Genomic DNA, 144,179 nt, shown 5'->3' with positions numbered 1-144,179 from the left:
TGAATTCTTTTCAAAGATGTTTTTTTCTTTTATTTTATGAGGAGGGGCGGCAGTTGAGTGGAGCAAAGAATAGATGTAGCAACAGTAGGCTACAATCAGCACTGGGGCAAAATGTTAAACATACGATGGGCGCTGAAAGATTGACAGCAGTTTATTTTGTGTCATCTTCCAAAATAATAATTTCAGAATACACATTATGTGATATTATATGTATTTATATATAGCTATGCCTATGTATGTATGAGAATATGTATGTGCATGTGTACATATCCACAAAGCTGGTGTCAAGCAATTTATGTTCCCTAAATCTGCAGCAAATTCTGGTGTAGGAAAATGTGTTAAGAGCTGGCATGATACCATGAGCAGCTAACATGTGAGTTAATGACAACCTTCATTATCCTGTGCCTATTAGTCTGTGCCTAATGAAGGTTGTCCTCATTAGCCTGTACCTCCTAAAAGTGCCAGATAAATTCATGAACATGTTTACTTTGTATCCTCTGGTTACAGGCAATTGAATACATTATGAACACAGAAATAGGGCTTCAACTAACATAGTTACTTTCACTGTTGATTACTCCATATTTTCTAACTGAATCGATTAATCGTGCAACCCCAATTTTTGCATAACAGTTATATTTAATGATGTGAAATTATAACCTTGTTTCTTTTCTATAAAATATATATATATTTATATAAAAAGGTCATAGGAACTCTACTGTTTATCACGTTGTTGTGGTTGCCAAGAATGTGCAAGTAGTTTGGCTTTTACAAGTTGTCAATATCATTAAAAACAGGTAACCACCCTTTAAAAAAAGAATGTTGTTTGAGAATAATGAGGTGTGGTGTATGTTTTATTTCAGAGTACTGTTTGCCATGTGCCTCATGTCCATCCTGCAAATGTATGTGGAATTATAACTGAGGAAAGTGAAGGAGAGTGAAGCCAGCTGGGTTTATTGGCTAGATGGTTGCAAGGTGCTTGTTGGATTGTAAGGACTGAAGACACACTTATATTACTTTGTACATTCATCGTTGTCCTGCCATTATTGTTACCATATGTGACAGTGGTTTAGATCAAAGTGAAGTTTGAACATGTTGACTAATGACTAAATAGAATGATGGAGAACATGACAGGTCCTTGAAAGTGAAACCAAGACATCTTGTTTCCCTGATAGATGACTCCAGTATCGGTCATAAGTCCCGCCCCCCTTCTATTTTAGCAAATGTTTCATTTGGCAGACTTGACTATCAAGGAATATGTCAATTAAAGTTTTCCTGTAGAAGGTTCACATCATTTTCAGTAGCTCTCATTAGGCTGATGTATGTTCAAGTATTTGTAGGTATTTGATGCTATAATGGGAGGTGACATCATGATTGACAGCTGAGACTGGCTCGCGAGAGGTGTACAGTATGGGCATGACCTTAATAACCTACTGACATCCACCGATGACAACTGTGCAGACTCTGCACAGAATCTGGCCAAACGTTAAATATGTTACCTACAGTATTACCTGCTCTGTCATGATTGGCAGTTGTAAACTCAGACACAATGTTCCTTCTGACCACCATCAACACGCTGACATCCAACATCGATTACAGGTATTAGATGTTATGAAGAGTGTCAGGGACTGATAATGACAATTGGCAGCACATATGAATAGAATAAAAGAAAACAATTAGCCCTAACAAAGATTACAGCACTTAATAACAATTTGAAATGCTGTATAGTTATAAAAGCTTCTCTCATTACCGTGCATTATGTGGCATTAAGTGTCATATTCATTTATCCTATCATCTTAATACATGATGATTGTCAAGCTCAGTAATTAATCTGAAAACCTTTTCCTACATTTAAAGGAATAAAACCACTTGTATCTTGAAACTCCAGCAGGTGTTTTCCACTAATATAAAGAAAGAAAAAAAAGCTAACCAGTGCATTAGTGAGGGACTGGGGGTGTTTGATTGAATTCACATCTGTCTGTTGATGTGTGCTTTAGACTCTGACTCAAGCTGAGTACTAATGGCCAATTCAAGCCAATTACAGCCGTAATTGCAGAGCTCTTGGCATTTGGCCTCATGAGGAGAGAAACCTGCCCTGATTGGTCTGGCCAGGTAGTGAACAGAGAGGGACAGAAATAAACCCATTTGGAAGATATCCATTTGACATAGTAAAAAAAGAAAAGAAAATCTCAGCAGTTTCTCGTGAAAAAACACCAAAGTTTGGCTTGATACTTGATAGTATAAATTCTCTACTTTTAAATGGAACAATTACCAACTTAATGAATCATATTAACTGTTGCATGCCTTTGTTGTACTTTTACAGTAGAGATATGCATGTATCCTTTCACGGTGCCATGTTTTCCACAGTGACTTCTCTCACTGTCAGCTCCAGGAAACAGCTTGTCTGTTTTCTGCCCACATACCAGAGGACCTGGCCAGACACACACTGCCCAAGAGAGAAGCTGCCATTTCTACAAACGTGTATAGAGAAATGTTTACTTGCAATGGCTACAGCAGACATCCCCAAGTTAGATATGCAGCTCTTATTTGGCCTCAGTATTATTCAGTAAGCTGTGTGCATTCATTCTTCTTACAGTCTGCCCTCATAAAAAGGGCAGATCATTTTAAATCATTACTTTAGATGTCCAGTGTGTTATAATTGGCAAGGTTTATTGGCAAAATCTGATTATACTGCCCATTAATATATTTGTATAAGTGTATAATTATGTATAATTGCTATAAAATAAAATTTTCGTAACCTTATCCTTTTATACATATAGCAACGGTCTTGCTTTAGAGAGTGTCGCACTCATGTGCGGCCATGTTTGTATGGCAGCCGAACGAAAAATCCAGCCAGCCAGAGAGTGCGTTTTGCGAGTTTCGCATTCATAAATAAACCAACAAAGAAGGCGGTGGAAGGATAGAAGTAGAAGTAAAACAGCAGCCATATGGTAAAATGGTGTCGATCTTCACCTCATGGCTCCATGCTCCTGAAATTCTCCCAGTCGTCCCAGTTGTGGTAAACAAGTTTTTTTGTCCTTGGAGGCCACCGTCACTTTGCCGACAGGAGGGGTAAATGTGAGCGACTGAGTGAGCGCTGCAATCCAGAATCTGAACACTAGATATCACGGTTTTCCCCCCATTACACACTGGACCTTTAAAATTTAGCATGTGTCCCTGTTATGGTTAATATCACATACTGTACACACACTTGGAGGTTAAAAGAGCTCTGGCACTTTTTCTGGATGTTTTGGACAGCAATGGCTGATGACTGAATGAAAACTAGGCTAAACTTAACATGAAAGATGTTTCTTTTCTGTTTTCTAAGGATGATTATTCTACTTTTCCTCTGTGGCTGTATTTTGTAAACTAAAAATGCAATAGGCCATCTGTCAATACTTTCTGACTTCTACACCCCCCTTGAGGTCACAGTCAAATAAAACACGCATGTATGTGTGCTAAATAAGCTCTAAAAGTGGCACATAATTGTATGTTTTAGCAATAGAGTAAGTAGAGTTCCTTTTGTTTGGGACAATTTTCAACTACAGATTTGATGCACTAATGAGTATTAACTGCAGCAGAATGAAATATGTGGAACTGACTCAAAACAACCTCCAGAACCCATCTTCATCATAATGAAGAAACATTTCAGCCAGTGCAACGATGTGCTGAATTTTTTTTAATGGATTTTTGGACAACATTGGAGCTGTACGGCACAACAGGCCATCACAAGCCCGGGCTAAACAGATATTGGTTTTCCGTTGTTTCACAAAATATGTGGACAGTAAAACAAATATATTTTTCTTTTTTTAAATGTAGTGCTGATATTTGTCTCTAAAACAACCTTGGATTCATTGAAGCACTGACTCAACTAGATGCTGGAAACTTTCCACAGGGGTCCCGGCCCATGCTGACTTGATAGCATCGCACAGTTCCCGCAGATATTTAGGGGCAACATTAATGCATCTGATGGCACATTATGCTGCTGGAAGCATCCATTTGGAAAAGGGTTGACTGTGGTAATAACTGGGTGAACTTGGTCAGCAAGAAATCCGCGAGTACACTTTGGAGTTTAAATGATGCTCAGTCGGTGCACTGTGAGGTGACATTTTTCTGTTTTTTTCTGCTGTGTTAGATCCTGTGAGGGGATCTTGTTGTAGGAACGTAGAGTGCTTGTACTTGAGACATCCGTCTGCACATCACTGCTTTCACAAAATGAGTTTAGTGAGTTTGCAGCCTGTCAACAAGCATGAAGACATCCTGCCACTCTCTTCTGACCTGCTTCATCCATGATGCATTTTGCCTCCTCTGTGTTACTGCTTCTGTTGGGATGATTGATTTTTCTTGTTGATTTTTGTTTGTTTAGTTTTTCCGCTGCTTTCCTCCTCAGTCCCCTCCCACAGCACACGAATACCCCTGTGTGATGGCTGTTTTGTCAGATGCTGCAACCGTCACATCTGTAATGATCATGCCATATTCAAAGTGACTTAAATCCCACGTCTTGCCCATTCCAACATTTAACATTTAGCTGAACAGCAACAGAGCCTCTCAACTCTGCGTGGCTGCCTTATGTCTTATTTAGACATCACTCAGTCCGGGAAGGCAAACGGTTTGCATAAAAGGGGGGATGGGTGAAGTGTTTTTTTTTTTTCATTTTTTGGTTGTTTTTGTTTTTTGAGGAAGATAGAGATGAAGAGAGAAAAAAAACAGAGGCGCATATAGCCTGCAAGCTGATATGACAACAGAAATACAAACACTGAAGTCAGTGTGTTTGCTGATAATTGGATTCTACCCTCAATAAGAGTTACTGTGTTTATTTTAAAGCAAGTAAAACGCAGCAGCCAAAGTTAGTCATCTGTATACCTCATTATATTGCAGTCAGCTGTGATTTTGATGCCGACGACTGCACTAACGTTTCTTGACAGCAAAGGTTTGTTTCCCTTCCTTTTTTTAGAGCAGCAGAGTTAACAAAAGCCTCTATTGAACGTCTATTTTCAGCCTTTTCAAAGTCAGCAGTCGATTTAAAGACCTCTTCCCTATGAGGGGATACTAATGTGATTTTCCCGAAGTTGCCCCCAAATTCCTCTGTAGCCTTCAGTTAACCATCTGCTGGGATGGGAGGGAGCACATGGCAGAAGATGTGTTAATGAATGCATAGTTATATAATCTAAACCTGTGGTGGAGGAGAAGACCACATCTCTTGTCTGGAGAGAAAGGTAGAAGAAATTCTTTGTTCCACCAGTGCCCCCAAGTGGTCAACAGTGGCATTTTTCTTCCCCTCCTGTCTTCACCTTTTCAAACATGACATGACAACTGCTGCTTTGCCTTTTCTCTTTCTATAAAGAATAACTCAAGAGACGTAGAAGCTGATGTATTGCACGTGACAGGCTGATATACGGACGGTATTGCTTTTTCGATGACCACTGTTAAATGGGCAGCATGCTGACACAGTACACCACACAGCAAGGACGGCTATTACAAATCAGTCCCCACCCAGCCCTCCCTCTTTTCCTCCTCCTGCCAAAACGCCATACCTGGTCCTTGCCCTGGCCAGTCATCATGCCCCTTATGAATCAAAGACACTGGAGCAGAAGTACAGAGAGACAAGGACTTATGAGCACTTGGCTCTGCCTTCCCCATTTTGCTTTCTTTCTCTCTCTCTCTCATGCGGTCTGTACATTTTTTCTCGCTCCTCTTCTGCATCTATCTGTCCAGCTAGGTTGGATGATAAATCCTCTAGGAAGGTTTAAAGCACCAGCGGAGCAGAAACAGCCCAGGTTACACTCTGTTCACATCAGCTAATATACATAACGGGTCAATGTAGAGTATGAGGATTTGTGCAAACTCAAACTCTTCTCTGCCTTTACACCCACCAACAAACATTTTCTTTCTCTTCAGTTCTTAAGTTTAGTTTAATTGAGTTGCTTTATTGGCATAACTATTTATTATAATCAGTGTTGCTGATGCAGTAAAACTACAGCTCATCCTGAACAGCTGCACTTTATTATTTTTTTTATTTATATTTTTTCAGTTCTGACATTCTGAAAGCTAATACTTCATTCTCAGATTTCAATACTGATGCAAATTGTTTATTTAGAAAAATCGCTTTCTCCAAAGGTAACTAGATGAGCCCTCCAGCACCTCGAAAGTTTAGTGTTTTTATTGTATTCATTTAATTGTTATATCCCTTTAAAATTGCAGAGCACTCAGTAAAGAAATAGTCAAAAAATTGCAACTTTTCATTTTTGCAAAGCAAATGGAAAGACGTGACATGAACTGACATGAGGACAGGTCTCTTTGAGTTCAAAATACTCGAGTGAAAAATTGAATAATTGAAAGAGCAAGTAGGTCTGGTGAGCTGCAGCTAGCTCATAGTTAACATCTGGTTAACAGTTGCAGTTGGTAGTTGTGTGTTCAGGATGAATGAACAGGCTGCTCACAGTTATGGTATGTTCTGTGTGTGTATTTTACACTGCATCTAGTCTCATATGTCACTGCTGTAAAAGATGAGACAGGCTATGCTTGTTCAGATAGAAATTCTCTGTCGAATAATTCTCAATAATGTCTAGATTATAGGTCCAGGTCCTGATCTGGACCTCAGCCTCCACCTAGTGACCTCTGGCATACAGACATCTATGTTGCCCCAAATCCCCTGATGTTGAAGCCCAGCAGGCTGCTGGGGGGGAATACACTGGATAAAGCTGCACTGATCATCTTTTTTAGCTCTTATGGCTAGAAGCATATTTTCCTAAATGTCAAACTGCTCTTTTAAGTAGCTTCAGAGTTAATAAAAGTAGTTTCACCATTGTTTGTTTATTCTGCAATTGGTTGTTTTATTGCTACATAATTCAAGTCTCGGAGTAACAGATTATGTCAAAAGGAGTGGAAATTAAATGTGTTAAGTATGAGTTTGTAAGAATATTTGGTATTCTTGAAAATCTGGGTATATTAGTAGAATTCTAAAATGAAGTAGTAATGCTTGTACAAACAACATGGATTAGTAGTGATGAACCTGCCAAAGAAGAGCTTAAGTTTGAGATTGTAGACTGTGCGTGAAGAGCTAATAGAGATAAAGAGTCTGTTTTACACATTCTGGTCTTCTGGATTAATCAAAATAAAGTTGCAAAAGCAGCTACTCCTTCGATTGGAGGGAATTCCCCGCTGTGAGAACTCATATATATGATAATAACACACAGTCACTGTACAGTAACTGTAAAACATGACTAAGTTTACCATCTCTCTGCCTCTGTTTTTATAAGCAGCCCATCGAATAAACAGTGACTGGGACAAGTAGAGAAGCGATGCAGCCTAGAGTCTGGTCTGCTTCAGTGGACCTGAACACAGCCATTTCATCTGTTGAGCCAGCAGGCCAAATCAAGTGGTCTTTATTAAAGTCGCTTTGATGGATTCACCCCTGGCCTCCCCCGCTGTGATCTATCGCCTGTCCAGCCCTTGGAGGTCGTAATAAACTTGTTTAGCAATGGGGTCACTGCATACAAGCAGAGCATGTGCGTGTTAGTGTGTGTGTGTGTGTGTGTGTGTGTGTGAGAGAGTGTGTGTTTGTATATGAGGGGGCACTTTTACAGTATGCACCTCAGGTCTGTCATGACATCCAGTGCGTCGTATATTCATAGCCTCTGGCACTCCATACACTTGTGATGATATTTGTAGTTTCCTCTGTGATACTGGCGTGATTGCATCATATATTTACACAAACACACACACACACAGACAGGCAGAGTTGCAAAGCTGTTATCACTGAATAGTTCTACCGTGTTGAGCAGCTCCTGCATGTTTCCTAATAGATCAGTAAATCAAAGGCAGTTGAGCCTGGGTAAATCCTTAATAAATTCAATGAAGCTGCACACATTCGAGGTATTTATTTGGAAATAAGAATGATTTCCTGTTTTGCCATATTTTTCTATGATCAGAGAAAGTATTCCTTTTGATTTCAATAGGTCAGACATGTCAAAACACCAATACCTGGCTCACAGTTCATTACATTTAATGGAGCATTTCTGCAGTTGTATTACATTCGCAGCATTAAGCAATGAATCATGCTAGGGAACTGCATTAAGCTGGGAAGATGAGATCTGTAAGCTTTCCGTCCTTCATCGAACGAGGCACAACAATTAGCAGACGCCGTAGACTTGGCCAGCCGTCGTCCTCCTCTGCTTTCTTTGAGTTAGCGGCTTACTCTCCCCAGCGTACACCAGCAGATGCAGGTCACTGTTAGTCGAGGTGAAACCCATCCGCTCTCTAATGGGCACCACTGGGGCCCAGCATTATTGGATGATTCATCAGATCAATGGTGCAAAACAGTCCTCATCTGACTTTCCCGAGTCCAGCGTGTGAGGCCTGTTGAGGTTTATGCAGTTTACATGGAAACAGGCACCTGGCACTGTGGATTATAGGCACCAACGACTACACAGTATATGATTTTATTGTTTGTAACAAAGTGAAAAAATGAATTTACAACTTTGTTCCCAGATGTTATTACAAATGTTTCATTTTTAAAAGTAAATCACACCAGTGGAAGTGTGATGTAGTTTTATGAGCGAAATCCCTCACAAATAAACTTTTATGAGAGGTGTGACTGGAAGGATTCAGGCGTATTTCATTCTGAAAAAACCCTTTGGAAGACACGGCAAAGGACAAAGCCTGTTACTGTTGCTGTTCTTTTATTAACAGCGGTAAAACCATTGAAGTCACTGTAGGTTATCACAGGTTATATTGTCTATGGACAGTTTTAAACAAGAAGTGATGCTTCACACTCCAGTGGAATAACATTGCAAACAGGGCACTGCATTATGGCTTTACATCATATATTACAGAGTTAATTAAGCATTTAGTGTGAAATCAAGGCTTTCAAAGTACAGATTATATGTTATAATTAAAATATACAAATGTCTGTCTGTGAATCTTGCCTGATAAATGAGACTACAGCACATTTTCAAACACACAACACAAGTTTTCAGTTTAATACCAAAATATGTGTTGCTATGAAGAATTTCTAAAGGTTAATCAGTTTATTCATTGAAATACGTTTTGGATAACTGCATTAATTGATTCAATCAGTTGTGTTCTTGCAATATCTTGTCATCTGATGAAAAGCTCATACCCTCCATCTCATTTCGTCTTTCAGCTCAACAGTCCTATAGTCAGGGCTCTTCAGTGAATAGATGGTGGAATTCCTTGCTCAGGAATTCATTAAAACCACAGTCCTTTGGTGAGAGTCTGGATATGTCCCCAGGAAGTTTCTAAAGCACCTGTTCCAGACGCCCAGAAGATGAAGGTACCAACAGTGTGATTCAAAAATCCTCACAAAATACACCGTTTCCAGGGTATTGTTCCTAGTATTCACTGGAGGTGACATTCATCGCATGAGAGAGCAATGACATTAGAAGTTCGCTGGGCGTACCATCATGGTTGTCATTGTAGCTATCAGGTTCGGCCCCTTCCAATAGTACCATTTGATCCCATTGTAGCGAACCACAGTGGATGAAGCAGGGTAGTAAATGCCATTGAGGTTGGACGGGCCACAAGCCTCAAACCACCAACCTGGAGCAGAGGAAATGTGGCAGTCAGTTCAAGGAAGAAGTCAGACTTAATTGAATTCAAGCTCATGAAATGTAACACCCAAATGTACAGCTGTAGGTCAGCAGTAACTTTATATTGGTGCAGAGGGAAAATGAAATGCACTTTGGGACATTTACAAGGGGGTGGGTAGAAATGTTTAACAAGACGGGTAATAAGGAGACGGCTCGAGATGAGCTGAGGGAAGCTGCGTACCTCCGGATGCGAGCTGTGCACACTTGCAGGTGCAGAGGTCGTTGTCTCTGTCCTTGGTGCTGAACTGGGTGCCGGTGTGGGTGAGGCTGCTGGTCCGTCCTGCTGTGCCATGGAAGCCCTCAGCGTGAAGGCTATAGTCACAGGAGAGGGGGGAAAAAAGCGCAAAGAATTTCAGCAATGAACTCGGCCGCAGGCGCTTCGATTCATTATTTAAAGCTGTGCTGGGCAAACTTTTACTCGTTGGCAACTCCAAATGGCAGTTTGTGGTCACCGCCAGAAAACAGTTTGAACTTCAGTATCTGTGAAATCATTTAATGTTATGTTGTAAACTGAACACAGCACAGTCATGTTGACCACACTGGCTAATCCGCGACTCCAGGGGACAGATCCGATGTCAGGATTGGGGGGGACACAAAAGTGATTTTTTTTTGCCTGTATTTTTGGACTACTTTATGCATGATTTATTGATATGGATCAATATATGAAGCCCTAAGATTGAGGGGGTCATTTTTTTAAAAGCCTGCTGATGCCATCAGCGTCTGTGTAAAAAACTACCCATTCATTTCCATTGTAGTGGAGGAGACCAGAGATGGGATGTGGAGTCAGAAATATATTTTTCAAACATTATTTCTTCCACCATGTCAATCATTTCTTTTTTGATCTGAATCTAGAATGTGAAGTCTGAAAATAGATTTGTTCAATTTTGAATAATTTCGGGTATTTTTATTGGGGGGGACAATTCATGTTTTTCAGAAATTGGGAGGGGCATGTCCCCCCTGTCCCCCCCGGGATCTGCACCCATGCGCGACTCCTAAATACCACTGCGTACTGAAGGGAAGAGGGAGGCTGAATGTTGGAGAGTCCGACTTTCTGTGGTTGGGGCACTTAATGCTGTTGGTTAGGAACCAGTTTGTAGTTCACTTTTAATTTCCCACTCTTTGTTTGATGTTTCAATGCCTCTGGCCATATTTAACATTAAAATGCCATTTTGGGAAACTGTACCTAAATAGGCAGCATCTTAAACAGCGCTCCTCTCTTTTTCTGCTTCATCTTGTCACGTAGAGTCTGTGTATAAGAGCAGCGTGGTGTTAAATCAAAAATAACCCTGTGTGTAATATTGCGTAATAAATGATTAATAAAAAATATATAAAACAATCAGATGATGAAGTTGTAAACCATTACATATCACAGCCTTTTTTTAGTGTACGGACCATGTTTTTAATACAAAGTACCAGCTCCCCTACGTCCCCACTGTTGTCAGACTTCAATACAAAAACTAACCTAAAACCTCTCATTATTTTTCCTCCATGCTGTGCTTTGTGAAACAGCCCAAACAGTCTGAAAGCAATCCCTGCCCAACTTAAATTGATTCGCTCAATTATTTCCATACAGGCACACAGCAATGGATTGTCTGTGCATGCGTGTGTGTTCCTGTGTCACTCCATCAGTCCCTTTGTGTGCGTGTGTGAGTGTGTCAGTACTGGTTTGAAGAGAGTGGACGAGGAGGTCAGCCCCGCTGTCTGGCCTCTCCTCTGCCCTGTCATTCTGTCTAGTTAGTACAGGACTCTCCCCTGAGTTATGTGACCCCCCTCCGTAGCCAGGGGCACGCTGTCTGTGATGACTAAATGAAGAATCCTCCTCTTGAATTTGTAAGTTCACAGGGCAGGACAACACATCAAGAGGGGCAGCGGAATGGGAGTTTGAAATGACAGTGCCAGGGACGGGCATAATGTTGGAACAGCAGAGACAGTGGGGATGTTTCGCTGGAGCTTTTTTCTTTTTTTTTCATGATGGATCGGCAAAGTGAGGAAAATTAAAAACGATCAAAGTAGACAGGACGGCAATCACAGGCTACAGGATATCCTCTTGGAAAGGTTGTCCTGTGGACTGTGCCAGCTATTCCCACTCTGAAACATTTGCATCAGCCATGAGTTCTAGATGAATTAGTTCAGCTAGTCCTCCAACAAGGCAGACCACAGGCTAATCCTTTTCAAGGTGACAGTCTTTTACATTGTTATTCTGTCCTTTAATGAAAAATATACTGTTACATTAAAAGGAATGCTTACTGTAGCATTAGTTTTACCATACAGTAAGAACAGCTATTCTTGGCTAACTGAAAGGGGGAAAGTGGTCTGTCATACTGATGATTAATGTATGAATAATGTTGGTGAGTTTTAGGTGAAGACCTCCATGTTGCTCTGGGGAACACACTGGATGCAGCTGAGGAGGAGGAGGAGGAGGATTTCTTTGGCTGACTAGCTTCCTAGCACCAGAGTTGTGGCCTGGGATTTATAATTGAAACCCTCAGAAGAAGTCAGCGTCTTCAGAATGCTAGTAAAGCCGGCGCATATTGAACTAGTTAAACAGAACATGATGTCAGAGGTAGCAGCTACAGAGGTGATTATATTCACTCAGGTGCTTCACCTCACACAGTGTAGCCTACAGCAAAATTGTGAAACATTCACTTTCATTGTGCTTATTATGTGGAACAAACACAGGCAAATGCAATTTGCTGTACCATTAGAGATCTTGGAAGGCATTCACCCACGTGTGATTATGGTTTGTCATCTCTCTGAGCATCAATCTCCCTAAACTTCCACAAAACAAGGGCAGATTCCTGTGAATTTATATGAAATCTAAATAGAATTATTATGGTTTTTATTTTATTTCTGTCTGTTTTGGAGGAAGCGCCACCCACATATAATCTTGTTAGTGATTGCAGGGTTGCTGGGGAGCTTTGTTTGAGTTGTCAGTCCTTGGCAGGGCTAGGTATTGCAGACTGTTCCTGTTATACTCTAGTGGATGTGGCTCCCCTTGGGGATTTTTCAGGGGCAGCGGTAGCTCTGGTGATGGGAAAAGAAAAATGGAGGTAGACGAAAGTGGCTGCATGCCCTCCATTGAGCTAATCATTTTGAATGACATTCTTAAAGATGGTCCAAGTGGCTCCTCAACTTCAGTGCTCAGGGATAAGAAAGCTTAGAGAATAAGAAAATGGAGAGGAATTTGAACCGGTGATAACATTTTCTAATCTATCGTGATACGTATTGCACCCAAAGGGAAGGCAACTATTGAAAGGGTGCATTGCAATTATGCCTTTTGCAACAAATGGCTCTTAATAAAACATCTTACTGAAATAACGCACCTCCATTAAAGTGTTATTCATGTCAGATTCCTGAAAAAAGTGAGGAAATTCAATAGGACACTTAACTGTACTGTATAAGTGTTCAAGTTTGAGCTAGTCTTCAGTTAATTGATTTGATAACTGAAATAAGAGTTTTTGATTTAAGCATCATTAAAACTGAGAATAATGCAAATTTAGCTGTGAATATAACTAAATAATACATAAATGATATAGTTTTTGCTCTGTGGATACCTGTAGTTCTTGTCTTCTCCATCTATGTAGAAGCGATCGTAATGTGAGAAGGCTTCGTTCCCCTCTCTGTCTTTTAGCTGGACATGCAGAGTGTATTCCTGGGAGCTGGTCAGCTTGTGGATGATATCATTCCCCAGCCAGTGTTCCCCAGACGGCTCTCCAAAGCCCTGGATTAGACACAAAGACAGAGAAACAATAGAGAACAAGAAAATATTCTAACAAGGGGGATGATTTTACCCGAGACCCTGCCAAGTGTTTTTGGAGTTAACATGAAAATGGACCTCAATTTAAAAAGTCACATTTATCATTTTGATAGCCTAAGGCAGCCCACTGAGTTTATGAAGTGAAATACTCTTCCCCCAAAGCAAGAGGCCAGTCAATTGAGACCTTAATTTACCATAATATCCTACCAATGCTCCATCTGGACTTAACTGTAAAATAAAAATTGGCTTTGTGGAGGGATCCACTGTTGTTTTTAACTTTAGAGCTCACGCTTTCTAACCCAATGCTGGCAATGAGCAACAATGAATGAGCACTAAATATCATGATTAAGACCACAGGAAGTAATAAAATTTGAGAAGCACATTTTAGTTGTATTCTGCTTAAAAAGACAGACACACGAAACACAATAAATCCAGATGCTTCCATTCCATGTAGGAGGTGACTAAAGAGAGTATGAGAATGATGAGAATGATGATGGCTTTTGCAATCAAGCAAAAAACAGGTGACAGTTGGCAAGAGGCAGGGTACACTCTGGACAGATCAACAATCACAGGACTGACAACCATTCAGACTCACACTTACACCCATGTGAAAAGTTTATAACCTAACATGTGTTAGGAAACTGGAATAGCTGAGTACAACAAAACATGTCCGTTCACTTCCATACAACTGAATCCCTCAGCTACACAGAAGTGCATCATATTATTGTTGACCCAGACCATCTATTTTTTTTCTTATTTCCATTTATTTACCATAATCTAAAACAAAATTTCTTATATATCTGATATAATGACTCCATTTTCCGTTGTTGTATTTTTTCTTCCTCATCAGTTTGTTTTAGTCCTCAATGGTATTGGTTTCCACAGTATTGTTTATTGTCCCCTCTGGAGTGAGCATTGACCTTTAAGATAATTATAGCTCAAACACAGTATGGGCACTTTCCCTCCAACAGGGATCCATACAATCACTGAAGCTGTTCTGCCGGGTCTTGGTGACCCAGCACCTTACCAAGACATTTTATGTGTATTTTTCTATTCATTTATCAACCACCTTTATATAATGAGAAGACAGAATAAAAAAAGGAACAAGCACATAATGGAAAAGTTCACTCGTAAGAAATGGACTCTAAATGAAAGTCACAGTGAAATTATATAAGTGAGTGGTAGCACATTTTAGTCTTCACTTCAGATGTTCTTGAACGCTAATTCTTCCTGTGCACGGACAGCTCTGTTCACACAATGCAGAATTGCCAAGGACTCACATAACACAGTCAGGAGGCAATTTTAAATGGCGTTAAACTTCGAGAAATCACAGTAATATGAACATGATTTGACAAAGGAACAGGCAGTAGTACATGAAAACAGATACCGTGTGTCATAAGCGTGATGGCTCTGACAGAAATGGCTTGCAGCAGGAATGGATGTTATCGGATGTCACTCTGGGGAAATGATGATAATACCATGCAACAGTCTATTCAAAGAGCTCCCTTAAGAGGATAGATGTGATGAGGCCTTGATTGATGAATCTCATAGAGGGTTGTCAAGTACAAAATACACAAGCGGATGTGAGAGGTGGACTCACAGCGTGAAAAGCCTGCATGCATATGTTACTGCAAGGCATATGCACAGAAAGTCTGATTTTTAGTTTTGTTACATTTCCAAGGCAGAACGGTGAGTTATCCAACTCTGTATCTGTAGGTTTGAAACATTCTTCATCCAATTGACAACAGGGACACATTTTGTCCTTGTTTACCTCTGGAATTCAGAGTCACTTTGTCTAGCTGCCAGGCTCTTGTTTTGTTACTGGTCTTAAGTGAGAGTGAATACATAGTGAGAACCTTGGAACATTTATCATTTGACCTGCAGGTCTGGATGCAACATTTGATCAACACTGACCAGAGTGTCTGAGAATATTGAGAGCGGACCTGGGCAGTGAAGCGTTTCAGTACATACGTTATCTGCCATCTAACAGGGCCCCTGTTCTCCCACGCCCCAACTGGGGCCAAATATTTATCATCCACTTGTAAAAATATTGTTCCTGAAAGAGGTTTTTACGCTTTTTTTGTCGTTCTCTTTTTCTCACTCTTTCCGCCTGCTTAGCATTTCATTTCCAGTCCAAGCTGTGGCAATTGATTTGTTGGCGAGGGTGAGAGATAAATTGCTACTCTGTTCAATCAAAAACCTAAACTACAGGCTCGCTCACTTGTTCTACGTGTGATTCAAAAAGGCTGGAAAGCATGTTGTTCTCTACTGGTCAAAGGAAAGTGATGATTCTGCTGAAAAAACTTTGTTATGAGATTCAAAAGAACATTATCTAAATGTTAAGTCCAAACACCAGAGAAGCCAAAGGTGTGTGATTGATGCTGTGAGAGCAGTGGAGCAACTTCAGAGTCTCTGGTGTGCGATTGTATTAAATCCAGTCTTGTATTTGGAAATGTTGTTGCTCTCATCACCACACTCATATCCCTTTGCAAGCAAGCTATTGAGGTCTAAAGGATGCATGTAAACAGTAGTGCTGTGTGGTCACTGAAGTACATGATGTGTGTGGGAGTATGACAGGCAGAGGGAGTGAGAGCAGGTGCAATAACATGGAGGGTGGTGGAGAACATGAGGGCGGCCAAATACAACAATCGCAGGTCACCAGGGATCACAGGCCAGTCGGACTCCCACGCCTCTCTGTGCCAAACCACCCGTAGATAGTTATTGGAACCTCCTGTCCAGTCCCTACAATACTGATCCACAATACCTATACTGACAGTGATGCGCCCTAATCCTACACTCTGAAGAACCCACCGTTTTGTAGTCCCTCCACCCACGATGGAAGTTGACGGAGCCGTTTGTCCGATGCTGTATCAGTGTCCACCCACCACCTCTGGTCCTCATATCACAGAACACCTGGAATAAAAGGACAGCGAACCTTTATTCATGCTTTTTGAGTAATGTGGCTGCATTGACGCTGGCATTGGACCCTCGGTCAGATTCTTTTTCTTGTTTACTCGTCAGCAAATAGGTATTTCTAGCTTTAAATCAGGACATTTTTTACCTTCAAAGAACAGCAATAGATTTATTTCCCCACTTTGTAGCAGCACAATAAAAGAAAATAAATGTTATCACCTGATATAACACATATTTTCCATAATAATTGAACAGATTCTTATCTAGTTTCCAGCCACCTTTCCTTTGTATCTCCATCTGCTCCTGAGGGAAGTATTTTTTTTCTTTGGCAGCCAAAAGCTCCTCCGTGTTAACCAGCTTGTCACTAATTGTCTTTTGTTGCTGGGCAGGTAGCGTGTAGTAGGTTTATCACAGCTTTTTTCTTTTCTTTTTTTAATGCTGAAAACAGCTGCTTAATGTAGCTGGAAACAAGATTGATGATAGAAGTGTAAGTTAACTGAAAAATTAAAGTTGCAGGACGTACAGTAACATCAAAACAATTAGCTGAAAGACATTAAAGAGGCCACATAGACCTGAGGGGAACTGCAGGTGATAATTCTTAGTGGGTTCATTCCTTCAAGTAACTCCTTTCACATTACACATTATTTATTCAAATAGTATTGATTACTGCAGCTTTGAATTATACTGGGCAAAGGTGATACTTTCACTTTAAAAATAAAGTTGATATTGTTTATAAAAAGTAACATTTCATATCAGTATTAGTAGTACCAGTATAGAGCATGTTATACTGTATTTGACAGTGACAGCTAATCAGTCCTGAGTGTAAACTGAGATTAATTTCAAGGTGTTACACTTTACAGTGCTGATGTGGTGTGGTGGAAAAAAAGTTGTAAGAACTGACAAGAAGAAACAAAACACACTAAAGCCTCTCTGTTATTTGAGGGATGCCTTGGAAACCTCAGGAATAAGGAGGGGGAACCCAACATTTCAGGGTGACACGTAATGATATGACCCAGGTGGGAAGGAAAAACCAACATATCAGCATGTTCTCTTATCCCCTTAAGTGGGGGTTGAGGAGGAGGCAGATGCGGTTTCGGTTACACATGCTGTTTTCTTTCTTACTTGGCTGCACATTTTGCCTCATGTAGATATATTTGGAAGAACAAATAGGAATGAATTACACTTGAAATGTAGACTTGTTAAGGGACTTGTTTTAGATATTCAAGGTGTTTAACTGGACATATTCCAGCTTCCCTTTGGTATCATGATTAAATGACTGTGGATATCTCCCTTGGGTGGTAAGATTAGCTGCTTTCTTTTACTGAGATCCGAGAGATCTTAATAGAGCAAGTATATTCAGTTAACAAATCTCAAGCCCACAGGGTTGGACTTAGCTTTCCTAGGCCCTATATTTGAATCTCTATATACTGCAGCCACCATAAATTATAGATATCTGTGACATTTCTGACTTAAAAACAACCACTAGAGCCTGCCGTGTTGATAATTATGATGAACTTGAATTGATTTGCTCGGCCAGTTGCTTGAATTTTATCCACCAAACAAACCACTCTGACCTGTCTCAAGAGCCATGCAATATGGATGCCAGTATGTGGACAGACTCCCCAGGGGTCTCTCTGTTTCGACATTTCAATTTGTGATTTTCTGCAAGAAATGAAATGAGGGTTTCCAGCACTTTCCCAGAATAGTAAAACTAAATCAAGGTCAAAAGGCACTCAGGTCTTTTACTTCAGAAAACAACAGACTGGCAATATGCTGTGATTATCCACTGGCACATTAGGCTGCGTTTGTGGACTTAAAAGCGTCACACTGAATACAAAAACAAGGTGGTGAAATAGAATTCTCGTTTCAAGTCATTTCCCAAAATGCGATAGTTACTCTGATTTAGACCAGATCCATATTTAATACACCAAAATCATGTATTATTAGCCAAAGGAGTCATTTAAGTCAAAATCTTTTACAATAATATGCAAAACAGCAGACCACTTAAGCATAATTATGATTTTTAAAGATGATAATGGGATAGTTATTATTTTCAAAGGGCATTGAGGGGATAAAATTGTTACCTCTGAATATTTGTTTGGAGAAAAGCCCTAATGCGTTTTATTTTGAGCCCTGTGCACATGTAGCTTAGAAAGGTGTGTCTGACAGAGTCCTGAAAAATCACAAAAAGGCACTGATCCAAACTATGAGTTATTTGGTCTGTAAACATCATTATTCACAACCTCGGGGATTAAAAAAAATAGATATGCATAGATAACATGGCTAGATCACATATTATGTGTGTGCCTTTTGTCTGTGGTCCAACTGAGGAGGCCCGCTCTCTGCTTCGAAAATAGGGCAATTTGTATCTGCTCCACTTTTCTGCAGCCACCCAATCTGCCAGCCACATTGGGATTAGATGGCATAGATTGAAAGCAGCAATGATTTGGGGAGTACTAACTTGCATTAGTGGAAATGTACATTGGCCCGAGTTGGCGGAAAACACATGGCACCAGTGCCTAACACCTGGCTGCCTTGCCCACAGGAAATGAAGAGGAAGAACAGGGGAAAACAGAGGCAGTAGAAGACTGTGCCAACCGGCAAACTAGACTGAGAGTAATGCATAACAAAAAAAACTGCTTCCCTGTTATCTTTCTTTCCCCCTGAATGCTAGGGTAGCCTGCTGGTGGAGGCCATGGGTGAGTTAGCAAAAGCTAGCTCAGGTCATCAGACGTACCTTTTAAGCTTTTCTGACTTTGCATTCAGCAGTATACACTCACTCACCATGAAGCCTGCAGGGCATAATGCTCCTGTTGAATATTATTTTAGCTCTCAGTAACCCAGCGTGGCATTTCCATCAGCCTCTATACCTAAAACCCTCGCAAATTACCATTACCTCAGACCAGTTTGTCCTTCCAATGTTTACTGCGGTCCAAAAAAATGATGATAAGCTCTCAGAATGCCATCATGCAGTATGCTTTTGTGTGAAAAAGAGAGAACTTTACATTACACAGACTGAGCATTACCTGTGAAGTTAATACAAGTGAAATGACCCCAGTGCTAAATACTGCGGGACTAATGGATAAAATGCCTTACAAAAAAGTTTCATGTCACACTCAGTTAAGTGATATTTGCAAGAAAAGGCCAGTGACCTTTAAAGCCTCACTACCTTGACAGTCTGGGTGGAGTTTGGGAGGCGTATGCTATATATTCCACTCTCTGTCACTCCAGATCGCAGGATCTCAGCACAGTCCCTGAAACTCAGCGACTCCTCTGTGGGCATATTGGAGATTTCTGCGAAAACAGGCAGGCATGGGTTTACAGATGGCAGCCTTATGGGTTTTGCACACAAATCCCAACCCCATATGTGAGTTCTCTTGTAGAGTTAAGCTGTGGTTTAAGCCTGCCACGTTGGTGGTGCCTGCATCATCTACATAGTGTCAGAGATTTGAATTACAGACTGCTCAAGTTATATAGTTTTTTTAATGCAATTTGGATTTCTTTGCAGCTCGAATCACAAATCAGAGGTCCATTAACCAAAACACTGAATATCTCTTTTTTGTCCAGAACTGCAATAGAAATTGTGTTGACAATAGACTATAAGTATTTTTTTTAATATGTTATAACTTGAGACTGTTTCTCTTGCTGTGCATATTTGTATCCCTTTTTTACAGTAAATGATTTGATTAGGTTAGATTAGATGGATGATTTGCAGCATAATTTGCTATAAACCCAGTCAGCCTTACCGTTGCAGTGGTTGACCATGGCCAGCAGCTGCTGGACAGTGTCTGTGAGCACGGCCTGCTGCCTCTGAAGTAAGGAGCTGTTGAGCATGGAGCTGCCCAGCTCACCCTGGAGCTGGTTGACCAGTCGGCTCTGTCTCTCCAGAACCTCTTGAAGCTGCTGCTTTTCACCCTGCAGGCCCTGTAGCTCCCTCCCATACCGAGCCTCCAGCGCTAAGAGCCTCTCTTCCAGAAAACTGTCAAACAGCAAAAATTCATTGAGCATAATATTGGGGTTTTTTCTACTCATGCAGTCACTTATATTCACTTCCTTACAGTGCATGGGAGAAAAGTAAAAATCTGAAGATACATTATATCAAGTGCTAAAATACATATTGATTGTGTGTGTGGGGGTTATAAAAGAGTAAGTGCATGTGGGAAATCACAGTGCAGGTTGCGCAAACGCACATATTTACATGACGATGACAAATAGACATCAGTATGACAGTCTCATCGGGCTAACATCATATAAACACCTGTACTGCAGCAGCACTCACAGATGGGCCTGCATGCTAAGTCTCTCCATCATGGCCATGAGGCAACGGCTTGACAGCGTGTGTGTGTGTGTGTATCTGCGCCCACACCCCCACCTCCAAATGAAGATCATAAATCCCTGCAGCCTGATCTTTATGGCTTTGACTAACGACTCTGCAGCAGTTATTTATTGAAACAATCCAGCCACCCAGATTGAACAAGCTACTTTTCAGCCTTGTGCACACGCAGCTGCTGCACTAAACATGTATCCTCAATCTCCCGCTTTAGGCAGCGGCTCCATATGTGCCCTGGAAGGATCAATCCAAATCATTTTTAACATCGCTTCCATTTCATATTTGCATTGTGGGGGGGGGGGTCCTCCTTTGTGTGTATTTTAATTTGAGGCACAGTCAAAAACAGTACAGCAATGTTTAAACAGTTGCGGGGGGTTGACAGAACAAATATGGGATTTTGGATCACAATGTTTTCTGGGCAATTAAACTGTTATGCTTATGATCTTGTGCTATTTGTTTTTATTGTAATATAGATATTCTATTAGTCTGCTCTCTGTCTGTCTCTCTAGCGCAATGTGCTGCACTTCCTGCCAACGCTATTTTACATGCAATACCTATGAAAACAAACATGTCTCTCTGCTCTTTTTAGCTTGGCAGCAGTTCAAAAACTGCTTCTATGCCCCTCAGGCTCAGCAGCAGTACCCCCCCCCCCACAAACCACTGCAGTCCTTCGCTCTCCACAGCTGCATGGCTGCAAATCTAGCTATGACCTTCCAAATTTCATGCGTCCTGTCATGGTATTTACCCTTGTGAAGACGTGCTCATTTATATACATGTCAGACACATGTAACCAACTTGAAGGAGGACGGCCTAAGGGCAGTGCAGGGCCACAGTGCCAGATGTGTAACAGGTGTTGGAGCTGGGGCACTGTGCTCTCCCAGTCACACTTTGTACATTATGGATGGAATGATAAACAGCCACATACAAAGATAGAAAACACCCACTCCCTTTCACGCCGCCCAGCAGCCTGTCCTTAACCCCCGCTGGCCCCAGGCTGACCTTGTGTTCCTCGAGAGAAGAATGGGAAACCCCTCCTATGCGCTGCCTATTCACTGGCAAACACACACACACGTTTACACAATACACATTATATTGTCGTTAAGTGCCGTGTTGTTCACATCGGTCATTTAACGTCGTCTTTTCCAGTTGTTGTAGCAGAAGGACAGATTCCATGCTTTGTGCATGTACAGATACAGTATATGACCCCTTCCAGGCCTTTACATGCTGTGTGAAGTAGCTTTTTCCTGAGAAAACATGCTTCTTATAGTGGCCACACCAGAACATTAGGAAACGTTAAAGGAAAAGCTGGCCAGCTTCAGTAACTAAACTTGTAAGTAAAAAACAAATATCATAGCAGTGACTGCATAACGCCACCTGCTCTTGTCCTAAAATGAGAGTTTAATTAATTCACCTCTGACCACTGCACTAAGGTGTAAATGAACACAATGGATCTTAAAATTAATTGTCTATATCTACAGTACCAGACGAAAACCGCCCTGTAAGTTTTGCGGTGCTTAAAATGTGCTTTGCCTGAATAAACTTTTGAAATGTTAGTGCTTACCCGTTTTTATCACTGAGGCGTGAGATCTCTTGAGTCTGCAGCAGAATATGTTTCTCCAGCCGGTTAGTGAAGAGCGAGTACTCAAGCAGCTGGATCTCCAGGCGACTTGTCTGGTTTAACACCTACAGATGGATAAAAACAGTGGAATAATTCTATTACAGTAAGAGCAGGTAGAGGGATGGATGGGGGTGATGAGAATTAGTGGATGGAGAGACTGATGTAAAAAAAAAAAAAAAACTATTGTACATAAACAGTGTTGCACAGCTTATTACAAGGATCAAAAAATGTTCATTCTTTGATCTTACAATGAAAACTTTAGCAAGAATTATCTCATGCGCACCTGTGACATGTTTTGAAGTTGCTGATGAAACAAAAAGTTGAACAAAGGCGCTCAGATATTTGTACAGGTTGCTGTTTCACATCAACTTTGATAAGAGAAAAAGAAAGCATGAGGACCAAAACAAGCCCAGTCTGTAATAACAGCTCTGTGGCATGATTGAAGACACATCTGTGTTGTGCTACTGAGCTTTATGTTTTAATTGGCTTGTTGTCAGACGCCGAGCTCCACTCTTTGCGTCAATCACAGCCTGTGGAACCAAATACCAGCTGTTTTAAAGCGGTTGCCGCCACCTTTGGGCATGGCTTCGCGGCGGGTTACATCTGATTTACATTTAATTAGCCATTCGCCAAGTGTTTAGCAAGTGACATAATGTGTTTTCGCATGGGTGTGATCCCCACATTTGTTCATTTGGATTGGCCGCAAACACGTTTTCTCAGTGTTACCATCAAATCCTTCCCGATGGGCTCACCTGGGTCTCAACGTCTGTCAGTTTGCGAGTCTGTTCCGCTGATTGGCTGAGGAGGTTGGTTCCCATCTCGAGCATGGCCGCCGTCTGGGTGTGTACCGCGGTTCTCTTTATTTCCTCCATCCCAGAGCGCACATTTTCCTGGATGAAGTTCTCCAGCTGTATAGAGAACAAGCAGACACTGGGAACGTTATCCACAATGTCAGATTGTGGTCATAATCATATTTTTAGGAGGTAATGTCCCCATAGGTCCACTGACATCCTGATGCAGCGACCTGAGAGCCATCTATAATTGTCACCTCCATCTTTGATAGAGTCGTAGAATTCAGTATCCCCAGGACACTGTCGCTGCCTTGCCACCCATCTGTCTGTCTGCAGGTCTACCTCAGGCAAATACCATACATTAATAAAATGATGCAATATAAAGGCATTTCAGTGGAAAGAAAGAAGAGCAGCACTGGGGTTTGACATTGTGATATTCATGCACTGGACTACTGGGATGTGCTCACTTACTCTCTACAATCAATCACAAGCTCAGAGAAAGAAGCATTGGTAAAAATCCCATCATATGTTTCAGCATAGGTAAAAATAGAACGGCATCCATCTTACTCCAATAAATAGATTTTCTTATTAATGTGGTCGGTTTGAGCACATCAGGCATCAGGAAGACAAATTTGTCTTTTCCTGCCATGAATGATGGAATTTTGTTTGGTGTTTTACGTGCAATGGTCTGTGCCTTTGCAATAAGGCAAAGTAGGATATTGAACCATAGAGCATTAATATTTAGGACTTTTCTGGAGAGAGAAGATCAAACTTTGTTCATTAAACCACATGACTGGAAAATGAAGTCTCTGAGGAGAAAGCATTCAGAATTGTCCAGCTAATGAGTGGCTATCCACTAAAAATCGAAGAGAATTCAAATGAGACTATGATTGTTTTTTTCCCCCAATACAAATGCCCATCTCAGAGAGGAATGGGGATATAATAATGCATCGTCACAGAAGGGTGTCTTGTTTTTTTTATATGAAGTAAAAAAATACAGATCCAAGTGGCTAAATAGAGATGAATCGGCAATTAATTGTTTGCCTGCTAGTAATCTTTCTCTCTTTGTCACTTGCTTCCTCTTGATTGCTCTCACTAACTCCCTCTTTCATTCAAACGCTCTCTCCTCCTTGGTCTGTAAATCCATCCCTCACATTTCCCTACTTGTGGACAACTAAGACTGCACAAAGAATCCCTCCATAACGAAGGTTATGAAGAGATTACCAAGCGGCTTAAAGCCAACTCCAAAGGAAGAACCAAAGATCCCTGCATCATAATCAGCCCCGTGCATTGAAGCCGCTATCAGCCGCTGGTCCAAATTGTTCCCATTACAGCCTTCTTTGATAGAGCTCAATCCAGAGGTCTCGATACACTCCATCTCCCACTGCCAGTTGCATTAATTGCAGCTGTGTCATACTCTGCACTGAGCAGCCAGATAAACCACATTTGGGATGTAGTGTAATTCTGTCTTATTGTGTCTGAGAGGGACAGAGGAGAGATTCAGCGCTCAGAAAATCAGAGTTGTATCACTTGATATCTTAATTGTTGAGCAAATAGACACATTTGTTCTCAGCTACAATTAAAAGGGAACGGGGGAAACATATCTATAGTTGATGTTCTGGCAAATGACAATGATGGCACATCAGGATGAGGTTGATCACGAGGGATGTGTTGATGGAAATTGTGACTTGATTGATGTGTGATTGGTTAAATTTGGATTTCTGCCTCCACCCCAGTCCAATTGAGGAGGATGAAATTCCGCATCAGTGTCTGTCTAGAGCCAGTAACACTGGACAATCCACAGATCTCGCCGTGAACAGTTTTCTTCTCATTCAAATTCAGCCCTGCTTTCTGAAGCAGAATTTGTCAGTGTGTTCTGTGCCTTATCCAGGGTAACCAGGAGGCTGAGAGATGTTGCTGTTGAGTCTTTAGTCATGCTAGAGGCAAGGCTCTAGGGATGGCAGTTTTGGTCAGTCCACCACTCTGGTCCAGACTGAACCCCCCCCCCCCCAAAAAAAAATAAATAAATAAATAAAAACACAGTTGGGTGGATCGCTTTTAAATTTTTTACATATGTGTATTGTTCCCAGAGGTATTCTTTTTTTTTTTTTTTTTTTTTTTTTTTATGATGATCTGACTTTTGATCTACAACCAACAGAAGGCCACATTTTTTACTTATCAAACTCCTAACATTTATCATACACAGAGGATGAATCATAATGACTTTGGACTTCCCCTAAATTTAATTCTGACTCTTCCATGAGGTTGACATTTATGGTTTTGAATTTGTTTCTCAATAAGCATTGATGGATTAACATCCATCTCCCCTTTAGGACAAATTGTAATAACTTTGGTCATCATTCAACTTTTCATCTAGCATCATCAAGTAAAAATTTTGTCCAATACTTTGGCTAATGTTGAAACTAATAGCTTCCCCGTGATTGTGTGTGTTTTTTTTTGTTTATTTTTGGGGGCTTCTTTAATCGACAGCACAGTCAAGAAAGAGACAGGAAATGGGGAGGCAGGGAGGGGGAATGACATGCAGGAAAGGGCTGCCTGATGCGGGATTCGAATCGGCCCCACCTGCAGTGAGGACTGTAGCCTCAACATGGGACCCCAGCCATGACCCCATGACTGTGTTTAGTGGTAATTTGCCAGTATGGTAATATGCTGAACTGAGATGATATTTAAGAAGAACATTGAAACACCCCTGTTAAACAGGTATGTTAGCATGTATGTTAACATACATTCAGCTCAGAGCTCCACTCGACAGAATTGCTAGCATGATGGAGAGTCTCAGTCTTGTTTAAATGTATTTTTTCAGGGGCTCAGTTGGTAGAGCACCCGCCCCATGTGTTGAGGCTGTCCTCACTGCAAGCGGCCCCGGTTCGAATCCCGCGCCAAGCAGCCCTATCCTGCGTGTCATCCCCCCCTCTCTGCCTCCCATTCCCTGTCTCTCTTTGAACTGTCCTGTCCATTAAAGCCCAACAAGCCCCAAAAATATACTTGAAAAAACATTTTTTCAATGCTGTGCACACAGCAAAAGTTCATCCACTGACAGATTAGCAACATTTGTATAAAACCTTAATTATCTGCATCCATTGATACATCTAAACGTAACTAAGAAATAATATATATTCATGTCACAGTTAGGATTAAAACCAGAGACCAATTGTGAATAATGTAGAAGAAGTTTTTGGCTTAATGAAATATTGCTTGGCCTGGAAATCAGGTCACCAAGGGTAGCCTAGCCACCTTGATCTCTATGCAATATTTCTGCATTAGCATAATCCACACAGACTCTTAATAGTACTTACAAAAGCATGCTCACATCCCTTTTGCCAACCCTTCAGGGCAGCAGAAGGCAAAAGGGACTAGATGGGGGGTTACATTAGGCCTTAGTACAAAAGAAAACAAATACTAGTTTCTTCTTGGAAACAGAACAGAAGGAACTTGAATATTACTACTCTCCTGTTGCACTCGTCCACTTGGCGATTCCTATGCGGAACATGACGGATTAGTGTGTGCGCTCCTAGGTTTGTGTGTGGGGGGTGTGTGTTGTCTTTCAAGAGGTTGGGGTGGAAGGCTCAGAGTAATGGTCATAACATCCCACGGGAGCTTTGAGTGAGACCGTACAAAGTTTCACCGACGTACACATGCCTCCAGCTTTTTCGCATGCATGTCAGCCGTTTCTAGCCCAAACTTATGCAGATAGGCTTAATGAGCTCCTCAAGGTGCTGAAAGGGCTTTGCCCTCTGGGGTCAAAGGTTAGCTTACCCTCGTGCATATCCAAAAGAGGCGCTCCTGAGGTCATGCTATGTTTATGTGAAAATCCCACCTACAGTGCGATCATTTATGCAGCACCGTGGCCCTGTGGGGGTAATGTGTTGAAAGGTTGGATCTTGGTGCTCATTGCAGACGTTATGTGGAGGAAGTTTGGCAACAGAGCAAAATATGTGTCAGCAGAGCTTTTTCTGTGCATGTGGGGGCTTTAACTGCATCTCCTCTTCATGATGGCTAATATAACATCTCTTGTGGAATGTAAGAAAAGACACCCAGCAGAGAACATGCCTAAGAAGAAGTGCAATATGTGATGTTTTTGTATTAGCTTTGCAGGCTGTATGCATTAATAATACACTGCACACATGAGGAAAAGTGTGGGAACTCTCTTTCTATCCTTGTCTCTCTCCATCACCGCCACACACACATGCAGTGTGGCCTCCTGGGAAGCCTCCCATGGAAGCTGGGTCTCCAGTTCATTGACTGAGCATCAGACAGAGTGCTCACAGGGGAACCGAGGGTGTGTGTGTTCTCGTATGTGCCTTTCCCACTGCGTGTCAGGAGAGCGTGAGCAAGACAGACAAAGAGCCTGAGATCTGATGGTCGATGAGTCAAGGTGTGAGATGAGATGCGTTCACGTCTCTCCCAGAGCCGCAGAAGGGTCCAGATGTGGCCAGAAGTGACAGAGATGGATTCAGAGGAACATGGTGTCAAAGAAAAAGGAGAAGAGGGAAGCGGAGGGAACTGAAACACACACAGACGATTTTGTGGTGAGTGAGAGTGGGGAAATGACAGCAGCACAGGAAGAGCGCTGGCACTCATAATACCGCTTTTTCAAATCCTCAAATATAATCAACATGTTTGGCTTCAGTTGGCCAATCTAAACACTCCACACAACGCTATAATCAGGCCGAGGATTAGCGCCCACCATAAATATTCTGAGAGAGATGTAGACAAGAATGGAGTGAAGGGTGGAGAGCGGCGGCGTGTCAGTCAGTCTGTCCTAGACAATGGCCCAGTACTGAATCTGTGCCCCGATGACCTTAGCAACCAAAACACTATTGTGAAGCCACTTTAATCGCATCATTTCATTTTAGTCAGTCATAATCCGGGCTAAATGGAACTGCAAAGGCCAACAGCTTAAATGTGTCTCCCACCGATAAACAAAACATATTTCACAGGAAACATTTCATATGTTGTTGTTTTTTTTGGTTTATTTTAACTGAGTTCAGTAGAGTTCTCAGTTACAGCTCAGTTGTCGGTTGCTTTGCCTTGCAAATCAACTAAAAAAAGTTTCCATCAACTTGCCTGTTGTGCGGGAGGGGGGAGGGCTCATTCAGAAGGAACTGTGTGAGGTGTATTTGGCACCGTGTCATGTTAGCAAAATTCATTTAATCTTGTCTTTCTCCTCTCGCATGCAACAGGGAGCTCTGGTGTCCCAGTGGTCTTAAATACAGATACACGCTCTCACACCAGACGTTGTCATGGAGCCAGATATGCACACAGCGAGCATCCAGGAAATCCCAGCTAAGCACTGAACTTATCAGTAATGAAGGATTGTCAACAAAATGTTACGGGATGCGTACTCCAGTGACAGTGCTCTGTTTTTTTTGTTTTTTTTCCCCCCGCAGACTTAAATGAGGTACGTGAAGAATAAATAAAACAATAGAGGATGACAGAGGAGACAATGATTGTCCAGAGATCTTACCTTCTGCAGCCACTGAGTGTTATTCTCCATTGCATTCTCCAGACTCTCCAGCTTCCTCTCCTGCCAGGAAGGCCTCTCCTTCTGGGCCTTACCCTGCTTGGGCTGGCTCAGATCAGGCTCGGCCTCGGGCGGGGAGTCGCTCTGCAGGGTGTTGGTGACCTGGAAGTCCTTTAAGGGACGGCAGTGCTCCAGCTCGGGGAGGATGAAGGTGTAGCTGCAGGAGCCGTGCTGCACGCGGTGCTGTTGGCGCTCGGAGCCGATGACGGCGGCCAGCAGGTAGGCCAGGTAGGCGAGGGTCAGGGCCAGCAGGCGGCCCATGTCAGGGGAACGAGAGGGAGAGGGGAGGGAGGGAGGAGAGGGGGAAGAAGGAGGTTACTCCACCTGGCAGAGCAGACAAGTGCGTCAGGTGTGTTTCCCCTTCCGCTCCTCTGTATCACTGTCTTTTCCCGTGTCCTCTTAAATTGTCCCTCAAGACCCTCTGTCTTCCTCCTGTCTTCTCAATCCAGCTCCTGTCGCTTCTGTGTCTGTTTTATCACTCTCTCTTCTCCTCTTTTGGCTGGTTCCCCCTCTTTGCTGTTGGATCCAGAAGTCCTCTTCAGTCCAGCTCGTGCTCCCCAGTCCTCAGACTGACAGAAAGTACACAAACAGACACACACAGGAAAACAGCATTGCCTTCTACTGTGACTCCAGCACTCAGCCAGCGCATGTAGCTCTGTCCAGGAAACCAACAGCAGACTTCCCTCCCACCATTTATTTCTCTTCTGAAAAGTTGCTTTTCCTCACTGCCTTCTTTTCAAGCTGTCCATGCGTTGATCTGGAGGAGAGAGTGGAGGAGAGGAGAGGAGAGGAGAGGAGAGGAGGGGTGGAGTGGAGAGTGGCCCGCTTCAGGATGTTGGCTCAAGTGGTAACGCTCTTAAAGTACAGAGAGAGAGAGTTGCGTTCCTCTCCACACACATACACATACACACACACACACACGCACACACATGCACACACCTCCTTTGCTCATAATCACTCAACCATCCTTGCCTCTTTCATTTTCTCCCTCCTTCTTACGCTACTCCTGTTTGCAGGGGTTAGAGGAGAGGAAGCTACAAAAACACACACTGCTCACCACAACAGCAAAAGCTAGGAACTCTCTCTGACAACTTTTTACTCCCTCCCATTCTCTCTCTCGCTCTCTCTCTCTCTCTCTCCCTCCCCCTCCCCCACCCTCTCTGTTGGTTTATTGGCATTACCACAATTAAGTGCAGCATTGCCAAAGCATGTTGTGTAGGTTTAAAGTGAATAATACTATAGCTCAGAGAGTTACAGGATAACATAAGCAATGGTTTTGTAGTAAAATATTCAAAACCTAGAGTACACAATAAAAAAAAATTGAATCACAGCTGAGGTCAAGAATGAACCTCCATGCAGAAATAAATTGCATGCCCATTACAACCTGTGTGTGTAATACACAGCACCCTGCAAAGAATACACCACACTACACACCTTTACAGATACAACATGATGTGTTATCATGAAAAGATTTGTTTCATAGTTTAACAATGTAATAATGATGTTGAAAATCTAGAGGAGATGAATTATAAATAAGGTTTTGAATAAATATGAAAGAGTGGAGGCTGAAGGCACGAAACGCACGTTTTTTTCCCCTCAGGCTCTGACATGTTCTGACATATTTTACTGCTTCTTGTGGCAGTAGAAGATTTTTCCCCCCCAAGTCAGATTTTCCTCAAGTAAATAGTGAGTTTTGTTTTGGTCTGAGAGTGTGTGTCGAATTTGTTGAATCTGAGATTTATTTTTGGTTTTTCTCCAGTGTAGCAGAGTTGTGGATTTGTCTTCACCATGTGTTGTTGGTTGAACTCACGCCGTCTGTTGTCTCTTGTGTATCTCGGCTGCTTGTCTCAAAGGCCGCGTGGAGGTCAGTCACACTGTGTTTAGTTAACGTATTTAGTTAAAGGGTTACTGTAATTAAAGGGCATACAGTATGGCATAACTCTGCAGCTATTGTGTATAAGAGAAGGCTATTCGTGTCTCAGGGTGGGCATTTTTTGTGAGTGACATCAGAGAACGCTGGTTCTACAAACACTGATAGGCCATATAGCAGTAGCTATAAACCATTAACGATCATTGGCAAGTCAACTTGAGTATTTTATAGTTGATTCTTTATACTTTACTGTATAGAACAGGAGTAGGGCTCAGTGCCTTTTATGTGTGGTATTGAATTTTGTTGCACTTTTTAGGTCACTAATTAAAAGTACAAATCTGCCTAATTCCTCTTTGTCCCGATTCTGTGGGATTCCAGGGATGTTCTGCCTCTTTGACTCTCTTCTAATATTGGCCAGCCCTCCCCCACCAACACTTTCCATTTCCTCCGTCTCCACAATTATGGTTTCAATCATAACGCAGCTATTTTTCTAATGTCATCATAAACGCCCTCCCAGCCTTTATCTCCCGCTGTGCAATGCAAGATTCAATCCACACCCCAGCGCGGCTCATCTAGTCAATTACATTGTGAATGGACGCAGTCGCAGCGTGGCACCAAACTCGCTTCCAATACATCCTGCTTCTTTTCAATACCCTCCTGTCACAGTGATCAAGTACCTCCCACTCAAACGAGCAGAATAACACTCTCCAAGGATAACGAGAGGGGAAGTTGCCCTACCATACATCCGACATGAAGGCTGTTTGTTTGCTTCCAGCGATCAATACTCCCAAAGAGGAACAAACCGTATTAGTCTTTCAAAACCAACATTTTTCAGTCCTCGTCAGTTTTGCCTCTCTGTTGTGTTCATTCCCATGCTAATATCACATCAGCAGGTGAGCTTACAGTATGAAAGCCTTAAGCTGGTGTATACTGTACTCGTCATGCACTGTGGAGTCTTAGTCCTTATCTCCCAAGCATGATGAGCATTCCACAATGCTGCTGTTGTGTGGACACCTAATGACCCAGCAGCTTTAAAGCCCAGTGTGTGTGTGGCCCCATCGCTCAGCATACCAATGACTCGGATCTATAGCGATATGCCTCGACTCATATCCTTCCCGGTCATGCATGCACTGTGTGTACATTGCCCACCTTCGCTAACATGACGGCTCGATTGATTGATTTTCATTAGGAATTTAACTTCATTGCATAGATGACGGTGCTGATTCCACAGGCAGAGCTGTCAGCACGTGATGTGTAAAGAGAGAAAAGCGAAGAATGCTTTACTTCATCCCTGAGCTGTCTGTGTGTGTCTGTTGTGTGGCTTTGTTTAATTCTGTGCAGTGTCTCTCTGTGAACATGAATTTGACCAGTATTTTGATTGACTTAAATGATTTCCAACTACTGTTTATAGCAAGAAGAATCCCCTGTAGTGTCTGTTTTTGCCATAGAAAATATTTAGATGTCACTCCATGTTCAGTTCTCTCCCAGAATTGAAAATCTGTAAATTTGTATCTGAACAACACACAATAATTGAACTGCTTTTCCCACCGAGATGATTTATGCACAGAAAACAAACATTTCAGCTTGTTAAACATAAGCTGAAATGGAGTATGGATGTAGCAAGTGTGTTGAGTAACAGGACGCACAGAGTAATGATCCCGTGCAAACTTACAGACAATGTGATATCCAGAGGGAGAACTCTGGACGCTGTTCCCTCTGTGGCCTCTTTCTGGAGAGTAAAAAGAGCACATACACATTTTATTGCACTCAGTTTTTCATATAAAGACAGACTGAAGTGGAAGATAGGATTACTGTATATCTTTTTTGGCAGAGGATGGGAAAGATCAGAAATAAACCTAGTGGAAGCGTGAGTGAGTCACGTTGGAAAGCGATGTATTGATATGATTATTTATGGAGATGGCTTGAACAATCAAAGAGCCTCAGGTTTGCCTGTGTGTCCAGAAATAGACGCTGTATCATCACCGGGCTGTTTCCAGTGCTCAATTGCAATATGAGAGTGGATATTAATAAAAAGTTCCAGAGTTTCCCTTTAGTTACACAACTGGATATGAGGGAAAACTGACGAGTTTCTGTGCTGAGAGGAGTTTGACTGTTGTCCAGGTTTCTTTCATAAAACAAATACCTGATCATAAACAGGCCACTGTCCTATTCCTAAACACTCTGCAAAGGATCTACCGTAATGTATATGGATACATGGATGTTCACTGTGGGATACATTCTCAACACACACTTAATAGGTTTTCTCTGTCTCTCACACTGCACACACACAGGGCATATCTGGTCGCACACTTAAAACTAAATCTTGAAAAACTCATAGTAGGATAAAACAGCAGAGGGGACTATATCATAACAACATGACTGTTACACAGATAGCCACATGATCATCAAAACAGAACATAAACATCAGCAGACACACTGCAATACACTTCACATGCTGAATTATGTTTCAATAAAAAACTGTGTTGATGTATTTTCACAGCAGCTATTGGCTCTATTTTTAGATTTGTTCCGGAAAAAAAAAATCCAAAGGAAACGTCTCATACATAAGGTTAAGTGCTTTGTTTATTGAAATGTACATTTCGAGCATAAACACATTTTCTGCCATATAAAACAAAGTGTGATGTTAAAAGAAATTGCCTTGGGTCCATAACTCACAACGTGCTGCAGTGAAACGCTCTCCCAGGGGAACGCTGGTTGTTTGGTTTAGTGTCTCCTGTCAGGCCAAGGTATTTCCCACTGCTCCCCGAAGGCCCTGAATCAATCCGCCTGCTGGATTTGAAGGTGACATTCAGCCTCCCCTCCCTCTGGTCTGGGTGTAGGGACTGGGTTTCTTCCTCGTCTGCACCGCTTGTCACCCAACCCTGTCCCATGAGACAAGAGTTTTGAAAGACAAAGGCATTTAAGAAACAGAGAGAAGGAGGCATTTTGTGTGTTAAAAAAGGATCAGGATGAGCTATTTTAATTTTATTGTTATAAGCCAAACTTGTTGACAGTTTTCACTGTGTTGAAGCCGTCTGCAGTGATGTTGTTATTCTAGTGGAGCAGTGGGGAGTATCCACCCTGTGGTAGAAGCGGATGTGGGACCCATCACTCCACACAGCAATCTGAACCTTCCTCCTGGGCAGGGTGGAAAGAGCAGAGAGAGAGAGCAGAACTGCCCCAGATTCCCTTTAAAAGTTCCTCCTTTAAGAGCCCGTCTGAAACACTTAACACCCTCATCCACTCTCATCTACAGATGCTGTCACTCATAAATCACCATCTGTTTAAAGTCTGTTTGCTCAGACCGGCAAATGAGAGAAATGTGAGAAGCGGCCAGCCCAGACTGGCCTGTGACAGTCTGTTGTGGGTTAATGGTAATTATGATAACAATGATGATGTTAGTGTAGCTTTACTGCCTCCCCTCATGCTGTTTCTGGGAGAACAAGCATCCAGGCAACAAAGAGCCCATGGGAGCTGTTCTGAAGAGAAAACAAAGTTTAGCTTCGCTAATTTGAACTGGAAATAAGATGAACCCGAATGAACCGCATCTGACAAAGCCAGGAGTGAGACAGGTCCCACTGTAGCCGACATTCATTAAAGACATGCAGGGCAACTAAATCAAACTCCTGATGTGCTCACTCACTTGTGGGTTAAACCACTTGGGCTAAAGTTGCGTTGAAAATGACATAATCGCAAAGTGACAGGTCCAGAACAAACAAAGCTCCGTATTCAAAGCCCGAGACTGAATTGTAACTCAAATGCTGTGAAGCGTGATTCACCCACGGACCCTTGTTTGATTGTGTACTACACAATGCTATTCACTTCCATGGAGACTAAATAAACACAGTAGGTGTCCCTCTCTCCCGATACGAGATAGTTTTACCTCTCCTGTCTCGCCTATCAAAGCAACCAAGCAATTCCAGAGAGGAAATTCCTGCACTGGCAAGAAAAATCTATTATTGACCATTAAACTCAACCTTACAGCAATTTAAAAAAAGAAATGCAGTTGTGTGTAATTGATTGAGGCTGATTCAGACAGAAAAATAATGGCGTTGACAAATGAGCACTTGAGCAATAACAGTTTCTCAACTCCAATGCCAGCATTCAGTCAAATGTTACAGGTAAAGGGTTGTGAGAATGTGGTGCTCAGTGTGTCGAGGCCTGCCAACCACTCTATATAGACAATTTAACAGCCCCTATAAAAGCAGGAACATTAAGCAAAGCAGGTCCAGATCTACGTCTGTCTCTCATCGACCTTCCTCACCCGCTCCCCATTTGATCCACTTCTCTTGAATGAAAAACGTCCAGACTGCTGCGCTCTCTGCCGAAGCTCTCACTTTTTATAAATTCCACCGTCTAAATTGCCATCCCCTATCAGTTTGTGACACATACAGTCTGCTATGTGAGAGCTGCCTGTTACGCAGCCCAGATGCCATTATTCATAGCAAGCTGCGTCTTGTAAAACAACACCACAAGAACCTGTCTTAAGCCTGGCCACAGCAGTTAATTAGAGCAATAGGCAGATGAACAGTGTGCTGTTTTCTTTTTTTCTTTTCTTTTTTTTATCACTGTTGCTTCCTGCCCAGTGATGACTTATGCAGAATTTTAATAGAAGCGTTTGTGGTGCTCAGTGAAGGTGTGTGATGATGGCAAAGAATGAGCCAATAGAACGAATCGCCTTGTTGTTTACAACTTCCGGGTAGAAAACCAGCATGAGAACAATAGTGACGGACGAGAGTTTCGCTATATCTCATTTTTCATGTCACTATATCACCGTTTAGACTAATCTGATGTTTGTAAAGTTTATAAAACCAATGATTGGACAAACATTACTATTTATGTGCATGTGCACATTTTTGTAATTATGGTTATCATAGATTAGCTGGGCTAAAGGTTACCTGTTTAACTTTAATAACTCAGTGACTCAATAAACGGTCCATGAAAAAATATTTTCACCAGCGGATATCTGAGTTACAACATGACTGAGCTAACTGGAGTAGTTTCATGTCGTGTTCGATAACGGGAGGGTTTTAACAGCTGACGTCCTGGTGTTAGCTTAGCTACCGCCGTTAGCTTAGCTACCGCCGTTAGCTGTCCCTGCCAGCTGAGCCACTGATGCTTTCTAAACACTGTGATTCCCCCAAACTGAATAAATACAACACATAGCAACACAGCACACACACAGAAATAGTAATGTTTCTTTAATCATTTCAGATTTGTCTAAACGGTGATAGGGCGTGAAAAATATGATATATATACAGTATATATAGCTAAACTCTCGTTCGTTACTACTGTTATCATTCAAATTACGTGCTGGTTTTCTACCCTAGTTGTAAAAAAACAAGGCGATTCGGTCTATATGCATATTAAATGATCCCCCATAAGCTTCCAGGGAAAATCATTTGCAGTTTGTGTCACCACTGCTTCTCTAACATGTCTGTCCATTCTCACCCCCTCCCCTCGGTATGAAAGGTTTTCAGTGGCTCCACACATGATTCACCAGTAAAGGCCTGTAATGTGCTTCATATGTGATTTCATGCAGCGGAGGGTGAGCGAGTGAATGTGTGCATGATTAGGAGGCACCTCTCTTGTTTTGCTGTGCGATTAGGTAATACAAAGCACTTTATGGTTGAAACACATATTGGAAGCAGCTGCTTTTTCCCCCAGCTGTTTTCGCATTGCCTTTGTTGTGTGTCGAGTATCAGGAAGTCTGTCCAGGTAACTGATGGCCCAACTGTTGCTACTTTCCAAGCTAATAATATAAACCCTTACAGGTCAGCATGCCTGGCTCTGCTTGCTGAATGTTATTGAAAGTGAGTTTTTTTTGGGACGGCGTACAGTGTCGAGATGTAACTGTATGGCTGTGCATGAACACGTGTCACTACTTTGGAAACGATAGCACTGTTAATGTCTGCGTGTTGAAGAGAGAAGCAGGGAAACGTGTCAACAGTCGGAGAAATCCTGCATATGCTACGGTGCATTGGCATGTATACGTACATTAGGTTTCACATGGAACACATGCAGCATGACCTCTGACCCCTCACACACTCGGTTTGTCAGTTTCCTTTTCCTGACGCCAGCACCTGGGTGCATTTTTCTACTTTACACTTTGTTACCCCGGGGGGCATCCTTTGTGTGCATACGTATGTGTGTGTGTGTGTGTGTGTTTTCAGGCATTTGTACACATGGTGCAGGCCCCTAGCGTCCGGTTCTGGAGGTGGTAACGTGATCACTGATTGGAGCTCATTAGTGTACAGCCCTGCAGACGACTTCAGTTCACTGATAAAAGAGCTGTTTGTGTGTATAGTGATGCAGTATGTTTACCTCTTTGTGCTTGCAAGTGTTGCTTTTCTGCTGTAAATGGCAAAAACTAGTAACTATTGAAACAGTAGAGTTGTGAGGAATTAATACACATTTCACGCCTCATCAGTCGGAGTATTTTGCTGTGAAATTGTTCGTATAAACCTTGAAAAATGCCTAAAACGTTTGAATGAGTGAAAAATACACCAAATTGCATGAACCCCACTGGAGTGAAAACCCCTGACAGCAGTCAATATTTCTGTTACCTTTCAACAGGACTACTGCAAAATGTTGATATGTGTGATTACGGAACGACATTACCAAGGTCGGGTTCATTAAAATCTACATCTTTCTGTTACAGATACAGCTTGGTAAAGGAGGGAGTGGCAAGAAAATCTGAAAAAGCAATGACTTGCTTTTCTGCATTGATCGGTCATAAAATGTGATCTGATCTTCAACTAAGTCTCACGTCTAGACAAACACAGTGCACTTGAACCAACTCCACACAATTATAACCCTGTGTAAGTAAGTGAACTTTAATATTAATTCAATTTAATAACCTCTTTTGGCAGCAATAACCTTAAACAAGCTCTTTCAGTAGCTGCTGATCGATGATGTTTTCATGTTGGTATGCGGTGCCCTTTCTGCTTTGCAGTGCTGCGTGTTCTTCAACAATTCAACCTTAACTGCATTGGTCCATAAAACATTTTCCCAGTAGTGTTGTTGAGAGTCAAGCTGCTCTTTGGCAAACTTGAGGGGAGCAGTTTTTGAAGAGTAGCACCTTCCTCTGGTGTCCATGGCAGGACGCCATGTGTCATGCAGCCATGCACCATGATTTACCAATGATAGACTCATGAACAGAGATGTTAATTAGGTTCATTGATTCCCTTTAGGCCATTACTGTAGGTGTTATCCAAGATCTGTCATGTGACTGATTATTCTGTGTTGTGGCTTTGGAGTCATCTCAGCTGGTAGGGAGAGCAGCCACTGGGTTAAATCATCTCCATACACAGACTATGTCTGACTGTGGAGTGGACTGATGAATAATAAATCTCTTGGAGATGACTGTGTAAACCAGTAAACCTTTCAGCTTGATGAAAGCAACAATTCTTGATGTCTTCTGAGATCTATTTTTGCAAGATATGTTTCCCATCAGCAGATGCCTCCTGTGAACAGCAAACTGAAACTGTTTATGTGTGTTTTTTTTTTTTCGAAGTCGAAAGTAGCTCAAACCCACACGTCCAATCTTATTTTATTGATTGGACCCTTGGTTTGACAACTTCCTCCGAGGACTTCATATACTTTTTCCAACCTACGCTGTGAATGTCTGAATGTTGTTTTCAATATGGACAAGAGATGTAGAAGATCTGATTATTTAGGACAAACTTGGACATACAGTGAGTGGAGATTCCAAAGAGAAGTTGTTTTGCCTCTGCAATTTACCAGAGGCTGGCTTTAGCTTGATATGGAGCTGTGAGTTCGAAAGTAAGACATATGCAGCGTGCCAGACAGATGGAAAACAAAACATATATCACCTTTCCCCATTTATGTGTCTTAGTGTAATGAAGCGTGGTGGAAGTGGAGGATGGCAAATTCCTGCCGCGTTGAAACGGAGCGCTTGCTGTGTTAAATCAAACACTGAAACGAAGACAAAACGATGATCCTCCAAATGTCATTTCTCTATTCGATGCTGAACATGTGAAGATTTTAATCAAGGCATCACCATTTTTGTCCATGTCCACAAAAATAAACACTTTGTACAAACTCAACCCTATCTCACAATCTGACACACACACACACACACACACACACACACACACACACACACACACACACACACACACACACACACACACACACACACACACACACACACACACACACACACACACAGACCCCTCTCGAGTGGATCTGGCTGAAATCTTTGGAACATTATGTCCCTGTGAATTATGGTTTTAATGCTTCATCCGTTCCTATTAGGCTATCCATCACACCAGGGCTCACTTAGTCATGGAGCAGTCTCATCAAGGGGGAGAAGGGTGAGGGAAGATGGGGAGAGATGCACATGAACGAGTGGGAGAGACAGAGCAAAGAATTAAGAAAAGAGCGGAAAAGAACGACAGAATGTTGGAGAAAATGGTCGGGTGTGTAGATGTAGTAGCTGTAAGGAAAGGCATTAAAGAGAGGTGGAAAACGAGGGAGGGGGAGTGATGTTGATATGACCTGGAGGGAGATAAAATGTGTGGATAAAATGGACGAGCAACAGCGGCGGCAGAGAGACAGGGCAGAGACAGAGTCATTTAGACAGATTGATGGTGATGAGGGAGGGCTTCAGATGACTCCAATACTGATAACCACTCACAACTGCTCTGACGGAGAGAGAAAAAAGAGGCTGTGTGTGGTTCTGTGGCCGTTTGTTTTTCCTCATTTACCCTTTGCGTGGGTCCCTCGGTGCAAAAGCAGCTCTGGAAAATAAAAGTAGCTTTGACATCAGGTGGGATCCAAACAATATTGAAACACAGCATTGACCTGTTTGGACTTGGTGAACTAAAACACCAATTTCAGCTCTGCCTGTGAATTCAGCTCCAGGTCCCTGGATGTTTCTGAGTCAGACTGCCTTTGTTGGGAGGCAGAGGAAGGAGATAAAATGTTCCATTGAAGTAAATAATTGTACGCTGAAACACACAATTACACACGTAAATGTCTCCTCTAATGCAAAGCACATTGTAATGACTGGTGCCAGTAAATTGTCTCTGGCCCCTCTATCAAACATCTTATTAACTCTCTTGTAGCATAAAGTACCCGTGTTGATTGAATATTGATTTGCATGAGCCTGTCCGACTGCACGCCTCCTTCACGTAAAACAGTGTTTGTTCAATGACCATTTCTCCGTTTGTTATCCCAGGGACAAATGACATTCATGCAGTGAATACAGATTGAACTCATGCAAACCCTTATTACTTTCAAGAAGCCTTGATAATAGACCTTGATATTAAACAAAAGCACATCTTGTATTTGTTTACCTGGCAAGCAAGGTCGCAGGGAAATTATATGTCCATGTCAGCGGTGCATAATATCTCAATTTTACTTCAGTCCTAGTTTCTTTTCATTAAAAAAAAAAGAGAAATTACTCTTTTATACAACTTGAAATTAATTTCACATCGCAACACAGAGAATCAACAATATTATAGAAACATGTTATACCCCAGAGTGTTGTGAAGTAGAAGCAGTCACACCCTCACCATTCAGTGCACTGCATGCAAGGCCACCCAGGTCTTTATATGGAGGAAGTGCCAATTCAGATGTAAGCGTTAAAGTAAAATTGTTGTCAGCAATATGGATGACTGGCCACAGAGGGTTTCAATCAGGACGAGGGGAAAACGTCATGGCAACTCTGTCCAAAATGTCAGTGACAAATGCTCAGTGCAGAAGCTCTGAAGGTTGCATGTTATTGGGAGAAGAGGGAGGAGTGACAAGGAGTGAGAGAGTGGAAGATAAAGAGATGGATGAAGCTGGACAGGAGACAGAAAAGGGGAATGGTCAGCGATAACGCAAATGAAGACAAGTAGGAGAGCTGGAGAGTTCACGGGGTCCAAAAGAAGGAAGAAGTTGGCCGGGGTATAAGAGGACGCAGAGACACAGGTCGCTGTTTAAGGTTGAAGTCTTATCGTGCAAGATCTGCCTGAGGGATGGGATGAGGACCCTCTGCAGTGCAGTCTGGATAAGAAGAGGAGTAGGAGATGATGGGAATGTTACAGCTGGTCTGTTTCATAGAAACCTGTGTGGACAAAGACGGAAAACAGGAGATGCAGGAAGCCAGATGTTCAGCCAGGCTCTCCATGCTGCCCCCCTCAGCACCTACACAGACAAACAAACTGCTCAAAGTTAACCGCACAACGCTTGTGTTTATTTATTAACAATGTGTCAAAGTAAGAAAAAGGATGTAGTTATGTCTCGCTTGAACTAAACCACTGATCAATTTGTGAAGAGCATTTTTTCCAGCTTTCATTGCCACACACAATGGGAAAAGTCAAGCATAAAAACTAGATACTGTCTGATATTAAGCCGGACATGTAGCATCTGGTGTTACTCAAGTCTGAATTTGAGTTTGTGTGTGTTGTTTGGGAAATATTGGTTATTCGCCAGTTTAAATGCCTCCACATAGAAACTGAATGTCAGACATGTCAGCATGGGATCAACTCATTGCAAGGTGAATTTATGTCTTTAACCAGGTTCCGTGTGTGTCTGCCTGGGTAGGTGATTTTAAGTTTAATACACAATATTTTATATATGAGCTTGATGGCCTCCAACTGCGCTCTATTTGTCACTAGTATTTTATATCTTACATTTCAGAGTAATCATTTCTAATTTACAAGTTGGACCAAAAAGTATTTGTAGTTGGTCCAGATGACTAAACCAGAACCTTCTGTTCTTGTTTTGGCTTCACGGAGACTGTGCACAACTGGCAGACTTGACTTACATGTATATCATGTAGGCGAGATTTAATTTTATGTTTTCTTGTTGGTTTCAGACAAATAAAAAACAGATTCCACACAAGAAAAAAAAATCTTGAGAGTCAGACGTAGCCAAGCACAACACACATTCTCAGAATTAGACAAATAGGATGTCTAGTTGTATCAGCTTTGTCTCCAGTCTGCTTCTGTGGATACTGTGGCAGCCACTCTTTGATAGCTATATATATTAGGATTAGGCCTGTTTGATTAATCGTATTTTCATCATCATCGCGATGTCAACATGCAACGATAAACACATCGCAAATATCGCCTGAAAAGCAATGAGTAAGTTTTATTTACATGCACACCTCATACCTGTAACCTGAGCTACACCGCTAGACGTCACATAACATTACAACAACAACGAACTTCTGTCATGTCTTTCAGGTTCAGCGCCTGAAATGTGTCCATGTGGCAGCGATCAGCATATTCATAGTAGCACGACTCCTCATCTTTAGTCCACTGTTTTTGATGTATTTGGGTGGCAGTGTTACCACAGGTCTGGCATTTGTACTACAGCCTATTGAGTCGTTTTCAGAAAGACACAGGAACTGTATGGTTAATATGCACACCTGAATATTTGCTTGTTAATCGCAAGTCATCGCACATCTGACATTTTGCTGATATCTTGCAGGCCTAGTTAGGATCCACTTTAAACTTCAATTTTTAATTTGAATTGATTATGTTTTGTCCCATTGGGAGTAGAGCAATAATGTATTGAATAATAGATAATTAGCAACCAACAGCCTGTTTTCACTTTTAGCAAACATGATAAACCATTAGCATTTATCTTCTGACTTATATTTATTTTCCTCTCATATCTATTGTCTTTTTTTAATAATCAGATTTTATTTTATTTTATGAATTTACCTGTCAACAATGCATATAAGCATACATCATTAAGTAGTGGTCTGAGCTGGGGCAGAAAATGAATAAGCAAGATCCAAATGAAGTAGATAATGAAAAGAAAATAATAAAACAAGATTTAAATAAAAAAAAGTTTGGCACTTAGTCTTTCCATAGGAAAAACTCTAAAATGTCTTTGTACCACTGAGTTACAGTGGGATATTTCTCACTAGTCCAATTAAATAATATACATTTTCTGACCAAAAATAAGAGTTTACTGAGTAATTTTGATCTTTTCACATCCATAACTCTATTCAAAGGCGACAGCCCCGATAGAAACTGGCCCGGATCTTTACATATGCTGTGTTTATATATAGCTGTCACTTCCTTAGATACACATGACCAGATCTTTGATATTCTTGGACAGCTGCAGAAGCAGTGTAGGCCTATATACTGTCTAATAATGTCCCACGTGTTAACTTACATTTGAGGCACAAGGTGATCTATTACTGTAGGGTCAATTTTGTTCATAACATGAGGTGTCCTGTGCTGTCTATGAAGTATTCTATATTGTATTTCTTTAAATTTCTATTGTCTTTTTCAACTCTGTGTTGGTCTCCACCAACTCTCCACCGACTCTTAGAACTAAAAAGTTCCACTGTGTCCACCAACTCGCGACTATCTTTATCTGTTTTCATTTTGGTACACAACAAACATGCACAGGAGCTTGATCTCAGTTTCTGACGAAAACAGTTGCAGGTTGATAGTCATGGGTCCATGAAATCAAAACAATCGTGCTAAAATACTGTGGAGAGTGAAGAAGACTGGAGTCATTAGTCTGTGGGGATGTGTCACCAGGGGCAACCCTTTCTGTTTAAGACAGAGTTGTTTGATCTTTTGTTAATGTAGAATATTGATTTGTGCAGCTTTAAAGTTAATCTGAAATTTAGGGTGTGTACAGTACTTGTCAGGGGTCGGGGGCTAAATAACTGAAAGCCCTAAAAATGCCAGGGATTAGAGATTTATTGTCACGGTTGGTTTTTAAGTGTTGACGTATGTTTTTCGGCAGCTGTCCTGTATGTTTAATTTACCCAAAGATGTGTTGGCTCCTATCTGTCAGAGCAGGCAGAGGCAGCCAGTTGGATGCATTTCTATTTTGTCAAATTGTTCAATGGTAAATTGGGCGATTACCTGGACCATCATGGTCTTTGATTTTGTTCTTTAAAATGTGTGTGAATGAAAGAGGATGAATGCGAGGATGTGGATAAGAGCCTGTGCCTTCTGCTTGTAAAAATGAATCATGCTGAGCTTTATTCTTAGCTTAATCCAATTCAGGCCTGATGTTAGAATATCACAGCAGGCGTAAGATTTAATAACAGTTCTTTTTAACAGTTTAAATGTGGCATTGTTAACAATCCATTTATGCATGCCATCCAGATGTAAAGTAATTATCATACGTCTGTGCCATTTAATAAATCGTCATTTTATAACTCTAAGGCATAAATTGATCCTCAAGTTTATAATCAATTTTGATTGTAAATGATCCTTCCTAAAGCTGTTTTATATGAAGCTGATATTAAACATGGATAAAAATGAGATAGCTTAATTCCATTGGACTTTCCATCTCAAATTAAATCTATGTCCTATTTGCTGTGTGGGTGTGGGGTGTGGGGGTGGGGGTATATTTAACATACTCACAGCAGTCCCTCCCTGACCTCTGTGGAAACATCTCCACTGGAACTACCATGGACAGACGAGGTGTTACAAAGAAGGCTTTTTCTGAGATGTTTTATTTCCCTCCACTATTTATCTCTGATTCTCGTCTTTCTCTTCCTCTAACACAGTATGCAAATACACATTGTTTTTAAGCTCATTATCTCTCAAACTGTGACACATGGGGATGTGTCTTTGTCTCAGCCACTCCTGTCAAAGAGCAGCCACATATCGAGTCCTCCTTGGATGTTAGTATTAGTCAGTATACAGAGCTCATTGTGGAGCTGCTTAAGCCCTGTGATGGTGGTGAATACCAACAGGTAAATCCTAACTCTGTGATCCGTGCCAAGGGATTTACCTGCAGTCAATATTTCTAATAACCCATGCCACCTCCCTGTAAAGCTGCCCTTTTAGAGTTTCATGCCTTCTGTTTCCAGTTATACAAAACAGTTTCCTTTTTTTTCCCAGCAGGAACAAAACACAAAAAGATGCTAAAATGCTCAATTGAGCTGGGCTGTATTGTATTTAAATATATGATGATATGGTTAGTGTAGCTATAAGGAATGTTTAAAGGGATAGTTCACCCAAAAATTCAAATTTCAAACTCAAACTCAACTCATTATCTACTCACCCTCATGTCGACTAAGGGCTGGGAGAATTTTCAGAGTCCTCCGTGCCTTCTCGGAGTTACGGGGGGGGGTCCGCGCAGCAGTATTTGTCCATATAATGGTTGTGAATGGTGCTCACTTTTCTTCGTCCAAAAAGACACACCAAAAAACATCCAAATACCTCCATGCTGCTCGTCTGTAATGTCCCTCTTGTATTGAAGCCCCGACATGAGAAATTGTTCCGCCGGTCAGTGCAAATCACGTGAGATTTGCACTGACACAGGAAGAGCAGTGAACTGAGACACTGGGAGCTTCCGCTACAAACAAGCTTAAAATATAGACTTATTAAATTTTTTTCGGAACAATTTCTCATGAAAAAAAAAATGAAAGTATGAAAGTACGCTGTGCATGTGTGTATGTGTGTGTGTGCATGAGAAAGAGAGATGATGGAAGAGCGAGTGTAATATATTCTTGTAAAAATATGTCAACTTACTGTATGAAGAACTCATCAAAGTCTAAATGCAGGAAATGATGGTGATTACAGCGAGTCAGCATGAAATTGTTCTGTCCCCTTTTATGTCACGGCAACACTTCACCACAACAGCATCACATTTATCGCCACATATGCAGCAATTAATGAATTTAGCATATAATGTGTCATGTATGGCTATGTGGGATACCAGGACATTGTCCCCTTTCTGTCTCATGCACATATATTTGAAACTGAGCAGATACAGCAGAATCCTGGTGGATCCTGTTAAGTCACTCTGTTGGATCATCCAGGGGGCACAGCAGCGCTGGCCTGTGTATGACCATTGTTCAGTTGTCTTGGCTCATTTTGCCTGCGGGGTGTTTTGAGACAGTTTTGGCCACCAGTCCATCGTGGATTTATTATGATTTATTTTGCATTCCATCAACGAAACAGTGTCTGAGCTGCACGGTCGTTAGCCTAACACAACATTTTTCTCTCATTTTTCAGGAAGAGGGTACCGTGGGTCCAGAACAAGCCCGGCCTGTAGCCTGGACTACCTCTTGGCTGCCCTGCAGGAAACGGTGCCGACAGCAAACAGTGAGGTGTTCACTTTTGTAGAGGCAGGGTAGAGGGGAGCTAAGGTTAGCTCACTGCTACTTAGCTTGGCTTCTCCACAAGAAAACACTGGTACGTATTTGTAAAGCACAGACATTATCCTATAATTTATTTCATATTTTAAATCACAATTTTAAGACCCCTTTGGTGGATAACTCTTTACAAAAAAGCAGTTAACAATGTATCCAGTGACATTTTGGGCAGACTTCTTCTCTGTTTTTATATGAGGGATGTTAATATTTCTCAATGAATGTGCTGTAATCTCTCTCATGTGGCTGTGGCTCCTGGTCTGACTGTGCTCCCTAAGTGGGGGGAGGGTGAGAAAGCATTCAGTTGACCACTCGGCATCCTGAGAAAATGAATAAGCCGTAAATGTGTCTAAATCACTTAATGCTGATCTTCATTGTTTTTCTAAGTTAGCCTCTCGTTTGTTTGTTTTTTGTTTGTTTTTTCTTTTGCCATATTTTATTCAAGAAAATGCAGCAGAACAGTGCAAAAGTGTACAAGACAAGAGCAGGGAACACAAGGCATTTTCAGTTTTTTCTCCATTTTGCTATCCCGGCTCAGGACCCCATTGTCTTTCTGCCCACCCTCCCACAGACCCCTTTAATGGACAACATAGTTGTTGGTATGGAAAGCAAGAAAACAATATTAATACGAAAAATGAATAATAATAATGCAGTTGATTGAAACTAGTGAAAAACCCATAGCTAAAGTTTCTCCAAACATCGTAGGCCCCTTTTAGCATAAGTCGTGAACCTTGGATCAATACTAGCTGGTAAAAAGAGGTGGTTAATACACTTAAAATGCCGCCTTATTTCCTCACGTTTGTTTTTGTCAAATTAATGTTCACTATCGCTATATAAAATAAAATATTCTGTCAAAATACACAGTTTACTAGACCATAATTCGAGTGGTTATCATATTTCTACCGACTTCTACAGTCTGCCCAATAGGCTTTATAAAAAGGTTCCAATATCAGAGGTAGATTTAATAGTGTAATTCTGGCTTGAAAAATAATAGCTTATGACAAAGCAAGTTTGACTTAACTAGTATTGGATAGCTATAAATAAATACAGCATGTACGTAATTATGTCACTGATTGACTTTTAGAGCAGGTTGAGCACAGGACTGTCCAAACCTGTATGAAAATGCAAAATAAAGAATTAAGTTACTTTTTGTAGACACATAAATCACAAATATATGGCCAGTTCATGTATCCATATGTTTCAAATTTCATCCACTCTTTGTCTCATAATGGTACAGTAGGTGCAGGTGATTCACTTTCTGTCAAATTTGTCAAGAACACAAGATGAGGGCCTTGATTTCCTTCACCTGGGAAAAGAAGCGCAGTTGTATCTGATGTCTGTGTGGAGGAGCCCAAAGTTCCCGTGTCCTTTGGCCTTTGCTCTGGTTGTTAAAGTGTTAACAACTGTTCCTTATCATGAAGGCATGCAACAACCCAAAATGTGTAACACATGCAGCAGCAAAATCCCTAAAAAGCCTAAAATCATTCTGTGAACATAACCTGTCTGTTTCCAGTTTATATCTGAAACACATGTATTCACATGTATAATAAGTTGAACTTACCGTTTCTTATTTATGATGTTTGAAGTTCTTGCACTAAGAACTCAAATTGGATTTAAGGACCACATCGTTTCATACCAGACCACTTCCACAGGCCAGTATATTCCACCAGTCAGTAGCTCAAAAAAAGCATGTCATTGCCAGAAATCCTAAATCAAATTCAGAGGAGGCTGAGAAAACCTGAGGATACAACTCTAATATGTTGCTACCATAACAATGTCAAAGCATGAAATATTTGTGTTTGTTAGCCAATGAAAACACATTAAAGCGGTATTAACAATCTATTGCGTGAGACCATCTTTGATCCCCCTCGTCCTTTATCTTTGGCGGTGGTGATGGTGCAGAACACAATCTGGCCTTTAGTCCAACATGCAATGTGGCCATGCTATGTTGCTTAGAAACCTCTCATGTGGCTCAGACCGGGGTCAGCGGCTGCTAAATTGTGTTGTTTTTTTTTTAAATCTCCACAGCAGTCATCACTTTGTCTGCCCTGTGACTCTGGGCCAGTTCTCACCGAGCAGCTGGGTCTCGCCACAACATCAGGTTCAGCTCAGGTAGCAGGCGAGGGGAGGCGAGAAGAGCCTGATGTGACTGTCGGTGACTTCACAAAACGTCTGATATGATACTTTGAAAGGTGGTTTCACCTATGAAGATCCTGGATAGCTCGTTATGTACTTTATGTTCGCAGAATAAGCCAGGGACTTTCATGCATATGGTCTGGGAATGCAAACCTGCCATCGAATTTTGGCAGCAGGTTGCAGCTGCATTGTCTTCTATAACAGCACAAAATATACCAGCAAACCCTCAAACGCTTACAGTATATTAAATAACCTTTCCACAATCAATTTACCACAGTGTCAAAAACGAATAGGAGCCTACTACTTGCTGGCCTAACAGTAGCAAAAAAGATAATTACAACAAGATGGAAACCACCACACACGCTTAACATCTCTCATTGGTATTTGACTTTTCTTGATATTATCTATTTGGAAATATCTACAGCCCGAATATAGTGCAAAGCAACAAAATATCTTATCTTGGCACATGGCAGCAGATCAAATCAAAACCAGATTTGCAAGATGTACTCCAAATGAACACCATGTATTGCAGCTTTCCCTGTCCAATTCTTATTATTCTAGCCTGAACTTTTGTTTTTTTGTTTCTTTATTTAATTATTTCTAATTCTCACTGTTATTATTATTGTTTTCCTTCTGTTATGATTTCTGTCCATTAAATGGTTAAGGTCCGAAGGGTGGGTAGGGGGGTATGTGTAAGTGTGTGTTGTAATGCCACTACTGCAAAAGAAAAAGAAAATATAAATAAAAACATTTGATCGCAAAAAAAGAAGAAAAAGAAAGGTGGTTTCACAGCGGAAAATGTACAGAAGGACGAGGATTTTCCACTCGGATCTTTGGGATCAAAGTCACCAGGGAGGGGGGAATGTCTGAAATCATGATCATATGTGAACGTTTAGGTTATGATCGACAACCAAGCACCACAGAACGTCTCCATCCGCTGAATTCCCCAATAATTTCACATGTCAAAGACGCTTCAACCTCCAAACGGCTGGAGAGATTTTCACGCCGAGAGAATAACCACGAAGCACCCTAATGAATATGTTTGATAGCAGACAGTCTAATATCCTCTGCCTGTATATCATCAGCCTGTCAGTGTGTACCTCGCCTCCCTTTACTCTCACTGTAAACTCTGTCTTTTCAATGGAAGAGGGCCTGACACGCTACAGGCTTCAGGGGCAGCTTCAAACCCTGCTGGGTTGTTAATGACCTCCTCTGTTATCACTTCACCGCTACTCCTCACACCTGCACTCAAGAATAATATTTACCCTGTCTGTCATCATCATCATGGTGGGTGTGTGTGTGTTTGTGTGTGTGTGGCTTCCTGCCTTTGAGTTAGATGTTAATGATGACTTCCAAGCGAAAGAAAGGGAACGGACACAGCCTGTCTGTGTGTGAAAGAGAGTTTTCTCAGGGAAAGCAAAGAGCTTGAATACCAGCGCAGAACCATAAACTCCCTGGTCACTCGTAACATCGCAATAACTTAATTCTATGCATGAGCGTGCATATGCATGTGTGTGAATGTGTGTGTGCTTGTTGCCTCACTCTGTTTTGTGCATTTATGTGGAGGCCAGAGAGTAAGTGGGTGGGTATTTGTATTTGATGTGAGGATGTGTGATGATCACTTTGGGTGGCACGCTGCCTCATGCCTGTCTCGGTAAGCTGTGAGAAATGTGCCATCCACTCGTAAAACAGGACGCGATTGCTTGTCTTTAGGAAAATAACGGCTAAGACATATTCCGCTGAGAAATTAAACATGAGCAGGGAGGGAGGACTGGGAGAATGGAGAGAGGCCAATATTTTCTTTGCCTGTTTTTCGAAGTTTGAGGAGGCTGGGGAACGGTTCGTAATGAGAAAGACAACAACTGGAGGATGATTCCTTTCAGTTTTCACCCGTGAGAAGATCGGCACAGCAGGTTTTTGGATATATAAATGTTTCCACGCATTTGATCTGTCGGTTTTTCAGAGATTTAATATGGTTGTGCTCTCTTTCTCTGTCTCTTAAAATAGATTTATGTCTGAAATTTTGATGTGTAAATGCAAAATCAAAGAGGGTAGAATTGGCACACTTCTGCAGACTTTCAGATAAACAGCACTTGTTAGTAGAGTATGGCAGTTGCCTAAAAGACTTTTTGATTGTTTAGGTTCATTGAAGGTGACCTGTTTGAATTGTAGCAGCCTCTGTTTTACATTTTTGCAAAATGTGCCCATTTCGCTTCTTTTGCCAAGAGTTGGGCCTTCATGACACGATCAATACCACTCTCCTAGTTGTCTGTTTGTCAAGCCAAAGCCATGAAGCATGTATTTAGCTTAGCTTAGCATAAAGACTGGGCGCAGGGGGAAAAGCTTGCTTGGCTCAGTGTGGAAGGTCGAAAATCAGCTTACCGGCACCTCTTAGGATCACTAATTAAAACATTATCTTTTCCTCAGACAGAGCCACTCTACCTGTTTCCCTCTATTTCCAGTCTCTATGCTAAGCTAAACTAATCAGCTATAGGCTGTAGTTTCATATTCAGCACACAGAAGGGAAAAAGTATGCTATGCTTATGTCACTCTTGACAAGAAATGATGAAGCTTTTAACAAAAGTGTCAAATTATTTCTTGAACGGGTGTAATTTGAATTTTTTCTGTTCCTTGGTTTCCTCTTTTTTTTTAGATTGTTATTTCAATTATAGCTGTCAAATGTTTGCTTCCCCCCCCCCCCCCCCCCCAAACATTCAACAAGCCAAACAAAACACTACATGACTGCAGATGTAAACACCATATATTCACAGTACATACCAAATATAATATTACATATGAGATCGTTTTTATAAACTTGCATATTTTACAACTTAACGTCTTAAAAGTCTATGAATCATCTTTTTTTCTTTTATCACTATATATTTCTTTGATCAAGTTCATGCTGCATCAACGGGTTAATACAATCTAAGCTCTTCCTTGATGTTGCAATTTTGAACTGCTTAAGGGAAGTGACTCATGCGGATTACAAGAAACTACTATTTAGTCATTTGGATTTGCAGAACTTTGCTGACATTGTCACTTTTCAAACAGACTCGTTGGAAGAAGTGGCACTGAGGCAAACACTTCACAGTTCACTAGAGCATAATGAATTAGAAGACCATTAACAATGCCCGTACGTGGTCCCTGCAAAATTCAGCTTCAGTGCACTGAATGAATACAGTATGAACCTGATTGCATGGGTGTTCAATAGGGACGTATGATTAGTGGACAAAATAAACACGCCACAGTATAATTCAAAGCTATTGACTATCACCTTTCTTTTGTGTAAAACATGATTAATAAGGGGCAGTAGTTAAGCCTTTTGGGGGGTAAAGGCAATAGTAGTATTAGAGTGTGATAAATGCAGTAAGAGAAAATGTGCAAAAACAAATACAGTACTGAGCTGCTTTCCTAATTTGTTGTTTATAGGGGTCTGTTGTTCCCTGTTGTGTGCAATAAATCTCAATTTAGTAATAAACGCATCTCCTCTCGACACCCTCAGCACTGTCTTTATCATCCCTGAGGAGAACTAATGTGAAATCCCCCCAGTTGTAGCAGCGGAGGCCTTCGCTGCCACCACTCACCTCCACGTAGGGAAATCACATAATGTGTATTTGCTGCCATCTAGTGGACAGATGCAGCTGCTCACTGTGGTGTAATGACGTTTCTGCGCAATAGGGGTCAGTATAAGGTCATTTTTCACATTTCCATGAGTTTTGTTTATTCAGGCTCAACATGTCACTGTTTTATTACTGTGGGAACTAACCTGTGTTATGTAAAACAGCCACTAGATGTCAGTAAATGACTCAGCTTATGTATGTGATCAGGTGTGTTATTGGCTGTCTCTCACTCATTTGTCCCTTTATGTCTGCAGGTAACAAAGACGATGCTGTTCACAGGTTTTGTTGACAAAATGAGAACTGTCTCCTCCCCCCTCCCTGACTGAAACCCTTCGATTCCCTCCCTGCTGCTGCTGCTGCTGAGAAGGTTTCCAGCTCTCTCATCAGTGCAGGAGAACTCACATGAAAATGCTCAGAGCTGTTTACACCTGCATGCAAATGATGGCCTCAGGGTGAGAAGAAAACCCAACAACTCTGAGTCATGTTTGAGAAGTGAGACAGGAGAAGAGAAGGAAACATGTTCAGAGACAGGTGCTCTACATGGTCGGTGTAATCTCTCAGGTTTCATTCCATTGGTCCACTCCCACAGCCTCGAGGGTGGGGGCTTGGTCACTGCTCTTCTCTGATTGGCTGCAGGACCTTGTTTAAACATGTTAATTATTCATAAAGCGTCCAATCACAGTGCTTGAACCTGCCCTTTTTCTTGCATATTCAAAAAGTCTACGGCTGCCTCAGATCTCAGGTGTGTGTGTTTGTGTGTATCTATATATAGGTATGTGTATGTGTTTGTGTGTGCGCTTTCCACACTATGGGTTCATAGAGAATATTTCTCCTGCTTCCAGGGGCCCGCAGTGGGACAGGATTTCACCTCTCTCTCCCTCTCTCTCTCTCTCTCTCTCTCTCTCTCTCTCTCTCTCTCTCTCTTCCCACCCCCCATCCCTCCATCCATCCCTCTCAGCTCTCAGCCCTCTCCTCTCTCCTGAGTGGGTTTTTTCGGGGCTGTGCACATAGCCCCACCACCTCTTCCTTCCCTCCCCCCCCCCTCTTTCCTCTCGTCCAGCTTTGCTCCACCAGTTCCGCACTGTGCCGGCCTGGAGAGGAGTAAAGGAGCGGAAAGAGGAGCGAGAAGAGAGGATTTGGTGAACCAAGGAGAGACAGACAGGGGAGAGGGACCATGGCTGCTCTCTCTGCCTTGCTGAAGACCTGGGTTATACTGCAGACCTTGTGCCTGGCTCTGGCCCAAGTGGTGAGTGGACGGGGGAAGTTGAGCTCGACTCTGCTAATGGCTTTGCCTCTTTATTTTGGGGTTCAGTGAGGATAAGGGCCCCTGGAAAGGGCCAGCAGCCTCTGGAAGTGATGTGTTGGGTTGTATGCTGTCTAGTTGCTGGTTAAGGTGCTGAAATGCTGGCTTTATAGCATGCATGTAAAAAAACACACAAAAGATGAGTCTGAAATATGTTCACTGCTGTGAAGACAAAATGAAACCGGACTATCTATACTGTGGATTATCATCCTTATCGTGTATGGAGTCTTATCTCTTCTTAACTGAGGAGCTCTTATTGAAGGCGAGGATTTGTCTTTACCTGGGTACACTCGTTTTTCAAGAAGACTTTTATTCATGGAAAAATTGAGGAAATATTAAATATTTTGTTCACTTTTTCACTGGGAAACTAAGCAGCCATGCGAGAGATAGAAAATGCTGTGCACACACACACACACACACATACACACTTTTTGTCCACTGGGTGTGAAACCTCCTATTCAAACAGACACCGACATGCTATCTACTGGACCTCTGCTTTCACGCTCAAGGATTATTTTTACTTTTTAAATTTTGTTTTTCTTGAAGACTTGAAGAATTCAAAGTTGGATTATCAGCTGATGGACGGGCTCATCCTCTGAGATGACACAGCACACAGGCTGAGGAGACAGTGAGATGGAGAGAAGGGTGTGAGGTGGTGGGGGGTGGATGGGGTAAACAGTGCCAGTCTCATGACCCCTCCTCCCACATTCCTCCTCAGGCTTTTGTTTTTATCATTCTGCTTGACCACTTTAATTCAATGTGAACACTAAATTTCCTCTTTATACAATTGATATAGTTTCTGCTTGTTTAGTAACAACCTGTCCTGGATGGGCTGAGATGATGTAGGTCTACTTTAAATCACAATTTGAAAGAAAAGATAAATAAATAAAATTATACATTATCTACATTTTTCTTATTATTTGTTATTGCCAAAGTTATCCAGCTAATCGAGCTAATGTGAATGAATGCTTTAACAGCATTAGCTGTTTGTCTTACACTGAATCAATACTAACTTTGGAGCATATTTCAGTATTTTAATTTGGTACATTAAACATCCAATATTAGATTTTTTTAAAAAGATAATAAACATGGTCAAATATCAACTCTACATTTCTTTATTAACATAAAGATAAAGAATATATCATTTTTTGGTATTATTGACTACATTATCACCATCATATTCATGTTCCTACACAATATTCTAGTTTTGTCTGTCACTATAAAAATAATCAAAATGTTCTTTCTGTGTGTTTCAGAGGGGTCCACCTGGACCTCAGGGCCAGCCCGGCCTGCCAGGCCCTTCTGGCACTCCTGGGTCAGACGGCATTGATGTGAGTATCCACACAAGTTTGCCCAACAGGTTGGTCACAAAGACCATCATTGTGCTGGAGAAATACCAAACCCTGTGCTTCTCTGTGATACTGGAGTCTTACCAGCAGGGGGCACTGCAAATGAAAACACACTGGTACAAAAGATCTCTGTTCCCGGCAGAGAGAGGGGTCTTTGAGAAGGGACCCTCAGCTCAATCCTCAGTTCTGTGTCACAGTAACGTGATACATTTGAGATATTCTCGGGGTTAACTACGTACAGCTTGTTTAAATATGTGGGAAATGGAGGCTGCTGGGCCAGTGGAGCAAGAAACACACGACCTGTAAAAGACAGGCTGCAGGGAACTTTTGATTCCTCATCAGTGATTCAAAAACAGATGTAAATAAGCATATGTTCTGATGAGCTTATACATTTCAGCCATGAACAAAGGTCTATCATTTTTGATTTTTATCACTGGCATCTCCTGCAGAAATGCTTAAGATCAAGATTCTACCAAGATGGAGCTGGTACAATTAGTGTTACAGTTGTTGTAATTTTCCCTCTAATTTCTAAACTGTAGCTTTTCCCAGTTGGCACATTAGGGCAATAACTTATCTATGTATTGTTTACACCATAATCACTGAAGCTTTGTGTTCCTGAAGAACATTTTAACAAGTTGTCACCTTGTCTCATTATGACTGCATGTGTGATGTTGAAATAAACACACCCTATATTTTTTTTTAAATGATTGACAATACAAACTTTGAAGTATTTTTAAAGCTGCGCCATTATTTTTGTGTTTACTGAAGGCCTACCACATCATATGTACCTTTTCCTCTTCTAGTAAATTTACAGATCACAGATAAATAATGTTAATTTTTTCATCAAGAGTCAAGAATGACATGAATCTCCATCTCTCTGCAGGGAGATAAAGGACCTCCTGGGCCCCCTGGTCCAACAGTAAGTTTCTACTGTGCTGTTTATTTAATTTTACTTGTCAAAAACTTTCACTTTTGTTTTATTTATGGCCTTGGTTATGTAAAAGACAATACTGTGTTTGTTTTAATGTAGGGACTTAAGGGAGAGCCAGGAGAACCAGGTCCTGATGGTCTACCGGGAGAGAACGGCATTGATGTAAGTAAACAGACTGATGTGGGAAGAAAGAAAGTCAAGAGAAGAGAGAGACGGATATGAAAATGTATATGAAACGACCAAAAACAAAAATGCTTCCCAAAAGAGACACTCTGAAAACAGTGTTATGAAGAGAGAGAGAAAGAAAACTGAGGAAACTTTTATTCTTTATTCTGCTTGTATATTCCCATGGGAAAGGTATGATGGGACTTAGGCTACTGTGTAAAAGCAAGTGAGTTTGACAGAACTGTCTTTTTTTAAAGAATACACACAGGGGGGAAAAAAAGGCCAAATATGTGTACAGTTTCTGAAAAAAATAAGTGTACACAACCAGACACAACACTTTTCAATTCTCTGTGTTGAATAAATAAGATTTATGAGACACTGAGAGAAGTGATTTAAAAATGTATGTTAACGTCACATTAATGTAATACTCTTTTAAGGGACCCTGTAGTGCTCTCTCCCACTAGTGATGCTGTAGATCACTGTTTATATGAGCCGGTCCCTGTGTTGTTTGTATCGCTTGTTGTACAACCACATGCTAAGGTTGCACACAGTTGTTTGAAACTGGGGAAGGAGGTTGAATGCACAATCACACCTGGAGGTACACTAAGATACTTCTGTTTCTCCCTGAGCTTTCAACTATGCCATTAGATCCTCATCAGCACCATCGTGAAGATGGAATATGATTTTTGATGATTTTTCCTCAGTGTAATTAGGGACTTAAAAGCATCATAGTTCTTTCTCGGCCTTGGCAATATCACTTTCATGAACACAATTGCAACTCAAGGTTAACAAACTAGATTTTTCCAGCCATAGCAATGAGCTGTTCTGTGTTGGAAAATGTTTATTAAACCTCAAGGATGCACAAAATTGTTTTTTTAATGAAAACTCCACATTTTACCTTTAGTACATTATGCAGTCACCAGGGTGGGCATACAAATAGCATCTTTAAAAATGTCATAAAAATGTATATTATTGAGCTAATGTTCAGATTTTCCTTGATTTTATGGCTTTTCTCTCCTCCCAATTTGGCGCTTTAAAGTTTCTTTTTCAATTGCAGATTTTCATATTCCAGAAGAGGTACATTTGCTGAACTGCTTTCATATCAAATTATCTTATTTGATTTCATGGTACTGCAGCAATGACCCTTGAACTCCAAATTATTAGTTTGTCGTTATAACAGTGAATTAGTAATTAAATCGTATTTCACTGTTCCAGTCATAGAAATGAGCTTTAAATAGATGTTTGGACAAATTAATTAGAAAAATGTCCTCTATAGAAAACTAGATAATAAGGTGGCTATACTTTCATGGTCGATCCGTTGTCCCTCACTGATTACTATCAAACCTCTAGTAATCACAGGTATTGAGAAGATGGAGATAAACACCCAGATGAGTGGTAATTGATTTTCAGTTCTATATAATAATCATAATTATTGTGGTGCAGCTTTCCTGAAGGCACTGAGTGTGAGTGGAGGGGGATGCCAATGCCTAATTGTCCCGTGCTAAAAAGAAACACACACAAATACACACACACATTCCTAAGAGATTTATCCTATAATCCGCCCTGGAATCTCAGTCTCAGGCTTGTTTCCTAATTACTTACAAGAACAGTGTCAACTTCGATCAAATGTGTGATTAGCCCTGTTGCAAGGTGAATTCAAGTCACATGTGGCCTGAGGAAAGCACAATGGTAACTGACGATTTCCTTTCCAAGGCCCTATTGTTTTGTTTTTTAACCTCCATATTCATGTTTAGTTTATCTACCTGCCCTCTTTCCTCTCTGTCTGTCTCCAGGGTTTGATTGGAGCTAAGGGTGACCGAGGTCCTATTGGGAGCCCTGGCCCTAAGGCAAGTGTCTAAACCTCCATCTGGATGGATAATTACAACGCAGCATTATACTGCTATCCTGCGGCAAAGCCACAACTTAAACATTTGCATGTATCACCTTTGGAATTGATGTTATGGCTGGAATAGACCTTCCTTTTTTCACAAGGCTCAGTTAAATAATATATATACTATATAATAATAAAAGTCAAAGAATCACGTTGCTTGTATGATAACTGCCCGTGAAGATCAAGTTTCACATTTTATAACATTAGGATACTGTCAGCAGTTATGTGCATGAGTCTAACTTGTTTTCTGATGTCTGCAGGGTCAATCTGGACCAAGTGGTGAGCCCGGCCCTCCTGTAAGTAAATGTATTATATGACAGATTTATGACTTAAATGTATACTTAGGTATAGGATTTAACAAATTTGATTGTATTACCTTAGATAGCTGCATGATAATTGTGAAATGACTATTGGATGGCAGAATATAGCATTGTTTAAGCCAAGTCAATTTCTTAACAAATTCACAACATATTATAACCCAGCTGGTCTCATAAGGCAACCTCCAGAGTCCCCTTTTCTTCATGCCTGAATGCCTGACCAGCTGTGCCCCCTTTTGAGTTTAGTCTACCCAGATGTGGCATATGCTCTCTACAGCTGACATTAGCCTTATCCCTATTCAAAGATGAGAAGTGCTTCCAATGATCCCCATGTTAAGCCCGTATCATCATGGAATGCTGCCGTGCTGACTGAATGCACAAGGCCAGTCAGTTCAGTGCAACGTTAGCTGTAACACAATTCTACACCACTGGGTGGTGCTGTGTGTCTATCTAACACACATCATCTAGATATTTAAACATTAAGTCCATAGTCACCCAATGTCATGCATGAATGCAACACTATTAGTTAAATCCTTTGTTTAGCATTAACAGGCGTGCTGTCTGGGGGCTCTGCTTGTACACGCAGCTGCCTCACGCTGCTCAGACAGGAGATCCTGCCCGGTGGGTTGTTCTTCCACCAAGAAGGCTTACTTACTTAATTACTTTTTTTTTCATAATTAATTCCAACCAAAAGACAGAGCAAACACACAACTGATTGCATTTTGTGTCTTTGTTGTTCTTGAGCACTGTTTATCCTGCACTCTGACATTGTACACACATGTTACTAAAATACTGTTGACGTTATTAATTGGCTTTCACACACCTTAATTGATACTTTGAGTGATTGGTTCCGCTGGTTATACAGTAATTTAACCCTTTGTCCTTTCTGTGCACACAGGGAGCCGGCCTTCCAGGACTGTCTGTAAGTAGCTTGTGTATAAGTAATAAACTAGAGTTTATTACTTAATGGCTGTGCTTTGAGGTGTGTACTCATTTTGTGGCCTTTTGGACATGTCCACATTACTCTTTGTGTCTCCCTGTCCAGGGCGCTCCAGGACCTATTGGCCTTCCAGGTGAAATTGGACCAAATGGACCAAAGGTAAGACAACATCCGCAGTTTGGTGCACTGCCTTTATGACTCACAAACATAAACATGTACCAGTGCTAGAATCCTTACCTTTTCAGTGTCGTATTTACAGCTTCTTTCTTTCTCTCTGTCATTTGCAGGGCATCATGGGATCACCTGGAGCTCCAGGACTTCCTGGACCTCCTGGCAAGCCAGTAAGTGTCCAAACAGACCACGTTACCCAAGAAGCATCTCATTCACCTGTCATCTCTCTCAGGTTGGACTGCAGCTTAGTGAGAAGTTGCAGTTGAGAGGATGAACAAAAAAACTGGTGCTTTCTCCGTTCATACAGTCCATAACAATAAGAGCATATGATATGATTCAAGGATAGAGCATTGTGCAGGTACTTGATGCTGTTTTTTTCCATCTTGCAGAAACATTAAAACTTTCTTTTATCTCTTTATATAAATGGTCTAATTACACCATTGTTTTCTCCCAAGATTATATTTTTTAACTGCTGATCACTTTGTTGTAGAAGAGGCCGAACGGAGTAGTTAGCTTTAGCAAAAATAGCAAAGACAGTGGATTTTTTAGGCTAATACCAATACTAAAACTCCTGAACATTTGAAAAGGATGACTTGGTGTTTTTATGCTGGTTTTGTTTTGAAGAATTGTGACCAGGATGTAAACTCAATTAGACATTGTACAAATATGCTAATATCAGTTGATACAGCCCAGCAAATTATAATAGCAACAATAGAAACATGGTGAATAAAACGGTGCCACTTGGATAAACTCAAACTTCAGCTGTCAGAAAGCTGTCAGAAAGCTGTAAATCATTTCATATCTGCGACTGATGACAGTCTTTTCATCAAGACTGGGGAGATCAGCTGTGAAAAGAGAGAGAGGTAAATGAGCTACCAGCAGCTCTTTGAACTTAATCAGCTATATAGTTACATCTAATTGCAGTTAACTTATATAATAGAATGAGATCACAGTGAGAAGGACAAACTCAACATAACAGCTAATGCTGTGTTAGAGTCTCATCTTTTCTGCACAACCAGCAGTATTTTTTTTTTAAATCTACTGTATGACAACCGAAATACCTAGCACAGCCGGAGCTCACAGGTCCCAGTAGAGACTAAGTGGGTGAGATATCACAAACAGTTCTGAGTGGTACACTTTCAAGTCTATTTTCCAATGGTGTATGAACTCTCCTGTGTGGTTCCAAGAAGGGGAGGAGGGTGTCTTCATTGAGAGTGATGTTCCCAGCCCAGGGGAGTGTATTTGTTTAGCTCTAGTGCCGTCATAGGGTAAATAAACCCCCATTAGATCAGTGGAGCTGTCTCATCTGACTGTAGCAGGAATACATCAGCCCCTGTAGAGATACTTTACTTTCTAACTCAATCTATAAACAGAGAGAAGGAAAGATGGAGGGAGCAATAGACGGAGAGAGAGAGAACGAGAGAGTGCTGGCTCAGCGAAGACCGTACAGGGAAACTGTCAGCCGTCTGTGACCAGGTGACTTTCTTCACCCATCTATCTATCTGTCTCCCTAGGGTCCTCCAGGGAAGTTCGTCGGTGGGGAAGAGGGCAGTGCAGATTTCCAGGTAAGATCTAATGACATCTGCTTTCTTGCAAATCTGTTTTGACACACTTTCCATAATCCCTTTATTTCCCTCTCTCGACAACAGTGTCCTCTTAACTGTCCAGCAGGACCAAAGGGCCCCCAAGGAATGCAGGGAGTCAAGGTGAGCAGTCTGTGTGTGTGTATGTGTGTGTGTGTGTGTTTGCTTCATGTTGCTCTGAAGAAAACTTTTTTTTTTCACTACCAATTTCTATCTTAAAATAGAAAACGGTTACGACACAATGCTGATTTATTGTTGCCTTGTAGGGACACAAAGGACGTGCTGGTGTTCTCGGAGACGCCGGCAGCATAGGAAAAACGGTGAGCTACACAATCACTGTTAGAAAGGATACACAAATTCACTTATACTTGTTCATGTTGTACAGTGTTGCACACTCACCCACCATTCAGGACCAGCAGAGGCGAGGATTAGCTCTAATGAAGCCCCCCGAGGCACATGACTGGCACTAATCTGGCTGCGATTAGTCAGGCCTGGCCCTGGCCCGGCAGGCAGCATGCAGTGAGCCAGATGAAAGGGGTGGTGAAGAGCCAGGTACATAAAGGGGAGGATGAGAGAGTCAGGGTTCGCGCAGCCCTCTCACCTCGCTGTATTAAGCAGAGCTAATGAGCACACAGTGGGCTCCGAGGGAGCGGCTAGCCAAGCCCCAGGAATTAGCCTCTGATCTTCCCACACAAGGAGTCTTCTGGCAGCGCTTACATGCACAAAACACTCACTGCACCAAGTTACCACTTCTCCCGTGCAAGTCAGTGTTATAGACGACCCGTTCTGACTCAAGGTGCTGCAGCTCTCCCCTTATTGGTCTTGATGATACTCGGTATGAGCTGTTCACATCCCCACCAGCTGTTTGCACTGAAACACAGAAAACATCTGTGGAGATGTGCTGGTGCAGTAGAACTGCAAAGACTTAGTAGATGAGTGAGATTAGTATCATATGTATCTTTAGAGGGCAGAAAAATAAAACGCGACCAGCTCAAACTGATTGATGACTTGAGTTTTGTTTTTGGTGAATTTTACTGGCCTGAGCTGAAGACGAAGCTGCTATGAGTAATGAGATCACAGATGCTAGTAGACCGATGAGACTAGCTCAAAATATATTTTTGTAGCTCAAGCCAACGGGCAATTAGCTTAGTTAATTGTTTCATCTTATTTTAGCTTAACTTAGTTCAGTATATTTTAGGTTATCTTTGTTTATTCTAGCTTAGCTGAATTTAGCTAACCTTATCGTAGTTTAGAGACTAGAAGCAGCACCAACATTATGCCCACTTTTAGGGTTTATAGATACAGTATACTTCAGCTGTTTTTTTTGGCAAACAGAAATCAGTCGCCCTGATCTCTTAGGCTCAGCCGGTTGTTTGGCTTCCTCACAGCATAAACAAGTTTGGACAAGTGACCTTCTGAAGAGAAGGTCACTGTGCTGGCCGACAGGGAGTTAAAGTAACTTCCCATAAACCACAACTTTTCATTTTAAAGGTTCAGCTTTTTTGTTAGGATATGTTTAACTTTGAGCCAAGCTGCTTCACTTATCTATGAAAGACAAGGTAATCACCATCAGTGTATTTCCCAAAATATTAATATAGAAAAATCTAAAACTATTCATATAGTAACACAGAGTTCAAGCTGTTCAAACAGGCTCCACTCATAACCACTTATTGAACCAGTTTTCCTTTGACAGTTTTTGGCCAGCATGGTATACAGTGATTAAAGACATCAAAAGCAACCAGTAACCATCATATACTTGTTCCAGATAGATTTTCTCTCCAGTTCAACATTTCTGAAGTTAAAAGTGAAGACCTCCTACAAGTTTGCCAAAGTATATTGAATGTGCATTGATCGGTAGCAGGAAACTGTGCTCCAGATAGCAGTATAGAATGAGAATAATTAATCAGCCTCCTCTTTTTATCTCCTCCACTAGGGTATCAAAGGAGAAGTGGGCATCTCTGGGGAACAGGGCATCCCTGGACCTCCGGTATGCTGTCCTCCTGTTTTCACATTGTCTCATCTCGAAACTGAGAGAACCCAGTGTTCTCATAATTTTCATGTGCTATGACTGGACCTTGGTTAAGGTCAGTGTTTGTCTTAACCTTGCTGTTCTTTGCTTCGTTATAAGGGTCCGATGGGCCTGAGGGGTTATCCTGGGATGATGGGTCCTAAAGGAGAGGCCGTGAGTACCACATTCCCTTTTTTTTTGTCACATCCACATAGCCTATAACTTTTTTGTCCTCTTTCTCTTTGGGTACAAGGCTGTTCTCATTCTTAGATGAGCACCAAGGAGGCGCAGCCAGACCTGCCCCCGCTATACAAACATCATCCATTACCGGCAATGGGGACATATGGAAATGATGCTAACACAAATCTCTCCCCTCCTCTAATGAGTTGGGGTTGTCTGGGTCCACAGTGCCTCCATCTGTAGTTAATGATCCGCTGTAGCCATCCGTCTTACTGTTAACATTAGCCACGTTAGCCAAGTTAGCGCCCCGGCTTAGTGCCAAAGCAAGAGTGGCTGGCTCTCTGTGTAGTTCCCATTAGTGAAGTGAGTTAAGTGCTAATTACCCCTTTATCACAATGAATAGTAGGCTACCGTGACTTAGCATCCTCCCTGATCTCAAGTGATTGATGGCACTTTTTTTGTTTTCCCGCAGGGGCCTAGTGGTTACAAGGGCATCGGCGGTCCTGTAGGAATTCCTGGGCCTCCTGTAAGAACACACACTCACACACATAAACACCATCACACAAATAGACTTTACTATTAAAAAAAAACAGGTCCTTAAAGTCTCTGTTTGTTGTTTGCAGGGTGAGGAGGGACCTCAGGGACCACCTGGAGACCCCGGAGACAAGGGAGACAAAGTAGGTGACTCTCCGAGTATATTTGCCTTAAGTTTGTTGCTACTAAAGCGATGGTGCAAGACAAAACAGCGAAACAGTTCTCAGAATATGAATGAGGACAGCAATTCTGAGGTGCTTTGCGAAAACATTGATGTTGATTTGCTCATCTTCTGCAGGGCGGCAGAGGTATCCAAGGCCCACAGGGTGCGGTTGGCAAAAAGGGAGAGAATGTGAGTGATTGTACTTTAGTGTGTGCCCTACACACAGTCGTTTTCAGAGAGTGTGCCAAATGAAGTCTACTGAGTCATCTGCCTGCTCTTTCAGGGTCTGCCGGGTATTGATGGAAAAGACGGCACACCTGGTATTCCTGGAATCAAGGTAAGGGTTGCCAGCCGTGATAATGATGAGTAACTTCAATCTCAGTAAAAGATTGCATTTTACTCTCCTTCCTTTCTTTTCTGTGCAGGGCGCCCCCGGACAGGCTGGGATACCTGGTCCCTCCGGTCCTCAGGGAACAGCGGTGAGTGATCCTTCAGTGTAATATTTGGGGGGTGAATTTGTTCAGCGATGACACTAAAGGCACATGCAAATAAGCCTTTCTGTAAATGCCTATTGTCACTCAGACCACGTAGGGGGTCAGTCTGTTTCTCCTCCTCAATTCAACTAAGCCAGAACACAGACAGAGGAAACCAGCGTGAAGAAGCCTGTAAATTTTGGTATGTTTTGTTCTCTGGGCACTCATCCAGGTTAACACTGACCTGGTGACCCAGGCTGTTTTAGAATTTAAACCACCTTGAAATAGCATTTTCTCTCCCACCGCGAGTGATTTATCACAATCAGACCAGTGGGTACACTCGTGTGTATGTGTGTGTTTTAGTGTGCACGTCATTCTGACTAAGGGGTAATGGAGCATGTGATGCACACTTTGCTGTGTGGTCATTGCAGTGACACTAACACTGCTGCAAACTCCCTCACTATAACTTCGGCTGCTTTATGCTGTACTGTGATATACCATTTCACCCACCCACACACACACACACACACACACACACACACACACACACACACACACACACACACACACACACACACACACACACACACACACACACACACACACACACACCCCACAGAATTACTGCAAGGAAACCTGCCGCAGTTTTATATGGCAATTGCAGACAGGGCATCTCGCCCTATTTTCATTATTATTATTACATAAGACATCAGCTTTATTATTACCTGCTACTGGCAACCGCATCCTAATATCCACATCCATTACCCAACAGCATTTTTAGGTTCACGCTCTGTATTTCAAACATATGAAATAAACTGTATAGTCAGAATACAGGGTACAGATGGAACGTTTTCTGTTGAGTTTTCAGCTTTATTAGATAGTAGAAAGAAATGTGCACCTGGAAACTATGTGGATTTCATCTTTACTTCCAGGCAGCCAGGATGTGTAAGATGTAACTTTGTAACAATGTATCTTTCCTCTCATTTTAATTCTCTCCATAGGGATTGCCTGGCAGTCCTGGGGCTAAAGGTGCATCCGGAGCTAAAGTAAGGTTTTAACCAACTCGTGTATTATGTTATGTCGTTATACTTCTTGCTCTCATATTTTTTTTAAACTCGTCTCCCTTATCTCCCTCCTTGTTAGGGCGAGCCTGGACCAAGAGGTCATGTTGGTCAACCTGGTGCCCCTGGACCTCTGGTAAACACACAACATTTCATGTTTTTTTTTTGTTTGTTTTTTTACTGCATATTGTGCAGTAGGGTGAATAATTGTACTTTTGCATCCTCATAGGGTGAACCTGGTCTTCCTGGTGAGGCTGGTATGGAAGGAGTTCCTGGACCCAAGGTACATATCCAAAATTATTACATAAAAACACCTCAAATGGCTCCTTGAAACCAGATTTACTCACCATGGCTGACTTCTGCAGGGCGACAGAGGACAGCGAGGAGAAGTTGGGCCACAGGGAATAGTTGGCAAGCCAGTAAGTTACACTGTGTCTCTGTATTGCTGTTTTAAAAACTATTTTACACTGAATTTGGACTGTTCTTTTAATACTATTCCTATTATCACCTAACAGGGAAGCAAAGGAGAGAGAGGGCCCATTGGCATCCCAGGTGCCCAGGGCCTTAGCGGAACCAAGGGAGACAAGGTCTGTGTCTGTGTGTGTGTGTGTGTGTGGTCTACAGTATGTGAGACATGTGCATTACTGGTCTGTGTTCAAACACTTTATAACAATTCAGTTACACAGACTTGTCCATTGGGGGCAGTGTTTACCCATGAATAAACGTCTCCTAAATCCAGCAAGTAATGTAGATAAGTAAGATAAATCAGATAATCGTCCTCATCCTCTTTGTTTTAGAGACTTTCTTACTTTGTGATCTCTGGTGTCACTGCCTCGAATTAACATTCTGGATATTATAACCTAGATTTGATCTGGATGTTCTTGTACCATCTTTCCTTACAGGGTTTCCAAGGAAAAGTTGGGTCAAAGGGAGATTTTGTGAGTAGAAATGTTGCTCTTTCAAACTTGGATGGTGTGAAACTTCATATACCAGCTCCATGCTGACAAATATATTTCTCCAGTCATCTCTCTCTCCGCCGTCTTCATCTTTTCCTCTGTGTTGCTTTTAGGGTGACCCTGGTGTTGAGGGATTGGCTGGCGAGAAAGGTGAAAAGGTAAAAAATCATTGCAGCACAACCTCAAGCTGTTTGAAAAAAATGTGTTATAAAGAACCACCAAAGTCTCTGAATGCACAAAACACTAAAACTTTGCGGCTTTAGATAAGGAGGTTTAAACATCTGGTTCTAAAGGCGGCAGAGCAGAGTGATATATAGCAGAAAACGTTTGAACCATAGAGAAGTTAAGAAGAAGGGGAAGTCTGCTTTTGAATTTGCATACAAATCCCCGTAATAATCCAGATGGCAAATGAGCTATTTACACGACAGTGAGGCAGCGATGCATGTTGCCTCTTTGAAGCCACATTTTTAGACATTAATTTACAATATTCATTCTTGAAATATGGCCCAATATCTTTGAAGCAGAAATGATAAGTGATGTGATGAATGTTTGTCTTTCTTCGCCCTGACAGGGTTTGTCTGGTGAACCTGGGCCCAAAGGACAGGTGAGGATCGAACTGTGATGGCTGTTCCATAACAATGTTTGATTGGACCTTGCTTTTTTACTCTCACAGATGATCTGTTCTCATTGGCCTCTTTCTTTACTCTCCATAAATTCACCCCGCTTTAATGCTCCTTTACTTACAGCAAGGAATCACTGGTGACTCTGGACACAATGGACCCACTGGAGACCCTGGAAAACCTGGAGACCAAGGACCACCAGGGCTGCCAGGTCCTCGGGGCCTGAATGGAGAACGGGGAGTCCCAGGAATGCCTGGCATTCAGGGCTCAACAGTAAGTCTATACTAACCCTTTGACTGTGATTCCTGGTATATACTATATCTGCTGTTGCCTCTTTGTGATGCTAAGTCTCCTCTTCCTCTCTCCAGGGACGTGATGCGTCTGACCAGCATATCATTGAAGTGGTGTTGAAGATGTTGCAGGGTGAGCGTCTAGACCTGGATATTCACCTTTGATGTCTATAGGGGAGATTAAATTAGCTCATTCACCAAAACTACTTTAATCTCCTGAGCTATCAGGTTCCCATCATGCAATCAGGCAATTTAATCAAATTGATTATTCTGTCTCCTGTATTATAGAGAGGCTAGCGGCAGTGGCAGTCAGTGCCAAGAGGGCTGTGCTCGGTGGTGCAGGTGTAATGGGTCCTCCTGGGCCTCCTGGACCTCCAGGATCACCTGGTCCCCAGGGACCACATGGCTTAACTGGTACCCGTGGCATCGCTGGTATCATCGGAGCACCAGGACAGATCGGAAACACAGGGCTTAAAGGTAAAGATGGACAGTGTGGCATATGACGAATGTGCAGTTGTGAGGACAAGTTTTTAAAGGCACCTGACCATGTGACTTTTTTTGCTCCCCAGGAAAGAGAGGGCCAAAGGGAGATAGAGGAGATCCTGGTAAACCACACCCAGGACCACCAGGACCCCCAGGAATACAAGGTAAGAGCTAAGGCCTCCCACAGCTTGGATGGGATTCTGTGAGATTTGTGGACTTACTTAAACCATCAACAGTCTTAATATGCAATTTTGTCCAGCGGGTAAGAAGAGGAGGGCTACAATAAGTAACTGAAGGACTTGACATTATAGCGGTTGCCTCAGGAGAGCCTGCTCAAAGGCATTTTAAAAGCATCATTAACTCCAGTCATTTAACAGATGCTCTTGAATGAGAATGTAATAGGACTGCAAAAGTACACACTAATTCAAACTGTGGAAAACACACTCACACTCCCCTGCGCGCACATACACACACATTAAATATATGCGTACATACAGCGCACTGAACTGAAGTCTGGAGTGGAGTTTCAAAGGATCAGTGAATTTTAATCACCTTGACCCCTGGAGATCTGTTTAAGGTTTTTACTGATGTGGAACCGTCTCCCACCACAGGTCCTGCTGGTGTGGATGGTGTAGCCCGGGACGGTAGGCCCGGAGAGAGAGGACCTCAGGGATCAGCCGGAGAGGCCGGTCGCCCCGGCAAGGCCGGTGCAACGGGTCTGCCGGGCTTCTGCGAGGCAGCCATGTGTCTGGCCGCATCAGCATACACCTCCCCGAGACTACAGGAGGCGGGAACGATCAAAGGACCCAATGTCTAGAGACCTGTCTCTCCATCAGCAGCTCACAACACCTGGGAGAGAGGAGGGGAGGGAGAGAGGAAGAGGAGGAGGAGGAGAGGGAGAGAGACCACTCCTCTCAGCCGGACAACATCAGGAACGAGGGACGGGGGACAATAATAGTGACTGGATGTATGGTGCCCCCCTCCTGAAACTCACAACCTAAAGTTTTTGACTGGTGGGACATACTCTGATCTTAATCCCCAACATCACCATGACAACAGCAGCTCACAGCCACCCACAACGTTTTTGAATTCTCTAGTGTTTTTGGATGGTGTCAGTGTCAGTCCCATCAAAAATATCCCGGCCCCGTGCCAGCAGCGAGAGAGGAGCAGATTTACATCGCATCTCCTCGTCTCCCACCACACTGAGAGCGGCTGAGAGGCGAGCATGGTGAAGGGTGCTTCTCTTTTACACCGAGGTCACTTTAAATGGTTTTTTATATATGCAATATTTTGTTGGAGAGTGTTTTAAAGTTGAAATGCCCTGTCTTGTCTTGCAACATCACACCTGATGCCTTTTAATCGTGTACAAAAAGGACCAATAAATGATTGCAGCCTAATGTCACACTCAGTGCTGTATTGTAAAATGTAGTAGTTTCATCAGTCAGCTTGAGTGAAATCCTTGATTTACCTCGTGTACATTGCTCCCCCTCCCAACCCCCCCCCTGCTTTCCACCCAAGTCTCATTTTAGAAACTAACGACTAGCTTTATCTCTTCCTCTTGTTGCCTGGCAACAGCATATCCCGATGGGCACTCCCATCTCCCACAATGCAGTGCTGTAAATCTTTGTAAATGTGTGTTGATTATTATGTAGAGAAAAAGGAATGGGTTACGATATGCACCAACAAAAATCCTGTGTTAATGAATCCAGTGAATAATAAAAAAGTGCAGACAGAAGTAACGACTTTTCCTCAAAACGAATCAGTTACCAGTCCGAATGTGCCTCCTATGCCACTGTCAACTGTCCACAGGGTGTAACCGATTTAATAACTGATTTATTTTCATCAACAAAAGCTATTTATTGTTCTTTATATAATCATCTGTAAAGAGGGTTTTTGTCTGACTGTTCAGGTAAACCCAAACAAATAAAAAGGAACCTTTTGTAAAATCTAATGTTCTTCTGTATCATGTGGGGAATGGAAATGAGTCTCTTTAGTGTGGCTCACCTCTTTCAGCTCCTTTCATTTTCATTTCTTCAATTCCAGATCTTTAATCATACCAATTCATGCATGTAAATAAACTCCCATGCTTCCAAAGCTGCAGATGCTCAGCTTTTTTTCACATTCTTGCAGCACCAAGGACAAAAGTTCCACCGCACTAATGAGACTACATTTCTGGCAGCGAAAAAAACCAAAACAAACAAAACCACACTTGCACAAATCTGCTTTCAAAATGTATGTTTTTTTCCTCAAATGTTTCATAAAACAACTTATGTAAGGCACATGGGTTTTTGCAACAATGACAGTAAAGCGACACATGCACAGGTAGAGTTGATGGATTGCTGAACGGGCCTACTGGGGCTCAGGAGGTCAGTGGGCCCTTGGGCCAGAGCCTCATTTTGAAGTGACAGTTAACGTTTCTTGTTGAGAGTCAATCAAATAACTACTGTATAAAGGGGCACACAGCGACCACAAAGAGACACAAAAGGCTACAACAAAGAGACGCTTAAGGACCATAAGGAAAGATAAACCCTCAACAAAATACATAAACAAACCACGAAGAGAGAAACAACTACATGTACAAAGGGACCATGCAACTTCAACTTTAGTCAGGATGCACTCCTGAGAGATGGGGGTCTTTTACATATCTGTGCCCAGGGCCCATTGTTTCTTAATCTGTCCATGGAGGAACAACAGTGAATAGTGTTTGATAGTGTTACAGCACAGGTTATCATAACAACACCATACAGCCTCTTTGAAAAGCAGTTTAAGGCTTAATATTTCCCACGGGTTGGCTTGTGAGAAACAAAAGTCGGACCATGGCTCATAGTTTTTAAAACTGCCAATTTAGATGGTAAGAGATGGTAATGATTCAAAACTCCAGAGACTTACAGATATAAAAGCGACAAAAATAACAGAGAAAACCCTAAAGTACAGCACCGTGTTACACTACAAAAGACACTTCTGATGCTTTTCCAAACATTTTCTTTATCTTTATGTACTGTTGTTGGAGCTTGGTGGCCTTACTCAGAGTGTTGTATTACAGTACCTGTGGTGAAAAGGCTCAATTATTGCTCATATTTTCATATTTAAGTGGCTTGTGAAGCAGACAGATGGCTATTACAGCTACTTTGGAATATAAAACGAGATGAGATGCTTAAAAAAATGGTTGCACTTAAAAGTTAAAATGACACAAAATGAAGTTTAGCAAAAAAAAAAAAAAAAAAAAAAGCCAAAAGCCAATATGATTTTCTTATGTAAGCACAATTTTCTCCTATAAATAATTTGTCTTTTGTTGAGCACATTATTCCATTTTGAAAGCTTATAGACCTTAGAAAAATATCCCTTTGGCATTTTTGTTGCTGTAAAACATCTGACAGAGAAAAGTACGTGGCTAAAACATGCGTATTGCCTTTTATCAAAAAGTATCAAAAGCCACTATATATATAAATATAAATATGTACAAAACAGTCAATCTGTCAAAGAGGGTATGAATGCAAGTTTTTGACATCTGTTGCTACAGAACTGAAATGCATTTCTAGGGATATTCTCTTACAAGTCAAATTCAAATATGTATCACACCTCAGGCACTGAGACAGAATATTAGAAATGCATGGGACGCACTTCGAATGGGATTCGGTGACAAAGGAACAAAGATATGGGAGGTGGAAGCAAAGTGCTACAATAATTGTGTGTATTCTCTTCCTGCAGATTTAGAAATGAAAAGAAGAAGAAAAAAACAAAAGGAAAAGAAAAAAACAAAAAACAGGAGGCCAGAATTAATCAAGGACAAGAAAATACATATTGTGATTCTTGTCACCTCCCCTGGGTTCTTTGAAAACGTACAAAAGGAGTGAAACACTGTGAGAAAACAAGAGGCAGTAATACAGTATAGCAGTGAATTGGCATTCATAGGGAAAAAGAATGGTGCAATAAAAATGTGCTGGTGGTGTGTCTTTGCAGGCCTCAGTTCCAGTGGGGCCCTTAGAACAAAATTGTGGATTTTTGCTCAGAACTACAGCAGAAGCCTGTGTGGGTACATTTTTACAACTCAACAACAGTGGCTGCTCCTTTATGTCATCAGATAATGTTGGATCATGGCCTTTGGTTTTGTCTTTTCTGTAGTGTCTTTGCGTCAGTCCCCCCCCACCCCCAACTGCCCCTCTCCTCCATCACCTCTTGCCCTCTACCAGGGGCCCTTCATAGGTGGGCCCTTGGGGCTGTATTCTACTTGATGGCTCATACAGTCACCAGGATTACACCGGCCATCATTTCCCTTTGAACCCTGCTGTCCAGGAGGTCCTGGGATCCCAGGGACACCCTGCTGGCCAACAGAACCTGGGGGTCCCATCTTACCATAGCCAGGAGGACCTGGGACACCTGGGAGAGTGAAGAAAATACAGAGAATGTTATAATCAAGCCAGTATAAAAGCAAGTAATATAAAAAAAAAAACTATATGAGTATCAATAGTTACCTTTTAACTGAGAATTGGATGAGAGCTCAACTTTTTTTTGTCAACCCACATTGTGAAATATGCCAAAAGTTTCTCTAGTTCACAGTTTAGTTTTTGTACGAATTTAACAACCAAGGCACAGTGAGAGGTGTTGCAGAGAGCCAGGCTAACGCTTCCTGGCCTTTATGTCCACACATGACAGTTATATAACAGTCTCATTAATAGCAAAATAGCTAATTAACAAAACTCCTGCAGTTTTTAATCCATAATACAACTTCAGGAGTGAAGTGTTGCAACCCAAATGCAATGAGACTAAGATACAGTTTTACACACTTCCATACATATACTGTAGGTATAATGGTGTTATTACTGTATCATGTCTGTCATCAGAGGACCAAATGGGAAACATGAGACTGACAGTAATATCCTAATTTGATCATTGGATGTGAGTGCTGAGTTTTTTTTTAAACTACTTGTTAACCCAAATGAAATAAGCTGCACCATGTTACACTGTAAGTGCAGATGCTAATTTACCAATTTAGCAAATGTTTATCTGAACTTTGTGATGATTAAGAGGTCTGAGATTTTGTTTTGGGTGATTACCAGCCTGGTAATTTCAATTAAGACAATTTCAGAATGCTGAAGAGTTGCTTTCATCACGCTGACAATTCAAAACATCTTTTAAGTAATTAGCATCATTTATGTGACATAATGTTCATCATATAAGGGTTCGGGATCAGGTGCAGCTTTGACACGTGTGTAAAACGTTGTGAATACCAGGCAGATAACTGTAACTGATGTAAGTGCCTCAATAAAATGTGACAGAAGAGAGGATTTACTGCAGCTGAAATTACAGTTCATATGAAATGATGTGATAATCACAATGTACTTACTAATGGGTTTCTGATAATTAGCTCAAACCAAATGGCTGCCACTGTACTATGTTGTCTGTACCAGTGGGGTACATTACCTGGTGCTCCTGGAGGTCCTACATCTCCCATCTCTCCAATACCCTTGTCTCCCTTTTCTCCCGATGGTCCTCGTGGTCCTGCAGAAACAGTCGTACATTTTGACCACATGAGAAACTAAACAACAACATGTCACCAACATGGCGCTATGAGTAAAAGGTTCACCTGGAGGTCCTTGTCCTCCTGGTCGGCCTTGTCTACCAATCTGTCCCATCAGGCCAGGTGTACCCGGGAGTCCCGGATTACCCGCAGCACCGTCTTTCCCTGGGGGCCCGGGCCGACCTGGGGATGCCACCGACTCTGGCATTTGCATGCGGGACATGTAGTAGGCCATACGCTCTGGGAAGGGGAAACATGCAATAACAAACAGTGATTCCACAGTGGTTAGAGCTGTGGGGTCCCAGAGGAAAAATGAAAACAATTCTTTGAAGAGATAAACATCTGAAGATAAAACATTGCTACAGCGTTGAAATTGTGACATTATTCACAGCAAACATTCACACAACAGTTCCAGAGATTAGCAAATGTCCTCACCATCAAAGATCTTAATGACCTGCTGTCGGATGAAATTTTTGATTTCATCATAATTGACTACAGCCTGTGACAGGAGACAAAAAAAGAGAAAAAGCCAAACTGCAAACATTAATCAAGGCAGATAATTAAAAAATTAATTATTTACGAGAGCAGATGGAGCCAGTGAGCGCCTCTGGCCACTGCACTGATTGAAGTGATTAAAAGTTAAAATTAAAATTAAAATTAGACGGTGCTGTTAGGTGTAGTGAAGCTGTATCTCACGTCGTTTCCTGGAGACCCTGCAGTTCCAGGGACCCCGGGGGATCCTGCTGAGCCGGGGCTTCCCCTCTCCCCTCTGGGTCCCACTGGGCCAATCATAGGCAGTGCGTCCTTGGAGTGGTAACCTCCACCACCAGGGGGTCCTGGTCTGCCTCGCTCCCCGGGAGAACCCTTCTGCCCTGGGGCCCCAGCCTCACCCTGAGACAGTCACACACAACATTAGCACACTTAAAACAAAACAAAATAAAACACTTATATTACTATACTCCTGGAAAATTCATCATTGTTGTCATGTTCACTTGATTGATGTGGCACACACACCACTTTACTTGCCCTGAGGTGATACCACTTCCATTCAATTACATTAAACATGAGGCTAAAGCCAGGAATTGTTTAAATTAGCAATGGCTAATTCTGAGATGCATCATTAAAGGTACATTGTGTAGGAATTACTCCCATCTAGCGTTGTATATCGCAAGCAACTCAATCATATTTTTCATGCTGCATTCACGTGAAATTGGGCAGACGGACGACAGCCGCTGCACGTAATGGCATAAACAAGCCTCTATGTAAACAAGTGGTCCGTCAGCACGAGGCAAAACAATACACGTGACAATATGTTGTCATGGTGATGTCGTATTGTTTACCTGACCCAGGTTTTACCGGCTTTCTCTCGACTTCTGTGACTAAAATGACATCTGGTTTGTTACCGACGGCCGTCTGCCCGACTGCACGTGAATGCAGCATCAGTGTAACGCTCCATTCCTCCTCACTGCGTTACCATGGTGACTTTTCACAGACGCCACCTCGACCTGAGCCGACAGCTCCGGTGTCTCCGCTGAGTTTCCGTGGTTTCCTACCGTCACGCTGCCACTGAACGTAAAAACATGGCGACACGACATGGCAGCAGCACCGAGCTTACCCGCTCCATGTAGATATGAATGATATGAACGGCTAATTCAGAGCTGAAAGGAACACTTCAGTTTGTTGATGGGGGGGATTACTGATTAATGAAAAACATACTTTTGAACCAAATAATCGATTTTCGTGAATAGATAACATGAGAAGTTACACAATGTCTCTTTAACCTTATTCTAGAGAAGAAGCAGGGCCTTCAAACACAGCTGCAGGCCACATCAGTGACAGCCCACTATTCAGGTTGTGTAAATACACTCAAAATAACAACAACACAGCACTGCTGCATTAGCGACAGTGATTTATCGAGGACAAAGCAGCCCATAATGGACGTCTAATGTTTACATGTCACCGACAGACAAGCGGCCCTTGAAATAGAGAAGAATAGAGGAGTCCGTTCTTGTCTTTCTCCTCTGTTCTCCTCCTCTGTGCAGCTAAAACCCTGACAATGCCGTCCTGTCAGTGTGACAAATAGCCTCATCTAGCATCTCCTCTCATGCTTAATAGCATTATCCCAGAGGCAGGAGAATAACTTTATCACTGTATCCACCTACAGTACTGTATGCCAGCGCCTTAGGACAGATCCAACAGGCTACAGTATGTAGCCACAGAGGGCTAGTAGCAGGCGGCCGGCTGCCAGTTTGAAGAGGGGTGAAGTGGGGTGAGGAGGAAAGAGGATGTCGGTGGGGGGGGTCAGAGGGTTGGTGAACTGATGACTGTGTTAAGTGTGGGTGCTGAGTGGGCAGAAATGGAGGGAGAAGTGTGTTCAGTGCTGTGGTGTGTCGGCGCGAGTCTCTGTAAGCTAAAGGCGAGAAAAAACGGACATGTCGCTGTATTAAGACGGTCTGTGGAGGTAATGGATGGTTGACGCTCAGTTTGTCAACACACACACACACATACACGCTGAGTCAGCTCTTACCTTATGACCTGGCTGCCCGCTGTCCCCTGGTAAGCCTGCCGCTCCCTGTCAACACAGAGAAAGAAATATCCATCAAGGAATGAAATATACACATGACCACATTCAATCTCTCTCCATTATCCCTTAATGGGGACAAACACCACACCCAGACATTACTCACATCTTTACCAGCAGCACCATCACTGCCCGGCTCACCCTAAAAGACAAAGTCAGAGCAGGAGGAGAGAAGAATAAGTGAGACATATCGGCATGCTAGTAGCTTGGATGATAGTCAAATTTACTTCATTTTGAGGGATTCAATTTGTAAGTAGACACATTTTGAAAGACACTAACCATGCGCCCTGGGTGCCCAGGTGGTCCTGGGGGCCCAACCATCCCAGGCAGACCTCTTTCACCTGACTGGCCCTTATCTCCCTTTATACCCTGGCAAGAGAGGGAGAAAAGATGAAGAATTTAGATTCTCTCCTGCTGTTTGCACTTTTGGCAGCTCGGCAGAATTTCAGTTGTGTCTTGTTTCACCTTCTCGCGCACACACAGACATAAACATCAACAATATACAGCAATAATAATACATAATACACAGTTTGGACACTTTTTTAAGACATTAATTCGAACTCCTGAATCTTTGAATTAAGTTTCCACATCCTTGTCTATGGTCATTAATTTTTCATTTATTTATTTTCTTTTTCTTTTTTAAGTGCAGAGCTTCTGTAATTATTTACAATAACCATAATTAATGATTATATATTTGTCATCCATTGAACACAATAGTTTATCTCTCTCTGAAACAACTCATTTTCCCCCTGGAAACATTACATTTTTAATAAATCTTATTAAATCACCCCAGTCTGGAATTACAGAGTTTTTCTTACCACTCCTGAAGGACCAGGAGGTCCCGGAGGTCCAGCTGGACCGGTAGGGCCCTGATGGGGAAAGTAAACACATGTGATTTAAATATGACACACTATACAACTATAGATCGGTGGTATAGTATGTACACTAAGGTTAAAATGGCAGTAAACTTACAGCATGGCCAGCGGGTCCAGGTCTTCCCTGAGTGCCTGGGGTACCAGGATCCCCCTGGAAAGACCACAAATGACACCTTATTGATCTGACTGTGGACTATCCCTGTGCTCTCTAATGTTCATCTTTTATATTGATAGGAGAAAAGAGTGGAAGACAAAAAATACTCACCTCATGTCCCGGTCTGCCTGATGCCCCAGTTGGACCTGTGGGTCCAGGTTCACCCTGGAAACGATGAGAAAGTAATGAAAACATAGCAGAGAGCATGCATCACTCGTCATCATCAGCATGCCAGTGAAGAGTAACAGGGAGCACAGTAATAAATCCCTGCTGTTTTCAGAAATATCATCTTGATAAAACCACTTGCTTTAATGAACAAGCAACGGACAGTGAATAGACAAACAGACAGGCGTAGTGTGATGGGAGAGCAGTGAGTTGTTGGCTAACCTTCTGTCCAGGGAAGCCAACATGGCCAGTTTTCCCCTTGAATCCCTAAGGAGAGACATCAAAGAGCATGAGACTGGTACAGTATCAAAATTCACAAAGTTGAGGCTGCCAAAGAACAGGCAGACATGTCTTTGAAATCTTGAACACCTGCTCTTGGGTGGAACACAACTGAGATACGGGGAAGGAAATGAAAAAGAAATAGAGAAGCAGCTCCTTTCTTCGCCGTGTGTGAATATCACCATCTCAGCTGTGTCGATATAAAAGACAGAGTTAGAAAGATCTGAGTAGAACACAGGAAGCTTAGAAGTTTTCAAAGTGGGTTCCATTACTAGTGACATTTATGATATTATGGATGAGTTGAGCAAAATATCACGAGCAACAGCCCATGCTAATTTGCATAGCAGGCTGTTGGTGAAGCTATATTATGGCCAAGAATTAAGCTTTCTTGAGACTTTTCCCCACATGTGTAGGACAACAAACATTCTCTCCTTTGAATAGCTTTGTAAAGACTTTCGGTGACAAAGCTTTAGTCATGATGTCTGCTTTGCATACTAGCCTGCTGTTTGTGGAAGCGGAAGGTGAGCTATGCTAATGCAGTTGTAATGCACTGTATTTAAATGCCTAATGCCTTATGCATCATATCTACCAAAACAAGCTACTGTACTGTATGTGAAAAATAATGAGGACATTCCTGCTTGGATAAACACAACATTTACATTTATATCCCGGGACATCATGTCTTACCAACTAGTCTTGCTTGTGGCTTCACTTAGCCTTGGAGCTAAATTCTAACATATATTAGATTTTAATGAGCATTTAACACAAATTAATGTGCTTGTTTGAACCGTCAGTTTTGAAGGTATTTGGTATCACGGGCAAATTTCAATTAAAGCTAAAAAAAATTGCATTGCAATTTTGTGAAGTAATTAAGAGAAAATGTTAACTTGCTTGAGTCACTTGTGAAACTTATTGTGGTCACCAATGGTTCACTGTCTAGGGGCTTGTGAATATCCATACCAAATGCCACGGCGATCCACACTGTGGAGACATTTCTCTAAATACCAAAAAATCCTGAGGAAATGCCAGAGGATCATCAAGGTAATCAGGTATAATCCTCTAGGGCCCATGAATGCCTGTGCAAAAATCTTGTGCCAGACCTTCGTGTAGATGTTTGGGATATTTCCCAGAGGAAGGGAAAAGCTCCTGGTGACGCCAGAGGAAAATCCAGGTGACCAATAATCAGAAGGATGCATCATGTGGGGACCTCAAACGTCCATTTAATAGTTGCTGAGATATTTCAGCTTTAACCCAAGTGGGCCACCGACAGATCAAGTGACATTACCATCTATATGGTTATGATGCTAACATGGCATGACTGGTCATGAATTAAAGGCTTTTTTGTCATTTTAATCTCGTGACTGTGAGTCTAAATAGCTAAAAGGAAATATTACAAATTATTCATACAAAACATGAATTGTATTGTGCACAGTACTAAAAGCTGATTTTGCTCCCTTTTGGTGGCAGCGTATACACGCATACATGCATCATAATACTTCTCATACCTAATTCATTGTTTTCATTGTTTTCTGCACTGAATAAATAGAGCATCAAATGGTCATGTCAATGTTAAGTTGATGGTGATACTCACTGGGATTCCTCTTGGTCCAGCTGGGCCTGGAAGGCCTGTTTCTCCCTGACAACGAAAAATAGCCACTGTCAAAGGTCAACTAATATATTCATGTCTTGTGCATTACTCACTATAGCTTCACTACATTATGTGTTTGGATATTCTGCATGTGTGTGTGGGCATGCCATCCATGTGATGCATGGGTGTGTCTTACCCGCAGGCCTGGTTTACCATCTTTCCCATCGAATCCTGAAATGCCAGGGGGGCCCTTTGGATGCAAACACAGAGACAGATGTGGATTCTGAACAGCATACAGTTCTCTCACACACACACACACACACACACACACAAAATACATACCATCAATCCTGGGGAGCCTGGTCGGCCTGGGGCTCCAGATGATCCCTGAGATCCTTGGACACCATCGTTGCCCTATACAAGTAGGAATCTTCAGTACAGTAGATAATTGCTTTGGATGGAAAGACCAGCAGAAACAGCTAAAGGTGTGTTTTGTACTCACTCTTTCACCTTTGAGTCCTGTGACCCCTTCCCTTCCAGGTTTTCCAGAGGGACCTGGTGCACCCTAAAATGATACACAGTAAATTTGAAAAGTCTCTACACTCTTTTAAAAAAAACAATTTGTAACAAAGAAACTTGTCATACCGGTGGTCCTGGGAAGCCCGACTGTCCTTGGAAACCCTTAAAATAAAAGGAGTGACATGTAACTATGTTTAATTTGTTTCAAATAGTCATTTTTTTCTTATTCAGTGCATGTAAGTGTTAGTGTGTGTCATAGATACCTGTTCTCCTTTGGTACCAGGAGGTCCTGATGGTCCTGTGTCTCCTTTAATGCCCTGTAGACACAGATTGGCTCAAGTTATGAAGCAGTTATTGAACTTTGTAATGATAAATGAAGAAGCCAGACCTGAAATGTTGCTAAGCAAAATTTATGATGATGCACTGACCGGTGAGCCAGCTTGTCCTTGATACCCGGGGTTACCAGGAGGACCCTGCAGACAGAGGGAAGTAGAGTATAGTAACACAACACAAGCTGCAGATTCACTGTGAGTTTACGTAACTGAGCTGTGTTAGTGGCTTACTGATTCTCCTTTCTGACCACTGCTTCCTGGGCTCCCACGTTCACCCTTCAGCCCCTGACAAATAAAACCGGCAGTGAATCAATGTCTGCTCACATCAATGTAACCACCTATCCATCCATTAAAGTTGTAAGTTTGTTGTCAATGCCACAGTTATAATGAGGCGTCAAGAGTAACTTACTGGCAGTCCAGGCGGTCCCATGCTTCCCGGATAGCCGGAGGTCCCCGGAGGGCCCTGAGGTAAAGATCATACAGTCAATCATACAAGGAAACCAATTATTTTCCTACATGTTATAATTTCAAGGCAATTGATTGGCAGATAGTTACCTGCTCTCCCTTCAATCCTGGAAGGCCAGATTCCCCTCTCTCACCCTGCTGACCCTGAGAATGACGGGAGAGAAGGATTATTAGAGAATGAAGGACAGGGTGTGATATGTATGTCAGGAAGAGGTAGAAATAAGCCAAGCACGAGCCAAGTCAATATCAAATAGAGGAAACAGCTAACAGGCTCGGATCAGCTCCCTGAGGGAATGCCTACATTTGAGTTTGTCCTTTTGCTCTGCACCTCCATGAGGCTTCAGGATGGTGATGTTCACAGGCTGAACGCTGTCTTCACAGACCAATTTGTTAATTTTTCTTTTTTGAATAAAGGACATTGATTTTCGAGTGTTTCCTCCCTTACGCTCTCATTCAAATCTTAACAATGCTGCAGATTTGATGAAGTAATTTATCTCTTTATGACCATGCTCTTTCATCAAACAAACATAAAACAAAGAAAAAATGAGCAGTGTGCCGTGTGTAGTTACTAAGCAACAAAATGCCCGCTTCACTTCTGTCGTGCATAGACTTTCCACAGAGTGATCCCTCGATGTATCGAAAACGTATATTTCACAGTCTATTAATTTGACATAAATATTAATATGCATGTGCGAGTGTGATCTGTCGCCTAGCAACAGCGGCTGCAAGTGTAAGACAGATGAGTGCTGTGAGGAAAGGAAGGAGAGAAGTTTTGAAAAATGAGAAAATAAGAGAATGTCAGAGGAAATTGAAGATACTCTCATCATTATTATTATTATATTGAAACTGTCGGAGCTGCTGCAGAAGCTGTTGTTAATGTGAATTGTCCTTTTAGAACTTAGAAATAAAACTGCACTTCAAAAACAAGTAAGAATGTCAGTGTGAGACGCAAGATTCAGTAGCGTGATTGCTTTTGACTTGAGAGCGATTATTGACTGTAAATTAGAGAAAAATAATTACTGATTGATCATGCTGAGAGGAAACTAATTAGTAGCTGATCATTGTGAGTAACTTCACAGCAGTGAATATGAGTAATATATTCAGCAGCAGGGTCACATCTCTCTCCCTCTCTCTCACACTGCACCCAGCAGAATCTAGCACCTGCTATAAAGTGCTACTAGACTGAAAATGGATTCCATGCAGCGCTCACATGGCTCATCCATTTAGTATCTCTATTCTCCTAAAAAAATAAATCTGTATGAGGAGGAAGAGAGAGAGAGTGGGGGGGGGGAGCTCTGACTCTACAACAGCGGCGCTCCTACTCTCCATCACTTAGACAAGGGAGTAATTGAACAACTGGAGAAAGAGACAACCAAATCATTTCCTCGTCTGGAATAACTTTCATTAAAGAGCCATGGAGAGAAGCGGGGAGGATGGAGAGATGGCAAAGAGGGGACAATCAGGGGATCCTTGATTTAAAAGGGAGATGATCCGTATTTGAGAGAAAAAGGCAAAAAGAAACAGAGGCACAGATGATATTAAGACACTAAAAGCAGAAATGGAAAGTCATCACCACAGACATTTCTTCGAGTGGTGTACTTAGGTCCAACTTTAAGGTACTCGTAGACTGCTTGAATGTTTCCATGTCATGCTACTTTATAGTTCCATGCCACTGGATTTCAGCAAAAAAAAAGACTGTTGTGCTTTTATTCCGCAACATTAGTTTGACAGATCCATTGCTTTGTTAGAAATTAAACCAGTGGACCCCAGCCCCTTTAGCTTGTGACAAAAAGCAGTCTCAGCAGTTGCTGGAGTCTCTTGTCATATTTCAGAAGCTGTTGTCAGTTACCAAGGAGACATTTGCCCCCTGTTAATTGTGAGATGGCTCAATTTAAAAAGCAAGTCCAAACTGTTCAAATAGTCAAATTAGAGAAAAGGAAAAAGTGAGAAGAGTAAAAAAAAACAATTAAAAATCAATCTCATTTAATGAATCATCTCATAATTCCACGCGAGGTGGATATGAGTAAAATTAGTGCCACTTTGATCAGCTACAACAGTGAAATACTAATTACACAGTGACAAATTTTACATCCTTTTACTCAAAGTTAGATTCTAGACCGACCTAGTATAGAGTATTGTTATTCTAATGTACAAGAAGGAAAGAAAAAACCAAGAAAGTGACATTGAAGTTATGGGTAAAACTTACGGGTAAACCAGGTCGTCCCTGTTCACCGGGGAAACCAGGTGGTCCCTGTTGACAGAAAACCATGAAATGAATTTTGATAACAACTGAAACAAGTCAAACAAATACAAACTCTATTCACACTTCTGATTGAAGCAGGTTTCAGCTGCTTCCAATGAATAAAACACAGCACCGCACATCACAAGAGTGTACTGGTATGAATCACAGATGATTGTGTTCGGCTACCTTGTATAACATTTTCAGTCAGAACAGTAGGGGGCTCTGTGAGCTCATGGAAAGTGACAAACACAACCTCTCTTCAAGGCAATTCATATCTAAAGCTCTAAGAGAAAAAAAAACCCAATGGTGCTGTCCTAAAATCAAATTGTTCCCCTTACTGAAGTTATAGAAACCTAATATATGGAATGCACTTCCTGCTCTCATTCTAAAACATAGAAAGTTAGAATATGATGTATTAGAAAACTTTTAAAATCTCCAAATAGGTATTGTAGGCATATTCACAGGGTAAATGAGAATTCCAAAAGAAGAGTACACATCACAGCTTTCTAGTCTAGGCAGTGAAGGGTGAGTAGTTGACTCAAATCCCAAATTTCCTTCTAGTCTGCTGTCTGTTCTGTAGACAGTGAGCGATGACAGCAGTATATACCCCATGACATGACGGCATTGTCAAGAAGGAGAGATGGTTAAGGAAAAGCCGCAGAGGAGAAGGTCAGCCGAACAAAAATTGAAAAGTAAGTACTATGATCAGGCAAGGGTGAAGAGTCATGTTAATATTAGTGAGGCTTTAAACCGCTGGGAGAGAAATAGGAAAGAAATTCAGCCCTGAACTTATCTACTGGGACTGGCCTACACCCTGAATGACAAGGAGAAGGCCGAGTGAACAGAGAGTGATGAGGCCCGTAAAACTTTAAAACCTTTATAGATGCTCTGAATGTCCATCGGTTCACCAGGCTTCGTCACAGTGGTCCAGAGGTGGCTAACATTAGCTTTACTATGTTTCACAGAGCCTATACTGTAGGTCAGAATTGTTAAGTCCTGCTTGTAGACGCTCCAAAGTGATTAGTTACATTCAGGTACGTGTACAGGTATGTGTTTGTGCCCAGCCACATTAAATGATTGGTCCATGGACATTTGTCTAACGATATGTTGTTGCAGTTTACTGGCTTGTCCTCTCTGCATTAGCTTTACATCAGAAACATGTAGCCCGTAATTGTGTGTCTTGTTGTTTTGTCTGTAAGATGGTGCAATGTGTAAAGGCTTTTAATGCCACAGGAAACTTGAGGCTTTGTTCATTTGAATGTATGCATATTGTAATTCAAAATGCTCCTAGATCACCCTTCTGTACCTTAGTTGTTAGTTACCTTAAAGGGACAACGAGGAGTTTCTATTCGGTTATAAAAAAGTCTCACGTTAATGTGGATGAATCTCCGCTATCCACACTTGTTAATGGGCCCATTTTCGATAAATATATCGTTCTGTCTCTATCGTTATTTTGTTATTATTAGTGGTGGCGGAAGTGCTGGTCGAGCCGACCAGCGTTTCCTTTCGTGGCGAGTTATGAGAATAACGCAGCCGCATCGCCGTTTATGGTCGGAACTACGGTGGTATGTGAACCTCTTTGAACCTCTGACTTTAATTATTGATGAATGAAAACATGAGTCCGTCTTGCGCCCGGTCAAAGAAATGTACGGTGCGCACGGAGGCTCATAAATGTAGTGTGAAAACGCTTCGCTTTTCCAAAACTCCTCGTTGTCCCTTTAACTACAAACCCAAGGTCCTCTCTTCTGTTACTGTAACTTTGGAAAAACAATCTAAACAATTCAATCTCAAACATCTGTGCATTGATGAAGTTATTAGTGTAAGGTTTGAAATTGCCTTGGCTGGAATAAATAAAAAGAAAGAAAGAAAGAAAGAAAGGTTTGATTTGCTTCAATATCCACGTCCACTTCAACATTAGATGCTCTGAATTCTACCATTTTGTCATTGCCTCGGCAATCCACCTCCATGAAAGGAAGTGGAGCTTCTGAAGGGAAATTAGTATTTGTTTTGCTGCTGAGTTCAAGTTGCTCTTCTTTTAACAGAAAATGATCTAGATGTAATGATCGAGACAAAGCCTTACCATGTTTCCTGGTATTCCAGCTTGACCTCTCTCCCCATGTGTACCCTGTAATGAAGATGTGGAGAGAAGGTTCATCCTGAAGTCTGTGTAGTCATTTGGGTATGCATACAGTACTGTATATACACAAATGCAGACATACATATGGACTCATGTGCAGAAAAAACAGAGACAGACTCACTGGCTGTCCTGGAGATCCAGGTGTTCCTGGAACTCCGGGTGCTCCTGTGCATGGTTTGTCACCGCTCTGTCAAGAAATAGTGTCCATATCCATGACTGTATATCTACACTGAATATCCACACTAACTTGATCTTATGCATCTGTGTCATGCCTTTTATTTTTTCCTTTTTGGTTTCATTCTGTTAAGAAATGTGCTCTATAATTAATGTTTATTCTAATGATAATGATGATAATTATTATTACTACTATTTCTATAGAATAAGACAATGATCTCTGCTGACCACTGCTGGTGTCTCCTGCTCCCTCTGCAGTCTCTCCAAACACTGCAAGCAGACAAGAGAATAAGTGATCAAAGTACTTGCTTCTCTGCTGGTACTATAATATGTCAGAGTGACTACTCACATCAAGCCATGCAAACTTAAATACACTGCAAAATGAGGGATACTCATTGTGCATTCATTGAAACCCAATGAAATAGTAATTCTACGTTTAAGGAGATTTCATATGATTCTGCATTGGGAGAATCATATAGTGAAGCTGAAAATGTTTTGACAAGAAACACCCAGTAACTCCAAGTCTCACCCTGTCACAGCCGTCCAATGGGGTTACACCAGGCTTTCCCTGATCTCCTTTTTCACCCTTGGCCCCAGACTGGCCTGGCACACCTGGCAACCCCGAGGAGCAGCCCCCATCACAGTCTTCCTGTGTTATAGAACATACACGTGCTCACAGAAACACTAAGGCATACATAGCAAGAGTTTTAATGCAAAAAACTAGCAAAGCTGCACAGAAAGTCAATGAATATAAACCCTATTACCCTAAATGCATAATTTTACTGATTAACTTACATCCTTGCTTGGGTCAGGAGGGTCCTGAGGAAACTGGTTTGGTCCAGGGGAGACCTAAAAAAAAGGGTGCATGGAAATGGAAACTGAATTAATATCAATTTAAGAGTTTTCTAATTGTGATTCAGTGGAAATCATGTGATCAAAATTGTCTGTTTTCTTTAAGGTCCACAAATCAAAACAAATTTCTTGATTGTAGTGAAGTAGGATTTCTTTAAGGACCGTGACACTGCAACGGCATCACACCCAGTCTCAAACATAAAATTATTTTTTCTTTACTCTACAATAGCAAATAATTTTATGGTTCATTACCCAAACCCACATGTCTATTAACCATACATAACTATTTATCACACAGCACTACACTGTGTAATACTCTTCAAGTCTCAGTGACCAAGAAAGCTGTAGTCTGTATGAACGCCAACATTTCACTTATTACACTATTTGCAGATACATGATTTGAATGTCAAATGCAAAACAATCACTGATACAGACAGATAAAGGAAAAAAAGAAAAAAGAAAAAACGTTACCCAGTAATAGCCTGAGGGTGTAATTTAATAGTGTTGAGCCAACACCAAAAAATGTAAAATTCATAGTGTTGCCTAAATAATACAGCACATACTCACATGTACAAACACATATATTAGGGGGGGGGGGGGGCAATGGAGTTACGTTATGTTTATTTATCATGAGTTCTGAAATAAAAACCACTCACGCCACATGACCAATCATAGTTACCGTGAAAGGGGATCCGCTCCCTATCAAAGCAGTGGGACCCTTTTCACTGAGAGACTGTCAATAGCACCTGGCCTGGTTTCAAAGTCATTACAAACCTATTTGACATTGTTCAAACTGGAGCCATTAGCTAGAAAGGCTACTTGATGCCGCCTGCTACTGGCAGAGCAAGGCCTTGTGCATTAACAGGCTTGCTCAAAAGAAGGTTCCCTATAATTACATGTCACCGTGCAGCGTTCACTTGTGCGTCTCTCTATAGGGATCCACAAATTGCTAACTTTGTGATTTTTCTGAGTGGCTTGTTGTGTTTCAAAGACCAAGCAATTTTTCAGAGTCCTTAGAGCCATGCTGACACTTTGAGTGACAGCCCTAGTACCAGAACAGTGGAAGAAAGTTTACAGTGCTGCTTAATGTAGCAACAATGAGGCAAATCAGGCCTGGGACATGAGTGGAAGTTGATTGTGGAGGACAGAGGGCGCCAACTATTATACACTTTAGTCAAACCTCTTAAAGTGAGAAAGAATATTAAGCAATTCAGCAATAGGTTAGAGCTGAAGTACCTTTATTTTTAACCTATGATGTCTATCACTCTGCAGTGACTATAACCATAGAGATACTGCATCAATACATGGGGTCAATGGACACTTATGCAGAAAGTTTCTGTAAAATGAGTCTCAAATCCACTCCCCTCATCCACTGAACTTTGAGTCCCTCCCTTTCCTCCATTAATCTGCTACTTTAATTCTTGTGCTGAAGGTGAAGTTCCCCTTGAGTGCTGGCTAGAGATCAGCATTGATGTTCCCTTAATGAAATTAAGCCATCATCAGACTTGAAAGAAACAAAACTGACACCATAATACTGTCCACAGATAAGTTTGCCACACTGCACCTCATTTCTCCACTTTGATGTTGTCCTTGTACCTTCTGTCGCCAGACTAACTTTGTCCACAAGACACAAGACACAACGTGAATGAAATCCGAGGCCAGCTCTACAACAGGATAAACTTAATAAAATTATGAATTGTTGATACATTCCTACATATTTCATGATGTGTCATTATGAAATATGCAGGTTTATGCATCAATAGATACCAACCAACTTTTCAATGCTGTGTGACACAAACCAAACTCAACCAGCTCATCCTTACACAGCACAAAAGCAGCCATTCTGCTCAATGTGATTTCACAGGGGTGAATCTTTCTCTCCTTTCACAGGTGTGATAGTAATGTTTCATGCCCTTTTATTACTGTATTTCTTCCCTTAACTGACCTCAACATTTTAAAATCAAATTAAGGACACATGGAAGAACAGGAGCTTCTTTTTTATGAAAAGCACTTCCTGACACATACTAATTCTGTGCTTTTGCATCATTTATACATGAGGCCCCAGATCTCCAGTCAGTAGATAACAGCCGCCTCTCCTCCTTTTCTCTCTAATTTTACTTACGGATGCAGGCAAACACGATTTCCCGTCGTTTCCGGGGATACCCTGAAAGAAGGAACTGAGGTTGAACTTATCGGTTGCCAATAGAGGGCTAGCCACTCCCATCTCCACCAGTGCTCAAGGTAGAGTCAAAGGGGCAGGATCAAAATGGTCAAACCTGTTCCCTCTCCACAACAAATCAAATTAATAATAATAATTTTAAAAAAAATCTCAAAAAGATTCCATTTAACAATGCAAATTTAAAAAAATATCCAATCTATTTGTGTTAAGTAATATTAAAAATGCCCCCTTGTCATTGACATGACCTCTTCCATCCAGTTACCATCACCACATCTAAGGTCTTTCTCACACCTTTGACTCCTGTAGCACAGCAACACTTTATTTGAAGGTCTGTTTGAATGACAAACTTCACAGATGTATCAAATCGCACTTTGGGTAAACACTGCATCATATTTAAATTTTCAAACTTAAAACCAGACCTCCAAATAACTGTGTATGTCTGAAAAGACATTACCGAAGCTTGCCACCCACAAGGGTTAAAGCTTAAAGCACCATATTATTTGCCTGTTTTAAACAAAGCAACATACTGCATTTCCTCCATGCACATCATGGACCCCTAGAGATGCCAAGCATGTCAAAGCCTTGTTTACATCCCCCAGATGCAAAAGATGAAAGTCAATATCATCAAGTAGCTTGTTCAATTCAGGCTGATGAAGCAGCTGCTGAATTGAACTGAAGAGACCCCACCCTCCCTCACCATCTTAACGCTCTGTTACCTGAGGACCTTCGATTCCGAGTGCTCCTGGTGGGCCAGGGGGCCCAGGAGGTCCTGGTGGGCCCTGAAACATACAAATGGTATCAGTCAAAGTCAATCACAAGTTATTTGAGTGAGTGTAAAACTTTGCAAGGTAAGAAGTGAAACAAGGCTTTCAAACAGAGCCCAAGTTATCAGATCGGGCGACTGGTTGACATATCAGACCTGAGGCCCAGTCTGCCATGCATTTGTTGGAGTTCCTGGAGCTCCCTGGAGGGCAAATATAGTCAAAATCAGAGCAGCACTGATGCTTACACAAACAGAATTTACATAAAGCACACAGTGTGTGGTTAACAATAATGCAACAAATGTCAGTTTTGAAGTTTCTTTTCCTCCGCTTAGTAATATGCTTAAATTCAGCGGGTTGTCTCGTCTGATCTGAGGTCGTTGACAGATGCAAAGGAGAAAATAACCAAGCATGAACACAAACCCTAAAGAAAGCATATTAAAACAATATTAATGGGTATCAAACTGCATTGAAGCAGGATTTCTCTGTTGTATGTTTACAGTGTGTATGTGTGAAAGCATGTACTCACAGGTCCTCCTATGCCTGTATGTGTCACTGTTTTGCAGTTGCAATCTCCAGGTTCACCCTGAAATATACATCAAAGAAAAGAGCCACAAAAAAGGATAAAGTGAAAGTCTTTGCACATTTTAAGCAAAGGCTGCGAAAAACTGAATCCTCATTCAACTTTAAAACCACTGGTACTGTAGGAAAGTCAGAAGTCTTAGCCTTCAGGATTCTTTTGTTCAGTTTTTGCTAAATCCTGAAATCTTATCTATCAAAAAGGTACTCATAACTCCAAGGAATGGAGTGCAGCAAATGTCTTTCATACCATTTTATGAAGAGAAATCATTGCATTACATGAAATTGTCCCTAAAGCCTAGATGTTGTGCAAGAAAACGATAAATGTGTTGTGCTTTGATGAAAAAAGGGAGTAATTCCTGTAAAATCTATAACAAGAAGAGCCCACCTGATAGACCTAATTACACACTTGACTCATATCTTTCCTCCTTAAAGTATACATGAGCTTTCCCAGAATAGCTACAACTTTTAAGACTCCCTAAATGCTACCTCTTTTGGTCATTCTCTCTAACTCTCCCACCTTTTCCTCTTTCTTAACTTTAGTTTTCCATTAAACATAGCCATCACAAAGGCTTCCGTCCCAATATCTTACACCCCTGCTGACCCTTAAGCACTGTCTCCACCACTTCTTCATCTTTCCCACCCTCTCAGTGACAGTGACTGGTGGCTCTAAAAATTCGGTAATTAATAGTCTCACACACAGTGTCTCTTAAGACCCCGAAACTCCTCTTGTCTGCCAGCAACAGTACACTTGTCACCTCCGTCACTACTCTCTCCATGCCCTGAGGCCCCTGTGTGCATCTGTGTGCCAGCACATGTGTGTGTGTGTGTGTGTGGCGATATCAGGGGGAGTGGGAGGGTGTTGAACCATCTCTTGCGATTACCATCTGTTCCACCCCCTTATATTTAAACCCCTCCAGATCCCTTCATCCAAACAAAACGGTAGACTTACCTTGTCCCCCCTAGCTCCATCACGTCCCTGCAAGAGAAGAAGACAACACACACACACAAACATTTAGTTAGTCTTGTTTTGTTGTTCCAGAAGAAAGCTCACAGGGCAGTGAACTGAGTGTAGATCAGGGGACAGAAGATGAGATGGGAGCAGACATTGCCCCTGCTATGGATAGAGGCAGACATCCTTGGTTACAAATGATGCCTAAATCAAGGACAATTCCCAAAGAAGCTCAGAGAAAATTAAAACTCTGAACTGACGCCAACACAGAGGCAACAACTCAGTGTACTACTTAAATTTCTCTAACATCTCTTCAAGCTCCTGATGCACATGCATGAAAACAGGCAAATTAAATACACACAGTACGTAATAAGACAACTCACAGGTCTGCCATCACCTCCTGGCAATCCCATAGAGCCAGGTGCTCCATCTTTCCCCTGTGGGTCAAAACATAAATAGAAATCAGTGTTTGGCAATATCAAAGCATGACATTATATACACATTTGCAAAAAGATACATTAATGTCCTACCGGGGGCCCTTCTACTCCACGGCCCACAGGCCCCTGTGGTCCAGGAAGCCCTATATCTCCTCGTGAGCCCTATGAACAAGAAACACACACTGTGTGAGTCTCAGAGCTTCACTTTGCTACGAAGAACAGGGTTCATTTGACTGCATATTGCAATGATATGTTGATTCTCCACCAATCTATTTAATGCTACCTTTTCCCCTCCAGGGCCGATAGGGCCAGGTAATCCTATGGCTCCAGGAGGTCCCTATACAAAGCACAAGACCAAATTAAAAATATGCAAAGTTAAACTGGAGTTAAACTTAGAAATATGGGTGAAACTTACTACAGGTCCTGCCAGCCCTCGTGGTCCTTCTTCACCCTAGAAATAAATGAAAAGACCAAACAAAAAGGGGATTAAGAATGGGAGGAGACAGAGAGCAGAGTGTGCAGTGAAGATGGGGACTGCTTTCCCCAGGTCAACACAGCATCAAATGAAGATTCCATGACATGATGAATCAGAGGATTTGAAAGAGGATTAGATTTGGATGGTTATTTAAAACCTTGTGACATTTATGTTTTTTTAGACCTCGGAGGGAGGAAAAATCTAAATGCTGACATAAAAGGAGAGTATGGTGTTCATTAGTGAGATCCCAGCTGGAGTGCCTTCATCTAGAAGCTGTGTGTCCTTCGTGTTTGACAGAGCTGCATTAGTTGTTGTCATTAAACTTTTTTATTGATCCAGATGTGCTTTTAAAAGACATGTCAGCCTTACTTGAGGTCCTTGAAGGCCGACTCCTGCGACACCAGCTTCTCCCTGCAGGCGGCACAAGACAAGACAGATTAGAATCTGCCAGTGACTCATGAAAAGACACATAATTATAAACATGATGATACAATAAATAGGCATTCACACCTTGCTTCCTTTGGGACCGACAGGCCCCTGCACACCTGGTAAGCCTGGTTTTCCCTGGAACAAGTGATATGATCATCAGTAATGCTCATACCCCAGTGGGGCAGACGTAAGTAACTGCACAGTTCCCTTACGTTTTTGCCAGGCTTTCCTTCTCCTGGGGGACCAGGGTCTCCTCTCTCTCCTTTGGGACCTGGCACAGCTACACCGTCACCTACTCCAGTGCCCAGAGAAGGACAGCTGGTACAGGCATCACCCTGGAAAAAATAAACAAAATTTTGCAGATGATTTTAACCCCTGGAAACCATTATTGGTCCAGTGGCATCTTAAATATCACCTGTAATTGGGCATCCCAGGTGGATGGACCTAACTAGATTTCTACAACACATTTAGAAAGGCATAAGGCTTGCTATATCTTATACTGCCACAATTGTTTTTTTTTAAAGAAAAGAAAAGAACAGCAGGGTAATGAAAAATTAAAGTTAATTTGATCTGACTTAGTTCAGCCACTCTGTACCTTCTCTCCCTTTAAGCCCATTAGTCCATCGCGACCAGGCTCTCCGGGCAGTCCTGGTGCTCCAGCAGCTCCATCCAGTCCATTATCTCCTTGGTCTCCCGTTTCACCCTGGTAAAATTGAAATACAATGAAAAAAGGATACCCTTCTATGTCCCAGCGCTAACATGAAAAATACATGCTGAAGCTTTGTACCGGCAACACCAGGGTGCAGTGGTTTTACAAGTACTTGCCCATTTTATTTGTGTTGTGCATCCATAGAAGAATGTCAACAATACATAGTCCTGTAGTTGGTTTCATGGTATGATAACTGTTGGTGGTTGAAAGAAGTGTGCTGCTAGAAAGCAAACGTGGATGTGAATGATGCATGACTTAAAATATTTAAAACCCCTTAGATGGTTGGGCCAGTGGTATTGTCTGGTTCAGAATACATCATTCAGGCCAATATTAGAGGCTGAGCTGACATCTAATGTTTAATAAAAACAATTAGCTGAGATATCATTGCTAGATACAGTATATCTAACTCTAAAACAGAGATAATCCAGCAACTGTTTGACTCCACACAAGTCTAGTTCCTTGGAAAAGTATCAATGTAACTTAAGGACCCAGTGCTCTATTGGTGACAAATGTATTTTGCTGTTTTTTGGGTATTTTTGTTTTTGTGTTGTTGTTTTGTTTTGTGTTGTTTTTTTGTTGTTTTTTTTGGGTGGGGGGGTTGCAGTGATGCATATGTTCAAAAAGAGTGACTTGAATTGAAATAACCTGAAATTAGTTTGAGTGCCTGAGCTCCTTTTAAATATTTTTTAAACCCATGCTTGGTAATTTTTCTGAAGACATCCTCGCTCCCAGTAGAGAGACAAATTAGTTGGTAAAGTCTGACTGTCTCTGAAGACCACCAGCGACTCCAGGTCATGCAGTGGGTTATGTAACATAGAGACTGCAAAAAAACCTTGAGAAGAAATTTACCTTGTCTCCCTTTGCACCAGCAAGACCTGGCAGGCCCTGTGTGAGAAAGTAGGGTGAAATACAAAAATCACAGTTAAAAGTATACAGGTGCATATTTGTAATACAGAGAATAGTAATTGTTTTATATGTTAACTGAAAATTACAAATAAAGTGTTAAAAAAAAAAAAGTATACAGGTGCATGCATACACACACACCACCATTATACTCTGTAACAGTCATTGGCAAGTATTGTAGAAGGCAAAATAACTATTGACATAAGGCACACCACAGAGGCACACAGCGTGTAATTGGGGGGGGGTCGACAGAAGCCAACAGAGATTTATTACACTTAGCAGAGACGGGTACAAGTCTGACCTCAAGTCTCAAGACAAGTCTTAAGTCTTTGACCTGAAGTTTCAAGTCTCTGTTAGCATTTGCCCTCTTCTGCTGAGTCTGTCTTAGAACACTCACTGCATAGCTATTATTATCATCCCTCTTTCATCAAGTAAAAACATTGATTGAATATATGACACAACACACAATGACAGGTTTTTTTCAAACTTGAAAAAAACTGTTGTGCCAAGCAGGTAACATTCGTTGGACCAGTCGTGCGGCACGCTGCAGAACAGAGCTCAGGTTTGCCACACTAAGATCCAAAAGCCCAGGCGAGAGGAATCAAAGATGGGGTGAAGGCAGTGATGAGGTCTTAAAGGGCAACATGCCCTCTAAAGGAAGGGCCAAGAAAGTCTTAGGAGTCCCTGGCCTTTTCCTCACCTAACACACTGTGTGTGTGTTCCTCCTTTCAGTTCGCAGTGTTGGATATGCAAGGATACTATAAGTATCTTTTCTAGCCCCTTGACCAGTCTAATCAGTTTGTTTCCAATTCAAAAAGGCTGTGATTTAAGGAAAGACAAAGCAAGTCCAAAATCTCCAAAAGTCTCCAAAAAAGCAGCCTGTGTGCATTCAAATCTAGATATTCTTCTTAAAGAGCAGTCGCACCTGTTTGCCATCAGCTCCAAGACCTGGAGGTCCAGGTGGCCCTGGAGGGCCTGGTTGGCCAGGCATTTTGTAACCAGCAGGTCCGCTGCCCACCTCAGCTGGCTGGCATACACCACACTCGCCCTAGGACAGTCAGGAAACTTAGCGTGCATGACAATCACGCTACAAAATGCTAAAAGCAATACATATGTCTGCACTTACCTTTGCACCCTTTAGGCCAGGGGTACCAACACCAGGCATCCCTTGCTCTCCCTGTCAAAGGGAAAATATAATATAACAATAAAACTGTATCATGAAAGTAAGGCATTGAAAATGTTAAACATCCCAACAAGCAGGGTGCAGCAACACTGCACCATTATTACTTTGAAAACACTGAGGAACAAGTCTGGAATCAGGTTATCAGAGTTCATCATTGCACTCTGCACTATTCTCCTACCTTTGGGCCTTTCTGTCCATCTTTGCCACTGGGGCCCCTTGGTCCAGTTTTTCCCTGTCAAATGGACACATTTCATTTCACAACATCACTGATTCAGGATGTGAAGTATGACTTTGAATTTCAAAGAAGTGAATCTCAACTCACCGGCTTACCATCAGCGCCTTTGCTGCCTGCACTACCCTGCATACACAAGCAGAGAAAAAAACACTTCAGTATCTAATTTATATATATATATATATACAGATGCATCTTTTAAATTGGTAATTCACATTTCATAGTAAGCTGCACCCCACGGGGAGCCATGTCAAATGATTAAGGCTTTTTTTTAAACTACCTTCTCTTTTGACTGATAAGTTCCCTGCTGAGTAAAATCCCTGTGGCTGACAATTTTAGCCACTGCTGTGATTACTTCCTCATGAAGTCTACTAAGAACCACATTCAAAAACTTACTGAGCTCCCTCTTCTCAGTCTGTTTTATTTTTATGTCTCTTACCGTCTCTCCTTGAAGGCCAGGTGATCCTGCCAGTCCTGGCACCCCCTTGTGGAGAAGAAAAAGTGAACGATAACACTGTACATCATTTTGTTCAAGTTCCTTATTATTGTTCACACATGCAAGGAAACATACCGACAAACCAGCAGTATTGTTTTTACTTTGGTAGTGTCTTTGGATATTTCAAATGCTCTGCTTAATCAGCACTTGAATTACTAGAACAGACTTACTTGTTCTCCCTTGTGTCCCACTCCAGGCTCTCCTTTCTCTCCCTTCTGTTGCAAGGTGTGGGTGGCAGTGCCGGGCATGACGTTAGCAGGCAACTCTCCGAGACTGGGGCACACAGAACATGGTTCTCCCTACAGCATGTGGACAAGAAGAGGTGTCAAAAGATACAGAAAACACAATGAACAGGGTTATTCACATCCTGACGCACCAAGACAGCTGCATATCATGCTACTGTTAAAAGGGTTCTGTAGGTCATGCCAGAAAGGCAAAGCACAGTTAACAAATAATGCTAACCAACCAAGTGACAGATAAATAAGGTAGTCTAAACACGGAATTGTTAAAACTAAAGTCTAATAAAGACACAGAGCTGACCTTTTCTCCTCTGATGCCATCTGATCCTGGTTCACCCTGCCAAAATATACAAAAACAACACACGTTCAAGACAGCAAATTGGCCCCAGCTTGCCCTGATGAGCATGTTTGCTTTGAGATGCATGGCGTTGTGAACATACTGGTCATTGTAATTAGGCAGATGCAGTATATCAGGAATGTGTAACTGGTTGTGTGTGTGTGTGGGAAGTTGGCATTCATGCACGTATGGGTACAGCCATACTGAGATGACTGTGTGTAGGACTCTCTTGTGTTTTGCAGAGTTTAGTTCAGGTAGTTTGCTCGCATCTGCTTTAGGAGAGAGCCTTCTGCACTGCTGATGTTAGCATATCTGTATGTGTGGGAACGCAGATGAGGTCACACTTCCTCAGAATATGAATCAACGATGCGGTGTAAATGAATGAGGGGATGTCTTTACCTTCTGTCCAGCCTTGCCATCTGTACCCTGATGGCCCTGGTAAAAGTGGAGAAAAGAAAAAAGAAGAGAGGAGCAGGGATGATCCAGAAGTAAGTGCTGTTAGTTCAACTTTATGAGTGTGAGGTCATATCTCACTCTCCCTCTCTGTTGTTCTACCTTCTCCTCCTTCTGCTCTAACCAGGTATGACAGATGGATGCTGGCACTATTGGAAATCGTTGCACACAGAATCTCATAAGGCTCTGGATTTATACCCCTCCCCCCATAAATAATTCCCCATTTCACCTGCCAGGGTAAGTGGGAAGATACGGAATAAAGAGAAAGACAAACACAAACACAATGCGAGGTATGTTGGGGGCCCACTAACCAGAGAGAGATGGAGGCATGTTAAAATTATATTACAAAAAATGACCTTTGCTATGGATAGTAACATTTTGTCAGAATATCATATTGTCTCCTTGAGCAGCTGCAACACTGTGAGAATTACAAGGGTGAGTACAACCCTAAGGTAGAAATAAACACCATACGCTCTGTCAGAATGATAAGAAAAATAAAATACACACACTATCAAACAACTGCTCAAGGCTCAATTGTCAGCTACAGTTCAGGCCATGTCTACAACTACCTAATAAAATATGTGGCAGGATTGTAAACAAGTTAAACTGAATATTATAGGCATGTTCAGAATACATTACAATTTGACATTTCAGTAGGTGTCAAACTCTTGTACGTACGGGCAATCCTCTCTCTCCTATGCCTGGTAATCCAGGCTCTCCTTTGGGGCCAGACTTTCCCGGCAGGGCCACCGTGTCACCCATGTCTGCAGGCAGCACAGGGCACACTTCACATGGATCACCCTAAAGATTGAACAGAACTCACATAAGCAGTATGTAGACAAGTGTGCAGATATGTAGATAACCAGTTTTAAGATAATGTTATACCTTCTCTCCTTTAGTCCCTGCAGGTCCTCTTGGTCCCTGAGAAATCATCAGAATATCAGTCAAACACTGGTGTGTGAGCTCACAGTTGGTGCACTGTCTTTTGGAAGCTCATGCATACATTACTGAATACCAATCAGTGTTTAAAAGAGTCTCTCACTGGATCTCCTGGGAATCCATCTTCCCCTGCAGGTCCTGAATCACCCTGTTAAAACAGATCACTGTGTATGTCATATTGTTACAGTTAGCCTGAAAACCTCCCTTAAAATAGCATCTTTGTGTGTCTAATATTGTAATACAAATTTCTGAATTCACAGAACACCATGCAATCCATACAAACATTGAATTTAGGATTGATATGCCTGGCTAGATTAGCGGCCGTCCCAGATCTGAGGGGATTTAGCTTCACCACATAGATTGGATAGATAGATTAATATGAATTATGTACCAACTGTTTATTCACTACTTATTTCAGGTGCCATTTGTTTTAGCTAATTCTTTTAGCCATTTTACTATTTCAGCAATTAGCTTTTTTCCTTTTTTTTTTAGCTAGCCTATCTTTCACTACTTTTAGCTAACTATTGCAGCTGTTAGCCATTTTTTTTAGCTAATCATTTCAAAACTTTTAGCTCTAGTATCAATTTCAACAATTTATTTGTTACTTATAGCTAGCTAACCCTTTTGAATCTGTTTTCTTCATAATATAGCTAACTATTTGAACCATCAATTGATATTTTCCTTAGAGGTATTTGAGCTATTTGTATTTCTCTGCTCAATTGCTAAAAAGTTCTTAATCACTCTAAATTGCAACGTAAGGTCTTAATGTGTTACAAGTCGCTCTGGTTGACTGGCCTGGTAACTAAAATGAAATGTAGCTAACTATTTACACACACACACACACACACACACACACACACACACACACACACACACACACACACACACACACACACACACACACACACACACACACACACACACAATTTAATGTATGTTATGTTGCAACCTGTGGGTAAATACACACAATTGCTTTTACATGTGATGGAAAGAAGAGAAAAAGGATTCACTTACTTTTTCTCCTTTTGCACCACCCGGTTCACCAGGAGGTCCCTGACATGAGAAAAAAGGACATAAATCTACTGAAATGCCTTTCTTAAGATCCTTTTAGGCTCCTGTCAAGGACAAAGAAAGCTACACCGAAAGAAGGATCCCTGCCAAGTCGTGTCCTGCACTTTAGAGAGCATTGTCTAATAAAACTTTTTGGTCAAACTGAGGTCATCTTTAAGAGGTAGACATTAGGATAATCAGTGACACCATCCAATTAGTACTTCTTCTTTTCTTCCACAGTTCTTTAATTTAAAAAAGTACACTTACTGGTGAGCCTGGCTTTCCAACTCCAGGCAGCCCTGGACGTCCAGGCTTCCCTGGCTCCCCGGCCAGCCCTTCAGGACCCACCATACCTGGGGTACCCTGGAAAACAAGTTTAACACAGTTCTGTTAAACTGAACAGAATGCATTTGACAGAAAGGTTGGTGGTAGAGACTGTTGGTCTTAATGCATACAGACCTTCTGTCCCTTGGGGCCGACCACACAGACAGACCCAGCTCGACCCTGGTAAATTGTGACAGGCAGAGAGAGAAGTGACAGCATCAGTATGGGTCGGTGACATCATCAGCATCAGACCCGAATGATCAAACTGTGCAGAAATCTGTCTCCAAAACGTCTTCATAAATTGTCAAAGAGACTTGTTGATTCCCCTTATTTGCTTGACATCTTACAATTGGAAACAGAAAAGAGGGAGAATTGTACAGTCTCTAAGATGTATTATCTTCAGTGGTGCATATGCAATATTTTCTGCCTGCCTGATTCAAGTCACATCAACAAGCACATTCATATTCACAATGTCAGATGGATGGGAGGCTTAAGAAAATCTATCCTCCACCAAATCCATCTGTCCACGACAAGCACTTAGCCTGGTGAACAGTTAAATGTGAGTGTGTCTGATGTCGAAAACCAGGGGAATATCTCAGAGCACACACACGTTGTAATTTGCTCCTCAAAACTTTTCATGCGTCTACAGGATCACTGCGCTGAACAGGGAAGATTAAAAGGTTTAAGTCTTCCTGAATAGGCGCTTGCCTGTGTGAGAGACGAACAGCACAGTCAATGAGGCAGCATTGATTGTGCAAGCTTTGTTGCTATAGCCTAATCTAACAGGCATTAACAGGCCGACTTAACGCCATGGGAGAGAGGAGGGGGGAGAAGAGATATCAATGGGAGTCCGAGCTTAAAGAGTAATACCATATAAGTTTACTGAATATCCACTCTTAGCCTGATAAAAGTGCCTGTGTAAGTGGATGTACATGTGTGTGTGTAGGTGTATTGGTGTGTTAATGAGTGCATGCTGACTTTAGCATCTTGTTGACATTATGTATATACCAGGCGAGATGTTTGACTTAACCTTGCAGCAAATCATATCTGAAAAACACTTTGTAATTACAGAAACTTTGTAGACAAGTTCAAAAACGAGAAAAACACCTACATCCCTCCCTGGAGTGCCTGTGAGACCATGTTGACCGATCTCTCCCTTCTGACCTTTCTCTCCCTAGACAGAGCCAGAGAAGAAAAGGTGAGGAAAACACAGAGAAAGGGGGAGAGACAAGCGTTAGAAATGCATTAAAAACATCATTATAAGGTCAAACGGCCATTATTCATCGACGAAAGTTTCTTAAACCTTTCACCTTGTACGCTGCTGCTTGATCCCAGTTGGCTGGTGCAGCCTGTGGAGAGAGGGAATGGAAATGAGGTCCGGATCAATGACCTGATTCTAAGGAGACATCATGCACACACCACTGGAGCACAGAAAACAGCACAGTGACCAGTCAGCAACCCGTATGGACTACCAGCAGGACCCATATGCTCCGCTCACACACAGGCACAAGGACAGGCACTGGCACACACACACACACACACACACACACACACAAAACCTGAGAAACATTGGCATAGATTTACAGCATATTATGATTGATATTATCTGGGAATATACAGTAGATCCATATTTCTGAGTCAGGTGCATCAAAGTTAGACTATACAGAAACATAAACAGTTGCAAAGACATTCATGCACGCAAGATGATTCTAATAATTAAACATACAAAGCACACCTTTATACCCACTGCACAATTAATATTGAGACGGGAAGTCTGCAAATGAGGTTTTGAATAAAGATGACACTAAATAGCTGAAGGGTTAGCAGGGTTTGGAGGCAGAGGGATGCAGTGCTGTAACCTGTGGCAGACGATTGGCACTCACCGACTCGCCTTTGTCTCCCTTCTGGCCCTTGGGTCCCTCTGTGCACTGAGGTTAGAGACATTCGGTTGGCATGTATTATCGTAGACCACTTTTGGCAAATATTTCAGGCTCATAGTGTAATGCATGCCAAATAACAAGACAATGCTCTTCTGCTAAGCAGGGCACGGCGTGAGTGTGAGACATGAGAGTGTGGAAAAGTTACTTACTGGACCTGAATGGATGCCAGAACAGTCATCACCCTAAGATGGAGAGAGGGAGAAGAGAAGAATGATTGCTTGTGGGTGTGGAAAAAAAATAAGTGAGTGCTGAAGAATGCATATCAGCTAGACAGTGGACTGGTCCACAGCCAGCATCATTCTATGCTAGACTACAGGAGCATCAAATTGTTGGTGTATGACCCAATGTGTATAATGCTAGGTATTAGCATTCGGTGCTAGGCATGTCTGGGCACATCACACATTCCGCTGATATTAGCCTTTCTACACACACGCACATAGACACACAAATCAGTGTACGTGTGCCTCATACTCACCCGGCTGCCTTTTTCCCCTTTCAACCCAGCAGTCCCACCGAAATTCACAACCTGTAACACACAACACCACACAGTTACACACTCTACAGTGATATGCATAAGTCATGTTCTAATGGAAAGAAGTGAGAGTAAAGATCAGTGATCCTTACATTTTCTTCCCTATTCAGGAATAAACAACCAGCACACTACAGACAGACACAGAAAAAGAGAATTATTATTATTATATTTGTAATATTCACTGAGAAAAACTATGTGTCTGAATAAAAGGATGTTTATGGACAAGTAAAATGCTGTTTCTGTATTCACCAGGCAGAGGCGCTGTTACACAAAACTAAAATGTGCTGAATCCCTGTGCTGCTACAGTATGCGGATGAAAGGTGGGCAAGTGGGCACTCATACACACACACACTCATCGTCTCCCATGGGAGAGGGAGATCAATAGGAATGTCTGATTCCCACAGCACAGGAGTGAGCAGACCAGCTGCTCCTCACAGAAGGACACACACATGTACACACACCAAATATGGATAACCATTATAAATAACTGAAGCATTATTTTAGCGGAAGCGAGTAATTAAAGCCGAGTCCCCCACCCGGTGTTTCTGCAAGCCTTGCTCCACACACCGGGAAGTTTGCATTTTGAAGCTGCAACTGTTAGCTTGCTGAGATGATGACAGACGGCCAGCAACAGCACAGAGACAATGTGTAATCCCCCCCCCCACCCCCCTTCTCCCCTCTCCCTCTCAAGAGCTACAAATCTATCAATGGCTGGCTCAACCGGCTGCAATGACGACTCACTGTTTCCGAGCTTGCCCCTGACTGTAGCATTAGTCAAGTCCCAAATATAGTTCCATTCAAACACCCACAGCAGCCTTTTGTTGTTTGTTCTCTGCAGTTTTCTCTTTAGTTAAAGTCAAATTCCTGTAAAAAAAAAAAACCTGTGTACTTTGTCTGTGCATAATGACAAGACCTTGTTGACGTTATTACCCTCAGTGAATTATGATTAATTTGATCTTGTAGCATCAAAAAGCACTGTATTGATGTTTGTATCCATACTGCATGTGAGGTTTTTCAAAGTACACATCCTATTGTGGACTGCTAACTTGTGACGATGAGTTTATGTTACGTGTGAGTCAGATCTTTTATTGAATTGAATGAAACATCCCAGTACAAGGTTTAATTTCAAAGTTGTATCCGTTGAAAAAGTACCATTCAGTTAAGGTTCTGTATTTGTTCCTTATTTTTGGCCTCTTGGGTGCAGGGTAACAAGCTGTCGACGTTTTGGATGCTACAGGCTCAATGTGTTTATCAGGTGGTACTAAACATTTATACGAGACGTTTCACTGATTACATTCATTTGATGTGAATATAATCAGTGAAATGGTGCCATCAAAGTAAAACTTTTAAATTTTGGCACGTACTCAACTTGTTAGTGTCAGATTCAAGTATTCAACATCCAAATGTTGCTAATAGGCTCATTTCCTCACATCCACGATTTCAATACTCAAACTCTCATTCTGCATTATGCATGCCAACACCTATGCTCATTCATTAACATAAGCATCTCAAAAGATGCTGAAATTCTGGTGCCAACATCCTGTCAGCATGGTTTGCTATTTAGTTTTAAACATCCCACTGGGCACATTTTTGGCCATTGTCTATCTGCCATGTCTTGACAGAACAGGGACAAAACCCAATGCTCAAGAAAGAAAATCTAATATCAGCATAAACATAACTTCTCAATCTCCTGGGCTGTAACTCCCAAAATCAATGCAGAGTTTGTGCTACTTTCTGAAATTTGAGATAACTTTCTGTGATACATGATGTAATGGCAAATGTATGAGGTGGAGTGGACCCTGGGATTTAATTTCTGAAATAGCTCTTTGTGTGTTAATAGATTCCTGCTGATTGGTCTAGCTGAGCCTTTTGACTCACATAACCGAGAAGACACTGATGTAGCAGATTCAGGCCATAGAGAAATAGCTGAAGTAGCATGACATTAACACCGTGATGAAAATTGATTTCTGACAGAGTTTTAGAATTGTGCAGCAGAAACCATATCTAACCCCTATTCAGATCATTTATTACCATCATAATATTAATACATCGCCCTGTCTGCTATAATTGCCAGTATTGGTCTTGCAGGGCATACAGTAATATCAGATTGTATTATCATCGGATTCCTATGGGTTCTATGCATATTTTTACTCTGAGAAAAACAGTTGGCCGTGTAATTTGACCAAATTAAATTCACAGCACAGAAGAAAAGTCACGTTTTAGTTCTATTCAAGTGTGGGCCCCCAGTGGCAGGGCAAGCTGTGTGCTCCAACCTCGGTAATGTCCTACATTGAGGAAGTCAGCGGAGGCGGCCAGCTGCATTGGTAAGCACACACAGGAGCAACATAATGAAGCGTCTGGAGTTTTGTATTCTATTTGTGAACAGAGCATGCATATTGTAGGTGAATGACAAAATTAATAGGCAGGAGCAACTCCCGACTGAGACTCAGTGCATAATGAGGTGTAAATCAGCCCTCAGTCAGTCAGCAAGCTGGGTACGTGTGAAGGAGGGAGGAAGAAATAGAGACTTCTTTTTCCAACACCACAACACAAATAAACAAAGAATCAGGGCACACACACACATACGGCCAGCATATTGTCATGTTTGAATCTCAGCACTACACACATTCTGGAGGTCTCTTCATCTAGCCATACTGTATACTTATTGAACCTGATGCTCTGCCAGTTCATCTACACTTGTTTAGGCTCTGGAAAGAAGCCAAACCACATGTGAAGAAGTTCACTTCAGGTTTCAGGTTTCTTGCTTTGAAGTGATTTCCTTGGGTCAGCTGTACCACAGGCCCCATTCCAAATTCAACGTGGTAAAATGAAATGTGTGGGTGTGAATTGTGAGCCTTACTTTCTCTGCCAGATCCTTGGATGCAAAAATGTCCTGTGGCAGAAAAAGAGAGAAAAGAGAAAAGTCAGTTTTTGTTTAATCATATTATATCTGAACTGTTTTGTCCAGTTTTGTCTTCGCATTGGTCCACAACTGGATTATGTCTATGTTTAGACAATAATTCTCACGGCTCACTAATATTCAGTAATAATAAATCCAATATCCTTGAGAGCCATCCACAGAAGACAATTTCATTATCTTGAATAATGACAATAAAGATACTCTGACTCTGACTGACTCTGAGAAATATTATGATTGTTTTTACATTTTTAGCAGGTTTTGGTTCTGATATTCCAAAACTAATCTCAACTATTATAATATAATATATAATTTAAGACTATATGGCTGTATTTAGTACCTGAATCTCTTACAGATGTGCCAGAAATGCATCTGTCCCTATAATATCAATGTTGTATGGCATAGGGAATCTGTTGTTTTCCTGTTGCATGTGCTTTGCATCTCTTAAACCCTTATTGCCATTACAATTCATTGCATCAGATACACAACAAAAGGAGAAATAAGGCTCATTTTGGTTTCACACACAGGGTCATTAACAATTATTCTTTATTCTAAGAGAAAAGAAATAGATGAAAGAGGATGAGAGAGAAGGAGAAGCAGTGTACCTCATGAGCCCTGAGGCTAATGAGGAGATGGACCCAGCTGTGCACGGAGTTACAGATCACATAACAAAAAAAAAAAGAGTCAGCAAAGGAGAAGAGTGAGGAAGGACTGCGAAAGGGAGCGGAAACGATTTGTTCAAGTTTACAACAGGTGTTAGGCTTCATCATAAAAAGTCAAGTAGAAGCACTCAGGGGCCAGGGGAAGCAAGACACAAAGAAGCCTTTGGTACTTCTGAAGACAAGATGACCTTTCAGCAGGGAGTTAGGTTGAAGGCAAGAAAAAAAAATAGCTTCACAGTCTTGGAAGATAAGAAACAGTGTCGGTGTGATTTGTCATATCTCAGGAAGGTGGTTAACTGCTATGACTAAAACACTGTAGACCCAACACTGGTAAACATATGCACACCTACCTGCTTCTAACAGTAGTTACCAAGACAGGTCTCTTAATGTTACCAGATGGCATTCAGCACAATATGTCAGATAAGTTGAACGAGCTCCTTGAAATTCACTGACATGCTGGTGAGGCAGTCTTTACAAGCTCAAGCTGTTCAACCAGATCTTTTTCAAGCCAATGAAAGTTTATTTTAAATTGTCGTGGTGAGCCCAAACTTCCCCGAAGATATGACATATGTCAGGCTGAAATTTTAACACGACATCTGGAATAATTTGAGTTGATGGACTGGTGAAACGATAAAGATAATGTCTTAGTTGAGTCTTGAAATTTAATGTTTCACTCAGCCGGATGCATCACACAGCTTCATTGAGGAGCTGGATCAAGCTGAGACAGAATATATCGTATGTGTGATGCTGTCAGACTGTGGAATGAAATAATTTCCAAACTTGAAGCAGCAGTCCAACGGTTTTGGGAGATAACATTTTATTCCCTTTTCTCACTGACTTTTAGATGTAAAGCTACAGTCAGCAGCCGGTTAGTGGAGCTTAGTACAACCACTGTAAAATGGGGAAACAGCTCTCCTGGCTGGCACGTCCTGAAATCCAGCAACACACACTCCTACAGTTGACAAATTAACGCACTGTATCTCATTTGTGTAATTGCAAGGCTACCGGAAGAGACTCCAGGAGGTGACTGCATCCAGCCAACAAAAATCACAGTCTGACATTTTTACAATTCATTGTAGATTCAATGTGATTCTAGTGGTGTCTAACCAAGCTTTAAAGGTATAATATGTAGGAATTCCCTCCATCTAGCGGTGCGGTTGCATATCGGAACGTATTCTTGATGTTGCATTCACGTGAAATCGGGCAGACGTCAGACAGACAACAGACGCTGCATGTAACAGGATAAACAAGCGTCTATGTAAACAAGTGGTCCACCAGCACGAGGCAAAACAATACAGGAGTGACAATATGTTGTCATGGTGATGTAGTATTGTTTACCTGACCCACGTTTTACCGTCTTTCTCTCTTGAGTAAAATGACATCCGGTTGGTTTGCCGATGGCCTGACTGCACCTGAATGCAACATCAGTGCCTCCGTCCTTCCTCACACTACACAGTGGTGACAGTTTTAACAGGCGCTACCTGGAAAACTTTCTCCCCGAGCCGACAGCTCTGCTGAGTTTCTGTGGTTACCTACGGTCACGCTGCCACTCAACGTAAAAAATGGCGATGCAACATGGCCGCCTCGGTTCGGTGCGTCGCCCACTTATGTATTTGTAACGACTTGTAACAACTCATTCTAAGGTACGAGAAAGCTTTCATTTGTATGCGGGTGTGATTCGACTTCATTTAAATACGTATTTTTGAAAACAATATTTGATTTTTGCTAATAATAAGTTACATACTGGGGCTTTTTTAAGCCACCAGCAGTAAGCAGAGATGAAGAGTGTGCTCCAGAGGTCAGGCCAGCCCACTTCTCTCTCACGCCAAAGATCATTTTCAAACGTGTAATCCTCATTCTGAACTGACACCGACTCCAGTGACATTACATGAGGTCTTATTATCATGCAGCCCCCTTCAAAGATTTAATAAAACATATTTGACATCTTCAGCAGTGAGCACTCCCCATGACGTTCATGTGTAAGACGTGTGTTACCCTTGAAGCATACTTAAGGGGAAAAATGAGAGGAAATGGTGTGATACAGGTTTCAGAAAAGATAATTATACTTCAGTGGGAATGTATATCAATATTTGACTGTGTTTTAGAGTATGCTCTCTCTAACAGCGTACACTGCTCGTTCTACATACAGCATTCCACATAGGAGTTTAATACTCTGTCACCCAGTAAAGGCTTAGTTTTATGGAGGCAGTGCTATGGCTCAGTAACATCTGGCCTGCGCACTGGAATTTTGTATTTCACAGTTGATTTATACAAATCTAACATAGAGACAAAAATAGAAAATCCTCAAGTTACTACAAGACAGCAACGGAGAGGGAGGAGCAAATGAATAGAATACTATGAAATGAGGACAGGCTGCATGCATGGCAATTACACATGTGCAGTAAGAAGTCTTAAGAAAAGCTGGTGAATTGGTGCTACTAGGCCTAAAACATATAACCATATAAAGCCAAACCCTTACCTACATTAAAACTGCCAGTAAGTGAATGCAGAGGAGAGAGGAAGAGAGTGACAGGTGAGAAAGAGAAAGAAACACAAAGAGGGAGACGGCTGACGCCTGAGTTATTGTAACTGTGTCTCGCTGGAACCATCTACAGGATTGATTACTGTGTCCTGAAGTCTGCCAGAGCTCTAAGTTAACACCAGCACTGCACACGAGTAACAATAGGCTCTAATGAATAGATAATTGGATAAAGGTCCCATTAATATGAATGATGAAACAAGCGGACGTAGGAACAAAAATAAATTGCCTTTATGTTTTACAGGAAGAACTTTGTGTCTCAGGCAGAACTGAAGCAATCATATAAAACACCATGGAAATTTGTGGAAGAAGTGCTCCCATGTGTTGCATAAGGCTCTATTTGTCAAGTGCCTGACACTGCCCACAGACACTTTGAACGACTGCTACCAGCAAACTTAACTGAACTGGAGTCATATAAAACTCTGAAACTCAGAAGTGCTGAAGACTGCGGCGGCGTAGAAAACATGTTTTCCACAGCAGAGTATCAAGGGAGAAAAACAACTTATATCAACATTTGGTAAAAGTCCTACAGGCCAGTGTTTGCTTGCCAGCAGGAGCATCTTAGACAACTCAAACTGCCTGAAGAACAAAGCCATATGAGGCCAAGTTTGTGTCTGCTTCTGCATGTGTTATGTCTGTGCCTGATGGAAACCGTGTGTTGTGATAATCCGTGATGGAAGAGACAGTTTGTCAAAGATGCAATGACATTTTTCCCCTTAATTTGTCTCTGGATGGAAGTGTGTGTCATTGAATTTCCGTGACGACAGCTAAAGAAGAATATTTATAGTGTTTGAGCAAATAAGTTTATTTGTGCATATGTTTTCTGTTTACTTTTTTATCTCTGAAAGTGCATAATGTTTTATTATGAGTGTGTATGTGTTGGTGGTCTGTGATTTACCTGGTTGAATGTGTTCTCCAATAGGTCATTCTCAGCAGCACGGCGGCTCTTTGGAGCATCAGGAGGGCACTGCAAGCATGCAACAGACAGATAGATGATTTAAGACAGAGGAAAAAATGGCTTTGATGATTAAAATTAAAACTAAGAATGATGCTAACCTCACAACATTACTTCTAGACTAGTAAGGCAGCCTAAACAGCAATTAATGCTGGTGCTACCTATGCAGCAATAACAAAACTGACAAACAGTCCTTCAGTGGTTGAGATATTGTATTTCAAATTTTCAACAGTGACAATTGAGGGATGTACAGAGTGTAAGGCGAAACACTACAGGCAAAAACATGATCAATTTTGAGATTTTGGGCTATTCTTCTTCCTTAAAGCAGAAGTGAGTGGTCCGGTCGTTTTCGCTAATGCTGCGTTCCAGGCAGGCTTTTGAAATCGTAAATTACAGCTTCAAGTCACAACTTACGACTTTGTAGCGTTCCAGGCAACCCACTCGTGTTTTTCCGACCTGTTTTACCGGTGAAAGTCACTATAACGGCCACTCGTATGTAACTTCCGACCGGTGAACTCGTACCAGATCGAACTGGTACCACTTCACGGTCGGAAAAATACGAGTTTCCTTGAACGCACCATAACAGTCCTCGTCGCTACGTCACCACATTCACGGCGTTCCTTGGCTGCACACACAGCCCTGCATGCCGTTCTCTCTCCTCATTGGATAAAAACTGTAGGATACGATAAATGTTTTCTCTTCGGCTCAGAGCAGAGCAGAGGGACTGAGAGACCCGTGTTTCAGTCCAAACACTCTATGTAAGTGATTGCTGTCGGAAGATATAACTATTTAAGACTTATATTAACACAAATATATCACTCACTTCTGCTTTAACATGTATTCTTTCAGAAAGTCAAAAGAAATGGTAGAACATTAAGGTGGTTATTTTACTTCATTGTGTCTCTTTCATCAGTAGATTTCTCCTAAATTTACCAAAAGTTAACATGCTACTGTGACATACTGTGCTGTGCTTGTTGTCTGACCCATGTCATGTCAGGTATCATTGTAAAGCTCTCTCTCTCCTGAACAACAGTGTAGAAATTGTCATCTCCTCCGTATCCGCAACCAATTGTAAATTTTCTGGGCAAATTGAATCGTAGGCAACTGGACTTGTATTTGTCTGGGAAGATGTTTCACCTCTTATCCAAGGGGCTTCATCAGTTCGTACACAACAAGTCTCAGTAGTCTGCACTAGCCAGACAAAGACAGTGGAGTAAGACCCAGGTATTTAACCTCTGTGGGAGTGGTCACCAGAGTACCTGTGGACTTGAGACTTGTTGCGTACGAACTGATGAAGCCCCTTGGATAAGAGGCGAAACGTCTTCCCAGACAAATACAAGTCCAGTTGCTTACGATTCAATTTGCCCAGAAAAAGAACAATGACCTCGATGAATGAGAATATCCATAGACACCAATCGTAAAATTATGATTTACATTAACAATCTATGGAATTTTACAGTACAAGTCTTTAAAGGCCGTTTTCTCAAAATGAGTTTTTCCTCAGACTCTGAACTAGAAATCTCCACTTCAGCAGCACTTACAGACACCAAACCTTCCAGTTTTATTCCTGTGTATATTCTGAAGGGTTTTACAGAGGGGATTGCTGATATATCATTCACAGCCTGATTTATACAACATTTTATCCCTAAAAACATTGGATTTTTTAGGGCTGGCGACAGTATTTTTTCATTTACAAAGTGATAAAAAGAGATATCCAAATCCCCTCTGTAAAAACTTCTGACTCTGATATGTCAACAAAATAAAACAAGAATTTTGAAAGGGGCTTTATCCATTTTTGAAAAACTTGTAATACAAAAAATATTTGTCTTAATGTAAGTGATAAACTTGGGAGGTTTCATGGTGATATCTGTTATTTAAATGTTTTACCCTACTCAATATGACTGAAATGTATTATGTATTATGTCCATATTATGTTTCTGTACCATGTAATGTTCCTGTGTGTGCACTGCAGAATTCAGACCACAATGTCAAAGTCACTGTCAGCAAGCAGTTTTGCTTCATTCTTGTGTTTTAGGAAGCTGCAGCCTTCAAGTGTGCATGAGAATGCAAGTGAGCGTGTATGTCTCCGCATGCGTTCTCCACCTCCCTTCATTTCAAATTTAAACACAGCTTGGAGGGAGCCCCGCAGCGCACATGCCTTGAGCAAAGGAGATGAGAAATTTTTTACAGCTTTCCATCCTTCCTCCAGAGGACTCTACACTCCCAGACATCTGAAGGAACTTCTCACCCTATTTGTATCCCTCACATAAAATCACTTGCTAATGACACATATGCATGCGCACAAATGCACAAATACGTGAGCGCAGACACCCTGGAGAATTCTGACACAAAATTTGGCTGAGCACAAAAATATTGTCAGCTTGAAAATAAACTAAAAAAGAAAACATGTCTGTTTCCAACTTTTCCATACCCGCACAATCACTTCCTCTGTTTTTGCCTGTCAAACAGGAACATATTTCTGTCCAGTGAATCTGTTACTTATTTGATAAGGCTTTTGGTTGGAAGCCTGCAAACAATAACTGCACAAAAACACAGATTAAGAAAAAAGGTAGCGAGAGAAAAGGGGAGAATTATAAAGAAAGGGAAATACAGCAGAAAACTGCAGTTCTGAAGAAGCAAGAAAATGCAAGTGATACTTTCAATTAGGCATTTAGTCACACTTCAGCAGTACAAACAATATTGGCAAACTGGAGTTGATGTGACATAACTGCACACAATGGAATTACTCTAAGCCCAAGTCAATTTGTATCCATAATATCCTATATTAAACAAAGCCTCTGAAGAATTTTTGTTAACCAACATAATAAGATTGTCTTTTTCATATTTGGGGAAACCTAAGTCAAGTAATTGATGGAGTGTTATACAGTAACAGCTCTCAGTGCATAGCTAAATCTAAGGCTGGCAGCCAAGTGTTTTTTCTTTCTGACCACCTGAATTGAGATGGAGTGAAAAAAAAGGAGGATGCATATTAACAAGCACAAGCCTCCAGGGCAACCGCAGAGGCTGTTTATGCTGTTTAATTCTGACAATGCAAACACAGCTTTTCCTGCAGCTGTTGCAGACAACCCTTCCAGAAAACAACTATAGCTTTTACTGTGAAGCAGCTGTAACAAGTGTCGAGTTACACTCTCTGGTGTTAATTTACATTAGGTTTAACTAAGGTAAAGCCTCCAGATTGCTTGAAACACATTTTGGAACAATCTGGAGTTCTTCAACTGATCCCTTGAAGAATGGCAGCTGCTTAATGATAACCAGTGTAAAGTGTCAAGATTCTTCAAACTTGTTTAAATCCCAGGTTTTAGCATAATTTGCATTATACAGTCCAAACAGAAAGTGTTCTGGGCCCTTATGTTGCAACTTTATGTTATAATACAATGAAATCCCTCTTAATTCTCTCTCAGATTACTCAATTGAGTTCACCTGACTGAGAAGTGAGGAAGATGGTCACTCTGCCTCGGCTCCAGAGGTCATGGGGAAACCTCAAGAAGGACCTTTATGGCAGAGTGGCCAGACTGAAGCCTCTGTTCACTCATCACCTGGCCAACACAGTCCCAGTGGTGAGGCATCATAGTTGCAGCATCAATCTGCAGGGGTGCTTACGAAAAGGAGTGACAGGGATCGGGGAAAAGCTGAGCAGAGCAAACTAGAGAGAAATTCTTAATGAAAATCTGATCCAGAGTGCTCCGACATCAGTCTAGACCAAATGTTCACCATGAGAATGACCCTCAAGCAGAAAGTCAACATAACACAGTGGCTTAGAGACTACCATGTGGCTGTCCTTGAGTGGCCCTTGAGTGGCCCAGCGCCCTGATTTGAACCCAATCAACCTGGATCGCTAGTGGAGATACTTCAAAATGGCTGTTCACGGATTATCCCCATTCAACCTGACAGAGTTTGAGAGGATTTGCTCTCAAGAATGGCAGAAAAGTGCCAAATCTCAATTTGCAAAGCTGGTCATGTCATACCCAAGAAGGTTTGAGTCTGTAATTGCTGCTAACCAAATGTCTTGAGTAAAGGCTTAGAAGATTTATGTTGATGTGATTCTAAATAATTTGCACAAAAATACTTTGTGTTCATTTTGTCATTATGGTGTCTGACTGTAGATTAATGAGGAAAAAATGATGTCTTTTTTTTTTTATTATAAGACTGCAATGTAACAAAACATGAAAGAAAAACCTGAAAGGGTTCTTAACACTGTCTGTGTGGGATGATGCAGAAAGCATTGTACTGTAGAGCAGTTGTGGAAGGTGTTTGCTCCACATAGACTCACTGTTTATTGTTTATTTATATGACTATTAATCAGTTAGTGAAGGTCTTCAGTCTCACCCGAGCCCCAGGAATCTCACAGCAGGCCTCCTGAATGGCAAGGGATGGGTCACAATACAGCATCACCTGCTGAATGTCGATCTGAAAAAGAGAGAGGGACAGAGAAAGAATGAGATGATTAAATATTCCACACGCTGGTCTCCATAAGTCCTCTGCTTTATTTAATAAATATTGCAAATAAAGTTTAAATTAGGCAGTAAATAAGGTTGAAAGCCAATTAATTTCTCATTTATATAAAGTATTAGGAAAGCACTTCAGAAGCTTTGCGTGTGTGTGTGAACATGTGTGTGCGTGCATGTATGAAAACTTCCTCCCTGCGCTGACAAAATATGTTGTTTGCTTTCTGACTAAGCCAGTAAATTGATCATCAAAACTAAGTGCCTGGCTCTATTTAACATCAATATTCTACTACAGGCTCATTTGCCCATTTAGTCCATTGACTTCTACTAAGACTTAATAAGACTGTCTCAAAGAAAAGAGTATCTCAGGAGCATAGCCTATAGTCCAAAACAAACACATTAACACAAATATGAACATACACGTCCACACATAAAGGAGTGGATGATTTCAGTACAAAGACCTCTATGAGAGTTTGGTTGACAAGAAATATTTCCCACTCTTTCCTGCTTGAAATATGGCTCCAGTCTGGAAGAAAGACGGGTACGCCATTAAAATTATATATGCCAAGGGTACACTGAAGTACATTATGCAACCAAGCATTGCCATGCCTTCTCTATAGTGCTGGTCCCAATAAGGGAGCTTGGTTCATTCAAACCACTTCTGTAAAGGACAAGTAAGAGGTTATTCTTCATACAGAGAGAGCTTAAAGGTCAGCACGTTGTCAAAGAATAAATGTAGTTGACATTTACAGTGCAAAGCTTAACCTTGATCAGAGGTTCTTAACTTGTCAACATCGGAAAGTAATACAGCATGTTTAATGGAATTTAACACAGTATTATTGACGCAGTATTCAGTGACTTTAGCTATATACTTATTTAAATTAATTTAACAGTTCAGCCATAGCTGAAAAAGACTACCATTAATTTTATGGAGTAGAAATTATATAACTCTTTTAATTTGAAACGGATAGGGTGGAAGCACGTGGTGACGCCCAGCCAAGGTGAGAAAGGTAGATTTGCACTGGTAACAGGTAGCTTTACAAAGCCAGAATATTAAATATATATATATATATATATATATATATATATATATATATATATATATATATATATATATATATATATATATATATATATATATATATATATATATATATATATTACAGCTTGCCTGGCCACGTTGTGATAGCGATAGTCCATCACATAAACTTCACCTCTGTCTGTGCTGCATTTTTTCCTCAAAATAAATGAAACTTGACAACTTGTCATGTTAATGAACTACTTGTGATCATTCACGGGTATTGTTGAATCCCACACTTCTGTAGTAGCATAACCTTCAAAAAGCTGCTGCAACTTAACCATGCACATGCATGTCAAAGGGTTGGAGTAAACTAATGATATACAACAAGTGTGTTAAGTGTTAATCCTGTTTACGGTGTAAATGTAGCTCAGCTCAGTTGTCATTCCAAGTTTATGAAATAGAGAGAGGAGAATTTTAAATTCAGAGCTCTTTTATTTGACTTCCTTTCATTGACTTCTCAATAAATAGTCCAATACAAATCTGCTCACTATCTAGGGGCTTTGTTTTCATTTGACAACAAAATAAATTCTTTGTGTGCTCCTCATATTTCTTGTGTTGGATTCAATACTCTCCTCCAACTTTTTTCAGGTAGATTATTGCTGTGTCTCAATTCGAATACTTCCATGAGTATACTGTAATGTAGTATACTATGTGCACTGTGTATACTTCTGTAGTGTGCAAATTTTGACAGTTAGGGTGTTTTCACACCTGCAGTGTTAGTGCACACTAAATTTAGATCGCACTAAATTTGGTCCGGTTTGGGTCAGTGTGAAAGCACATCGCACTCTAATGCGTACCAAAACTAGTGCGACCTGAGGAGGTGGTCTCGATTCGGCTCCAGCCTAACTCTGGTGCGCACTAGTTGATGTGTGAAAACACCCTTAGTGTTGTCTCAGATCGAATACTGTTGTTATAATGATCGCAACAGGTGCCAGTGTTTTATTTTTTTTGGACCGCCATTATTGCCTGTCAATACATCTACCGGCTTGTTTTGTTTGTTATTTCAATTAGCGATAGTGAACGCTTTACTCGTCCTTTTTTCCTTTCCATTTCTTTCTTCTTTTTTTTTTGCTTGTGTGCGCGACCTGTTTAACGCGAGGTGGAGATTACACCGCCGCTGCCGTGTCAGCCGGCTCCTCTTACTGGCGGAAAACATGCATTTTGACGTTTGTGAATTGAGATGCACCTACATACTCAAAATACTTAGTTTAAAGCCCCAGTATGTAACTTATTTGGCTTTTTATTAGCAAAAATCAAATATTGCTTTTATAAATACGTATTTCACTGAAGTCGAATCACACCCGCATACAAATGAAAGCTTTCTCGTACCTTAGAATGAGTTGTTACAAGTTGTTACAAATACATAAGTGGGCGACGCACCGAACCGAGGCGGCCATGTTGCATCGCCATTTTTTACGTTCAGTGGCAGCGTGACTGTAGGTAACCACGGAAACTCAGCGGAGCTGTCGGCTCGGGGAGAAAGTTTTCCAGGTAGCGCCTGTTAAAACTGTCACCACTGTGTAGTGTGAGGAAGGACGGAGGCACTGATGTTGCATTCAGGTGCAGTCAGGCAGACGGCCGTCGGCAAACCAACCGGATGTCATTTTACTCGATGAGAGAACGACGATAAAACGTGGGTCAGGTAAATACGACATCACCATGACAACATATTGTCACGCCTGTATTGTTTTGCCTCGTGCTGGCGGAACACTTGTTTACATAGACGCTTGTTTATCCTGTTACATGCAGCGTCTGTTGTCTGTCTGACGTCTGCCCGATTTCACGTGAATGCAACATCAAGAATATGTTACGATATGCAACCGCACCGCTAGAGGGGGGAATTCTTACATACTGTATTATACCTTTAAGTATGAAAGTATTCGAAATTGAGACACAGCAGACTTATGTTGGGCTATACAAGAGAATGAGATTCTCCCTATCTCCTAGATATCATACTTTGTACCTATGTTAAGAAAAGTTGACATTTAAATAAAGCAATTATTATCATTACTGTTAGAAATACAAATATCATACCTGCACAGGCCCAGCATTAGAAGCCCGAATGCCCAGCAGCGTGTGTCCATCAGTGGGCAGAACTCCACGGGGGTCCAGGGGCTTGGTCTCGATGGAGCTGCAGTCCACATGGAGGGAGGCGGCACCGTGTTGCACGCTGAGGGACACTTTGTGCCAGCGCAGGTCCATCAGGGCCTCCACTCCCTCCCCACTGAAAACGCAGCTCACCGGATCGGCATCGGGGTCTACTCCTTTGGCTCTCAGGGACAGGGTGCCGTCGGGGCCACTGAGATCTACAGAGAGCTGTATTTAGAGCAGAGATGAGGGGGAGAAGGGTGGGAGGAAAGTGATGAATGAATATGCACAAGCGCTGATCTGGCGACAGTGCGTTCAGTATACTACTCCGTTAGCTCAGGCCTGTGGATGAGTAAATCTACTGTATCTGAAATTGTCTGACTGAAAGTGAATTCAGTAAAGAACAAGTACACACTGCGACCACCTAACAAAGCTGTAGAACGCAGAGGCAATGATGAGGCAAGGGGGAAGACATATTAATTGCACACACAAGGCGTGCAGCCAATCAATCACTCCTAATGAGAAGACCTGGCCTCCATCCATCATACACATTGAGTATTTAAATCTGGCCTCAGACTCTTAGTGATTATGGGGACTCTGAGGGACTCCAGTGCTTCATCATGGAACGCACATGAATAACAATGAAGGTGACTGAAAGAGATGATCGAGAGAGGAGTGTAGGAGAGACAGGAAGCATGAGAGAGTGGAATCGCATGAAGAATAAGGGAGGACAAAAGGTGCGTGGAATGAAAAGGGGGAGAGAATTGAAAAGGTGTCATGAGAGAGGAGAAATCGAAGAGGAAAGCGGATGACTATGCAAAAGAGAGATGAGAGGCAGCAAAAAGGAATAGACAAAAAGTTTGATGAATAGAAGGTGAGAGACAGAGGAAAAGATTGTAATGAGAAGGTGGGGACAATATATGGAAGCAGGCAGTGGGGAAACAGAGACTGAGGTGTACCTGTGGGTAGCCCTGCTGATCAGATATCTGGAAGAGGTAGATGGTGTCCCTCAGGGCAGCCTTCTTCAAAGCCAGGGTGAAGATCAAGGTGAATTCCTCCGGTAGGCCAAGTGGGAATACCTCACTGAAACAAAGAGGTTCATAAGGTTCAGGGACACAATATTTCTCCAGATCTGGGAGATACGAAACATAGTATATGAAAAAGTATTAACCATGCTACTAAGCCGTGTTACTCTGATAAACCCTCTGTGCACTATATGAACAGCAAAAAATGGCACAGACAATAGCACAGCATTTCAAAACTTTTTAGGAGTTGGTGGAGACCAAAAATGGAGCTAAATGGAGAACAATTACATTGGGTGACAAATCCAAATAAAGCGAAAAATGTCATTGATGAATGCATTTATATGGAATTTAAGGTTTATGGAGCTTGGGCTATAAAAGAGAATGAGATTCTCCCCTATCTCCTAGATATCAGAGTCACTGCTACTTTGACTTCTACAGAAACTAATTTGGTTTATCTGTTTCTTGTGGGAAGCTAAATTAAGTGGAAGTCCAAAATCAAACCTTTGAAGTAGCCCTTTTTCATTTATTGAACTACTTAGCTATACGACTTAAAATTCATAAACGCAGCCCAGAATGTGATAGAGCGTTCAGCCACAGCAATAAAAAATAAATAACTTTCTCAAGAATTGTATGTAATATATGATATATGAATGTATATGAATTGTTTGGTAAAAGTAAATGTTAGAGAACTGACATCACATTTAATTACTCTTTTGACAGTTTTTGGGTTGGCATTGTCTTTCTTTGATGTCCATATAAATTATGTGCAGGGACAAGCTAATCTGACGTGTATTTGTGTTTGCACACTCCCGCCTGGGCTTTTTTATATTCTGTGCATGTTTTTTTCTGTCCTTATTTTTTTTACACTTTACATTTTCCCCCATATTTTGTGACAGTAGCTAGCAGTGCAGTCCAGAGCCCGCTCTGTGTAACCCCCTGGCATTAATTCTCATAGCAGATACAGTCCAGCAAGCCTCATCCTTCAGTTTTGGTCAAGGGCATCTAAGCACACAAATAAATACACCCACAAATATTCACTGCATGATGGTGTGAAGACGCATTGAGAGATGAAGGGTCCACAAACAAGTCCAGTCAAAGGCATGCTGACTGAGATGGTGGACACTTTGAAATAATCTCTCCTGCTCTAATTCTTTCTCCCTCTCTCTCTTTGCAAAAACACACACATACAGAATTGTTGATGCTGGCAGCTGGTTTCTCACTCCTAGAAGTGGGGTGACAGTGATTTATGAGTGAGGGAAGATCCAAGGGAAAACAGCCAACTACAGGACGTCAAAACAAAGAGAGGATGAGTAGGAGAAAAGGTGAGAAAAGGAAAACACTGAACCAGGAGACCTGGAGAGAGAGGGAGAGAAACATAGCAGCACTATAGTGAGGGGCCAAGAAATTCTGGGTATAATATCAAAACACATAAGGGTTTGATTTTAACTAATCCATTCTAAAGTATGGCAGTAGACAATATGAAGATGGAGAGAGAAAATGTCCTAGAGAGAGAGACAGACCGACAGACAAACTGAGGAAAAAAGAGAACAACCAATGTTAAAAATAGAGTTGTTTTGTATGTCGATTAATGACATGAGCTGAGCTGGAGGACACAAAACCACTCACAAAACTAGTGACTTCAAGTGCAAAGTACATCACCTTCAGTGTCCTAAAGAGGAACACATACAGTAAACCCCTAACACACACACACACACACACACATGCAATGGGGACATAAATCACTCAGTATGGGCCAGACAGATTGAGATCTAGCCTCTCCAAACTCAGAGAGAAAGTTGCTGCTGCCTCTCTTGTTTAAAAAGAGAGAGGGGAGGAGAAAAGTCAGTGCAAGCCAGAGAGGCACAGGGGAAGAGGCAGAGAGGAAATCTAATGTTGAAAAAGCAGATCTCTGGTTTAAGATGGGAAAATCACCTGGAGAGGTGTACAGGCAACCTTGTACTGGGTTCTAACTGTGCTCGAATCACCTGCCTGTATTATATTCACCAAAGTGAAAGAATTTTTAAGAAGCTAGACAGAAGCAGACACAAAGGTCATAGTGGCTGGATGTTGTAACATGTTGCAACTTTTTTCTTTGGCTATCCTCAATTGTATTTTAATCATGTATACAATTTGAAGAATAGAACAAACTTTGCCAACACATACCTTCTTACAGTAACTACAACCATAACTGCATTTCACAGTTATGGTTCATATCAACACTGTAGTGAGCAACTGACAGTGGTGATATGAAGAACCATGAGTCACATCAACTCAAGTGACTCATGGGCAAATCACACATTCAGATTTTGGAGTTAAAGTGAAAAAAAAAGAAAGAAAATAGAGCCCAGATGGGAAAGTTGTTAAGTCCATCATCTTTCTCCTGCTTGCCACATTATTGCCGGTCTGCTCAAGGCAGGCCAAACTAACCCAGACCACCAGGAAATGCTCTGCTGCTCCCAACAGGCTGTCTGCCACTGGTTTGTTGACAGTTCTCAGAAGTTTATCAAAGAGAGTTACGCACACCGTATGCAAACTTAGTGTTTTTTTTTTTTCAATTTTTCCACTTCTCAGGACTCACTAAAAGCCAAAAAACACTTTAGGCAAGAGTGGATCACCTTTAGAACTGCTCCTCTACAGACCATTGCTGTTTCTCAATTTTAACACTTCTATGAGTATCCTGTAATGTAGTATACATACTTATAGTGCGCAGTTTTGTTTGTTGTTTCAATTAGCGATACAGTACACTGCATTTTGACATACTTTTGAATTGAGACGCACTTACATACTCAAAAGACTTAGTTTAAGTATCATCACACACCAATGGCACACTTTGACTTTGAGATCTCAGAGGAGCACTAAAAGAAAGTGCATGTAGGCTAAAAATATTTCCCATACTTCAAATTCAAACAAATTAGACACAAAAATCACAGACTAAAAGCAACCAGTCATTTATATGGCTAATGCCATATCATAATAATGTGTCTAGACAGGCTTGCTGATCCACAAAGCCAACATAGTCAGATAAGCAATAATTCCCCAAGTAAAAAAGGAAGATGAAATATCTTTACAATAGCACACTACACTCTCCTCACTGACTTCCAGCTATTTCTTTCTTAAAAGCATTTCTTTTATTCCCCTTCCATCTGTCCTTTTTTATTACAGTATAGTAAAGTATAGACAGGAAATGGGGAGGCAGAGAGAGGGGGAATGACATGCAGTAAAGGGTCGCCTGATGCGGGATTTGAACTAGGGCCGACTGCAGCTAGTACTGAAGCCTCTGCATATGGGGCGCCTGCGCAACCCACTGCTCCACACGGCGCCCCAACATCTGTTCCTTTTAATGGTCACAGAAACATAAAAGCCTCTGCATCATATTGACCTTTTGTTCACAGTTCATTTCCCTTACAATAGGACCAGTAGCAAAATGCTTAATATATAATATGTAAAAATGAATAGATAAAAAAGTAGCTGTGATCATGACATTGCAGAAATTGCTTCCTCTCCTCTCTCTCCTACACACTACAGATGTCTAGAAGAAACAGGCCTTAAGCAATCGAATCATTTCTTAGTGAAATTAAAATGCATGTGCTCAGCTGTGACTAGAGATCATTTCACTGCAGCCAGCAGAAAAGTGAGAGAGGCGAGGGACAAGTAGCTTCATCTGTGCTGTCTCTGTGTTAGCTTGGATTAACTGAATGGATTAGCTCCTGATACAAAGCAAAACGGCGCTTTCCAATTACTGTATACACATCTCACACTTCACTCAACCTCGCTGGTGATGAATTAAGAAGCTGCTTGAGTGACAGGGAGCCCACAGTGGAGAGAGGGAGCCATGCATCATACATTTCCAGAAATACAGTGTAGACTGAGAGAGGGGGGAGGGAGCGGAGGAGTCTTAGCTGCAGCAAACTGCACATGCACCGCACACACAGGCCATTACACACACAAAGATTGAACAAGACAAGCACATGCATATGCTGACAGTCAAACACATGCGTAAACCGCTGAGCATACACACACTGTTGAACTGCTACCGAGAGAAAAAAAAAGCCATAGAACAAGCCTGAGGGTTTGTTCTAATACATTCACTTATTGCCTGGATTTGAACCTTTAACCCACTTGTTCCTTCACTGCTACATCCTTTAATCGCCCATCTGTTCTCCGCCTCCGCTCTCCTTTTCTAAATGCCTGAAAGCCCTCTGCACAACACTATTGAAATAGGCAAAAGTTATGAAGAAAACGCATATAAAGAAAAGAAAAAGAACATTTTGACGAAATGATTGCAGTAAGACAGTCTTTTCTAATTTTCTGAGGAGAGTCTTCTCTGATTTTGTTTCGTCAACTCATTTTGAAAACATATATAAAAGACAGTGAGTTCTATGTATGGAGAAAAGCTGGAATAAAGGCAGCCAGCAGGCAGGGCTGATGTGCTAACATTGATTATTCTTTGTTTAAGTTAAAAAGACGTCACCCAGGTAGCATTCCTCGCTGATAAAACTGACAGCATAGCTCTCGATGGCATCAAAATTTCAATAAAAGCTACATCATGACAAAATCCCAAACCAGCATCAGAGAATGGTGTTCCCTTCCTGTGTCTGTATGGTTAGAGGCAAAACAAAAACATCTTGGATTCTCCTCTTTAGTTCCAAAGATACTGATTTCCTGAGAAGTGACAGCCGCCCCCCCACCCCAGCCCCCTCACTTCATAAGAGCGACTACTCTCTAAGCCTGTGACAAACAATATATGTGACACTTTTAGAACAAAATGTCTCTACCAAAAAAGAGTGTTTTGTAGACAGATTTATCGGGCCTTCAAGCAAGTGGAGCTCACAGCGCTGGACAGAGTGATAAAATACTCCAGGCTGACCCAATTGGCAAGTTCTGAAAAACTGCTTTATCGGTGGGTAGAAAGAAGCTCAGCCGTCTGAAAAGCAGCTATAATTCACAAGAACTGAAGAAGGAAAAACAAGAGGAAAAAAAGCGGGCTGGAAAAACAGCCAGCACATAACGCTAATAAACACTTGTCACGCTATTCCGAACACAATCTACACCCAACTAGTGTGTAATAACAACATGGAAATCCAGGGAAGCATAATTACACCATGTCAACCTGCAAAACCATGTAGAGCAAGGAAGCTGTGCCCTGTTGGATTTTATGGCTGCAGGCCTCTTCGCCTAGAAACAAGTTCAGAACAAGCTCAGGCTCTCAAATACTAGCTATTAAAATCAAACTTTTTTTCTTTTCTTTTTTTTACTGGCAACCACATCATGTCTATAATTGAGACATCATTTCTATAGATTGGGTTCAAGCGAATAAATTAGACAGAATAAGCACATGCGGTCACAACCGGAAAACCAGACACTTACAGTTCAGTTTCACGAGCCAGTGTCAGTGGGGAGGGAAATTAAGTGGTATTTCTGGAAATGCAATCAGATTGACCCATGGTGTAAGGTTTGCCAAGTGCCAGATTCTTTACACAACAGCCAGTGGACAGCACTGACACACTAAATGAGGGTTCAGAGACTGATTAGCCGTAGGTTGTTCAGTCTCTCTATGTTTCTCTTTGTTCAGATGTGGGGTGAGGGAAAAAAAGAGCCTGTTGACATGGGCTTGAAAATGCACATGAAAATTTACTTGATTTTGCTTCCTGTACTGTAATTCTCTCTCCTCCACCAAGCAGTCCAGTATATTTGTGCAAGATCCCTTTGTCTGTAGACGCTGAACATATTGCTGGAGTTGGACAATAAACTTACTCGGTTGGGCGTAGGAGTGCTGTCTTGCCCAGGCGGAGGATGACGGGTCCTCGAGGATTGCGGATCTTCTTGACATCTGGACTCTTGAACAGGGAGAATCGCCTCACCAGATTAAAACCTGACAAGAAATGGCAATCATCATCATCACCCACGGAAAAACTTGGAGACGGATGTACGCCTGCATGAGTTCGTCTTCTCACCGGTGATATTGTGTCTGGCCGCCTGAGGAAACTTCCACTCATCCACTTGTAAAGATGGGCACTGTTCATCTGCTAGAGACAAAGAAATGACACAGAGGGTTACAACAACAGAGTCAAAAAGTGTACATAAGCAGCCAAACCAAATGTGCTCTGAGTCTCTGGAGAAATTATCTCCGATGTTAACCCTTCATACTTACTGCTGGGTGAACTTGGACACAGTTTGTGTGAGACAGCCGGTAACTTTAAAACGTACACACATTTTGAGAGTAGCAGAAATATTGATTTGAAAGAAAGACAAAGGGAGTTGGTGCAGGTGTAGAGAGAGTCAAAAAAAAGTGAGTAAAACACAGAGAGAGAGATGAAATGAGGGCAAAGCTGTGCGGAGAGGAACAGCCTGGTGTGACAGGTTGTCTAGCACCAGGCTTGTCTGTCGTAGTAGCCTCTGTTTGATGGATATGTTCTCAACCCTGTCAGGGGAGGTTACAGAGGAAAGTGTTGCCTGTCAGTGCGGCCTGCCTGGGGGGAGGGAGTGTGTGTGTCGGTGTGTGTGTTTGGGGGAGGGGGGGGGGGGGGGGGGGGGGGGGGGGGGGGGGGGGGGGGGTCAGGTAGAGGTACAGTTAATTGATCTCTTTGGGGCCAAGAACCACAGCCCAAAGCAACATGTTCCACAAGGCACAGGTTTTCAAAAAGAGGTTTCTTTTTCTTTTTTTTTTACTGATGACTTCAGAGAATCTGGAAGCAGCTGGTAAATCATTAATGTGAAGGTGAGATGTTTTAATTTAACCTAATTCAAGGTTGTCGGCAGTTTTTTTTTTTGCTTTGTTTTTTTTTAAATCATCTCGCACAAGAAAAAATGAAGGAGTAAAGGTGAGGTCTAGATTAAACTGTATGTATCTGCTTTAATGTAAGCTGTGAATGTGTGCATGCCCTATAGCTCCCTAAAGAACTAACTAATTCTCCTTCTTTCTTGTTAAACTGGAGCATTTATTTGTGACGCATGTGAAGTAGGGTACACTGCAAGAATAACACATCTTTATTCATAAAACTACAAACAATGTTCCCTTTTTTTAATATCTTCCGCATAACCAAATCACAAGTATGTTGACATTTTGAATGGAACATGCAGCTGTAGGCATAGAGTTACAATCCCAGGTGGCTGCATGGACTTTCTTTTTTTTTTTTTGAATTGCACAACTGATAAGCACCCACCCCCTCCATCCAGTCCGGAATCACAAAACCCGTTAAATATACCGTTGCTAGGTAAAACAGACCATTGCTAGGTACGACCGCTCTGATCGGAGTGGGACAGAGCAGTGGAACTATGCAGGATATTTACCTTATGTTTCAGTTTTACAGTCATTACACGGCTTGGGACTAATTGTGATGTTAGATAAATTACTTGTAACTTGTTACAGGGAGAGTGGAGGCTCTCTTCCACACCGCTGCTGAAAACCAAACCTGCTGATCAGAGCTTCACAGCTCTCGTCTCTGTGGCACCGCGAGTCCGCGACACAAACCTGTGTCATGCCCTGAGCTTGCAGCCACGCAGTGGCTCCGTTTTTTGTTGTATTGACATTGGACCCTTGGTTTCTGTGTTCCCCTGTTTAGTTAAGTTCCGTTCCTGTTTTAGTTTGAAGTCTTGTCCCGTCTTCCTGTGTGCTCCCTGCTCTTGATTACCTAATGTGTCTCACCTGTGTTACTGCAATTGCACCACCTGTGTCTCGTTCCCTCATGTATAACCTCTGTGTTTCCCTTTGTCTGGTGTCGCTTCATTTGTCATTTGTCCACGTCCTCCATGGTGTGTTTCCTATGTTCCTGTGTCGTCGAGCCTGGCAAATAAAGCCTTGTGTTCACTCAAGTCTGCATTTGGGTCCTGCATTCCCTGAAAACATATAGTGCGAATTACAGGGGGGTTTCGACCCCCCTAAAAGGAGGTACAAATAACAGATAGGGGGGTTGAAACATTTATCTTTCTTATTATTAATCATAAATACTACAATATAGCCTACAGTAGGCCTATTTTCCATAGTCATGCCAGGAAGATGCTTGTAGTAAAATTTCAGACACCCATAGCGGACTAAACCATTTTATTGCCTGAGCCTGCGTGTCACTGACTGGCTATGGCTCACATCCAACTCGGCGCGTGCATTAAAAAAAAAAAAAAAAAAAAAAAAACTCGGCGCGTGCATAAAAAATAAAAATACAAAAAAAGACTTGTGAATTAATGTAAGTAGCTACCAAGCTATTTACTTACTAACTTTAGTTTCAGAATTATATTGTGTCAGTCAGGTGTCTCTGCAGCTCATCTTGTATGCCTCCTACCTTTAGTTTTTTTTTGTTGCTAGGAACACCTGGCCCTTGCCTGCTCGTCCCTCTCTTCATGTTGATTTTCATATTGCTGCTTCCTCTGACTCTTTAACGTCACTATTCCTTACCACGCCGCCTGTCAGTCCGTTTTATTTTTCTTATTAGAAATCGATCCATTTTGTGCCCTGTGCAATCACTCTAGTTAGCGGAGCTATCATAACCTGCTAGCTGCACTGCGCTGAGGTTGTAGCCGCATGCTGTGTTGCCAGGTTTGACATTTCCCCCCTTTTGGAAACAACATAATTGAAGTGAATGGGTTGAGTTTAATGAGTTTAATGTGGATGTTGGCGTGTTTGTAGTGCAGTGTTGGGCTATTTGTGTAGCCTATATGTAGCACATAAAATTAAAAAAAAGTTTTATAATTTTTAATAGTCTTTGAGTGGTGGTTTGGGCTTTTATCTTTTTAATACTGAAAACATTGGTGACCTCAAAATCAAACTTTGTGAGCTGTTTTCTTAAAATAGTCTAATATGTTTCTCACTTCTGAATTAATGGTAAAGATGAGATTCACCATAGCTCTGGCTTTTGGGCCTATAGAGAGTCCTATCTTATCGTTAGTTTCAATATTGGGACCAGAACAGGATGTAAATCTGTCTGGATTAGAGCATGTAGCCTATGGTAACACATCTGCCATCGTCTTTGCTATGTAGATAGTGTGTTTGGTTCTGGTTCAGCATTTTGTGGCTCTGTGTTTGAACAGAAATGAGGGTGTGTGGGAGTCTCACTTGCTGGCAGTTTAGATCTAGAATATTTTGTTGGTGACTGCAAAAGTTGTTTGTGTGGTACATTATGTGCCACATGAACTGTAAAATTGTGTAAAATTTGGTTTATCATCATCTACAGACTGTAGACATTTCATTGAACAAGCAAGATACTGTAAGACTTCTGTTAACTCAAGCATGCGCCTGCGCTGTACTGCGCTGTGTAAAATGTTGGCCCCCCCAATTGTCATTGTATAATTCGCACTCTGCTATTTGGCAGTTTGACTGACAGACCCAACCAGTGTTGTTGGAGACTAATTTGATTGGTAGGCAAAATTATGGCCCCTGGTCCTTGCACAGATGAATTTCGTCATTGATATGTCAGAACACTTATTTCATCAATTCACTTTCATTCACACTTTCATTCACACTTTCATCGAGAACAAATGCCCTACTGCTGTGTTCTCTGATCTGGAAAGGAACAATGCGGAAGCTGCGGTAAGTCCGAATTTTGATTTAATTTAATTGTAAAGAGAATTTTAAAATTTAAATGATGGTCAAAAAGACATTGACCACAGAACAATTTTAAAATGAGTCCGGAGCCCATTAAAAAACAATATATTCTTGAACAAAAACGAATATAAACGTCCAAAGGCTGCAGTTGGGAGTATGGATAGTATAAAATTAACTGATCAGAGGTGACCTGATATCTGAGGTAAACATTGATTAGCCTACTACTGGAAATGCCCTTTAACTCTTTCGCGACCATTGACGAGTAAACTCGTCACAGCCTGCCGAACGTTCACGACCACTGACGAGCAAACTCGTCAAAACCGTTTTTTTACAGATTACGATAATAGACACTCTGAGGTACCCTGTGTGTGAATATGGTAGTCCTCTGATATGTAAAACTGTTTTAAACTAAAACCAAAACATAATGTTTTTTATAAACTGTGTGATTTTGGTTTTGTTTGAGTAATCGTTCTCCTTGAATGCTGCTGTGGGGACAGCGTGCAGCGCTGTGCGGCTGTCGGCTACAGTGTTGCGACTTTCTCGCTGAATCTGGCGACTTTCCAAACCCTCTTTTGACAAAAGCGACCGACGACAAATCTGGCGAGTTTTTCCGGTGTTGTTTACAAACGTTTCTGGTTTGGAGACTCGGATCTGCAGCGGAGCGGGCGCTGAGCAGCGGGGGCTGTGACCGGCCGCCCCCGCCCCAGAGCACTCATCGCCGGCCAGTCACACAGCAGTGTCCCGGAGCTGCTGCGCTGCGGCCAGAGACCCACACCGCTGCACCGCTGCTCTCCACGCTGCCACACCCCCCAGATATGCCTACAAATATATTTATTTAGCCGTATAAATGATTTGGGAGACAACCCACACTGCAAATTACCGGTAAAATGTGCGGATGCCACTTGACACAAACGTGCGTTTTTCTCTGAAACTAGAGCGGGAGCTCCGTTTTTGGAGAAACCCAGCTCTCTTCTCCTCCTTCGTACTCACGAACGAAACGGCAGAAAAACTCGCCGTTTTTTCGAGAAGCACGTTGTAAAGTCACTCTTCAACCAAGTGAAGACCGTTTGTTTCTAGGTGACGTACATAGTTCGGTTCGACGTGAGATAAAAGGTAAACAAATAGCCAAAAACATGTGGTCCTGAGCGGATGTGCTGAAGAATTAGTGTGGTCGCGAAAGAGTTAAGGCAAAGATTAAAAAGTCACATGGAGAGAACCAACCAGGGCAGCGCCCCCTCAAATAAATGTCTTGCCCCCTCAAATCCAAATTTTAGAAGTTGAGAAAGCTTTCTTTTTATTTTAGTATTCATAAGACTACCTTTCAGTTTTGTAAATCTTGACCATAGTAGACCCCCCCCCCCCTGAAGGTAGAGGCCTGACAAGTGCAATCCACTTCTCCAGGGTTAGGGTTGGACACATAGTCAACAACCCAATTCAATGAAGTTACTATAAGCACAGAGAAAAAAAAGTGCTGGAGCATGATGTGTTCACATGATGCCCCCTTCACATTTCTGACTGCCCCCTCATATGCCTGCCTAGAACCGGCCCTGGAACCAACTGAAAAACAGTTGGCATGTGGTGTGGAATTAGCTTAGAAACTACAGTGAAATCTGCTAGTGGTACCCAATGCCATGAAAATCTATGATTGTTGGAAAGAAATGAGAAACCTACATCTGTAGAGGGTCAAATTAATCCAGACTAGTCATTAAAAGAACAGTTGTTACAAAAAGCATGTTGCTAACTCTGCTAAATCAGACACCATTATCATTATTCACAGCAAGATGCTTAGCTAACGGTCAATTCTTTATGCAAGAATAGAAAATGCAGACGCAGGGTTCATTGAAAGATCAAGAGAAAGGGTAAAAAAGGAATACAAACTGGAGAAAAATATTTCTTATACGAAAATATGAAAATAATAATGCATTTCAAATTACAATTAGGCTATGTTTCTGTGTCTCCTGGTTTAATGGACTCTGTGTATCACATTTTTAAGAATTTCCTTTTGTTCTAATAGAAGCATACATACAGAGTGGCCTTGATGCATGCAACGACAATGTCGATGCTTCCAACTGCAGTTTATCCAGGCTGGAAGTCACATCAAAACGAGGTGAAAGAGCCTAATATAATTACTACAATAATAACATCCAACTGGCTTTAATTAAGAGTTAGGAATTTAATTTCACAGAGGCCGTCTCAAGAAAGAATTAAATCACATTTAGCGCTTCATCACCTATTATCAAGTTCATCATTTGACACCCTGCAGCCTCTGCTCGTCTTAGTTTGAAAACACTAAGTCGGTTTCAAAGCGCAGCACCCTTCAGCCTGTCTCCCTGCACAGCATGTCATTCTCTTATTGCTGTCTAAAAGTACAAATTAAAGTGTGGAAAAAGAGATGTCAAACAGTGGTGTTGCGGGAAGCTGAGAGAAACTTGAGATGAAAAAGTCAAAGAAATTGCCTGAACACAATGTGACTTCTGAACAAAGAAAGGGATACAGCAGAGAGCATAAGCATAAGTGTAGAGTCCTCTGAGCCCCCTGATATTCACTTTGTCTTACATCCTTTTATTCTCTCTCTCTTCACACACACACACACACATACTGTACTTTGTACTTACTGGTCCATCCTGAAGCCTTATCTGCTAACTCAGCACAAAGTACAATCTATGCAGCCTCACAGACACATCCTGAAATTCTAAATCACACACACACACAGGCTAAGAGTTTTTTTTTTTTTTTTTTTTTTTGAAGTCAAGAGATGTAAGTTCTACCTTTCGTCACTGCCTGCTCTTTCTTTTTTCTTTCTTTCTGTTGTTTCTGTTTTGCTTTTTGTTTTTCATCACCGCCCCATTTCCATCAGACAGAACTGAGATGAAGGCTTTGTTCATGAGTACAGAACTCCTGGCTGGAGGCAAGGAGGCAGCACAATGAAAAGTTAAAGAGCACAAGTAGAGGAGAAGGTGGAGCGAGGAAGAAAGAAAAAAATTACACAGGACAGAATAGAGAGAGAGCATGACAAAAGGGAATGGGCAGTGAAAGATGTCACTTGAAGAAAAGCAACTTGTCATACAGAATATTATATTTTTCTTATCTGAGGAATTGAGAAGAGGAGACTATAGTTTATCCCTATAGAGACGTTATTAGGGGCATCTATTATGCTAAATATGCTGTTGTCTCCTCGATTTCCATTTTAGGACTTCTCAGGCAGCTTGTCTCTTCGTACTCTACATTGTATAACTTGGCACAGCTTTCATCTGAGCCGTACTTTGGAATGCTTGGCTCAACATCCTTCAGCAACAGTTTAATCCAGGCTCAGACTACTGGAGCTATAAAATCCTAAATGATTTTGAAATCAAGTTGCATCATTCACGCAAAGAGAACCTTCACAGATATCACTAAAAGATGTGCAAATCATGGTGTATATCACTCACTGCAGGATATCACTGAGATTATCATGCCAATGCAGCACCTCGTGTGATCTCACAGCACATGATCTCACATGGGGAAAGAGATGAAAATTACATGGAGACTGAGGTGGAATGACTTTTTATGACTTCAGGGCTCAGTTAGACTGCTGAGAGTTGAGGATAGCCTGATACAGTATGTGAGCGTATTTATCTCTCACCGTCAGAATCTAACATTCTGACAATTGGCAATTTCTATTATCTGTTTACATACATCCCACTGATTAACAACTTCAAAGCATTTATTTGATCTTTTACTGTTGCTACTCAAGTTAAATGCCATGTTTACTTGTTACACTTTTGCTCATGTTTCTCTCACTATAGCTCCAAGGATGGATGGTATTTCATTGGACTATTGCATACTCAGGAACTTTGGCAGAGGACACATGGCAGAACTTGAACCCCATTTCTCCTCAAGCTGTGATGAAAGGAATGCATTTGCTTGTTGACAAGCTAATTAGCACAAAGTATGAGTGTCACTCCAGGATCCCGCTAGTAGCTGCACGCAGCCTTAAAGAGATTGGATGGTCTTGGCCGGGTTCACTTCCTCTTTGATGGGTTGCGTTTGAGTCTTGCCAAAGCAGGTAATGATACTACACTGGCAGTCATGCGGTACACTGCTGTGTGTGTTCCCCCAACTCTCCACCTTGCCAAAGATAAAATTTCAGGAAATTATAGGTCTTTAGAGAAGTAAAACACTACTGTTTGATGTATACAGATTTGTACTAAATTGGACGGTACAAGTGAAATGTGTCGGACAAAGATAAACCTAGATCGTTTGATCGAAGAAAGTAGGAGTAAGAGTTGAGAAAGTTACTCAAATGTAACTTATATTTAGGCCAAGATCCCTGCTAAAGAAAGTAATGTGTGACATTTAAATGCATTGCAAGTGATATTTACCAAACTTCAAGAGGTTTAGGAATCAATCGGTTTATCTCACTCTGAGCGTCCTGTTGTGGCTGGTGTTTACTGAAACCAGCTGCCTCTGAGGTTGAATTCTGTTTTCGTGGCAGCAAACACTTGGCAGACTGCTTCCATTAGGGAGGAAGAGGTCAGAAGTGTGCTCTCGGTGTCAGACTTGGTGGTGTGTGTTTTGTAATAAGAGCAGGTATGGTAGTTATTCAGTGTGCTTTACTTCCAAGATAATTGGACTGGGCTGCTGATCAGCAGAAAATCAGACTCAGGAGGAGAGTCTTTTCGGTCCCAGAGCTGTTCAACAAATGCAACATGAGAGAAGGAGAGGGGCATGCTGAGTTGATGATTCAATGTGATGATTCAGTATGCCCTATCTGAGGTCTAGAAAGGGGAGGGGAAATGACAAACAGAGAGGGTTATTAAAGAAAAAAGGGATTCAGACAGTGTGATAGAGTGTGTCCCCTCTCGGCCAAGTGAGACAGACATGAGAGAACATTCCTGGTTGTTTTCCAGAGATAAAATTGCAGTACAGAGGAGTGGAACGACCTAAAATTCGGCACTTAAGAGGGATGAGCTCACTAATTTTCCCCTTGTAGGCCTCTGGCCTGTGTTCAATGCATTTTCACAAGCACACACCAACACAGACTGAGCTCATGACATACACGTTTACAAGCTCTTCACAACATTAAACTTTGACAGGACATGCAGATGTCTGTACTCATCTCAGAAGAGAGAGTGTGTTGTCTGGCATCGTGTGTTTGAGGAAGGCAAAAGATCTTTAAAGCCCCAGTCTGTAACTTATTTGGCTTTGTATTAGCAAAAATCAAATATTGCTTTCATAAATACGTATTTCACTGAAGTCGAATCATACTTACAAATGAAAGCTTCCTCGTACCTTAGAATGAGTTGTTACAAGTCGTTACAAATACATAAGTGGGCGACGCACCGAACCGAGGCGGCCATGTTGCATCAATATTTCTTACGTTGAGTGGCAGCGTGACCGTAGGTAACCACGGAAACTCACCGAAGCTGTCGGCTCGGGGAGAAAGTTTTCCAGGTAGCGCCTGTTAAAACTGTCACCACTGTGTAGTGTGAGGAAGGACGGAGGCACTGATGTTGCATTCAGGTGCAGTAAGGCAGACGGCCGTCGGCAAACCAACTGGATGTAATTTTACTCGACGAGAGAAAGACGGTAAAACGTGGGTCAGTTAAACAATATAACATCACCATGACAACGCCTGTATCGTTTTACCTCATGCTGGTGGACCACTTGTTTACATAGACGCTTGTTTATCCTGTTACATGCAGCGTCTGTTGTCTGTCTGACGTCTGCCCGATTTCACGTGAATGCAACATCAAGAATACGTTCCGATATGCAACCGCACCGCTAGATGGGTGTAATTCCTACACATTATACCTTTAAAAAGAAACTGCTATGCTATGTATTATGCACTGGGAGTTAGTTCTACTTTTTTTTTACACTGAGTTAATGGTGTTTGAAAGTTATTGCGCCCTCATTATGCATTTTTGCAAGCAGGTCTGAAGTAGCCCCTAAGAGAGCAGAGACATTATAAGACAGGTTCATTCATGAAGCAGCAACCCTGAAGCAGTTACAAGTTAAACTGTTCTGCTCAAGTTCATTTCTCACCAGTGACGCTCAGGCACCGGTTTTTATAACCTCCAAACCAGCCGAATCACACCCTGAAGGTTACCCATCAGCCCTAATCATTGCGTATCAGCAGGAGGATCTGTCTCAAATTCTCCAAATATGCACTGCATACTGACGAAGTTAACACTTTAAGCTGCACAACTGAAGTGTTTTCATATCAACAATGGGACATGAGTTGCTCATAAATACTGGTAGTAACAAATTCAAATGTATCATCTGACTGCAGATTTATTGCTTTGCATGTTAACATACAGTACTCATTGCAGCTTAACCCTTTTGGATCAGTTCCATTGCTCTTATTAATCTGGTTTTGAGCTGCAACAACAACCTGTTTTCCACTAAGCTCTTCTAACGTACCAAACAGCAGGTAGGCAAATCTAGCAACTAGCCTTTTTACATACAGTAATGCAGCTGAAGAATGCAACATTTATCACAGGAGTTGGTGGAGGCCAAGATAGAGCTAAAATGAGAGTGAATATTGGACTTACAACTGTGAGGTAGCCATAAACACAACTGCAAATGAATATGTATGTTCCTCCGTGTCTGCTACATTACGCAATAGGCAGATTCTTGTTAATTCATCAAGATTGGACAGACAAATTAATCTGTTTCAGTTTGAAGGTTCACTTAACAATCATAATTTTGCATGTGCTATTTCAATAGGCATTGCATTGTATAAAGAAAGTAAAGACTTTTAATGTTGTTGTTATAATGTCACTTTTTATTATATTCAAGTATGAAGAACTACAGTATATTATCAGTGTAAGTACAACCCTGCAGTATCATTATCAGCATTAAAGCATAAAAGTCAGACTTTCATTTCATTTTCTTGCCCAGGCACTGTAATGTAGATCTGTTTCTTCTTGTCAACTTACTGTGTGGAAATAAGCTTATTTCTACAAGAATTCATTGGAAAACACAACACGTTCAGAACAGACAAAGGGAAAATGTGTTTAAAAAAAAAAAAAGACTACATAAATCCATTACTTCAGTCTGTGCAGGGTCTGTGGTGCACAAAAAAACCTATATCAGCAACACTTTATAAAAGGCAGGGCATTTTAGCCATTTAATTTAAATAGGGAGACTAGTCTCTTTCACTGCAGAACTGCAGTGCAATCACCCAGCTCGACTCTTCAACACTAGTTTTACTTCAACCGGCTTTTCTGCTGTAATGTCAGCAAATTACCAGTAAGTAGAGATTTGGATGAGTCGGAGGAATAGTGATAGTGTGTGTGGGGGTGTGTGTGCGGCGCTTGCTGTGACAAAGTGTGAAAGCTGCACTTGAAAAAGCGCTTTCTTCCAAGCACTGGGGGAGAGGACTCAGGGGAGCTGCAAGCTGACTCAGTCTCATCTGAAAATCTCTGACTGGGGTCTCCCAAGAGGGACCACCCCCTCCTCCCTGATAAAGCTCCCTTCAGAGTTCCACCAGCTATGGAGGCTTATTTGGCCCCCTCAAGTGATATCACAGAGCTGGTCTCTGAGAACACACTGACAATGTGATGAGGGAGCATGACAGTTTGTAACAAAATAAATAAATAAAAGAGGCTATGAAAGACAAAAAAAGAGATCTCTCTTCACATGCCTCTTGGTTTCTTGTCTTAGTCTCTCTCTTTCTCTCTCACAAACAGAATGCAAATAAATTCACATGTGCATCATCTCCGAAACACCAGCAGACAAGCCTCTCAGCAGGCTTGCACTGTTATATGTGCACGTAGACGTTCTAAAACTCATGTGCCTCCCGTACAAATGCACAGAAGCTTGTGTGATTGATGGCTCACACAGAGGAACACAACCACACGTGGTAAACACACACGCCTCTTTGCCACAGCCTAACCACACTCTCACCAATGGCTACCAGCGTCAAATGCGCATGAGCTATCATTACACTCCATTTTCATTGTAACCTTGTGCCCCGTCGCATATACAGGGCACAGACACAGACACAGATGGACACAGCTCCATCTAACACAGATGGGTTTCAAAGTGTGCAGAGCTGGTCAGGCACACAACTCCAGCTTGAAAATCTGTTGTCTGCTTGTAACTTGCAATAGTAGCACTTTAGCACCAGAAGGCAATGTTTTTGTGGCTTTACAGTCTCTTAAGCATTTAAATAAAGATTTAAGGACTGTCCTGAGAGGCAATTGCTGTGGCATTTGCCATTTAGAAGGATTTATATTCACAGCCTTTGTGGGAGAAATGAGTAAAATTTGATAAATAAAGGGGTTTAACGGAGCGTCACAGAGGCCACTGATATAATGCAAAAATTTGATCTATTATATTCGTTGTGGAAATACCCTTCATCTTATTTAAATCTTACTTTTGCAAAAACAGCAGTTTTAAGTTCTTACTGCGCTTTAAAAAGGTATATTGTGTAGGAATTACTCCCATCTAGCATTGCGGTTGTATATCGCAAGCAACTCAATCGTATTTTTCATGCTGCATTCACGTGAAATTGGGCAGACTGACGACAGCCACTGCAGTAACGGCATAAACAAGCCTCTATGTAAACAAGTGGTCCGTCAGCACGAGGCAAAACAATACACGTGACAATATGTTGTCATGGCGATGTCGTATTGTTTACCTGACCCACGTTTTACCGGCTTTCTCTCGACTTCTGTGACTAAAATGACATCTGGTTTGTTACCGACGGCCGTCTGCCCGACTGCACGTGAATGCAGCATCAGTGTAACGCTCCATTCCTCCTCACTGCGTTACCGCGGTGACTTTTCACAGACGCCACCTCGACCTGAGCCGACAGCTCCAGTGTCTCCGCTGAGTTTCCGTGGTTTCCTACCGTCACGCTGCCACAGAACGTAAAAACATGGAGACACGACATGGCAGCCAGCACCGAGCTTACCCGCTCCATGTAGATATGAATGATATGAACGGCAAATTCAGAGTTTACTGGAACACTTCAGTTTGTTGATGGGGGTGATTACTGATTCATGAAAAACATACTTTTGAACAAAATAATCGATTTTCATGAGAAGTTACACAATGTCCCTTTAAGAAAGTGATACCAAGTACAGCCAGCAGCTACTGTATGTAGCTTAGCTCAGCATGAAAGAGCAAGTTCGCACTAAGCTAGGCCTTTATGTTAAGCTAAGCTAATCAGTTGCTACAAATACAATGGACAGATAATAAAGTTGTATCAGTATTGAACTATTTGAAAGTTAGACATCTTGTTCATTCTGTACAACATTACTCAGCAAAATCAGCACAGGTGTCTAAACTACAGATAGAAAAGAGGGAATTTTGCTTCAATTAGCTAGCTTTTCATCATTCAAATACAATGGGCAGATAGGCTATGACAGTTTTATCAGTGTTTAACAATTTTTTTTAGCAAGACCCCAGACAGAGAGAAAAGTGATGTCAATCTTCATCTTGTTCCCAAAATGTTCAAACTGTCCCTTTTGTTTAAATAAAACATCCTCTTCATTCTGAATTTCACAAATTTAGCATGCAAAACGGCTGCTGGTGTCAAAGCCGAAGCAGGGAAAACGGGCTAACTCACCTTGCTCTGACGTCAACGTGTCACATGACCCCAAGCTGAGGGCCAGCAGGGTCAGAGAGGAGCAGAGAAGCCACATGGTTCCACCCCGCCGTTAACACCTCACCTCACCTCAACCACCAGCTGATGAATGAATGGACAGAAAAAGAGAAAGTCAAAAAAGTCAAATCCTCCCTGCGTTCTGTCAGCATGCCACCCCGTCTAACTCTGTCGACAGCTGCACATTATGCTTGACTCCTAAATAGACATTGATGTATATTTATGAGTCAGTCACAGTTGATAAGTTAATTATGTGGTATGATGCGGACTTTGTTAGTGGCATATGAATTAACCAGAATGTCCCTCATTAAGGAGTGTAACTCTATAAACTCTGATCATAGTCATTATCCTGTCCATCTGGTTGGCCTTTGACTGGGCAGCTGCAACACACACACAGATACGCACAGTAAATATGTGGAATAAGAGTGCGCTTAACACACACACACAAACACGCACACGCCTAAAAGCCATTCTTGAAGAGAAACAGATACTACACAACTGGAAACAAACACCTACGACAATAGGAAGAAAATAATGAATCATGCACATGAAAGTTAAGTGATTTAAATGCAGGCGCGTTGGTCTGGAGTCGAACAGACAGTGGGGCCAAAACACACAAACACATCTGGAGACTATTCCACTGGAGCCATGGTTGTGTTGAACCAGATGCTTCCACGTGGCCCAACAACAGGCACACACACACACACTCTCATGCGCCGTTTAAAATGCATGCCACGTCAAAATAATCATTATATTCTGACTCCAAAGTCCCCTTACTACAACCTCTTATTCATAAACACACAAGAATGTACACGTATAAACACACACACAGCCCACTCAAACTTGCATAAACACATCCCAGCTGACCTGGACTTGCCCTCAGCATGTGTGAGGACCCCATAACTCTGCAGTGTTTACAGGTACAGCAGGGCCCTGGAGGCAGGCAGGGCAGGGGAGCAGACTGTGTCTCTGTACACACACCTGTCCCGTCTGCCACGAGAAATGACCCCCACACATACAATGTGGTGCTCCTGCCCAGCCGAGGACACGGTGTGAATACCACCCAGCCTGACCCGACTCTTTGCAGCGTGCTGCTAATAGACAATGTGGTGGAGGACATTGTTTCAAATTATGTCCTAAAATAACACCGACAGGTTTCATGGCCCACATTGTGAATTATGCATTTAGTTTTTTTCTCTCTCTCTCTTTTTAGGGGGGCAGCTGACTCATGGTGTCATTGTTACTTTTCTCTGGATTTTAAATGGCCAGCTTATCATTTTTACGTGGAATCAAGCCATGGCACAATTTACCTTTTATTTGTTAAAGTCCCCCTCCAACGACCCTTATTGGTTATCTAAAGCATTCTCTGTGGTCTTTAAATGGAGCGAAGCCTGCGAGCTAGTTCAGGCAGCCAACTCGAGCTGCGCCGCGTCACTCTCATTACATCATACACACACCCTCTCAATCTGGCGGTCTATTTAAGATGGGTGATTTACCCATCGTCCTCTTTGCTCGTCTATGACACAGCAGCATCTCTCAGCGGTACCCTATTTTCTGCCCCACCACCACCCCAGGGCATAGATAGATAGTCGCTCATCACTCCCATATTCTTTAATGAAATCCTATTCGCAGGGAGTGATGAAGTCGGAGCCTTGACGCCAAACTCAAATGTATAATGAAGCTGCAATAAACATTTTAATCATGAGTTGTCTGACTGAAATTGTGTTTATGAAGTTTTTAGCCAAAATCACAAATCCTGTGCCATTTCCCAGGGCTCTCCTTCTGCACAGCACCAGCAGCTCATTAGCAATGCGCCTCTGGGTGGTGGGCGGAGACTGCGCTGCTCCCTACACCCACCCAGCCATCCCCCCGAGTCCAGCTGAACGAGGGGCTGACTGACAGAGATGAAACTGGCAGACCCATATGAGACTGTTGCGGGCTGCCTTACAAGGAGCTCTCTGGCAGAAAAATGCCACATGAACATGTGAAAAGCACGAAAAACACGATTTTCATTGGAGGGGGTCTTTAAATTTGGAAGCAAGGTAAACAGCATAATTATAGTTTTGAAAAAATAAAGTTTTTCTCTGCACTTTGATGAGCTGAGGGTTAATCAAATCCTTAAATGGCTTCATGCCATTATTACAAGCTTCATGCCACATGATCACAATAATAACAACACAGTACATAATACATAATGCATCACAGTCCAGAGAACACAGGCGGAAGGAAAAGTTACAGCTCATTGCTGTTATTATCTGGCCATAATCCAAAACAATTTAATAGGCTTCCTAATATGTGTTGCTATGGATGTCTCTCTTTCTCCTCCTCTCTCTCTTTACACTCCATTGGCAGCTTTACGACCACCCAGCTGACTGCAGCAGATAAAGGCGAAGCAGTGCGGGGTAAGGCCACCGGGTTTGGCCAATGGGCTGGCCATGGGCCCGGTGAGCATGCTGATCGGGTCAGTGAGTGCGGAGCCAATACAGGAAGGAAAACAATGACAGATTTGAAAGTCTTCCAACACAAGAAGCCTGAAGACATGCACTGGCGGACAGACGTAGTGACCAACATCCACAATCACAACACAACCTTCATGCTTGTTTCAGCACTGACTTTTTTTTTAACAACAACAACAACAACAACAACAACACTGTGCCTCACTGCTCAGTACGTTGTTCTAGGAGTCATTTTCTGCTCCTCGTCCAGACGTTTCGCCTATTTTCTATTTCCACCACGGCTATCATTTTCATTACTCTTCATGGCTTGAATAAACAGACAAAAGTGGCACCGGTACTGTCCTACATAACAATGGAGGCAATTTTGTGCTCAGTGCTGAGCAATTTTTGTTGTCACACATTTCATCATCATTGCCATCGCTTACAGAACAACAGCCCCAACGCAAGCCTGTTTAGGGGAACACACTCTGACAGAGTTAAATGAAACATGTCCCCTCTATGGTTTGACAAGAGAATTGCTTATTAGCCACAGAGGCACGGATGATTAAATAACAGTGAACCAGTAGCCCATGATTTAAACTACTTTGTATCTGTTTAAATGGGAAAACCTGGCATAAATGTGTAAGCCATGTAATATTTGAAGGTTCACTGCTTTTCCAGCTGTCTCTCCCAGAATACTGCAGCTAAAGGATTGACTGAGTGCTTACATGGAGGGTATCTGCTCTCATTCTTCCCCGCACTATCTCCCATGTACACAAACAAACACACAATCAAGAATGTTTTTTGGTGGCGGGCTGTGAAAACAACCTCCCGAACGGTCGGTGGGTCATCACCCACAGTGAATCCTGCAGGGAGAGCCATCTTTCCCTTGCAGTAAAAGTTGACTAGAAAGCAGGAATACATCTGATGGCTTGAAATTAAGTGGACATACATATGCATGCATTCATTCATATACGGATCTGTGTGCGCTACAGGAGGCAGATGTTAGTGAATAAAGAAAAAGACTGTCAGGCAGCAGAGAAATATTTATGCACACAGGCACACAGGGTGACACAAGCCATTTTTACATCATGCACTACTGGAGTAAGCTGAAGCAAACATCCAAGAAGGCAATGACAAAGTCCATTTCTGTTGCCAGTGGCTCTGTGGGGCTGCACTTAAGCAGAGAGGTGTTTTAAGCATCATCATGCCAACATGCTATGAATAACAATAGCGAGGGTGACTGGGTACAACACCAGGCTCTGTTCACCATATGTAGTATGTTAGCATGCTAGCATTTGCTTATTAGTAGAAAATACAGGTGGCACTGGCAGCCACATCATTTGTTTTGTTTTCTGTCATAAATTATCTTCTAATCCATTCAATAGTTGTTCAGATATTGTTGTTCAGATAGTGGGTGGGCCACCTGACAGACTTCCCTGTGGCTCTTTCTGCCAGATACTGCAGGAGGTATCAGATAATTTTTATTTATTTATTTATTTAGCCAAACTGTCAGTACTGTAATTCTGACTCATCATCATCAACACAGCAAGATGTCAAGCTCCAGTCTTGGCCTCTGGACCTTCAGATGTGCTTCAGGCGAATGATCCTGAGAATGCTTTGCAGGCCCATGACAATGGCGGACTAGGAGTGTATGAAAGAAGCTGAAGATGCCCTGAGGCTTTGATAAGACACTCCAGGTTTGGACTGACTGGGAGCAATGGAAACTTGCAAACTAGCAAAGGCAATAATATCCAAAGCTGAATGACACTCACTCAAGAGGGACTAAGGCAAGTTTTTACTAGTCTTACATTCTGGACACAGTTCAAGGGCTTTAGTTGTGAATGAGAAACAGACACAGTTGCAGACTGTGAGGAGCAGTAAGGAGTGTTGGAGACAAACAACCTCCTCTGACTGTCTACTCCGGACAGAGCATAGTTCCAATGCTGTGGACAGTTTTGGTCCACTTACGTACGTAATAATGTGGTGGAGTGAGTTCTGCTCTGATGACGTGAGCTGCTGACCCCGGGGCCTGAGCTGTGCATAGCTGAGTCAGCCTTCAACAGGCTAACGACCTCCTGCTTTTCTTCAGCTCCACTTTACATCTCTGATAGCCCAATGCTCACGTCACTATACTGAGCAAAGAGTTCAGCATGATACACTTTGCTGCAGGCCCTGAGCTCAGGCTAGAATTGGAACCAGGGTAGGAAAAAAGAAACTGTACAGCCCACAGCTACAGATTGCATATGAAGCCGACAGTTGGTAAAATGAGCAACACTTAATGTCAACTTAAATTCAAGGACACAAATTTGTAACTTTTGCCAGGCTATATTCCCCAGGGTCTGAAGTGGGAGCAGAACCTGTTACTGCAGGGCAAAATGTGTCCCTGGAGATACTGCAGCATGCAAAGGTTTCCAAGCTTTTTAATGTCAGGGGTCCTTACTCCATTTCTTTTGTTGAAACAGCCCTGAAATGCTTCTTTCAAGTGGGCTGATCAGAGATATCAATCTATTCTCTACAACAGCAGCTCTCTGGTGAGTTAAATACATGCAAAACTGAACTATTGCAGATTTTGTAGGGGAGACTGACTCACCAAAAACTTCCATGGACCCCTCTGGGTGTTTTTTTGGGGGGGTGCACAGACAGGATGCAAAAGCCTGCAAACATGGGAGGGCTGAGTAATGAGGAAAGCTGATGTTTCTCTGGCATGCAAGCTTCCTCCTCAGCACTTTCTTTTCTTTCCCAGGTAAAGAAAATACATTTTTGGGGATTTTGCACATTGATCTCAGATCACTGCAGTGCTCTGCTCAGACATTACTTTACTTGAATGATATGCATGTAGCTGCTCCTACGTAAAACAAGGTTTTTCCATGCCACAGGGGTTTGAGTGCAACCGCAAAGATTTACAGTACAACTCAGCCTCATTATGTGTTGTAATAAGGCCTGGCTTAAATATGAAAGGAAAATCAGCATCACTTTTGCCAGCAGCTGAACCAACTAGTCATGGTTTTAAAGTTTTTTGCAAGGTCTAATAAAGGAATACAGAAATACTACCAGTTAAGGCTACTCATATGATCTCCATAGGTAAAGTGAGTTTATCATACTGATATTTTATGTTATGCTAATCTCTTAAAATCAGAGTCATCTGCACGACCACAGTAAAAACCAACAGCTATTGTGCTCAACAATTAATTTTCTACTTACAATTTCCCTGTAATATGTTCATGTGTTGAACTGAATAAAGCAAAAAAGTTTCACCCAAAGTTTCACTTTAGAAACTCCACTCTTGAAAGTTGCGAAACTTTTTTTTTCTTCCTTTTTACACATGTATCCGTGTCAACCATCGCTAATACGTCCGTAACAGTCCATAAAAGCCATACCTTCAACTACTGATCAATCCACAAATGTGCGACCTCATTAATCCGTAATAAATACGCGTACGTATCCAAATGATCAGACGGGAAGTCTCGCGGGACGATGCACATGCAGTCAAATGTAATCCAGTGTGGCTTTTCTCTCCTTGTTGTTTTTTTTCTTGAGGCTTCTTCCACGGAGAAAGGAAAGAAGAAAAAAGTTAGTGCAAGATTGTCCGTGTCTAACTTTTCCCCTCCCCTCTCTCTCTCTCCCGCTGCAGCACGATCTAAATCCCAAACCTCCTTCTCCCTCCCTCTCTCTCTCTCTCTCTCTCTCTCTCTCTCTCTCTCTCTCTCTCTCTCTCTCTCTCACCCCCTCTTTGCCGTCTCTTAGTCTCTCCCCCGGTTTCTTATTACTTTTTTTTCTCGGTCTCTATCTCTTTCCCATGTCTATCTCTCTTCCTGTGTATTTTCAACAACCCCCCCTCCTTCTCTCTCACTTTCTCTCCCCCTTTCTCCATACCTTCCTCAGGGAGATCCCTCAGTGGGATGTGTAGTGACATCACCTTGTCCACAGTGCTGGAAAATGAGCCTGGGGCATCTCTTTAATCTCTACCAAGCTTTTCCAGGCCTTTACCCTCTACCTCCCACTATCACCCTCTCCTCCTCCTCCTCCTCCTCCTCTTCTTCCTCCCTCCACCTCTCACCGCTTGATTCATGACTTACTGGAGGGTAAGGAAGACTTGCCTCCATTCTGTCTGGGTGAGGGCACTGTATTAAGACAAGAAATACGAATTACGGTGGCCCGGCTGGTGCATTATTGAGAAGAATTTACTCCATTAAAATTAATGAACTTACTTATCATACTTACCTTTGATTGACGGCCAGATCCACAGCTTCTATATTGTTTTATCACTGGGTTTTATTACATCCGATCCATAAAGTGGCCTCGGTTGCAGCCCCTGACCATTCAGAAACACTCGTCTTAATAGCCACATAAATTCCACCTTTATTGTCAGTAAGTAAATAGTTCAGGAGGCAAATAAATATCACTTTGGTTTTGATTTATGTGTGATTCCACCGCTGCTATGGCTGGATAGGTGCTGAGGAGTGCTCACATTCTCACAATATTTATTTCTGTCCTCTGTTGAGAGGTCAGCTCCTCTACCGAGCCATTATCTCTCACATTCTCATTAGCTTTAACCTTATAAAAAGAAAAAGTGTAAACAGCACAACAAAAAAACAGGTGCAATAACAAGCTGATGACTTACAGGAGAGCTGCTTTGACTTAAGTATAGAAGGGACAAGAGGTTAATGCTCCATCTATGACTTTAGCAGCTGTCTAGTCTCGCTGCAACCTTTGAACTACACTTTCACCCGGACATGACCCTTTTGAACTAACAACATCGGTGGCAGCCGGTCAGGTCAGTGTGTCTTCATATGTGGGGGTGGCACAACAACATGAAAGCAAAGACAGAAAGACAGGTTGTAATACATTTAAATGCAATTGCAGACCTAATTTTTAAATACCAACTACTTTATACTTAATGTTGAAATATCACTGAATTAATAGTAAAAACTATCTATGTTAGTGGATGTGATCTGGAAGAAAATCCAAGGGTCTGCAGTTCCCTATCAATCTCCAGAGGATGTAACCAACAGAACAAACCCTGATAGGACAGCAGTCTAATTGATTGCTTCTCCTTGGCAGTCTGCCCTGAGTATTTTGAGTCACCAGCCAGTTTCACCAGTGCAAGCACATTCTGTTTGTTATTTCCAGACTGAAATATCATCAACATTTGTACTCCCAGAAGATCTCACTGGCTTTGGCGATCTCCTCTCCTCTGGTGCTTCCATTGGCCAAGAGTTCTCCACTGTGCTAGATGCTTTGGCACAAAATTCAGTGTACACACATTTATTTATGCCACTTTGATTGACAAATGGATGCTACAAACCAGCATACATTGAAGTCTGAGCTCCACCTCATTGCCCATTGGGTAATGTTATCTTTAAGAAGGGTTTAAAAGTGTTATGGGTATGAAACACGTTATATTGTATAATAAAGTAAAACTCTTGGTTTCTCACTAACTTTGGTTTATGACCATATATCAGCAAAATGTCTTTCCAATCATTCCCAGCTGTATTAGTGCTAATTTGCATACTTAGCCATGATGGAGGAAATCTAAGTTACCTTTACTCATTTGTCAGACCTTTTTAATCCAAAGTAAATTACAAGGTAGAGACATCCTTGAATTTTCAGTGCCGTATAGGAGAACTTGTAAGTGCAACATCTATTAAAGGACACAAAGCAATCAGGTGAAGAGGTTCACTAAGTAAGAGTGAATAGTAAGTGCTACTGTAGTTAGACATGTTAGGCTGATATACTATATAAGATGTGACATGAGGGACTGTCATAAGAGAGAGAGTCTTCAAGAGATTCTTGAAGATCCAGAGGGATGTCCCTGATCTGATAACATTTGTCCTAACATCAGGAAACCACAAATGAGGCCAGTTTGCACTGTGATAGTGTTAGCCGGGATAGCAAAGCTAGTAAGAATGCTGCTAAACATAATGGTTGGATCATTAAAGGTGTTCAGAAATGGCCGTTTGTCCTGTTTGTCGCGCCTTCTTCTACGAGTTTCCACGAGTTGCCGCACGAGTTTACCGAGTATGGAAAACAAATATGATTGGTCGTTATTGAGCGGGCGGGATATTCACTGTTTGGGGCGAGACCGAGCTCGGTGTGTGTGTGTCTCAGACATTTGATTGACGGATGACGGATGACGGATCCAATATCAGTGTCTGATGAATCTTGAGCAACATGACGCATAATTCGTGTGCCTGCATTATCCAATGCAAAAAAAATCTACCACTTTCATCTTGGATTTACTCGAAAATAGAATTTTGCACAAAGTTTGGGCTACATCGTCTGATAGATGAGTTATTATACTAATGTTAGCACTCCTGCTTCACAGAGGTGCTTCCATCGCTGCACAGTCCTGATCTTGTTTGAATGTGGGGCCTGTGAATTCTATGTCTGGATTTATGAACCAGAAAATAAATACTTAATATGGAGTTTTTTTGAAAGTTGAATCTAGCTACTGAAAAATGATGAGATGGTAATTCAGATGTATTAAATTCAAACCTATGGTTTTCAAAGTGGATTCAGTGGTATATAAATTTAATAAATGAGATTCGCATTTTTTACAGGCTTTCATTGCCTCTGAGTCTGTACATTAAAGGCTCGGTCATGTAGAATCAAAGAACAAGATGCATCATCCCTCTAAGCAGATATGGAGAGAGAAACTTCGTAGTTGCCATAGGCACAGTTGTCAAGAGGAGGTACATGTCTTTGCTGCTTCACAAACACTCTTTCATCATAATTGACTTGTAGATATTTGCCTGATGCAATTTGCCATCATCAATAAACATCATTGATTAAGAAGCATATAAATCTCCCTGCCAAAGTTTTTTTTAAATTTTGTTTCATAGCAGCAATCTTTTCAAAACTTGCCGATGCAGAGAAAAATCCCATGTAATAATTACTAGACCTTTTCTTCAAAGGTGCTGCAAGTGTTTGTGTGTGTGTGTGTGTATGTGAGAGAGAGAAAGGATTGACAAGAAAGATGCAATTATTTTGAGGGTCTCTCTATTATACATGAAAGGATGCTGTTTCAGAAGCCTCCTGAGAGCTACATATGGGTAACAGATTTGTCTTCTCCACTTCTTCACAGCTCCTCTATGCGTACAAGGAAATCAGGCCACGCAGCAGCATGCAACTACAGTTTCAATGAG

General features: G+C 41.8%; 3 protein-coding genes across 5 annotated transcripts; 1 reads left to right on the top strand and 2 right to left on the bottom strand.

The window, feature by feature from the left end:
* Positions 1-9,397: 9,397 nt before the first annotated feature.
* On the bottom strand, positions 9,398-28,823 carry angpt2b (angiopoietin 2b; the record flags this gene model as incomplete). The annotated part of the gene is made up of 9 exons (XM_083981932.1): positions 9,398-9,558; positions 9,790-9,920; positions 13,163-13,329; positions 16,177-16,278; positions 19,448-19,572; positions 20,025-20,257; positions 22,170-22,291; positions 22,979-23,134; positions 28,506-28,823. 9 exons carry the CDS (start codon positions 28,821-28,823, stop codon positions 9,398-9,400), a joined length of 1,515 nt encoding a protein of 504 aa, XP_083838058.1.
* Positions 28,824-52,459: 23,636 nt separating this feature from the next.
* col9a2 (procollagen, type IX, alpha 2) lies at positions 52,460-67,520 on the top strand (the record flags this gene model as incomplete). The annotated part of the gene is made up of 32 exons (XM_083981950.1): positions 52,460-52,531; positions 53,845-53,919; positions 54,821-54,856; positions 54,968-55,030; positions 56,827-56,880; positions 57,185-57,220; positions 58,140-58,163; positions 58,287-58,340; positions 58,469-58,522; positions 59,867-59,917; positions 60,002-60,058; positions 60,202-60,255; positions 61,869-61,922; positions 62,064-62,117; positions 62,596-62,649; positions 62,747-62,800; positions 62,956-63,009; positions 63,104-63,157; positions 63,246-63,299; positions 64,295-64,339; positions 64,437-64,490; positions 64,584-64,637; positions 64,720-64,773; positions 64,870-64,941; positions 65,257-65,292; positions 65,424-65,468; positions 65,882-65,914; positions 66,057-66,203; positions 66,299-66,353; positions 66,509-66,697; positions 66,790-66,867; positions 67,315-67,520. 32 exons carry the CDS (start codon positions 52,460-52,462, stop codon positions 67,518-67,520), a joined length of 2,076 nt encoding a protein of 691 aa, XP_083838076.1.
* A 3,359-nt stretch (positions 67,521-70,879) lies between these two features.
* On the bottom strand, positions 70,880-140,637 carry col16a1 (collagen, type XVI, alpha 1). Of its 3 annotated transcripts, XM_083982438.1 has the most exons (71): positions 140,412-140,637; positions 134,561-134,680; positions 121,421-121,489; positions 121,221-121,338; positions 115,401-115,524; positions 114,388-114,669; positions 111,154-111,234; positions 106,750-106,818; positions 102,594-102,626; positions 99,826-99,861; positions 99,677-99,727; positions 99,351-99,383; positions 99,145-99,189; positions 98,572-98,610; positions 98,373-98,435; positions 97,397-97,441; positions 97,205-97,300; positions 96,902-96,940; positions 95,991-96,035; positions 95,834-95,869; positions 95,627-95,749; positions 94,895-94,930; positions 94,460-94,495; positions 94,090-94,218; positions 93,863-93,907; positions 93,514-93,549; positions 93,370-93,423; positions 93,135-93,185; positions 92,934-93,056; positions 91,955-91,990; positions 90,992-91,099; positions 90,609-90,731; positions 90,478-90,531; positions 90,337-90,378; positions 89,908-89,943; positions 89,776-89,829; positions 89,586-89,654; positions 89,439-89,492; positions 89,056-89,082; positions 88,054-88,110; positions 87,683-87,727; positions 87,480-87,542; positions 86,707-86,748; positions 84,528-84,581; positions 84,262-84,381; positions 83,961-84,002; positions 83,680-83,745; positions 83,502-83,546; positions 81,386-81,430; positions 79,270-79,323; positions 79,124-79,177; positions 78,946-78,999; positions 78,811-78,855; positions 78,646-78,699; positions 78,509-78,544; positions 78,366-78,428; positions 78,206-78,277; positions 78,060-78,113; positions 77,867-77,911; positions 76,219-76,263; positions 75,943-75,996; positions 75,775-75,828; positions 75,621-75,671; positions 75,082-75,171; positions 74,909-74,944; positions 74,749-74,793; positions 72,918-73,112; positions 72,657-72,720; positions 72,288-72,461; positions 72,125-72,202; positions 70,880-71,080 (listed from the first exon to the last, which is right to left on the bottom strand). In XM_083982438.1, the coding sequence occupies exons 2-71, from the start codon at positions 134,634-134,636 to the stop codon at positions 70,887-70,889; spliced, it is 4,806 nt and encodes a 1,601-aa protein (XP_083838564.1). In that variant the 5' UTR covers positions 134,637-134,680; positions 140,412-140,637; the 3' UTR covers positions 70,880-70,886. The 3 variants fall into 3 exon arrangements, with proteins under 3 accessions (XP_083838564.1, XP_083838566.1, XP_083838565.1); XM_083982440.1 differs by lacking the exon at positions 86,707-86,748; XM_083982439.1 differs by lacking the exon at positions 99,826-99,861.
* Between the last annotated feature and the right edge of the window lie 3,542 nt (positions 140,638-144,179).

The sequence above is a fragment of the Trachurus trachurus genome (assembly GCF_905171665.1).
Source record: "Trachurus trachurus genome assembly, chromosome: 11".
In the NCBI taxonomy this organism is placed as follows: Eukaryota; Metazoa; Chordata; class Actinopteri; order Carangiformes; family Carangidae; genus Trachurus; species Trachurus trachurus.
The sequence above is the reverse complement of the archived record's forward strand: the minus strand, read 5'-3'. Positions and strand labels throughout refer to the sequence as shown.

Bases quoted from the DNA above. Each gene is read 5' to 3' on its own strand.
- col16a1 (XM_083982438.1), bottom strand. From the start codon at position 134,636: ATGTGGCTTCTCTGCTCCTCTCTGACCCTGCTGGCCCTCAGCTTGGGG. The intron at 98,436-98,571 runs GTGAAAGGTTTA...GGCTCTGTCTAG, and splicing joins ATCAAGCAGCAGCGTACAAG to GGAGAGAAAGGTCAGAAGGG. The intron at 93,424-93,513 runs GTGAGTTGAGAT...TCCATTTGACAG, and splicing joins AAGGCGCTGATGGTAAGCCG to GGAAAAACTGGACCAAGGGG.